General features: G+C 32.4%; 10 protein-coding genes and 2 long non-coding RNA genes across 23 annotated transcripts; 8 read left to right on the top strand and 4 right to left on the bottom strand.

The window, feature by feature from the left end:
• Positions 1-6,856: 6,856 nt before the first annotated feature.
• Positions 6,857-8,638, bottom strand: LOC146942059 (patatin-like protein 2). The gene is made up of 4 exons (XM_085756016.1): positions 8,147-8,638; positions 7,716-8,066; positions 7,132-7,608; positions 6,857-7,048 (listed from the first exon to the last, which is right to left on the bottom strand). Exons 1-4 carry the CDS (start codon positions 8,467-8,469, stop codon positions 6,973-6,975), a joined length of 1,227 nt encoding a protein of 408 aa, XP_085612142.1. The 5' UTR covers positions 8,470-8,638; the 3' UTR covers positions 6,857-6,972.
• An 18,170-nt stretch (positions 8,639-26,808) lies between these two features.
• Positions 26,809-28,245, top strand: LOC146942058 (uncharacterized). Its single transcript, XM_085750004.1, has one exon. It carries the CDS (start codon positions 26,809-26,811, stop codon positions 28,243-28,245), a length of 1,437 nt encoding a protein of 478 aa, XP_085606130.1.
• Positions 28,246-36,834: 8,589 nt separating this feature from the next.
• Positions 36,835-38,994, bottom strand: LOC146942057 (patatin-like protein 2). The gene is made up of 5 exons (XM_085756015.1): positions 38,444-38,994; positions 37,937-38,285; positions 37,527-37,829; positions 37,261-37,436; positions 36,835-37,131 (listed from the first exon to the last, which is right to left on the bottom strand). Exons 1-5 carry the CDS (start codon positions 38,764-38,766, stop codon positions 37,056-37,058), a joined length of 1,227 nt encoding a protein of 408 aa, XP_085612141.1. The 5' UTR covers positions 38,767-38,994; the 3' UTR covers positions 36,835-37,055.
• Positions 38,995-59,229: 20,235 nt separating this feature from the next.
• Positions 59,230-61,292, top strand: LOC146942056 (uncharacterized). Its single transcript, XM_085756014.1, has 6 exons — positions 59,230-59,360; positions 59,472-59,710; positions 59,924-60,182; positions 60,376-60,555; positions 60,629-60,784; positions 60,935-61,292. The coding sequence occupies exons 1-6, from the start codon at positions 59,349-59,351 to the stop codon at positions 61,097-61,099; spliced, it is 1,011 nt and encodes a 336-aa protein (XP_085612140.1). The 5' UTR covers positions 59,230-59,348; the 3' UTR covers positions 61,100-61,292.
• Positions 61,293-64,986: 3,694 nt separating this feature from the next.
• LOC146942055 (uncharacterized) lies at positions 64,987-69,088 on the bottom strand. Its single transcript, XR_015032564.1, has 5 exons — positions 68,358-69,088; positions 66,603-66,671; positions 66,021-66,119; positions 65,836-65,929; positions 64,987-65,264 (listed from the first exon to the last, which is right to left on the bottom strand). It is a non-coding gene; the product is annotated as an uncharacterized LOC146942055 (long non-coding RNA).
• Positions 69,089-71,745: 2,657 nt separating this feature from the next.
• Positions 71,746-75,334, top strand: LOC146942054 (polyadenylate-binding protein RBP47C-like). Its single transcript, XM_085756012.1, has 6 exons — positions 71,746-72,214; positions 73,101-73,569; positions 74,029-74,084; positions 74,160-74,290; positions 74,401-74,497; positions 74,909-75,334. The coding sequence occupies exons 1-6, from the start codon at positions 71,861-71,863 to the stop codon at positions 75,062-75,064; spliced, it is 1,263 nt and encodes a 420-aa protein (XP_085612138.1). The 5' UTR covers positions 71,746-71,860; the 3' UTR covers positions 75,065-75,334.
• A 2,411-nt stretch (positions 75,335-77,745) lies between these two features.
• Positions 77,746-79,860, top strand: LOC146942053 (patatin-like protein 2). Its single transcript, XM_085756013.1, has 5 exons — positions 77,746-78,399; positions 78,496-78,844; positions 78,946-79,248; positions 79,333-79,508; positions 79,593-79,860. Exons 1-5 carry the CDS (start codon positions 78,077-78,079, stop codon positions 79,666-79,668), a joined length of 1,227 nt encoding a protein of 408 aa, XP_085612139.1. The 5' UTR covers positions 77,746-78,076; the 3' UTR covers positions 79,669-79,860.
• A 4,545-nt stretch (positions 79,861-84,405) lies between these two features.
• On the top strand, positions 84,406-89,831 carry HEMD (uroporphyrinogen-III synthase family protein). Of its 2 annotated transcripts, XM_085756009.1 has the most exons (9): positions 84,406-84,644; positions 85,107-85,194; positions 85,459-85,525; positions 86,232-86,350; positions 86,799-86,891; positions 86,994-87,049; positions 87,708-87,793; positions 88,122-88,253; positions 89,496-89,831. In XM_085756009.1, exons 1-9 carry the CDS (start codon positions 84,432-84,434, stop codon positions 89,548-89,550), a joined length of 909 nt encoding a protein of 302 aa, XP_085612135.1. In that variant the 5' UTR covers positions 84,406-84,431; the 3' UTR covers positions 89,551-89,831. The 2 variants fall into 2 exon arrangements, with proteins under 2 accessions (XP_085612135.1, XP_085612136.1); XM_085756010.1 differs by lacking the exon at positions 86,799-86,891.
• Positions 89,832-96,651: 6,820 nt separating this feature from the next.
• On the top strand, positions 96,652-100,851 carry LOC146942051 (uncharacterized). 9 transcript variants are annotated; one of them, XM_085756007.1, is made up of 11 exons: positions 96,652-96,874; positions 97,026-97,170; positions 97,262-97,378; positions 97,597-97,828; positions 98,081-98,235; positions 98,722-99,038; positions 99,145-99,244; positions 99,513-99,572; positions 99,664-99,747; positions 99,826-99,969; positions 100,435-100,851. In XM_085756007.1, the coding sequence occupies exons 2-11, from the start codon at positions 97,048-97,050 to the stop codon at positions 100,732-100,734; spliced, it is 1,632 nt and encodes a 543-aa protein (XP_085612133.1). In that variant the 5' UTR covers positions 96,652-96,874; positions 97,026-97,047; the 3' UTR covers positions 100,735-100,851. The 9 variants fall into 9 exon arrangements, with proteins under 9 accessions (XP_085612133.1, XP_085612134.1, XP_085612132.1 ...); XM_085756008.1 differs by having other exon boundaries at positions 98,719-99,038; positions 99,835-99,969; XM_085756006.1 differs by having other exon boundaries at positions 98,719-99,038.
• An 8,070-nt stretch (positions 100,852-108,921) lies between these two features.
• LOC146942050 (uncharacterized) lies at positions 108,922-112,160 on the bottom strand. 3 transcript variants are annotated; one of them, XR_015032563.1, is made up of 5 exons: positions 111,621-112,070; positions 111,246-111,363; positions 110,489-110,534; positions 110,196-110,247; positions 108,922-109,241 (listed from the first exon to the last, which is right to left on the bottom strand). It is a non-coding gene; the product is annotated as an uncharacterized LOC146942050 (long non-coding RNA). The 3 variants fall into 3 exon arrangements; XR_015032562.1 differs by having other exon boundaries at positions 110,196-110,534; positions 111,621-112,160; XR_015032561.1 differs by having other exon boundaries at positions 108,922-110,534; positions 111,621-112,042.
• Positions 112,161-112,425: 265 nt separating this feature from the next.
• Positions 112,426-113,905, top strand: AR781 (DUF1645-domain containing protein). The gene has a single exon (XM_085755998.1). The coding sequence runs from the start codon at positions 112,884-112,886 to the stop codon at positions 113,778-113,780; it is 897 nt and encodes a 298-aa protein (XP_085612124.1). The 5' UTR covers positions 112,426-112,883; the 3' UTR covers positions 113,781-113,905.
• A 16,413-nt stretch (positions 113,906-130,318) lies between these two features.
• On the top strand, positions 130,319-132,015 carry LOC146942048 (MIZU-KUSSEI-like protein (Protein of unknown function, DUF617)). The gene has a single exon (XM_085755993.1). It carries the CDS (start codon positions 131,181-131,183, stop codon positions 131,892-131,894), a length of 714 nt encoding a protein of 237 aa, XP_085612119.1. The 5' UTR covers positions 130,319-131,180; the 3' UTR covers positions 131,895-132,015.
• Positions 132,016-136,298: the final 4,283 nt, after the last annotated feature.

Below are 136,298 nucleotides of genomic sequence, written 5' to 3'. Positions count from 1 at the left end.
CCCAATAACTCATTATACACAAATTGTGTTTAAGAAGAGCGAGACCAGAAAGAAACATACAAGTGACTTTTCGCACCCCCATTTTTTCATTGCACTTTAATCCTTCAAGACTTTAGTTCAGAATTGAGATGTATTTTTTATATTAATTTTTTCTGTTAGTTATTTACTTTTGAACAATTTTTTATCTGGAAATAAACTTCAAGAATGTAGTATGGAAAAACTAGGGTATGAAAAGTTGCTTTCAAATGACATTTGTGATCGGTCCTCGTCCTCGGGGTGGCTAGTGATCCAACACTCATCTCAGAAGTTAGAATACACTATTTGTTGCAGATAAATTTAACCCAGCGTATAAGAATGAAAATGGTCCATAATAATATGACTCACAATGTGCCCAAATCACGTTCTCTAAGTAATAACTGGCCTTAATATGTTTTAATCACAATTGTTTTATTGGGTGAAACTAGAGTTTAGAACTCATTAATATCTAACCTAAAAAAATTTAGGTTATTACAACGACAATTTGGATATGGTCATATTTAAAGTAAATAGTCTTTCATATAGGGTTGTTTCTTTTACATGAAAGTTGTCTTGGTATTTATTCCTAGGACTTGGGAGAATTGCGGTTGTTTGTAATTTTCACCAACAATATCATCGAGATAAAGAGATTACTAGGCTAATAGCATTGTCAAAAGAATTGCAGGTAAGATTTAACTAATTGGTTTAGAGAATATCATTAAATTGAATCTTACAGTTATTGAATAAACTTTCTTCAAAAACAGTTAATGAATAAACAATTACAGTTTTTCTTTACATCAATAGAGTACAATGCATACTCTCAAAATAAAACAATAAATGAAATTGTTGTTTTTGGTTTTCCAAACTGTTAAATTTGGATTTCCAAATTCTGTTATCTACCGAAGTTGTTACTAGGTTGAGTCACGACCAGGTCGCTCTCTTTAAGACGTTTCGTGGCACTACCCAAAGTTGTGCAAGGTAGACTATCAACCACGCCGCCTCCAGGATAAAACAAGCCCAGCTACAACTGTTCGATTAACTACTGCACTGTAGAAAAATCGTTCGAGAATTACACCCTCAAAATATGGCTTAATCGTTTGATCGAAGCCACTCGATACGGTACGTAACCGCTCTATTCGAAACCGTTCAAATTAATATGGTATTATTACCATTCTATTATGGTGCTGAGACCACTCAAATATGGTGTTATCACCATTCTAACTTCTCCAAAACATGAATATGGCACTACGACCACTCAAATATGGTGATACCACCATTTCTCTTTAAAGTAATATATATATATATATATATATATATATATATATATATATATATATATATATATACTGTTAAGATCATTCTTTAATATGATCTTAATAGTACTCTATATTCCGAAGAATCATATATTATCGAAGGGACTATGAACTTAAGACCAAGGGACTATGGTCTTAAGAACACTCTTAATACCGAAGGGACAGAAAGGAGTAGAAGCAGAAGAAACTTGTTAAAAACAAGTCGGAGGGAGAAGAGAGGAAAAAACACAGGAAGCATCGACTGTGAATTTTCGGTGTAAAGAATCAAATGGGGCGAGCTCTCCTTTTATAGGAAGAGTTTGTAACAAAAAACGAGTGACTTGGGGATTAAGTCTGCTTAATCCTTAAGCAAACGCGTTTTGTTTCTTAATTGGATATATCCGGAAGTTTCTGGATATGCTTTTGGATCGGGTCGGGTCGTAACAAATTAATTTGTTACGCGTAGCGCTTACGGATAATGATTAAATTAATTAATTAATTTAACATTTTCAAGTGACAAAAAAAATATATATTAATTTTTTTAAGCGTTCACCCGTTCACAAAATTGGGTACCCCAAGGGCACACCCTTGGAGGTCACTTTTCCCATATATAAACACTTACTAGTTGGGGTGACCGTTCAATGTGGGACATTTTTAAGTCACACCCACACACTAGTTTTTTTCATAGTGTTTTTCTTTCCAATTTTCTTCACTAGAATTAACTAGTGTTCCAACAATCCCCCACTTGACTTCAAAATGGTTTCGAGAAATAACGTAAAACGTTTCCATAAGATTTGCTAATATACAAAGGTGTCGCCAACAACTTGAACCTTTGCATAGTGGAAGGTATTCTGATTTAACAAGAGTTGCTTACAGCATTGAACTCTATCTCAGACATAGAATCCACACACAAACCTTTGCATAGGTGTATTCTAAAAGCCCGTGCATTTTAAGGCCCTGCACGTGTATCCCGGTTTTAACGAATGCTCTAGGAATTCTGCCTCGAAATTCCATAGGATCGGCCTAAGTTCCACATTCGTATAGGTGAGTCTATCAAGGGTACTCCTGTAGCTGTGTACCCCACTCAACATAGAGTATAGATCTCATTAGGAGTTACTATTACCTCATCCTTCTTTCGCTGCAGGATCATGCTTTCTATATTCTTTCTCTCATAGCATGTTCTACCACTTCATGACTTGTTTTTACCCATTGAACCTATTTCTTGGGATCTCCAGTCATGTAGGTCGGGTTACCATCACTTGTGGGCTATAGGCATTAGTCCCATCCTACTGGATGTTTCTTGGACTTTCTCTCTATTAAGTCCTTTCATCAAAGGATCAGCTAAGTTTTCATTCGTACGTACAAAATCAACTCCAACCGCTCCATTTAGAGATACACTCTCTAATCGTGCTATGTTTTCGCCTTGTCTGTCGTCTCTTACCATTGTAATAACGATTCTTAATCTTTGCAATAGCCGCGGTACTATCGCAATGAATTAACACAGCCGGTAACGGTTTCTCCCATGAAGGGATTTCAGCTAGCAAGAATCTTAGCCAACTTGCTTCTTCACTAGTTTTCTCTAGTGTTCTCATCTCAGATTCATTCCATAGTGGACTGAGTCAATATCATTTGTTTTTAAAAAACAACTCCTCTAGTGATGCTCAATGTGCAAACACTAGTCGCTAAATATTCATCTAAAAGATGTTCATTTTATATCTTGTACCATTTAAGTACAATATGTTACTCCTAGTGAAGTAATCTTAGAGTCATAGTCTTCTTAAGGCACCTCATGACTCTTTCTATAGCATGGCAATGCTTCCCATCCGTCTACTAGTAAACTTGCACAAGAGTTTCACGACATCGACAATGTCGGATCTAATACATTCAGTGGCATACCTAAGTGCTGCCAATGATGCTCGTATATTCTGTTTTTCTAATTCCATCTCAAGTGTTCTTACACTTGGATCATAATATGTGATTGCAAGTTTATGGTGAAATAATTACATTTCTTTAAGATATTCTCAACTTGTGAGATTTATCAAAAAAGTTATCTTTTCTGATCTAGTAATCTTGAAACCAAGAATTACTTCAATTTTTTTGTTTAGGTCTTTCTTATCAATGTTGTTGATAAACAATGATTTCACATAATTCATAACATGAATCTTTAAATCAAATATGAGCAAGTCGTCTTCATAGAGACATATGATCGTGCAAATATTATTTGTCACTTTCATTCACTTTATACTCATTCGATAACATTAGAATGTCAAATTTTTCATGCCATTCCTCAGGAGTTTATTTTAGACCATTCAAATAATTATCTAACTTACAGACCTTGTTTTCTTGTCCATGAATTGCAAACTTTTTCAGGTTGTTCCATATAGACTTGTTCTTCTAGTTCACCATAAAAAGGCAACTTTCACATCCTTTTGGAGTACTATCGAGTTATAAACGGCGGCTAAAGGGACTAGTACTCTTATGGATATGATTTTAGTGACTGGTGAATGAATGTCGAAGAAGTCTATATTTTTCTCTTTGTCTAAAACCTTTGACTACAAGGAAAGCCTTGTATTCATCAACCGTACCATCAGGTTTTAGTTCTTTTTTCAAAAATCCAAATACAAACGATTGGTTTTGCAACTATAAGACAAGTCAACCAAGTGTCATGTTTTGTTAGACTCTAGAAAATTCATTTCATCGTTTATTGATTTTGCCATAATTCAACATCAAATGAGGATATAACTTCTTTAAGGCTTAATGAATCTTCTTCCAATGTATAAACCAAGTTCATACTCTTTAGCAATTTTAGCTTTCTTACCTCCTTGAGGTTCTATAACATCTTGTATGATGTTTTCATAACTATTTCTAATTACATGAATGTGATTAGATATAGTGCCCCCACTAGTTCTTAATTTTTAAAGGGAAATTTATTTTGCCCCCACTAATGTCGTGCTCCCATTAGAGCCCCCACTAGTGCCCCCACTATTCTTTAGTTAAAGGGGTAACTATTTACATAGAATTCGACATCTTTTAAATTCTATGATCACTTTAACATTTAGGTCATAAAACCTATATGTTTCGTTATTTATCGCATACCTGATGAATACATATTCATAGGCTCTACTAGTGAGTTCAACTCTCTTGGGGTCCAGGATCTAAATATAGTCCAGACAATCCCAAGTTCAAAAATAAGACAAATTGGATTGTCTTTTCTTCAAAAATTTCTTAATTAGAATTTTTTGTTCTTAGACTTGGGTACTCTATAAATTTCAATTTTCGTTATAAAAAATTGAACATTCAAGCATATCAATTTTATTTTTCAAAATTCACAGTCATCAATAAATATGATAAAAATATCATTTTATCATTTCTAAATTATGTGTCATCAAATTAACACATATCATAATTTATTATGTTTAGAGATTCATATTCTCTAAATTCTGATTTATATGAACTTTTGGTTCATATATCTTGACTGCAATAAATAAAATTGTCTAATTATATAACTTTGGAATTAAGTCCAAGTTACTCAAGTTTAAAATTAAACACTTGTTCGTGATCAATTTTGATATGTCAAATATTAAAATCACACAACCAATAAAATAGAAGGAGAATTTAATTTTTAACATACCATCAAAGTGCAATCTTTTTCCACAAGAATGCATGATAAACAAGTCTCTCTTTAAGTCTGAGTCAACTCAGTCTTATTCAATAGAATTCTGAAATTCAGATTCTTTCTAATATTTGTTTCAAACATTTTGAACAAATTTCTCAGATAATTTCTAGTTCATCAAAAGACATTATTATTTTTCTTTCAATGTTCATATCATTCCAAGTACATTCCAGTATTGAACAATTCACTAATGTGACCGAGTGCATCCAGAAACAATTATTAGCACATAACAATCCATTTTTTAATAGTCACCAATTAGATGACGTCACATCAACCCAAATACTTTGATGTAAATAAAAAGTTCTTTAGCAAGCACAGAAGTCACATACTTCAATTGAATGGTTCGAAGACCAGTATTTGAATGGTTCGAAGACCAGTATTGTTCTCTAATGGATTTAAGTGTTGTTGTTTAAAAAACACTTTTAGAATTCACCATAACAAAATAACGACCTTGCATTATTTTATTTTCTGCTCCAAACAATTTTTTTATGTTTTGTAACAAACTAAACTTGTTTGGTTCTGTAACAAATAATTTGTTTTGTAACAAATTATTGTTTTCATCAAATAAATTTTTTTAGTGTTGTTGATTGAAACAACAATCACTTCATCGTTTCATTCGAAAGATGTAAATCTATAGTTTGGTTTATCCTCAATGTATTTAGGGACAACTTAACCTCAATATGTAACTTCTTCGATAGACATAGCATATAGAAACGTCTTAAAATTGTTGTTTTTGGTTTTCCAAACTGTTAAATTTGGATTTCCAAATTCTGTTATCTACCGAAGTTGTTACTAGGTTGAGTCACGACCAGGTCGCTCTCTTTAAGACGTTTCGTGGCACTACCCAAAGTTGTGCAAGGTAGACTATCAACCACGCCGCCTCCAGGATAAAACAAGCCCAGCTACAACTGTTCGATTAACTACTGCACTGTAGAAAAATCGTTCGAGAATTACACCCTCAAAATATGGCTTAATCGTTTGATCGAAGCCACTCGATACGGTACGTAACCGCTCTATTCGAAACCGTTCAAATTAATATGGTATTATTATCATTCTATTATGGTGCTGAGACCACTCAAATATGGTGTTATCACCATTCTAACTTCTCCAAAACATGAATATGGCACTACGACCACTCAAATATGGTGATACCACCATTTCTCTTTAAAGTAATATATATATATATATATATATATATATATATATATATATATATACTGTTAAGATCATTCTTTAATATGATCTTAATAGTACTCTATATTCCGAAGAATCATATATTATCGAAGGGACTATGAACTTAAGACCAATGGACTATGGTCTTAAGAACACTCTTAATACCGAAGGGACAGAAAGGAGTAGAAGCAGAAGAAACTTGTTAAAAACAAGTCGGAGGGAGAAGAGAGGAAAAAACACAGGAAGCATCGACTGTGAATTTTCGGTGTAAAGAATCAAATGGGGCGAGCTCTCCTTTTATAGGGAGAGTTTGTAACAAAAAACGAGTGACTTGGGGATTAAGTCTGCTTAATCCTTAAGCAAACGCGTTTTGTTTCTTAATTGGATATATCCGGAAGTTTCTGGATATGCTTTTGGATCGGGTCGGGTCGTAACAAATTTATTTGTTACGCGTAGCGCTTACGGATAATGATTAAATTAATTAATTAATTTAACATTTTCAAGTGACAAAAAAAATATATATTAATTTTTTTAAGCGTTCACCCGTTCACAAAATTGGGTACCCCAAGGGCACACCCTTGGAGGTCACTTTTCCCATATATAAACACTTACTAGTTGGGGTGACCGTTCAATGTGGGACATTTTTAAGTCACACCCACACACTAGTTTTTTTCATAGTGTTTTTCTTTCCAATTTTCTTCACTAGAATTAACTAGTGTTCCAACAGAAATCAACAAATTTTGTAAAATTACATTAAAAGCATCGGAAATATGTTAAGGACAGAAACTAAGAATTTGCAAGCAATGAGGAAATGTTTCTCTATATTAAAGCATTATTGGTGTGAGGGGATTTCAACTCTCGGAGCCTCCTCTCTTGAGAAAGTATTTTGGCAAACCTGCAAAGATTAAAACAAATGTTTAGTCATTTAATCACATATTTGTCTATTAATTATAATGAACATGTTTTGTATATATTTACCTTTTGAGAGCTTCTTGGTTAGTCTCCCCATTTTCAATTGGCTCAAACATACCATTCTCTAAATTGACCTTAGATATTGGTTTCTTCAACAATTTGTCACCAATTTGGCAAAGTTTTTCTAAATTCTCTTTTGTGGAAATATCAACTGAAGAATCTGTACCCGTCAATGTATCATCCTGTATCCGTAGGTAATTATGTTGTGAATTAAGTGCTCGAGTAACCGTAGCAAGATGGAAATCAACCATATCAGCTGATGATTGACTAAACATGTCGATTAAGGGAGTCGAACCACCGTGAGTTAACCAATCCAGCAGACCCCATTTTGCTGCCATTTTCGCATTGAATTTTTGTTCATTCTTGGGTGTCCCAGTTCCCAGTGAGATTATCAAGAAGCGATTATATTCCATAGGCTTGATGGCATAGAAGTCATTATTCTGATTAATTATCTGCTTTGTTACTTCATTCATAGCCACTAAAGTTTGAAATATCATCACCAAAAACAAAACTAATTAGTCATATGTTTACAAGTTAAATAAAGTTTGGTTTTCAAAACAACTAGTTATTTAATACTATTTAGTATATATACCGGGTTATTTGCACAAACACCGCCGTCAATAAGGTTGAATTCATGTGTGTTGCCTTCTGTATCTTGGTTCTTGAAATTGTAGCCTGGAAGATATGTAGGTGCAGCAGAGGTGCTGATACATATGTCCGAGAGTCGAGCATCCATGCAAGGGGTTTTCTTGATCTTATAAGATGAGAAAATAATTGGTTGCATTGTTTTTATGTCAAATGTCGGAATCACAATATTGGTCAGCATCTCGTGCACACGAATTTCCCCCAACTTCTCCCTTACCACTTCATGAAGGTATTTCCCATCATATTTTGGTCCTACTAATGATCTGAATAATTTCCCCACTGATCCCAACAAGTCCCTGCATGAGTTCAAATATTTATTATTATATTTTTAAAATTTTACAAAATGTTGGTGCTTTGAATAGACAGATATACGTACTTGTGTTGTGGGAAGATCTTAGGAGAGTGTTCCAAGTAAAATGGTTTGATATCCTTAGCAGCAAAAAGTGGACGCTTTTTATCATTCGGAGCGCTTAACATTGCAGTAACAAGACCACCTGTACTTGTTCCTGTAATCACATCAAAGTAATCTGCAAGCCTAGCAGATTCACCGTCTAATTCTTGAAGTTGCGATTCAAGGAACTCGAGGATAGTTGCAGGAATAATTCCCCTAATGCCGCCACCATCGATACTTAGTATAGTCACCAAGTTTCCATAGGTGGGAGGCTGAATCTGTAAAAGTGATGATTGTGTTCTGTCCATTATGGAATCAAATATATGTTTGGAATTAAGTTGAAGTTTGGTTGTATATGTTTGGTTAGGTTGATCTCAGGAATGCCAAAGAATTAAAGCTGAAGGTTTATAAATAATATTAATTGGTTGGACAAATAGAAATATTTATGAAAGCAAGCTAGTAGGATGTAGCTGGTGTGTTTGGTTGCATTCAGTCGAATTGTATTTATAGGAGTTTTTAGATAGCATTGCATACGAGGAAGAGTATGGCATGGATATATGATGTTGACTATGTCTCCAACTTTCGTCAAAGATGCGCGCGTGCCTTCAATATTATATTATGTCGTCTCTGCCATGGTCCAATGACTGGTTCAGAGTTACTTCATAAACTTGGTTTTGGTATTACAAGGTAAACCAAAAGGGATCAAAAGTTTAAAAGATGATTTAATTCCTTTTTGTTGAAATAGTCATCATAACACTTTCTCAATCAAATATAAGAATTTGATTTATCGGTCTAAACTAGTAATTTTTAATATAAATCACCAATAGTGGATAACATCCTAAAATTAATATTTTAAGCACATCAAACTCATGCTAAAATAGAAAAACACAGGGTAACATTTCTCAATAATATTACAAAAGCCATCAACATTAAATGGTTCAAATGCAGGGGGCTCCATATCAAAGTGCAAGGAATTTGTTTTTTTTCATGATTTCTTTGATGATATTGTGGTCAAATCAAAGTCAAAATTGAATTGTCTAAAACATGTAAGAACTTCATTCGAAAGAAAGAAATTTTAATTTAAATAAAAATGAATCTAATTAAATATGTTTTTAGTTAGAGCTGTTAAAATATGGAATGTCCAATCTATTTATGGTTGATCCTAACGGGCTTTGAACTTTAACGGTTCGAGTCAAAAAATCCTATTAAAATATAGGCTCTAAAAATCAACTCGATCCCGGCCTTATACGGGTCGTGGGCTAAACAGACTGACCCTTATAAAAAAATAACCTTTTTTTTGTACAAAATTACAAAAAAATAGTCCAACAAAATTTCTTATAAATAACCTTTTTAATATATTTCTTAAAAAAAATCTTTTTAATAGATTTAAATACTATCTATAAGAGCAAAATTGTAAACATTTTTTTAAACTAAAACGATGAGGAACCCAATTTTAGATAAATTACGCTTGTTATGGCTATCGATATTTATATGTTCGACGTTTTGTAATTTTTTTTTACAACTGTTATATGTTCGACATTTAAAATTATAAGAAACAAAACAAATAAATACAATTTTTTATTTCTTTTATATGTGTGTTGATTCATTGGATTTTTCACTTTTATTTTTTACTTTAATAATCAACTAAGTAAGAACTTATTAAAAATAATATATAAATTTTTTAAGATTTTTTTTGTTATGCGAGCTAAATGGGCTACCCGTGGCTCGTACAGGTTATCCCAAATGGGTTCCACACTTTTTAGGACTGGGCTAAAAGACCCTACAACAATTGGATATTTCTCTTTAGGCCATATATCTCAAGGACTCCCTAAATACACATCTGATAACTATCTATTGGTTTATGCTCCATTGAGGCACAAAAAGCAACTTAAAGATTAAATATTCAAGTTATTAGGTTAATTAAATTTTAAGGCTTCAACAATGACACGTCATAAAAAAAAGTCACTTGAAACATGTCACGTCAATTTCTGTTAAAATGAAAAGATTAAAAATTTTAATAGAAAAATGGGTTAAATATCTTTTTGGTCCTTATAAATATACTAACTTTGTTGGAACAAAATGTGTTTAACAATGAACCTTAAAGGGTTTTGATGATAACAAGGTATTAAAAATTGTAAATTGGACTAGCTAATATTTGTTCAAGTGTACAGGACCATAATTATAAAGTTACATCATCATTGGTTCTGAATGAGCAAATAAAGAGCTATGGAAACAACAAAAATTTGAAGCTTGGACGCTCCTGAAGGCAACTTGCTACTGAAGAGAAAAAGCGCTCCTGAAGTCAAGCTGCTCCTGAAGAAATAGCGCTCCTGAAGTAAGCTGCTCCTGAAGAATAGTGCTTCTGAAGACAAGAGGTCCAGAAGCCACATCATCAGAAGCTGCGTCATCAGAAGCTGCAGAAGTCATATCATCAGAAGCTGCATCATCAGAAGCTGCCTCATCAGAAGCCATTTCACCAGAAGCTGAATATCAACTGGATTTGCAAAGAATCAAGAATTGAAGAATTATCAATGCAAAAGCTGTCTATTGGATTCGAAAACACAAACAAAGGATTAGTGGAGTTTGCAACGGTCATTTCAAAGGTGTTTGAAGGCGTGTGTTTGCAATTTGGACGAAAGCGTTGACATTGTACTTTGTACGAATTGTACAACCACGTTCTCCACTACTCTGTTTTGTGTCCGCGCTACAGGACAAGAAAACAGCTCCAGAATACGGTTTCGCCTGCATAGATGTTCCTTTGGATAAGGAATGGATTTCAAATTTGTTCTTCATAGGACAACAACCAAATCAGGCAAAAGATTATTGGTGAAAGATCAAGCTTCAACAACGACTCTTTGGTGTGCTGGCAATTTCACAACGTCTCTCTCACACCTCTATATAAAGGAGTGAAGACCTAGAGAATTGGTAATGCAAGAACGCTGAACGAAAGACTCACAAGATTTTCACAAGTACCAAACCTCTGCTGAAATTGTTCTGCATTCACTTAGAATTTCTGTGTCTCAAAGTCATATCTTAGAAATTCTTAAGTCCATTGAGTCTGTATCTGATTTGTATTGTGAGCACCTCTGATTGTATATCAAGTGTTCAACCTTAAACAATTTTCTGTGTAATTTTGTTTAGTTAGGAAGTCTCTTGCAGTTGTGCTTGAGCAGGAAGTCTCTTGATTGTGTTCTTGAGCAAAGGAAGTCTCTTGCTTGTGTGCTTGAGCATTGGAAGTCTCTTGCTTGTGTGCTTGAGCATTTGTAATCAGATATTACTCATAGTGAAATCTCCTTGGAAGTGCAAGGGGGACTGGACTACTTCCGGATTGTGGAAGGAACCAGTATAATTGCTTTGTGTCGTTCTTCTTCTCTCTCTCTCTGTTTTATTCCGCTGCATTTAGATTCTGATTATCACTTCAGAAGCTGTCTCGCTTAGCTTCTGATCAGTGTGTTCAGTTTTTAGGAGAAACGAAGAATTTTTCTAAAACACAATTCAACCCCCCTTCTTGTGTTTTTCTCACCTTCAATTGGTATCTAGAGCCTTGGTCTGTTGTGTAACACTTAACCGTGCAACAGTCAAAGATCTGAGAAAAACATGTCTACTCCTACTCCTACTGGTCCTGGTGATACTAGCTATAAACATGTCTCACATGATTATAGTGATAGTAAGAAAACCAGTATTGGAAAAGTTCCAAAGTTCAATGGAGATGCTGAAGAGTTCTCTTGGTGGAAGACCAACTTTTACAGTTACATCATGAGCCTAGATGAAGAATTATGGGATATTCTGGAAGATGGTGTTGGTGATTTAGTCCTTGATGAAGAAGGAGCTGCTGTGGATAGAAAGAAACATACTCCAAAACTGAGGAAACTTTACAAGAAGCATCATATTATCAGAGGAGCTCTTGTCACTGCCATACCCAAAGCAGAATACATGAAGATGAGTGACAAATCCACTGCTAAAGCTATGTTTGCTTCTCTCTGTTCAAATTATGAAGGGAGCAAGAAGGTCAAAGAAGCAAAGGCTCTCCTGCTTGTACATCAGTATGAGTTATTCAAAATGAAGGATGATGAAACTATTGAGGAGATGTACTCAAGGTTTCAAACCTTAGTTTCTGGTCTACAGATTCTAAAGAAGAGCTATGTTGCTTCTGATCATGTAAGCAAGATACTCAGAAGCTTACCTGCCAGATGGAGACCAAAAGTGACTGCCATTGAGGAAGCTAAAGATTTAAACACTTTAAGTGTCGAAGATCTTGTTAGTTCTCTCAAAGTTCATGAGTTAATTCTTAATGAACATGAGTCTACTAAGAAGAGTAAATCAATAGCTCTTCCATCCAAAGGCAAGTCATCAAAAGCTCTCAAAGTGGTTGAATCTGAAGAGGAAGAACAGTCAAGTTCAGACTCTGAACCAGATGCTGCAGAAATGGCCATGCTCTCAAACAGACTTCAATATCTGGCCAAGAAGAACAGAAAGTTTCTCTCCAGAAGGGGTAACTCCAGAAGCTCAAGGAAAGAAGATCAGAAGGGATGCTTCAACTGTAAGAAGCCAGGTCACTTCATTGCTGAATGCCCTGATCTTCAAAGAGAAAAGTCAAAGGACAAGTCAAAGAGGTCTACATTCAAACCAAGCAAATTCAAGAAGCAGATTAAGCAGAGTTTAATGGCAACCTGGGATGATTTGGGTAGTGAATCTGGATCTGATAAAGAGGAAGCTGATGAAGATGCAAAGGTAGTTGTTGGGTTGGTAGCAACAGCAACTTCAGAAGCTGGGTCAGATTCAGACTCAGAAGATGAAAACGAGGTATATTCCAAAATTCCCAGAGATGAACTTGTTGAGTCACTTAAAGAACTTCTTACACATTTTGAAGTAAGAACCAATGAGTTGAAGGATTTAAAAGAAAAATATGCTGATTTGGTACAACAGCAAAAATCAACTTTATTGGATCTGAAAGCTTCTGAACAAGGACTTAGGGGCTTTGACTTCATGTGTAAAACATATGAAGATCAGCTCAGGTTCTTATGTCAGAAGCTACAAGAAAAGTGTAATGAAAAACCTTTAAGTAACCATGAAATTGCTCTTGAAGATTTTATTATATCTGGCATTGACAGAAGCAGAGTGGCTTCTATGATTTATAGAATTTACAAGAACAATGGCAGAGGAATTGGTTTTCCAGAAGTGAAACTGGAGAAAACCAATCTAAAGTCTTGTTGTGAATGCATCAAGGAAGGTCTGAAAACATTCTTTGTACCAGAAGGGGCTGAGTTGGAAACTGTTGTTCAATCAGAACCTGAAGCTTCTAGTTCTAAGGCTAAGATTACTTCAAAGCCAAAGAACTCTAAGTCAAAGGCTATGATCAAATCTGATTCCAAAACTTCAAAGGTTAGGATCCTGAAAAGATCAGAACCTATTCCTCAGAGTCTGGTGAAACCAAAATCTGGGGTTCTGAAGTCTAAGTTTCAGAAGAAGACAGTTACTGCTTCTGAAGTACCAAAACCTAAGGTGATGGTTAATCAGAAGCAACCCAACTCACAGCACAAGGTACAAGAAGTGAAGAGTAAAGCCTTAAGTACTAACCTTCCAGGACCCATAGAACAATGGGTACCTAAATCTAAAAATGTCAATGATGCAGGTATGTCTAAGAGCAGTGCCAAAGCAAAGATCATGGTACCTAGACAGTGGTTGCTCAAGACACATGACAGGAGACAAGTCCATGTTCCTCAGCCTAACAATGAAAGAGGGAGGAAATGTGAAATTTGGAGGCAACCAGTCAGGCAAGATCATAGGTACAGGAACTATTGGTAACTCCTCTACCTCAATTAATAATGTATGGTTGGTAGATGGTCTTGAACATAACCTTTTGAGCATTAGTCAATTTTGTGATAATGGTTATGATGTGCTTTTTGAAAAACCCAACTGTACAGTAATCAACAAGGAAGACAAATCCATTGTGTTCAAAGGAAAGAGAGTTGACAATGTCTATAAAATCAATTTTTCTGAACTGGCTGATCAGAAGGTGATGTGCCTACTATCAGTGAATGATAAGAAATGGATGTGGCACAGAAGGTTGGGACATGCTAACTGGAGGTTAATCTCTAAGCTTAGTAAGTTACAACTTGTGAAAGGGCTACCAGACATTGACTATTATTCAGATGCACTCTGTGGTGCATGTCAGAGAGGGAAAATTGTGAAATCATCTTTTAAAACAAAAGATATTGTTTCAACCTCAAGACCTTTAGAATTACTCCATATTGATTTATTTGGACCAGTAAGTACTGCATCCTTATATGGAAGTAGATATGGATTAGTCATTGTTGATGATTACAGCAGATGGACTTGGGTGAAATTCATAAAGAGTAAAGATGTTGCGTGTGATGTATTCAGTAGCTTCTGCACTCAAATTCAATCTGAAAAAGAATCAAAAATTTTGAAAGTCAGAAGTGATCATGGTGGAGAATTTGAAAATGAGCCATTTGAAGCTTTTTGTGAAAAACATGGAATTTTCCATGAATTCTCTTCTCCTAGAACACCACAACAAAATGGGGTTGTAGAGAGAAAGAATAGAACTTTACAAGAAATGGCCAGAACCATGATTCATGAAAACAATTTACCAAAACATTTTTGGGCAGAAGCAGTGAATACAACATGCTATGTTCAAAACAGGATCTATATTAGACCTATTTTGGAGAAAACAACATATGAACTCTTTAAAGGAAGAAAACCCAATATCTCTTACTTTCATCAATTTGGATGTACATGTTACATTCTGAACAACAAGCTCTACCTAAAGAAATTTGATGCCAAGGCCCAAAGAGGAATCTTTTTAGGTTACTCTGAAAGGTCAAAGGCATACAGGGTGTATAATTCAGAAACACTCTGTGTTGAAGAATCTATGCACGTTAAATTTGATGACAAAGAGCTTGAAGATAAAACTTCAAAGCAAGGTGAAAGTTTTGCAGAGATACAGGTTCCTGAAGCTACTCCAGAACCTGATCAGATAGCTGAGTCTGAAGATAGTCCAGAAGCTGAACCCACATCAGAAGCACAAGATGAAGCTGCTTCTGATGAAGCACAAGATGACTCACATCAAGAAGATCCTCCCAGAAACACATTCAAACACAAGTCTTCACATCCTGAAGAGCTAATCATTGGAAACAAAGATAGTCCAAGAAGAACAAGATCACATTTCAGACAAGAAGAGTCAATGATTGGACTAATCTCAATGATTGAACCTACAACAGTTGATGAAGCACTTTCAGATGATGGATGGATCCTAGCTATGCAAGAAGAGTTGAATCAATTTCAAAGAAATGATGTGTGGGATCTGGTACCCAAACCTCAGCACAAGAACATTATTGGAACAAAATGGGTATTCAGAAACAAGCTGAATGAGCAAGGTGAAGTAACAAGAAACAAAGCCAGACTTGTTGCACAAGGGTATAGTCAACAAGAAGGCATTGATTACACTGAAACGTTTGCTCCAGTTGCAAGATTGGAAGCAATCAGGTTACTTCTTTCCTATGCAGTTAATCATGGCATAATATTATATCAGATGGATGTCAAGAGTGCATTTCTCAATGGTGTCATAGAAGAAGAAGTGTATGTTAAGCAACCTCCTGGATTTGAGGATATTAAATATCCTGACCATGTTTTTAAATTGAAGAAATCACTATATGGCTTGAAACAAGCTCCCAGAGCTTGGTATGATAGACTAAGTAATTTCTTAATCAAAAATGATTTTAAGAGAGGACAGGTTGACACTACACTCTTCAGAAGGACCCTTGGGAAAGATATTCTTGTTGTGCAAATATATGTTGATGATATAATATTTGGTTCTACTAATGCATCTCTTTGCAAGGAATTTTCTGAGTTAATGCAGGATGAATTTGAAATGAGCATGATGGGAGAGCTGAAGTTCTTCCTTGGCATTCAAATCAATCAATGCAAAGATGGAGTCTATGTTCATCAATCAAAGTACACAAAGGAGCTTCTGAAGAAGTTCAAACTTGAAGATTGTAAAGTGATGAACACTCCAATGCATCCTACGTGCAACCTGAGCAAAGAAGATGAAGGAACTAAAGTAGATCAGAAGCTGTATAGAGGTATGATTGGTTCTTTGTTATACCTCACTGCATCTAGGCCAGATATTTTATTCAGTGTATGCTTGTGTGCAAGATTCCAATCAGATCCTAGAGAATCTCATATGACTGCTGTCAAGAGAATCTTCAGGTATTTGAAAGGAACAACCAATCTTGGACTCCTTTATAGGAAATCCTTAGATTATAAGCTAATTGGATTCTGTGATGCTGATTATGCTGGTGATAGGATTGAAAGAAAGTCAACCAGTGGCAATTGTCAATTTCTGGGTGATAATCTTATATCCTGGGCTAGCAAAAGACAAACAACTATTGCTATGTCTACAGCAGAAGCAGAATACATTTCAGCTGCAAGTTGTTGTACACAACTACTTTGGATGAAACATCAGTTGGAAGATTATCAGATAACTGCTAACAGTATTCCCATTTATTGTGATAATACTGCTGCTATTTGTTTGTCTAAAAATCCAATTTTGCATTCAAGAGCGAAGCACATTGAAATCAAACACCATTTTATCAGAGATTATGTTCAAAAAGGAATTTTAGATATACAATTCATTGATACTGAAAATCAATGGGCTGATATATTTACTAAGCCTTTAACTGTTGAAAGATTTGATTTTATAAAGAAAAATTTGAACATGCACTTTGTATCTGATTAAATGCTTGCTTGCTCCTGAATAGGATTTTAGGTTCTGAAGTTAGTTCAGAAGCAGTAGTCCATCAGAAGCTCTTTATTGAGGTTCTGAGGAAAACTCGCTTCTGATGATGACGTCAGCATCTGAAGTCCAGAAGCTGGATTTATTGCTTCTGAATAGTTGAATTAGTGGAAACGTTGGAAGTTACCTTTTAAAAAGTAACTTTTGGCCCACTAACTTGGTAGTTACTCTGTGAACCTCTTACGTGGCCTGTATGTGTTGGTGTATAACTAAAAGGGCAATGATGATTTAAAAGCTTTGAAAGTACTTTTCACGCGCCCCCAATTTTGTCATTAATGTTATGTTTGTTTGTCTCTTTTGAATTGCAATCGTTTTACTTTTAACACTTTGTCAATTCACACACTACTCACTCACAACAAACACATTTGCTCTCAAACCTCTTGCGAAGTAAGCGCATTCTCTCAACCTTAGAACCCTAAAATCTTCATCTTCTTCAAATCTTCGTAAATCATCAAATGGCATCATCAAGCTCAAAAGTTTCAGAATCTACATCAAACAAGCAAAGCGTATCAGAATCTGGGTCCATCTACAAAAAGAAGACTATGGATATTCCATGGGAATCCTTAATAGTTCAAGTAGAGTCACCGGTGGATTTTGCTTCACTCAAGAAGTATGAAGTAAACATGGAAGGTTTGATAGAAACTCAGATGATGTCTGAGTATTTCAAGATGCTAAATGGGCCAACATATGTGAACTTGGTCAAGGACTTTTGGTTAAAAGCTGAAGTGTACAATGAAAAGCCTGCAAAAGTCGTAAGCAAACAAGCGGGGTCAAAGAAAGGGAAAATGGTCATGGATATGAATCCTACATCATTTGATAGCTTAGAAATAAGGTCTGAAGTGATGGGCATTCCTATAACCATCACTGAGGACGTTATAGCTAAAGCTTGTAGGATGCATGCAGAGGGAAGATTCCAAGAAATAGTCAGGAAGGAAGATGTCCTGCTAAAAGGTTACTACAACTCTCTTCTGGGTGGGAAGAAAGATGCCAAGCCTTCAGAGATGGAGATTCACAACAGAATGTTGGTGAAATTCAGTAATGATTGCTTCTTTCAAAGAGCAGGAGGGTCTGACCAACCCAACAACCAACAGAAGCTAGCAATTTATTTCATGACCAATCTTGAAAAGATAAACTTCCCCAGATATGTAATGGATCATCTCTGCTGGGCCATAAACGAAAGCACTACAAGAGGAAGAAAACAAGTACCCTATGGAAGATTGCTTTCTGAAATCTTTCATCAAGGAAGGGTGCTGGAGTTCTTAAAAAGGACAAGGAGTGCTTCTGATAAATGTTTCGAAGTTTCTACTGCTGAAAGGACTATCAGTAGCAGGAGCTTATGCTCTATGAAGTTCATCAAAGAAGCCCCTAAAGATGAAAAGTGGTTAGAGATGACAACTGCTGAAACTGAGATAATCAGGGACTTTCCTCCCATCTTTAAGGAAAGTGACTCTGATTTCCTAGTTCAATCAGTAGCTGAGTACGTCTTGGAGGAAGATGCAAGGTCTCAGGAGGAAGCTGCTCTTGCTAAAGGGAAAGGCAAGAAGGCCAAGGCAGTTGCTGTGTCAGAAGCTGCTGTTTCTGAGGCACCTGAAGGGAAAAGGGCCAGAACTAGTTCTGAATCAGAAGCTGCTCCTACTAAAGGAAAGAAGGCCAGAACTAGTACTGAGTCAGAAGCTGCTAAACCTGTTTTTATCAAGGAAAAAGGAAAGATGCAGAAGGTTGGTGCTGCTTCTATTCCACAGAAGAGGAGAAAAGGTAAGGCAGACTTGGTAATCACTCAAGAGCAGCTGGATGAAGCTCTTGAAGAAATAGAGAAAGAGGAGGCTGATCCCAAGCTGAAGAAGAAGAAGGCTCCCCTTCAACTTGTGAGTCCTATGGTTGAGATGACTCGAATAAGGAAAAGGATGGCAGATGAACGTGCTGCTGATCTTATATCAGAAAGAAAGGATCAAAAAGCTCAATACATTCATCAAAGAGATGAAAAGCTCAAGGCTTTGGGATTGGAGGACTGTGATAGGTTCTACAAAGATAAACTGGCTGAAGTAAGAGCCATTGCTGGTAAACCTACTGAAGACAATGAGGAAGACGATATGATGCTCGTCTTTGAAAATGCTCCAGAAGAGGGAACTTCAGAAGCAGTTTCTCAATCTGCTGATCCACAGAAGATCACTTCTGAAGCTGACCCTGCAGATCAGGTAATCCAGATTCCAGTCACCTCTATCCCCTCTTCACCCTCTTCACCATCAGCACCTGAACAAATAGAAGACACTTCTGTCTTAGACAATCTTGCTCTCCACTACTCAGGTGAATTACCCATAGACAAAACTTCAGAAAAGGCCTCTGAAGCAACTCCAGAAGCAGCTGCTTCTGAAAATGTTGTTTCAGAAAACCCCCATCAACAAACACCTGAACCACAAAAACCCACAACACCCCCACAATCACCAATAGCCATCATTGACCACCAACTCAACAATCAAACAACAACTTCACTACAACAACCACCAACTGAAACTGAATTTCAACCTTTACCTGAACACTCTCCAGAACCAACTCCCATGGATGTTGACATCTCTCAAGTCAATGTTCAAGACTCAACCTCCACCACACACATTGATTCTGACCAGCCTTCGTCTTCAAACACACAAACACACCTTACCTTTCCAATTCCTAACCCCATTCAAGATTTAGAAATCAGTGATTCTGATCTTGAAACCCTTGATCATCCACCCACAAACATCCTGGAATCTGGATATATTAATTCTGAGCTTCTCACAATCTTGAGTCAGATGCATAATCTGGTGGATCAAAGAAGGACAATTGATCTCACAGGTGCATATGAAGACTCCTGGGCATCTCTTCAAAACCGGGCAGCTGGGGTTATTGAAGAAATCAAGGCCAAATGCATCAGAGTCAAGCAAGCTTCAGTCAGAAGGCTAATGGAGCAAGTGAATCAGAGTCTTAGAGTAAGAAGTTCTACACTGCTCCTGGCAAACCAGCCTTTCTTCTTTGAAACGGATTACTTGACCAGAGAAGCAAGGCTGTGTAAGCTTCTGAAGAAACAGATGGCACAGCAGCAGCAAGAAGCTAGAGAAAGGGAACAAGCTCTTCTTCAGAGGCAACAACAACTTGAAGAACTGTTGAAGAAGAAGATTGAAGAAATGGAAGAGATGAAGAAACAACAACAAACCAACCCTTAGTTGCACACCCTTGTGTTTTTCTTTGTTTGTTGTCTGTTTTAAAATTTCTTAGTCCTTGCTTCTGAAACCATCTTGTCTTATTTCTCTTGCTTCTGAATGCTTACTGATTCTGACTGTTTAGCTGCTTCTGACAATTGATATACATGTTCATATATTTTGCTCTGACTTATTTAGTTCACTTTCTTTTATACTCTCTCCTGTTTGAGTTTTTCTCATATCTTTTTGTCTTTTATGCTTAAATTTATTTTAATTTTTTTTTGATAATGACAAAAGGGGGAGTATATGTGACAAGTATTTAAAGGCTCTGAGCCCCATTAATGGCATTTGAAATTTTTGAAAACCTTCTATCATTTTTTTTACCTTATTGGTATAAGCTATGAACGAACGAAGGAGTATCAAAATTCAAGTAAAATTAATTGAACCATTCTTCTTATCTATAAGTTAATTCTTTCAATGATTCAATTTTGTTTTTAAGCTCTGATAATATTATTGCGCGAAAAATGAATTTAATTAACCTGGATAGAACTTAGGGGGAGCTTACAAACCTCACCTTAAAGACTATCAGACTCAGGGGGAGTTTGAGCTTACAAACCTCAGATTCTGAGCTTACAAACCTCAGAACCCCAAAGTCAACTTGTTAATTAGATTAACAACAATTGATCAATTTTAAATACTTTTGTTTGTCATCATCAAAAAGGGGGAGATTGTTGGAACAAAATGTGTTTAACAATGAACCTTAAAGGGTTTTGATGATAACAAGGTATTAAAAATTGTAAATTGGACTAGCTAATATTTGTTCAAGTGTACAGGACCATAATTATAAAGTTACATCATCATTGGTTCTGAATGAGCAAATAAAGAGCTATGGAAACAACAAAAATTTGAAGCTTGGACGCTCCTGAAGGCAACTTGCTACTGAAGAGAAAAAGCGCTCCTGAAGTCAAGCTGCTCCTGAAGAAATAGCGCTCCTGAAGTAAGCTGCTCCTGAAGAATAGTGCTTCTGAAGACAAGAGGTCCAGAAGCCACATCATCAGAAGCTGCGTCATCAGAAGCTGCAGAAGTCATATCATCAGAAGCTGCATCATCAGAAGCTGCCTCATCAGAAGCCATTTCACCAGAAGCTGAATATCAACTGGATTTGCAAAGAATCAAGAATTGAAGAATTATCAATGCAAAAGCTGTCTATTGGATTCGAAAACACAAACAAAGGATTAGTGGAGTTTGCAACGGTCATTTCAAAGGTGTTTGAAGGCGTGTGTTTGCAATTTGGACGAAAGCGTTGACATTGTACTTTGTACGAATTGTACAACCACGTTCTCCACTACTCTGTTTTGTGTCCGCGCTACAGGACAAGAAAACAGCTCCAGAATACGGTTTCGCCTGCATAGATGTTCCTTTGGATAAGGAATGGATTTCAAATTTGTTCTTCATAGGACAACAGCCAAATCAGGCAAAAGATTATTGGTGAAAGATCAAGCTTCAACAACGACTCTTTGGTGTGCTGGCAATTTCACAACGTCTCTCTCACACCTCTATATAAAGGAGTGAAGACCTAGAGAATTGGTAATGCAAGAACGCTGAACGAAAGACTCACAAGATTTTCACAAGTACCAAACCTCTGCTGAAATTGTTCTGCATTCACTTAGAATTTCTGTGTCTCAAAGTCATATCTTAGAAATTCTTAAGTCCATTGAGTCTGTATCTGATTTGTATTGTGAGCACCTCTGATTGTATATCAAGTGTTCAACCTTAAACAATTTTCTGTGTAATTTTGTTTAGTTAGGAAGTCTCTTGCAGTTGTGCTTGAGCAGGAAGTCTCTTGATTGTGTTCTTGAGCAAAGGAAGTCTCTTGCTTGTGTGCTTGAGCATTGGAAGTCTCTTGCTTGTGTGCTTGAGCATTTGTAATCAGATATTACTCATAGTGAAATCTCCTTGGAAGTGCAAGGGGGACTGGACTACTTCCGGATTGTGGAAGGAACCAGTATAATTGCTTTGTGTCGTTCTTCTTCTTTCTCTCTGTTTTATTCCGCTGCATTTAGATTCTGATTATCACTTCAGAAGCTGTCTCGCTTAGCTTCTGATCAGTGTGTTCAGTTTTTAGGAGAAACGAAGAATTTTTCTAAAACACAATTCAACCCCCCTTCTTGTGTTTTTCTCACCTTCAAACTTTTCATTTTAGTCCCTCTAAAATTTTCCTTCAACTTTTAGTCCCTATAAAATTTTCAACCACTACTTTTGGTCCCTATTTTTAAGTAAATTTTTGTATTTTTTAATGAAAATTTTCAGAAATGTGTAGAATATTATAAAAATCACTCCAAAAAAAGATAGATTTTTTTAACAAAATATAAATTAAATATGATTTTTTTTACCACCAAACATAAAAATTCATATTTAATTCATGTTTTAGTAAAAATTTCTAACTTTTTTTGGGAGAGATCTTTATAATATTATAAAATTTTTCTGCAAAATTTGATTCAAAAATATAAATTCTACATATGAGTTTACTTTAAAAGAGGGACCAAAAGCGAAGATGAAATTTTTTTTGAGGACTAAAAGTTGAAGGAAAATTTTAGAGGGACTAAAATGAAAAGTTGGTATATTTATAGGGACCAAAAATATATTTAACCCTAGAAAAATTAGAGGGAGCAAAGTTTGAAGATTTTTTTAGAAGAACAAGAAATGAAAGTTGATATATTTGGAGAGACAAAAATATATTTGACCCTTAATAATATTATTACTCTATCTTTGTGAAAGTAACTCAATTGGTGGAGACGATGTACTGTAATATGTAGGGGTCGATGTTCGAACCTCGGACTCTTCGGTTATTTACCTTAAGAAGTAAATTCTAGCTAGCCACTAGACTACTTGAGGAAAAAAAATAAAAATATTATTTGTCATACCCCAATTTTTGACCTAAAGATCGTACATTCATACACCGACACGCGCCCTTTGACCCTGATTAAGTCTTTGACTTTTCGGTAAAAATTTCGGCAGAGAGGTATTTTAAAATACCTCATTTTGGTTCCGAGTCGGTCTCTTTATTTTTTTATTTTATTTTTTAGTTTAAATTTCCATCTTTTACCCAATTTTCAAATTAACTTTAATTTTGCTTTTAAAAAAGTATTTTTTTTTATTTGTTATTAGTGTCTTTCTATTTCTAATTTTATTATTATTATTAGTCTTCATTTTTTTTTAACCTCACTATTACGATTAGCCTTTATCTTGTTTTTTTTTTTCCTTTTGTTTTACTATTATTACTTAGTTCTTTTGTCCATGATAAGTCCAAGTCCCAATCCACCAAAAACAGTCTAGATTCAAGTCCAATCCAGTTCACAGTTCATCTGTAACATTTTCATAGGAACAGAAATACGCCCTACTCCAATTCATTCCAATCCAAGGTGCATTTTTTTCTGCTTCTATAACAGACCCTAATCCCCTACACTTGTACTATAAAAGTATATGCAGAATCACACATTCAGGGGGCCAATTTCAACGCACAAAATTCATCGGCCGAAATTCACCAACACACAATTAACCTGCAAATCATTTCATCAAAACCCACAATTCATTAGCAAAAATCAACACGCAATTACACAAGCAGTATCGACACTGCCACAATCCAGACCCACAACAACGTTTCAACATCACAAACCTCAACATCCCTCAATCCGCAACCAAACCAATCGGCCTCACCCATACTCATTCACGGCATCAAAATCCCAAATCACAACCCAATTCATCAACAACTATCAACAAATCGACAGCACCAACTGTAATCGCAAATCACAAATCCAAAACCGTCATTCACAAAGTCACGCGACACAACAGATTGAAGTTCCAACCATCGACACACACACACAGAAACCGTACACGATTCCGCCGTCGCCGTCGCAAGCAACATAAGCCAATCGATCCAAAACCGTCATCTCAAGCCACAACAATCAAACCCACCACATCATACCAATCAAGCACACGCACAGCAGCAAGGAAAAGGGGACGAAACCAGTCACAACACGAAGCCGCAAACCGACCGCCGCAAAAGCAGACGTCGACGGAAGCACAACGCAAATCCTTGGTCGAGACACCCAACACACCGGTCCAAGGTCAAGCACAAACCGTCGAAACCAATCCGAACCATAGCAAAAGCGGTAACACTCCTTTTCGTTAGATTCATTTGATTCTGTTTATTTGTTTTTTTTGTTGGGTTCTTTGTTAAAAAATTTGAGAAAAGAAAGAAAAGAAGAATCAAAAAGAAGTAGAAAAGATAAGAGCAAGAATTGTGAAAAAAAACATTTGAGAGAAGATAGGAGAGAGAACGAGAACATAGAGGATGGAGTAGAACCAACAGAGAGAAAGGATGATAGAAAGAGAAAGAACCTTTGAAAATGAATGTAAATGGGTCTCACAACCCTTATATATTTCCCTCAAACCGGTTCGACCCAACATCCAAACCGGTTCAAGCTCACACCCTATTTATACTACTGGGTCGACCCATCTGCAGACCCAAACCCTTTTAGTGAACCGACCCGGTTCGGTTGTCTTCAAGCCCAATCTGTCCTTTTTGATTTTTACACCTCCCTGCTCACTGCTTGCACCCCCTGCATTCATATTTATTGCTGCATCTTGTTTAATTTTCTCATGCATTTTTTTCCATTAATTTTATTTCTACTCGTCACATTTCATTTTTTTATTAGCATGTTAATTATCTCCACTCATTTTCCAATACGCAAAATCATTCATTCATTTTTAGTTTAGGTTTATGCATATCTAACTTTTTGCTATTTATTTTTTTGTACGCTAGACTTGAATGTAAGTAGCTCATCCATATTTTTAGTTTAGTTTTAGCATTTCATATTTTAATTTAATTTGTAGTTTATTGCACATAATTTAGAATATATATTAGGCCATTGTAAAAAGCATTCATGCATTTTTTAGTCTAGTTTATCATGCATTTTAATTTATTTTTATATCATTGCTTGAAATTAGAATGTATTAATTAGGCATTATGTAATTTATCTACTTTTCTTCATCTTGTATAGAATTTAGAATGTAAATATAGGCTTAATGTAATTTATTTATTTTCTCGCAGACCGTAGCATGTATAATAGGTTTTTATGTAATAGTTTAGGTGCATGTGTGCGTGCGTGTGTGTATGTCTCTTACTTTGTTTCTAGACTAGGTTAAAGGTTTTCGTGGTGATCCAACGTCACCACGAAATACCTACGCTTTTATTTTTTATGCTCCGTTAGTTTAAATTCAACAAACAAAAACATGCAAATAAACCAAAAATCACAAAAATATTTTCCTTAAATAAACCTTGATCTTAAATCAAGTGACGTCTTTTTATTTTCTTTCTTAATCAAATATCAAATCAATCTTAATTTTACTTTGAGAGTCATTTTTTCTTTAATATTAAAAAACACAAACAAATACCCATTTGCCACTTTGGCTTTCTTTCATTTTAAAACCTTTTTCAAACTAATAAAAAACACACAACCAATCAAACGTCAGTTTTTTACCACGAACTACGTGATTTTGATCCTTCACGGGTACGTAGGCAGAGGACACTCGTCCTTCCAAATCAATAAAATGTAGATAATTAGGTCTTCCTTTTTTTAATCATTTCAAATTCTTTTTTTAAAGAAAATAAGCAAGTTATATCACATTAATTAAATAAAATCAAGAGGTTCCCGTAGAGTACTACGGACATAAAGGGTGCTAACACTTTCCCTTTATGTAACCAACCCCCGAACCCAAAATCTTTCAAAATGGGGGTGTTTGAACTTTTTTCCCCTTTTCTTAAAAATTAAATGTTCAGTCGTGAAATAAATTTAGTGAGTCAAAAGCTAATCAAATAGCCTTGATCTCCGAAAAATGACGCGACAGAAATGGCGACTCCGCTGGGGATACCCCTAAGAGGGTTGAGCCTAACTTGGTCTTATTTAACTATTGTGCTATAACTTGCTTAAAAAACAAAAATAAAAGATGGAAATACGTGTATATCTGTTCATCTTTCTTCTTTCTCCTTTCTAACGTGAGTGGTGAGATAAGTCCTACACCCGGACTTGAGAGAAATTTAAGATAGGACGGTGGTATAATCATAGTGCCTTGCCAAGAGTGAATTTTGGTTTGTGACACATGTGATAACCCCACTCAACTGAGGGATCTTGGAAGTATACTATGTTGGCATGAGTATTCGTGTTGGCATGTTATTTTCAGGTGACTGTCGAAAGTTGAGGACCTTTAGTTACCTTTAACCCCTCTTGGCCTTTTAGGACGTGGTGCGGTGGCTAATCATGAGTAATCTTGGTTTAGTTGACACGCGATACCACACTCAGACGAGACTTTCTTACGAACATTATTGGAACGGAAGTATTTCCGTAACCTGATAGTGTTCGGAAGTGGTTGATAACTTTGGGAACTTGGTAGAACCCGTGATACAGGTACATTTGAAAACCATAGTCCTCACCAATGGCGTTTACCCTTGACTCCATCATTATGGGCCTAACCTCACTGTGTTTTCACCGTTTGTGTAGCATATTCATGCATACATGCATTCATTCATAAAACCTTCTTTTTCATCATCAAAATATCGAAGGACTTATATGAACTTTTTTCTTTTGTAAACATCATAGATGGAAATTCCTACAAGAAACACTAGGAAGTATACTTTCCAGAAGCCAGATGTGGCTAAATTAAGGGAGCTAGGGAGGAAGGTAGCTAGCCAGGATGATTTTCGCGAACTTCATGGGAAACTGCTGGATATCCTTAAGGTAGATGTTACAAAAGGCGTCTTGGAGACTTTGGTTCAATTTTATGACCGTCATTGTCACTGTTTTACTTTCCCAGACTATCAGCTTGTCCCTACACTAGAAGAGTACTCTCATTTGATAGGTATACCCGTGCTTAACAAAGTACCTTTCAGCGACCTTGAACCCAATCCCAAAGCCACAACCATTGCTAAAGCCCTCCATCTTGATGCCTCCATCGTAAGAGATAATCTTATTGTCCAAACCAAAGGGGGTCCCTCGGGTTTCTCCACCGATTTCCTTTACGATCAGGCCTCCATTTTTGAGAAATCTGGCGCCAACCATGCCTTTTACTCTGTCTTAGCCCTACTTATCTATGGTCTTGTGCTTTTCCCGTACATTCCTAATTTTGTTGACATCCGTGCCATCCAAGTTTTTCTTCCCAAAAACCCCGTCCCTACTCTTCTAGCAAACACCTACCATTCCATCCATGATCGAACCCTTGCAACTCGTGGAGCTATCCTTTGTTGTGCACCTTTACTCTATAAATGGTTTGTCTCTCATCTACCTCAACCCCGCTCTTTCATAGCCAACCTTGAAGGTACCCCCTGGTCTAAAAAAATCATGGCCTTGACAACAGCTGATATAGTTTGGTACCGTCCAACCTGGGATGACGGGACAGTCATTATCAGATGTGGTGACTATCCCAATGTACCTCTCATTGGTATGGAGGGAGGAATTAGCTACAATCCCGTCCTTGCCCGACATCAATTGGGATACCCAATGAAGACCCAACCAAGTAACCTTGCTTTAACCAATGAGTTCTACCACAATGACGGTAATCACCTAGGTAAAAGGGAGGAATTTGTGCAAGCTTGGCGGAGTATTCACAGACTTAACAGGAACCAACTGGGAAAAAGGGATAATTTTCTGCATGGATCCTATATTCAGTGGGTCATTAGTAAAGCTGTCCAGAATCAGATGCCTTACACCGTACCGAGGCTCGTATCCGCAACAATTCCATCATCATCTTTACCCTTACCCTCTAAGACTATGGGGGAGCACCAAGAACGATTGGCTGATAAAGATCGAGAAATTGCCACTTGGAAAAGGAAATATGACGAGGCTATGCTCATGATGGAAGACAAAAATGAAGAAATAAGGAAGCAGGAAAGTGTGATTCTCAAATTAGGGCAACAGGTGATCGAGAGAGATGATCTACTCCAGGAGAAGGACAGGCTGCTTAAAAAGCATATCACTAAGAAGCAGCGCATGGATTCCATGGATTTGTTTGACGGTCCACACTCAGATTTTGAGGAGTAGTCCACTACAAGAGCTCAAGAGTTTCCCAGATGTTTCACCACTTTATGTTATTTTCTAGCTTTTTGTGATGAACTTTGGAGTCTATCCCTTGGCTCAGTTTTGTTAGAAGGGAATTATCTTGCAGTACTTTAATTAGTCAATGAAATTTTCAATTATGATGTTTACAAATTTGCTTTTATAAGTCCTTCGATAAAAAAAAAAAAAAGTGTCTATTTTTGCATAAGCATCATGCATCATTTTGCATTTCATAGTCTCAATTCTGAGTCTCACAAAATTTCTTTTCCATAGAGGTCAATCTGTCACAAAGTGGTCCGACTGTTCTCATCCAAAGTCGACTCGCACCTACGACACTCGTGCAAACAAAAAGGGAGAAGTGTGGACAAGAGATCACAACGCTCCAAGGCGAGTCAAAGAAGCCGCAGTTTCAGCAGGGGCACGAACGCCAACATCAACAACAGCCTCAACAACAGGCTCCAAAGATGCAGTTTGACCCAATCCCAATGACGTATGCGGAGCTGCTTCCCATCTTGCTAATGAAGAACCTTGTCAAAACTAAAAAGCCTCCTCGAGTGCCCAACGAGTTGCCGGTTGGGTATCAACCTAACCTCTCCTGTGCCTTTCATCAAGGAGCACCCGGCCATGACATTGAGCATTGTTTATCTTTGAAGATTGAAGTCCAGAAGCTGATTGAAGCCAATATATTGCTCTTCGAAGATTGAATTCGGACTTGCAAGCCACATTTGGGTCGTTTTTGATGTTCCTTCTACTACTTATCTGTTCAAATAATGCGTTGGTTTGTTGTTTGCTGCTTTTCAAAAAAACCCTTTCGTTCTGCCCGAGACGAAAGTGAACTGGTGCAGGGCTTTTTGCTTTAAGCATTTTCATCATTAATAAAAAGGTCGTTTTGATCCCGACTTTGTTTTTATTTTGTGCTTTGTTCTGGAAAAATGGTAATACAAAAAACCAAAAAATATAATCATTCTCAAATATCTGCATAATCATAATTTACACTTGTCAAAATCAATAATCAAATCATGCATTAATAAACCCGTTGAACACATTAACCATGTACTCTCTTCCGACTTTGAGTTCCCTGTGTCCGAAGCTGAAAAAAGAAGGAAAATGAAGAGATTCCCGACGAGATCTCTCACATATTGGGGCATCTTAGCCATTGAAGCTGCAAACAAAATATCAAGGAGATTGTCCAGAAGATGACATTCAATTACAAAGACTGGCTCGACGTGCTACCATTCGCTTTGCTCAAATATCGTACTTCAGTACACATTTCAACAGGGGCAACCCCCCCTCCTTCCCCAATATACAACATGGAGATAGTGCTTCCCATGGAGGTCGAAGTCCTGTCAATAGGAGTTCTACTAAAGTCCAAGCTTGATCGAATCTAAACTCATGACGACCTTGTACAAATATATCAAAAGAGGTTTGAAACAAGCTTCTAACAAAAAGGTTCGTCCCCATGAATTTCAAGAAGGGAACTTTGTTCTACTTTCCAACCAGACTCAAGGGGCAAGTGGGCGCCTAACTATGAAGGCTCGTTGTGCAATGACTTTTACAATTATGGACGTCAACAAACTCACACGTCCCATGAATGTCGATGCAGTCAAGAAATACTCTGTCAAAAATAATGGCTCGATAAGTCGCAAATTCTAAAAAGCGGCTTAGGCAAAAATGAGCGTCTCGGTGGATTGAAAACCCGAAAGGGCGGTCCAGGCAAAAGTTAGAGACATGAACAAAAATGATTATCCTGATAGATTGAAAACCCGAAAAGGGCGATCTATGCAAAAGTTAAGGATCATGACAAGTAACTGCATCAGTCAGCACAGTCCACTTGGGGCATCCAGTCATCAAAAGAACCTCCGATTCAATGCATGGGGCATACCTGCTATCGAAGAACCTCCGATTCAATGCTTGGGGCATACTTGCTATCAAAGACCTCCGATTCGAAGCATCTGCAGATTAAAGACTCGGAACAAGGGCATTCAAAATTGTCAGGGAGTATAACGGTTATTGTGTTCAATGTACCCTTCCCATATATTTACCATTTTCCAAATTTTTCAAAGATCCGTGGAGCTACGCCGTTGGTAGGCCACCATTCAATTCATCAAATTTGAGCTTGTGCCCATTTATTTGGAACTCTCATTTATTCAATTTTCAAAATTTCTTCTATTTTTGGTGGCAATACTTGAAGCAAAAATTTTCAAAATACAAAACTGTTTTTTACATCTTTTGAAAAGTGCGAACAACAAACACACTCTCTTTGAACTCGTGAGTAGTTGAAGCGTACATCAACATCCGCCTCGGGAACGGTTACACTCCGAAAGGGAAACGTGGCTAAGCACAATGGAGAGGACCTCTGCTTTGAGCAAGATGCTGTCACAGTCCAAAAATACAAAAAAATATACAAAAAAAAAAGGCTCGCTAAGTTGAAAACCTGAAAAGGCGGCTTAGGTAATAGAGAGCGTCCCGGTGGACTGAAAACCCGAAAGGGCGGTCCAGGCAAAAATTAGGGGCATAAAAAAAAGAATATATTCCCGGTGGACTGAAAACCCGAAAGGGCGGTCCAGGCAAAAGTTAGGGATTTTCAAAAAAAATATATACAAAAAACATGATTGTTGAAGCATCCCAGGGGAAAAGCACTCCGCTCTGATTTACAAATGGCGACTTCTTCCAGACTTTTGGTTAAACAATGGGTTTGCTCCCCAGGAGGCATCAGTTGCTACCTTTTGTCGGGCTTCACCTCGTCAACGGCTCGATTGGTTCACAATAATATCATCTCCAAGGATGTTTGTCGAGTGTTTGTGCTGCGATGTCAATCCGCTTTCCATCTTACCTGTCTTGTCTCGTTTCATCAAATTCATCTGTCACAATCCAGTCTATACACTCATTATATTCATTCATCCATTCACACATTCACGCATTATTACTTTCATTCATACACATCATACACAACATCATTCATGCATGGTCGTATTTATCACGACGTCACTAATCAATTTCAATTTCAATTTCAATTTCAATTTCAATCAATTTCAATTTCAAATTTCAAGTTCAAGAGTGTCATCCCCAGCGTTAGCTGTTCCAGTGATGTCACTAATCAATTTCTATTTCCATTTCAATTTCAATTTCGATTTCAATTTCAATCAATTTCAACTTCAAGTCCAAAAGTGTCATCCCCAGCGTTAGCTGTTCCAGTGATGTCACTAATCAATTTCTATTTCAATTTCAATTTCAATTTCAATTTCAATTTCAATCAATTTCAATTTCAAGTCCAAAAGTGTCATCCCCAGCGTGAGCTGTTCCAGTGATGTCGCTAATCAATTTCAAATTTCAATTTCAATTTCAATTTCAATGGTGTCATCCCCAGCGTTAGCTGTTCCAGTGATGTCGCTAATCAATTTCAAATTTCAATTTCAATTTCAATTTCAATGGTGTCATCCCCAGCGTTAGCTGTTCCAGTGATGTCGCTAATCAATTTCAAATTTCAATTTCAATGGTGTCATCCCCAGCGTCAGCTGTTCCAGTGATGTCGCTAATCAATTTCAAATTTCAATTTCAATTTCAATGGTGTCATCCCCAGCGTCAGCTGTTCCAGTGATGTCGCTAATCAATTTCAAACTTCAATTTCAATTTCAATTTCAATGGTGTCATCCCCAGCGTCAGCTGTTCCAGTGATGTCGCTAATCAATTTCAAATTTCAATTTCAATTTCAATTTCAATGGTGTCATCCCCAGCGTCAGCTGTTCCAGTGATGTCGCTAATCAATCTCAATTTCAATTTCAATTTCAATTTCAATGGTGTCATCCCCAGCGTTAGCTGTTCCAGTGATGTCGCTAATCAATTTCAAATTTCAGTTTCAATTTCAATGGTGTCATCCCCAGCGTTAGCTGTTCTAGAGACGTCGCCAATCAATTTCAAAAGTGTCATCCACAGCGTTAGCTGTTCTAGAGATGTCACTAAAAAGTTTCTTCTTCATTAAAGTTACCGCTCTCAATCAATACGATAGTAGACGGTCATTTTCCCCAGTGAAACTACATTCCCCCTAGAGGAGTCGGATCCCATTCTTCAATGAATTTGGGTATGCCGTCGTTGTTTCTCGTCTCAGTTAAGTCAACTTTGTCGTCCTGCATTCATACAAGCATTTCACGAGCATTCATAGCATCTTAGGTCCAAAATTGGTGTACTTTTTATTTAAGTCTCTTCGCTCCGATCGAATTAAAGATTCCATCTTCAAATCTCCGGACGAAGAAACTTAAATAGGGGCATCTGTCATACCCCAATTTTTGACCTAAAGATCGTACATTTCTACACCGACACGCGCCCTTTGACCCTGATTAAGTCTTTGACTTTTCGGTAAAAATTTCGGCAGAGAGGTATTTTAAAATACCTCATTTTGGTTCCGAGTCGGTCTCTTTATTTTTTTATTTTATTTTTTAGTTTAAATTTCCATCTTTTACCCAATTTTCAAATTAACTTTAATTTTTCTTTTAAAAAAGTATTTTTTTTATTTGTTATTAGTGTCTTTCTATTTCTAATTTTATTATTATTATTAGTCTTCATTTTTTTTTAACCTCACTATTACGATTAGCCTTTATCTTGTTTTTTTTTTCCTTTTGTTTTACTATTATTACTTAGTTCTTTTGTCCATGATAAGTCCAAGTCCCAATCCACCAAAAACAGTCTAGATTCAAGTCCAATCCAGTTCACAGTTCATCTGTAACATTTTCATAGGAACAGAAATACGCCCTACTCCAATTCATTCCAATCCAAGGTGCATTTTTTTCTGCTTCTATAACAGACCCTAATCCCCTACACTTGTACTATAAAAGTATATGCAGAATCACACATTCAGGGGGCCAATTTCAACGCACAAAATTCATCGGCCGAAATTCACCAACACACAATTAACCTGCAAATCATTTCATCAAAACCCACAATTCATTAGCAAAAATCAACACGCAATTACACAAGCAGTATCGACACTGCCACAATCCAGACCCACAACAACGTTTCAACATCACAAACCTCAACATCCCTCAATCCGCAACCAAACCAATCGGCCTCACCCATACTCATTCACGGCATCAAAATCCCAAATCACAACCCAATTCATCAACAACTATCAACAAATCGACAGCACCAACTGTAATCGCAAATCACAAATCCAAAACCGTCATTCACAAAGTCACGCGACACAACAGATTGAAGTTCCAACCATCGACACACACACACAGAAACCGTACACGATTCCGCCGTCGCCGTCGCAAGCAACATAAGCCAATCGATCCAAAACCGTCATCTCAAGCCACAACAATCAAACCCACCACATCATACCAATCAAGCACACGCACAGCAGCAAGGAAAAGGGGACGAAACCAGTCACAACACGAAGCCGCAAACCGACCGCCGCAAAAGCAGACGTCGACGGAAGCACAACGCAAATCCTTGGTCGAGACACCCAACACACCGGTCCAAGGTCAAGCACAAACCGTCGAAACCAATCCGAACCATAGCAAAAGCGGTAACACTCCTTTTCGTTAGATTCATTTGATTCTGTTTATTTGTTTTTTTTGTTGGGTTCTTTGTTAAAAAATTTGAGAAAAGAAAGAAAAGAAGAATCAAAAAGAAGTAGAAAAGATAAGAGCAAGAATTGTGAAAAAAAACATTTGAGAGAAGATAGGAGAGAGAACGAGAACATAGAGGATGGAGTAGAACCAACAGAGAGAAAGGATGATAGAAAGAGAAAGAACCTTTGAAAATGAATGTAAATGGGTCTCACAACCCTTATATATTTCCCTCAAACCGGTTCGACCCAACATCCAAACCGGTTCAAGCTCACACCCTATTTATACTACTGGGTCGACCCATCTGCAGACCCAAACCCTTTTAGTGAACCGACCCGGTTCGGTTGTCTTCAAGCCCAATCTGTCCTTTTTGATTTTTACACCTCCCTGCTCACTGCTTGCACCCCCTGCATTCATATTTATTGCTGCATCTTGTTTAATTTTCTCATGCATTTTTTTCCATTAATTTTATTTCTACTCGTCACATTTCATTTTTTTATTAGCATGTTAATTATCTCCACTCATTTTCCAATACGCAAAATCATTCATTCATTTTTAGTTTAGGTTTATGCATATCTAACTTTTTGCTATTTATTTTTTTGTACGCTAGACTTGAATGTAAGTAGCTCATCCATATTTTTAGTTTAGTTTTAGCATTTCATATTTTAATTTAATTTGTAGTTTATTGCACATAATTTAGAATATATATTAGGCCATTGTAAAAAGCATTCATGCATTTTTTAGTCTAGTTTATCATGCATTTTAATTTATTTTTATATCATTGCTTGAAATTAGAATGTATTAATTAGGCATTATGTAATTTATCTACTTTTCTTCATCTTGTATAGAATTTAGAATGTAAATATAGGCTTAATGTAATTTATTTATTTTCTCGCAGACCGTAGCATGTATAATAGGTTTTTATGTAATAGTTTAGGTGCATGTGTGCGTGCGTGTGTGTATGTCTCTTACTTTGTTTCTAGACTAGGTTAAAGGTTTTCGTGGTGATCCAACGTCACCACGAAATACCTACGCTTTTATTTTTTTATGCTCCGTTAGTTTAAATTCAACAAACAAAAACATGCAAATAAACCAAAAATCACAAAAATATTTTCCTTAAATAAACCTTGATCTTAAATCAAGTGACGTCTTTTTATTTTCTTTCTTAATCAAATATCAAATCAATCTTAATTTTACTTTGAGAGTCATTTTTTCTTTAATATTAAAAAACACAAACAAATACCCATTTGCCACTTTGGCTTTCTTTCATTTTAAAACCTTTTTCAAACTAATAAAAAACACACAACCAATCAAACGTCAGTTTTTTACCACGAACTACGTGATTTTGATCCTTCACGGGTACGTAGGCAGAGGACACTCGTCCTTCCAAATCAATAAAATGTAGATAATTAGGTCTTCCTTTTTTTAATCATTTCAAATTCTTTTTTTAAAGAAAATAAGCAAGTTATATCACATTAATTAAATAAAATCAAGAGGTTCCCGTAGAGTACTACGGACATAAAGGGTGCTAACACTTTCCCTTTATGTAACCAACCCCCGAACCCAAAATCTTTCAAAATGGGGGTGTTTGAACTTTTTTCCCCTTTTCTTAAAAATTAAATGTTCAGTCGTGAAATAAATTTAGTGAGTCAAAAGCTAATCAAATAGCCTTGATCTCCGAAAAATGACGCGACATTATTACTTTAAATGAATTGATCACAATGTATTTTTTTTTAAGTTTAAAAGTTTGAACCCTGATCAAGGGTTTCCGCAACCTTGATCTATGGTTCTACGCAATTGCGACTTGCTTCCAAAAAAAGAGCGCAACGTGCTCACCCGTCTGTATGCACGGGTATCATGCTAGAGCATTTGATTCAGCTCTTGTAACCCATATAGAAAGAGATGTTCTTAGAACAACTAGTAATGATATAATTTTAGTCATTTTTCAACAAATGGGAAATATATATATATATATTTTTTGTAATTTTGGTTGCTACAACTATTTTTAATATAACTTCTTATTAAATTTAGTATTATTTAATTATTTGACAAAAAAAATTTGCCTCCGTGATATTGTGAGGCCAGATCTGCCCTTGAAACAGCGGAGTAAAGGGGGAAAGTTTATTTATGAAATAAAAGAATGTTGGGACAAGATTGTAACTAGATTATTAATATGTTTCATTACATTCCATAAACCCCAAAATTGAGGGGAATTGAAAATTGGATGAATGATTGATATTAAATGGAATGAGTTCCATCACACTCTATTTCATTCATTTTTAACAAAACAAAACAATGTAATTTGGCTCTACCTCACTCTTTTACATTTTATTCCACCACTTTAATGTCAATCCAAACATAGTCTAAGAGAAAAGATTCAAATACGTGAAAAACTTGTGAGGAGTTCCATTACCATTAATTTTTATACATACACAAATAACTTTATTTTTTTTTTCCACAAAGAAACTTATCTTATTTCATTCCTCAACATAGTAAAAATATAAGATGGAATCAAATCAAATATTTAATGAAGAGCATACAATTTTGACACCCTTGCTACATTATGGGCGACAAAATAAAAAATAACTTGTTGTGACGTTTTCATAGGTCATTTTTTTTACTAATTTAACAAGAGTGGTGCCATTTAATGGGGAAGAAAACATCGCAAACTTATCACAAATTATGTGGAACCGTCATATCTAGGCATTTAATTAATACAATACATGGGTAGTTGACAAATAAGTTGGATAAAGGAATTAGTTTGTAAGGTCGTGATGTTCTCGGAAAATTGTTTCTTGGGGCATTTCCGTTTTAATAAACTCTCTAAATATTTTTTGAACCAAATAAACTCTCTTTAATAAACAAGTCTAATTAATTTATTTATATAAATAGACTAAACATGAGAAATTTACAACCATTTATCAAATCCAGACAAGTAGCTGGTTTAGAGATTAAAATTTTCGTTCAAATAAAAAAGAAGATTAAAATTTAGTTTATTTGATACAAAGAATAACATAAGTTAAATATTTTTATTAATAATGAATTAATAGGAAAAATACGTACACCTTTTCTTTATATCCATTGCTTTTCTTTACATCCATTGAATCCAACACAAATTATAAATACAAAAAATAAATGAAATAGTCAAATAATTCTATTAAGTCCCAAAACTAGCTTAAGGACAAAAACTAATTAAGAGTATTCATGAACAACGAGTGGGTGGATTTGTGTCTATATCAAGGTCTTGTTAGTGTGAGGGGATGTCAATTCTCGAAGCTTCCTCTCTTGTGATAGTATTTTTGCAAACCTGCATGCATTAATGTTGATATTTAGCTAATGAAAATACATATATAAAATTTTCTACATTTTTTTTGAGGAAAAGTTCTACAATTTTGTTGTTGACCATAAATATAATCATTGAATGACCATAATATACCTTTTGAGAGCTTCTTGGTTGGTCTCCCCATTTTCAATAGGCTCAAACATACCATTCTCTAAATTAACCTTAGATACTGGTTTCTTCAATAATCTTTCTCCAATTTGGCAAAGTTTATCTAAATTCTCTTTTGTGGAAATATCAACTGAAGAATCTGTACCGGTCAATGTATCATCCTGCATTTTTATACGATATGAGAATTGAGAAATGGAAATTGCTTATATATAATTTATGAAATGATCTAATTATTAAAATATTTGTATTACCTGTATCCTAAGGTAATTATCTTGACAATTAAGTGCTTGAGTAACAGTAGCAAGATGGAAATCAACCATATCTCCAGAGGATTGACTAAAGATATCAATTAAGGGAGTTGAACCACCGTGGGTTAACCAATCCAAAAGACCCCATTTTGCTGCCAGTTTTGAATCAAACTTTTGTTCATTCTTTGGTGTTCCAGTGCCCAATGAGATTATTAGAAAACGGCTATATTCCATGGGTTTGATGGCATAAAAGTCATTATTCTCATTAATTATCTGCGTCGTTACTTCATTCACAGCTACTAAAGCCTAGAACATTGATCATCACCAAAAACAAATAAAACTAATTAGTAACATTTATTATGATATTATATGCAAGTTTAATTTTAAAATATAATTAGTCATTTTCAATATACCGGATTATTTGCACAAACACCGCCATCAATGAGGTTGAACTCACGTACGTTCCCTTCTGTATCTTGGTTCTTGAAGTTGTAACCAGGAAGATAAGTAGGAGCAGCAGAGGTACTGATGCATATGTCCGAGAGTCGAGCATCCATGCAAGGGGCTTTCTTGATCTTATAAGATGAGAAAATAATTGGCTGTGATGTCTTTATGTCAAACGTGGGGATCACAATATTGGTGAGTGTCTCATGCACACGAGTTTCCCCAAGCTTCTCCCTAACCACACTGTGTAGGTATTTCCCATCGTATTTTGGTCCCGTTAATAATTTGAACAATTTCCCCATCGGTCCCAGCAAGTGCCTGCATAAGTTCAACCGTTAATACAAATTATATTTATCAGATACATAAGTTATTCAATGAACTTAATGTGGCTGCATAAGTGCAATTGGTTTAAACAGACAAAGATATATATATATATATATATATATATATATAGACACACACACACACACACGTACTTTTGTTGTGGGAAAATCTTTGGACAATGTTCCAAGTAAAAGGGCTTGATATCCTTGGCAGCAAAAAGTGGACGTTGTTTATCATTTGGAGCACTTAACATGGCAGTTACAAGACCACCTGTACTTGTTCCTGTAATCACATCAAAGTAATCTGCAAGCCTAGCAGATTCACCGTCTAATTCTTGAAGTTGCGATTCAAGGAACTCGAGAATAGTTGCGGGAATAATGCCCCTAATACCACCACCGTCGATGCTTAGAATAGTCACTAAGTTTCCATAGGTGGGAGGCTGAATTTGTAGAAGTGATGATTGTGTTCTCTCCATTATGGAATCAAATATATGTTTGGGAATTAAGTTGAAGTTTGTATGTATATGTTTTGTTTGAAGATGTGATTGTTATGAGCAATGCAAAAGAAATAAAAAAGCTTATGAATGAATATTAATGAATTGTTTGCACAAATAGAAGAGCTAGAACTTAACTTGAGAGTATATGAAAAGAGAAATATTGAACAAAAGCAGGCTAGAATTGAAAGTATTTTAGGTTGTTGTGATGATTGCATTCCTTAAAGTTCTATTTATAGGAGATTTTAGATTGCATGCGATCAAGGAGTATGGGTATATGTTACCTAGTCAGGTAAAAGTGTTGAATGCTTACCAAGTCCAGTAGCAATCAATTGGCCACGTACGCGTTGAATATTCTGCCTTGGCGGTAGTAAGTAAGGGCAAACAATAAATGGAATAATCAAGCCCTACCTAGACTTTTACCTTTCTTTCCAAACGAATAATTTCTACGAAGGTGGGGTTCACAAATGAGTGGTCATTTTGGAGAGAACAAATATAAATCAGTCTTTGTCAAAAAAAAAAAAAAAAAAAAAATATATATATATATATATATATATATATATATATATATATATATATATAAAACAGTCAACCTGCTATTTTATATATTAAAAATCATAGCAATTTGGAGCTTTCTTTGAAAAAACGTTCGTTGTTTTTTTGGATGGCGGTTAAGGTATAAAAAAAGTACGACTTACATTCCCCGCATTTGGGATATATCCTGAATATACATTGACGATCATTATTAAGATCGTACAGTTGGAAATTTAAGTTTGATATTTTCTATTTAAAAAAAAAATAAAAAAAACTTTTTTTTTAATTGTTACGTCTAAATTCAACTGTTGTCAATGAATGTATATCTCAAGTTCTCAACTACAAAGATATTTATTCAACATTTTTTTGTGTGTTAACAGCCATTCCAATTTTAGGGTAATTTGAAGTTTGGCGAACTTCATCAAACAATTCTTTTTAAAAAAAGTTTAAGAACCACTTAAGTTTAATCATTTGATTAAATCATTTTCTAGTTTAAGTTAAAACAACTCCTTGGAGAGCTTGGAATGCACCTAGGAGCAACAACAATAGCCAAAGCCAAGACTTTGTCACTATTTTTCTACCAAATGTTAATCACTCGGACTTCAATTTCAATAGATAATTCATCTACAAAACACCACCGAACAAGACTAATTGTTTTTACACTAATTAGTGTATCACTTTTTTAGGGTAATAATTAGTGTATCATGATATTAAAGATATTATGCTTTTTCTGAAAATGGTAAAACGACGTATTAGAGGGAAACAAAAAAAAATCGAAGAACAGTTCAACTCAAATAGAAAAGAGCCATCAAAATAAAAACAAGGAACCTCTATTAGATTGTATTCTAAGAGAGTGGCCACTTGCTATCTGTGGTGGGTTGTCCTTTTACTTTTTCCATGTCCTTGGGATACATTTTATGTTCATTTTAACAATATATAATGGTATTTATCTTGCTTATCAACAAAATTTTGACTCCACTTCTCACGTTCAAACAAAAGGAGTAAGAATTCAATTATATTATATACAAGTTTCGTTAATACTATCTTAATGATTTTTTAGTCAAGTACACCCTCCAGACACTATTAGAATGAAAAATTTAACTTTTAAATTCATTTAATAAAATGATGTATATTTAGTCTATATTATAGACATATATATTATTTATTGAATGAATATAAAAAGTACATTTTTATTTATAATAATGATCGAAAGGTATAATTAGTATATAGATTCACAACATCTTAACATGGAGAAGGGAAAAATTCTAAGTTTAAACACATATAGAGCCTGTTTGGATTTGATTTTGAAATCACGTTAGGATGAAATATCACTTCCCAAGGCAAGAAAAACGTGAAAATAAAGAAGCTAACTTTTGTAACTTTTGAAAAAATGTGCTTTTTTTTTATATATTTTCACCGCTCTTGCAAACATGCTAATAATGTATGTCTTTGCCGTTATTCAACTTAAGAAGAAAAAAAAAATACACAAGTTGTTGTAAAAAAAATATAATACACAAGTAAGGTTCTAAAACACAACAACAAAAGTTCCCGTGAGCAAGCTCAGTTGGCAGAGACATGCATTGTTATATGCAGAGGCTGTGGTTCGAACCCCAGACATCCCACTTATTCACCTTGAAAAAAGTGAATTCCAGCCACTAGGCTACTTAAAGGAAAAACAACAACAAAATAACAAAGAGGTAAAGTAAACGTATGATGGAGTGATTAAAATTAAAAAAAATCTGGTATAAAGATGACGGTAATTAAAACTAGTGGATCTAAAGAACTACTAAAATCCATGTTTAAGATTACGTATTACCATGCACATTAAAATGGGAATATTATATAGATAGAAGGATTTAATATGAATTTATAAAAAAATGATGTAAAGTATCCTCGTTAACATGTCGGTTGGTAAAAAAATTAGATTATATATGTAGTGGTCTGAATTTGAACTCCGAATTTTTCACTTATCTACATGATGTAAAGAGGAGTCCTTATAATTTTTAGTGAAATAAAAAATTTATAATAACAATTAATGGATAATATAAGTCATATTATCCTTGGGGAGATAAATTTTTTGTTTTTGTTTTGTGGGGAGATAAATTTTTTGAATGCATGTTATTAACATTAATTAAAAATGGTAAGTTCTACTTTAAACTAGATTCAAATCATATTAGACGCTAAAAAAACAAAGATAAAATAACGTGTCAAACAAAATCATATTAATACGAAGACCTTTTTGAAATTTATACACGTCTATATTTTTACTTATATTCTAAGAGAGTGGCCACTTGCTATCTTTGGTGGGTTGTCCTTTTACTTTTTCCTTCTCCTTGGGATACATTTTATATTCATTTTATCAATTTATAATGATATTTATCTTGCTTATCAACAAAATTTTGACTCCACTTATCACGTTCAAACAAAAGGAGTAAGAACTCAATTATATTATATACAAGTTTCGTTAATGCCACTTAATGATTTTTTAGTCAAGTACACCCTCCAGACACTATTACAAAGAAAATTTCACATTTTAAATTCATTTAATAAATGATATATTTGATCTATAATGTAAACATATATAGTATTTATTGAATGAATATAAAAAAGTACATTTTTATTTATAATAATGACTGGAAGATATAATTAGTATGTAGATTCACAACGGAGAAGTGAAAAATTCTAAGTTTAAACACATATAATTAAGAAGAAAAAGATACACAAGTTGTTGTAAAAAAAAAAATATTACACAAGTTGGGTTGTAAAACACAAAAAAAAAAAAAACAAAGAGTTAAAAGTAAAAGTATGATGGAGTGATTAAAATTAAAAAAAAATCTGGTTTAAAGATTACGGTACTTAAAACTAGTGGATCTAAAGAAGTACTACTAAAATCCATGTTTAAGAATAAGATTACGTATTACCATACACATTAAAATGGGAATATAATATAGATGGAAGGATTTTATTTCAATATATATATAGATAGATAGATAGATAGATATAGATGGAAGGATTTAATATGAATCTATAAAAAATGATGTAAAGTGTCATCGTTAACATAATTAAGTGGTAAAAACATTAGATTATATATGTAGTGGTTTGAGTTTGAACTCCGAATTTTCTACTTATCAACATGATGTAAAGACGAGTCCTTATAATTTTTAGTGAAATAAAAAATTTATGATAACAATAAATGGATAATATAAGTCATATTATCCTTGGGGGGGTAAATTTTTTTGAATGCATTCCCTAAAAAAAAATTGAATGCATATTATATTAACATTAATTAGAATTGGTACGTTCTACTTTAAACTAATTCAAATCATATTACACGCTAAAAAAAACAAAAATAAAATAACGTGTCAAACAAAATCAAGGTAACTAAACTTGGAAGGGCTTCCTTTTAAATTTAATTCTTAATTCTTAACGCTAACACAAAGACTTTGTAAATTTTTAGGATTTGCTTGTGAGTTTGAAAGAGAAGGGAGGGGAAGAGTTTGAAAAAAAGCGAAGGAGCAAGTGGGAAAAAATAGATGATATTGAGAGGGAAAGACTTTAGGGGGTTCATTTTTTTTTCTTCATAATACAAAACTCCCTCATTTGGGAGAACTCAAAAATTGTATTGGAGGCAGGGCCAACCCATAGCCCGTCGAGGCTGGGCTATGTCACCGGGCCTCAACTTTTTTGGGGCCCAAAATACTTTTTTTTTAATATGTAAGGAACTAAAATAGTTATTATATATAATTAAAGCGAAAGTAAACAAAACATTGCAGGTTGCTCTAGTCTAGTGGTGCAGGAATGTATAGTGTTGAGTGTATGGTCTTTGGTTCGATCAAGTCGTATGGTCTTTGGTTCGATCAAGTCCCACTTCCCACTTGAGCCATTTTTGCAATAATTTTTTTTATAGTACCTTATTTTAATTTTTTTGGGGCCCAAAATTTAATTTTTTTCTTCAGCCTTTGCAAGACTAAAACCGGGCCTAGAAATTGTTTAAGACGGCCCTGATTGGAGGAGGGATTTTGGAGGGTTTATATGAATTCTTCAAATTTAATCTATGTAATTATAATATTCTTAAAATTAAAAATATATTAATCATAATTATTAATTTATCATTCTCTAAAAAATTACTCTTTCAAAAAATGTGAAAGATTTTACCATTTTCTCTTATATTTCCAACCCTCCAAAGCCTTCTCTTCCACTCCCCTCCAAACTCCCAAACAAAGCCTTAAGGGCTTCCCTTTGAATTTAACTAGCAAAAGACTTACACATTTGGATAAATTCTTTGATTTCTAATTCATATATATTGATATGATAAAATTTTAAAAACTTGAGAGTATTTTTAAAAGGGGCTTAATATATTTTTGGTCCATATAAATATATCAACCTTAAGGTCATTTGAACCCCATAGACCCAGGTCATTTGAACCTCATAGGCATAATGAAGTTATGAAGGTAGTTGATTGAGATGAAATTGTTTATATTGATATGAACAAGGTCATTTATGATATGGGTAATTTTCAAGTGAGGGTTATTTTTTAAATTTGGAACAAAAAGAGAATTGTGAAAATTTGGGTTGTGAATTTGAGCTATGAGATGCATTTGCACCCTGTTGCATAAAATGAAACCAAATATTTTATAAAGAATTAGTTAGGTATTTCGTCATCAAGTAAAATCGTATTAAAAAAAGTGCAATCGTGTGTTTCGAATGAATCTTCCCCATTTATGCATGCCTTACCATGCTTTTTTTAGATTAAATATGCATTACCATGGTTGACACGCAACGCGATAACCCATTTGTGTTTTTTCTTCTTCTTTTTCGGGTCAATATGACAGTTTCTCAGACGATGAAAATGGCTGATTCCTTTGACGATACGTGCAAGTTTCCAAAAATTAGGGATAAAAATTCGATTAAATAGTCAATTCAATTCGATCACAAAAAAAAAAAAAATAGAAAATTGATCCTTAATACTATCTTTATATTAGTGATAAATTAATTCCTGTTAGATTGAATTGGACTACAAAATATTGTAAGAGATATTCAAACTATCTTTACTCAAAAATAAAAATCAAATAACAAAGTTTCATATTGTCTGGACCTTTCACAAAACCGATATTCCTAGTAAAAGATGGTGGCTGCCTGGTTAGACTTGAGCTACAATCCTCACAATATCATAATTATGAGTTATGACATTGTTCATAAGTTGATTTCAGTTATTTTTTATATGTTTTTCAAGATAACTTATAAAAATAACTTATAACTTATATAAAAATAATTCAATTTACTTTATCTTTTAATTTGTTATAAAAATAGTCTATACGTAAAAGTTTTTTTTTTGGTAGTGCTATACGTAAAAGTTTATCATAATAATCGAGCGTGCTATAAGCTGCAAAATTATAAATTGAGCATTGTACATGGCCTATGTCATGTCATGCATGCGTGGGTGAGCTTTTATTTTTAAATAAAATAGTTTATATATGATTGAATGATTTTACTCTTATAACAAATATCAATACTATGTCCTCGTAAGTCTAACTCAGTTGATAAGAACAATGCATAATATATGTAAGGTCTAAGGTTCGAACCTCAGATATAAAAAAAAAAAAAGACACCAGTACTATAAAACATTAGAAACTTTTCACCGAATACAAAAGCCTATTTTCATCGCATTAAGTTAGGGAATAAAGCGGAGTGGGGGGGCTCCATTATCTCTTTTATGAATGGTTTAATTTTCTGTAGATTGTATTTGTAGATAGGTTTGATTGAATTTTTGCCTTATTATATAGAGGTATAACTACTAATTGTATATATTTAATTTCATTTTGTTGGTGTAGTATCTCTTGTACTTATCTTCAATCTATATACAAGTTTGATTTTACTGCTAAAAAAAATCATCGCATTAATTCCATTAAATTAGAAACCAAAGTCATACATTGTTGTCAATAATATTAAATAAAATTAATATATTTTAAACTTGTCCACTGTGAAGATCGAAACACATTCATTGTTTTCATATACATTGTGATATTCAACAAATTGGATGGGATGTTATCGATTACAATGCACTGCATGCGCATGAGAGCAATCACATGTATATGTCAGACTTTCTATGCAGAAATTTTCTTTCTATAGCCCGTTGCATGGATAGGATAGGCGCGGAACAAGTTCAATTACGTGTATTTAATAACAAGTTCTATGGTGAAGTTACTTTTGTGACTTTTTTTGAAAAAGTCGCTTATGTGGTTTGATGGGAGAGTGCCACGTGGATGTCTTTTTAAATCGGTTATTTGGAAAAGCGATTTTAAAAAGCATTTGTTTTAGGAAAAAAGATATTTTTAATTTCTTTTTTATTTTTGTTTTCATTTTTATCCCTTAGGATTGTGTTCCTGGCTCTGATATCAGATTTGGAGTGGGGTTTTTTGCGGATTTTTCTCGAGCTTCTTTTAGAAGTTTCTCGATGTTATCTAAACCTTGAAAAGGTTGTAGAAGTATTTTTGCTCTTTTCTTTTGAATTTCTATTTTTTGGATAGAGTTGTTGACGGAATTTTCTTCAATCCCAAATACTAATTTTCTTGAAGATCTTTTATATCTTTTTGAAATTCTAATTTATCTTGTACTGAATAAGGCATTTTATATTTTACATTAATCTCCTTATTGGGATCTCGTAATTTAATGGTAACAAGTTCATGATTTGTATTTTTCAGATTATCCAAAGGATCTTCTGAACATACAGTATCAAGTTTTTGTTCTATTTCTTCAAGATTTAAAAAGAATTTTCCTTCCTCCCAAATACTCTTTAGGTTTATAAGATTTTCAGAAATTAGTTGAATAGTCTCATTTCTAGTTATAATTTTTGTTGTTATAACTTTTGTCTTTTCTTTGGGGTTTGCTAAATTTTTCCAAAGCAAAGAAATAGTTTTAACATTTTGCACAAACGGTGCATATAACTTTAAAAAGTTATTTCCAATGATTAAATCTAATCCTGAATCATGGAGGTAAATTGTTGGTATGAAAAATTCAAAACCTTCTATGGTAATTGAGATGTTTCTCAAAACAAACCATATTTGATGTTTTGACTTATCTGCAACAATTATTTCTTTGGGTTTTTCTAACTCTTCCCAATTTCTTGATATGTTTCGTCTTCCAAAACATAACGTTGCGCCTGTATCTAAATAGGCTAAAATTTCCTTCTTGCGAAGTTTTATTTTGATAAAAGTAGCACTAGGGTTTCCTTTACTCAAAATCTTGGTTTTGCTCATCTTCGGAATCTGTACAAAGCTCATAGAAACTTTGTTTCTCCCAATCAGAATCAGAATCTGATTCTACTGGTTCATAACCTATTCTATAAATCATGTTTAAAACTTGTTTCTTTTCTTTAGAAACTTTCTTTGGACATTCATTAGCATAATGTCCTGTTTCATGGCATAGCCAACATGTACATGATTTTTTACCTTTAGGACAGGTTTTATTTTTTCTAGGGTACTCCCTTTTTCTTCTATAGAATCTTTTCTTCCTATGTTTCTTTTTATCATAGGAAAATCTTTTAAATTTCTTTCTTCTAGGATATTTTCTTTTTCTCCTATTTTTGTCACAACCATATGCTTCAATTTTTCCTTGGATTCTATCACAACACAATCCTATTCGTGCATCTCGTTTTGATTGTTTCTTTAGGCATTGTTCTTGCATCCAATTTCTAAGGATAGAAATTCTAGCTCCTAAAGTATTTTTAACCTTTCCTGAGGAAACTGCATTATTAAATTCGGTTTGAATTATTTGGGACATTGCCATAGGTAATTTTTGGTAAAATAATTCAACAACCTTTTGGCTTTCTCTGGTTTCCTTATTTAAGTCATAATATAATTGTGAAAATTCACAAATATAATTTTCTATGTAACAAGGGTTACATATGGATAAATTCATTATTCTCCATAATTTTTCAGTATTAAAGGCGATATTTGAATCTACCGTATCTTGCCATCCTTTGAATTCATTTAAAAGTCATTCAAAGACTTTATTGATCATTCCCATACTGTTTTCTGCAGTTTGTTCTTCTTCAGGTTTTTCAGCCAGAAATTTATATGCATTACCTTCTGTTCTACACAAAAGATAATTAAAAATCTGTTTTGGGCTTAGACCTTTTAAATCACTATCTAATTGTATTTGGATAGTATTTTTATTATACCAATTTCTTATGGCTTGAACAAGATTGTCAACACAATCAATATTTAGAATTCCACTTCCATCATTTACACTATGTTTAGGAATATAATTCATAGGAATTCTTTGGTATTTAGCTTGAGAAAATTCTCTATGGAATTCTGTATTCCAATTATAAGAGGGTCCTCTTTTTGTTCCTGAGCTTTCGCCCATTTCTAATTGTTCTATTTTAACGAAATTTCCATCGTCTTTTGATTCATCATCAGAACTAAAGTCATAGACAACATCTTCTAGATCTTTAGGTTCAGGTTCTTCCTTAATGGAATCTTTTTCACTTATGTCTAAAGTAGCCATAAGTTGATCTAATTTTTCGAGTTGATATTCTATGTTTTCTTCTATACTCATTTCTTATAGTTAGCAAATAAAGTTTTTTCTTCGATTTTTTCCTTATTCTTCCCCCCTTCTTGAAGAGAAAAATGTTGTTTACAACAATTTTTTATCAAATAATTAATCATGTCAGTTATATTGTTTAACTGAGGGTTAAAAGAATGATATATATGAGGATATTTATGGTTCTCATTTTTGTTGTAACACGGAAAGTCTTTTTCCATATTTTCCCAAGTTTTATGGGGTCTTTCTAATCCTTGCTCATAATCTTTCGTAAACAAACTATTTTGTTTATAGATTTGAGGTAAGGTTTCAAGAAAAGAAATTTGTCTTTCAAATCTCTCATTTAATTTCTTGGTTTCGTCAAGCAAAGCCTTGACTCTGGTTGTGAGTGTATTGTTTTCTTCACTCATCTAGCTAATTCTTTAAGTTTATCCCTTAAATCTTGAGCTAATCCTTTATATTCATTATATAAAAAATGATCTTCATTTTCATGGCTTTCATATAAATATTTTTGTAAAAAATATTCAGCCGTTTTATCACACCATCTAATTTGTGCTTTTACAAGTGTAATATCTTGATAATTTGGACATAAAATAAAGGGTTGTAAAATAAGCTTCCCTGTCGGTCCTTTAATAAATTCCATTATTTTATTTTAGACTTTTTAAGCCGGTTTTTGAACAAACTGATTTAAAAGAATTGACTTTATTGGAAAAGTCATTTGGGTGACTGCACCGTAGAATTTCCTTATATAAACTAGTTCAGTTTAAGGAAAGAGTTAGACTCTCACAATATATAGAGAATTAATATTGAAGTTCTACTTAAAAGATGTATTCACATTTATATTTCCAGTGTCGGACGCACCAAAATACGATTACCTCAAGTAAAAAAAAATTGAATACATAACATATGAGATCACTTGTTCCTTATATATCCACGGTTTTCTGAAAGTTGACTTTAATCTCTAACCGTGTGATTGGGATTTATCAATGTGAATTAAATGAAATTATTTGATTAAGGAAAATACTAAAATGTGCTAGAATATTTTCGTTATTATTGCACGACAATACTAAAATGTTCCCTTTAACTTCTAAATGAATTCTTTAAAATAAAAAAAAAACTTCTAAATGAATTCTTATGAGAAATATTAAATTAAGTCAGTGTCTTTGTTTAATCTCTCCTTGTGAGAAGTATCCTCTCTTATTCTTTCCTTGTGAGATGTTTATTGTTTAAGTCTCTCCTTGTGGGAAGTTATATTTTGTCTCTCCTCTGTGAGAAGTTTTCCGTCCCTTTTCTTCATTTTTCATGGCAAAGCTCCTCTTTAATTTTTCACAGAAAACCACCACGACCCTTTATCCTTCTGTCATTGTATTTCATCACTTCTGCTGGAACAAGTCCCATAAAGTCCCTCCAACAAGCATATATCAAGCTACAGGATGGGTATCAATTTCATCGCTAGCTGTCCGGCCACTTCCTAAACCGCCCCCAAGTCACAAATTAACTAGTGATCTGATCCCGAGACGGCCCCCTCGAAAGCCACCATGGAAAAGTTTTATTTGGGTTTCTCTGCTATCTTCCCGTTTGAGAGTGTGGTTTGGCTCCATGTATTTGATTCTCTGTTATTTTATTTACTGTTTTGTTTGCTTTTTGTTATTGTTGGTTTATTTCAAGTTTGCATGCCATGGGTTTGTTGAAATGCTAGTGAAGGATTCGTCTTATCGGTACTTTGTTATGAGTAAGGAATTCATGGCGACAATCAGCAAACTCAACATCCTCTCAGCCTCACATAAGACTTTTCAACGTATGGTTGTATTGGTTATCACAGAGACCAATTATAGTCAATATGCGCGAACAACAGCACAATCTTTTTTCGGAGTTGGATGACATCAAAGACTATGGATCTCAAAAGTTTTGTGATCTTGAACCATAGGTGGAAGGAATTAGTCTGGTTGTTAGGGTATTGTTTTTGGAGTATTGTTGCCCTTTTGTTTTCTGAACTTTATAGATGTATCGTTAGAATGTATCCTACTATCTTGATTGTTAGGTCTAATCTCAATTTATGGGTGTGGGGAAGGTCCCAACTCTTAATCGATTGTATTATTTTTTGCCTTTGAATGAATGAAGTTTTTTGACTTTAAAAAAAAATGAGAAATATTAAATTGCACCTTCTTTTTTATCACTTATTATCCAAATCACTCACGTCTTTTTTTTTTTTTGTCTTTTCCCTTATTTGTCTTCTCATTTACTGGTTACTGCTTTAACATCGCCCCTTAAAAAATACTTTAACATCTTGTTTTATGATAAATAGAAGCGGTCCAATAATTTTCCTTTTGAACATCGCCCCTTAAAAAATACTTTAACATCTTGTTTTATGATAAATAGAAGCGGTCCAATAATTTTCCTTTTGAAAGTCCAATAGTTTTTTTTTTTTAGTGGCCGGGGTTTAAACCTCGGACTCTGCATATTTTATGCATTGTCTATATCAACTAAGCTAAGCTCACGAGGACCGAAGGTCCAATAGTTGCTGCGAGCAAAAGAGTGATAGGTTTTGAATTTTGACCTATACGGTATTTTTTTTTTGTTTACCTAGCAAATTGTAGCTAGGTTGTTTAAGGTGTCATGCTTATTGGTGCATGAATAGTGTCTTTCCATATAACACCACTCTTTCATTAATAATACTTGGTTAAAAGAAAAGTTAATTTAGGTTGGAATAAGAAATTGTTTATCCAATGAAATTACTTTATTTTTGATAGTAAGACTATTTTTCTGTACAAGAAAATAGTCTATAATATATTTGGTGAAGAAAAATATTACTAACTTTAACAAATTACATTGTAATGAAAAAAGAAATTATGGGGCAATGGACAATGCATAATATATGCAAGGATCGGGGTTCGAACCCCAGCCATCATAAAAAAAAAATCAAAATACATACATAACTTCTACAAATTACGATTATCTTCTAGGTGTTTTTCATATTTTAAAAAATGTTCAATAAAGTTTTCATTGTCAACACTATAAAAATCAAGAAACTAAAAATTGGATTGAGTCATCTGATTGCACCAATAATAAACAAAAAAATAGCCATGAAAAACTTACATATTACTGAATATTATTCCATGAGTTAGAATTTAAATTCTGATCACGACATTCGATCTAACAATTTATTTTATCGATTATTTAAATAAAGAATAGTGTAAAAGTATTTCTTATAAAGCCTGATGGAAAAATATCTATTTAAATAAAATAGTTTGTATATTCTGGACCAAAAAAATAAAATAATAATTTGTATATTCTTTTACAAAAAATGCAATATGCAACACAAATTTCTTTGGGTGAATTGTTTAAATTGACATTGTAAAATACTCAAAGTCTCAAAATATATATGATTCTTTGAAGAAAACACAGGTTCAACCTCCGTAAATTTATAGAAAGGACGTTAAAATATGGCTTTCCACGCAAAATTGTAACTTTATGACAAAAGGGACGAATTAATTATGAATTATTAAAGTGTAAAAAATTCAAAAAATCAAACAACGAAAACTTCGATATTGAACTTGAATTTTGAGTTGGTTTTTTTGCAATCATCTATAAAATATATAGAAAGAATATATGTCTTAGCTAAAAACCAGTACATTATTTGATTTCCAGATCGAGATTTTTGTTGTTTTCTTTTTTAAATTTTTGGCGCTTTAAAAATGCATAATTGATCAACAATTACATACTTTCCCTAGATTCGACAACAGTGGAATGGTTTGTGAATCGACAACCTTTTCCTTTGTTGTAATTTGTGAATCAACGACGACAAGAATGCCAGACTTATGAGTGGATGTAATTTTTATGTGAATGACATGTAAATGATATATACACATACAATTAACATAAAATATCATTACGCTACATAATAAAACACTAATTAACATAAAATTCAAATTTCAAACTCCATAATAAAAATAAAGTTGTTATAAAAATAAAATTCCATAATAAAGCAAACAAACATTAAAGTATGTATATAAGGTCTAATACTCTTATGAGTTTTCCTAATACATAAAAAAAAGAAAAGAAACAAAAACATAGAAACATAAAAAATAAAAAAATAAACGCAAAACATTAATCAACTAATAGAGATGGCAAGAAACGTGTGATATGAACGCGAGTCAAATAAAAATGTCTATTATACGAGTTTTCCAATTTCTAAAATGAAAAGGATGATAAGATTTGTCTTCTAACTTTCTTTTAGGACTTTGGCTTGTTAAAAAAAAAAAAAAAACTTTCTTTTAGGACTGATTGAGTTAAACAGTGATTTCATACGTGGTTTTGGACTTTTTTAAAGAATTACACTAAACTCGTCTCAGACTCGTGGCTCTATTCGATTCTATGCGAGTCTACTCGGTACAAGCGACTATACCATGACAATGAGTTTGAGTGTGAGTTAACTCGTTTTAACCACATAGACAAGTAAACTCGTACAAAGTGACTCACGAGTCTGATAATTTCAACGATGTTTCAATTAAAAGATAAGACAAATTAGGTTATAATAAATTAATCATCGTATTTTTAATATTTTACATGGTTAAAAATCTTTAGTACTGTGGATCGTGTTGGACCAAAGTTCAGAGTAGGAAAAATAGAAGGAAGGATTTCTTTGCTAATAATACAACTCTAATTTCTGCATGCTTGAGTATTGAGCTTGCAAGATTCATCGACAATGACATATGTTCATGTTTTACATATTTTCTGACCGAAGTACTTAAAGAAACTAATGGATTCTAAAAGCTTGGTGCATGCTGTTAACAACCAACTTCGTGCTTCGTTTCCGTGAACCTGGAAACAAAGATTGTTTTTTTGTTGGCGATTCTCAACACTCTGCCTTGTTGTGAAGATCCAAACACATACATTGTTGTCATATACATTGTGATATTCAACAAATTAAATCGGATTGGATGTTATCGATTACAATACACTGCATGTGCATGAGAGCAATCACAAGTATATGTTAGACTGTCCGATATTGAAATTTTCATTCTATAACCCATTGCACGGATATATGATAGCTAAGCGGGACAAGTTCAATTACGTGTCTTTAAAGTGAGAAGATTGAATATATCAACTAATTCTGTTTAAGGGAAAGAGTGATATAACTAAAATTGAAATTATGGTTGAAAAAGATGTATTAACATTTATATTTTTAGTGTCCGACACACCAATATACGATTACCTCAAGTAAAAAAATTGAATACATAACATATGAGATCACTTGTTTCTTATATATCCGCAGTTTTGTGAAAATTGACTTTAATCTCCAATTGACACTCTTACATGTTATGTTCATCAGTTCATAATTGAGTTTTTATCACACTGAATTGAACGAATTTATTTGATTAATAATATTGGGTTAACCGAAAAGTTAATTGAGCTTTTTTTTCTACGGAAGAAAAGTTATCCAAAGAAATTACTTTATTTTTGATAGAAAGACTATTTTTATGTACAAGAAAATAGTCTATAATAATTTTGGTGAAGAAAAATATTGCTAACTTTAACAAATTACATTGTATTGAAAAAAGAATTTCAAAATACATACATAACTTTTACGAATTACGATTATTTTCTACGTGTTTTTCATATTTTAAACATGTTCAATGAAACTAGCAACTAACCCGTGCTAAGCACGGGCCCATGCTCCGCACGGGCTAATTCGAAGCGGGGGTTGTGCATCAAAGCACATTGCAATGTTATATGAATTGAGAAGATATGAAAACGCTAATGATAAAGCCAACGTTAGTGATAAAAGGGAAAATTATTTTGACTTCCTTTGAGATTTTCTTAAATAACACAGACACTCCTTCTATTTTCCAAACACATGAATCTCCCTTCATTTTATCCATTTCAATAACTTTGTAAATATACAATTTAATCTGTCATTTTGGTTTGTTTGTATCAGCTTTCTCTTTTCACAAATAAGTTAAATGAAGTGTTTTTCTCGCAATGGAGAAACAATAACATTTGTTTTTACTACTAAATAGAATATAACTTCCACAATTACAGAAGAGATCAAAAGAGAATATAGAAATGAGAAATTTTTTTGTGGATGGACATTGTGGTTGATCAATGAAAAGGAAATAATCTTCGATATATCCGTTTTATTACATTAGAATTTAAAAATTAAATCACCTTGACCTAGGAACATTAAGTTGGGAAAAATTACCTACATGAAAAATGGAAAGAAAAATGGTCAAAAATTAAATGAGTTTCATACTTGTATGAAGAAGTTAATCGCTCAAAATAAATGGAATTAACAAAGTTTAAACCATGTTATATTATAAGAGAAGTGCTTGTCAGTTTAATAAAAAAAAAGGGAGATTAGTATTTAGTTAAAAAATAGAGCTGGTGTTTATGTTATTTAAGAATATCTTAAGGGATGTTAGTTTAATTATATGTAAAAATATTTAAAATATTAAATATTTTGTTATTGATAAAGATGTCATTATGAGTCCCGTGTATAAATTGTACAAATGTATTATTTACTGTGTTGGCAGTTGATCCATTAATTGTTTTTCGCAGAGGTTCACTTTTCATTTATTTTTTTGTAACTTGGTTTCGCGCCCGTATATGGGTTTGCTAGGTTGCACACGTGATTAGTGAATTTTTGTTAGGTTATATTTGAGTCGATCCACTTGGTCTGATTTATTATGTTGTATCCCCGTTTTGGGTTGTACCTGAGTTAGGTCTAATTCCCTCAGACTCTTTATCTATTTCTTTTTATTTAATATAATTTTTCATTTGACTAAAAAAAAAAAACAAAGGTAAATTATTTTTAGAAAAAAAAATCTTGAAAATGTCTAATATTTTGAAAAATAGATATATGCCTTGTAATAAATATTCTGTAACTTTCTTGAAGTTATGTTACTTTTTTTTTTAGAATGAAGTTTTGTTATTTTGTGATTATCAATCAGATATAATTGAATGTTTTTTTTTATTTTCTTAATGAAAATATTTTTCAGTGTTTTGTTAGTATCGAAGATAACTGTCTTAATCATATTTTGTTATTTTATTGATAAGTGAAATGTATTTATTAATGTTTTTTATTAAAATATATATTTATGAATTTTTTTCTTAGACTGAATATGTAAGTAATTGTCATTTTTTATTGGATTACCTACAAAAGAAAAACTCATAGAAAGGTAGTTCTATTGCATCCTAAAAACTAAAAAATCATAGGAAGTTAGTTATGTTGCATGAAATAGACTCAGTATCAGATAAAAGCACATGAACATCATAAAATTTTTAAAGTACAAGCACAAAACTTATTTTTAATAAATGTAAATTGAATATATGGTTCACTTTTAATAAAATAAAAATATATTTTGATATTGAATAAAATTAATATATATATTTTGATATTCAATCATTTTGAGATTATTTTTGAAAAAGCATAATTAGTTTTGTGTTTGTTTATTGTAATAACAATCACTTCTTTAAAAGAAAAAAATGGTTTGGATACAACTATATAAAATGGATTTTGTGTTACAAAATTATCTTCTTGTTTAAAGTTTTTTTTTTTAAGTTATAGCAAACCCCGTAGAGCTTATTTGTTACGAATTAAAATAAAAATAATATTGACATTCAATAATTTAGTGATTTTTTAAAATTTTTATAAAAATATCATAATCTATTTTGTTTGTTTATGGTAGTAAAATCATTTTAAAAAATAATAATCATTTTAACTCAATTGGTAGGGATAGTGCATAATATATGCAAGGTATGGGGTTCAAACCTCGGCCACTACAAAAAAAAAAAAAAAAGATACATCATTATAAAAGAAACTTTTTGACATCAATCTTTTGAAATTTATGTTCTCTCTCAGCCAAATATGTTTTTCTGTTACCAAAGACATAAAAAGATAAATTAAGTTGAGGTGTCAAAATATTAAGATGTGGCAAAGTTGTGTTTTTAGTGACATTAACTTCCATAATTAAAGAAAGATAGTAGATTGTATTTGTTTTTTTTTTTTACTCTTTAGATATTTAAAAGTTGAATTATAAGAAAATTTGTTTTGATTGGGATTAAGATTAAGTTTGTTTGTAGATTAAGTTAGTGTGTTTTATTAAATGAATTTGTTTTAATTTGTTTTTAAAAGAGAAAAAATAGGGGGAAGTTGAAACAAAACACACAAAAGGTTATAATTTTGATGATGTGTCAAAAGATTAAGAAGGGATAAGATTATATTTTTGGTAGACATTAAGTTTCATGATCAGAGAGATTAGAGAATAAAGAATAGAAGATTGTAATTTTTTTGACTCTTTAGATATTTAAAAGTTGAATTATACGAAAATTTGTTTTGATTGGGATTAAGATTAAGTTTGTTTTTTCCTTAACAAAGATTTAATTAGTGTTTTATCGAGTGAGTTTGTTTAATTTGTTTTTAAAAGAGAAAAAATAGGGGGAAGTTGAAGCAAAAGACACAAAAGGATATAATTTTGATGACGTGTCAAAAAAATAAGAAGGGGTAAGATTGTATTTTTGGTAGACATTAAGTTTTATAAGTTATAAATATCAAGAAATTAAAATTTGGATTGATTCATCTGATTGCACCAATATAAATTATGAACCTAACAATTTATTTTATCTATTATTTGAATAAAGAATAGTGTAAAAGTATTTCTTATAAAGTCTAATGGAAAAATATCTATTTAAATAAAATAGTTTGTATATTCTTTTACAGAAAATGCAGTATGCAACACAATTTTTTTTTGGCTCTAAAAAAAAAACACATAATTTTTTTTGGTTAATTGTTCACATTGACGTTGTAAAATACGTAAAGCCTAAAAAACGATTCTTTTAAAAAAAACATAGATTCAACGTATGTAACTTTAGATTTTGCCTATTTTTGACATCCTATTTCTCAATGTATACATAAAGTTCAGAAAAGGACGATAAAATATTACTTTCCACATAAAATTATAACTTTATGACAAATGGAGGAATTAATTATGAATTTTTAAAGCGTAAAAAATTCAAAAAATAAAACAACGAAAATAAAAATGGTATAAAATTAACAAATAAGTGAAATAAACCACTTATATTTATGTCTCTCGCACTCTTAAATGAAAAATAAATGAAGTAGAATAGTGAAAAGAAAATAGGATAAAAACAAATAAGAACAATAGAAAAAAGAGTTTCATAGTTACGCAAAACAGTAGGATTAAAATTGTATCAAACAGATTAAAATCAAATTAAAAGGAATATGGAAAAATGAAAATGAAATCCTCGAGAGGAAAAGGATGGACTAAGACTATACCAATTACCAAACATTTCAAAATGAAAATCAAATATTGCTTCTCTTTATTTTTTGGGGCAAATTATTATAGAAAAAAATAACATGGGATAAGAATGAGTAAAGAAGTTGTTGAACTTTTTCATCAAATATTGTGCGCATGCATCAAAAGTGTTGCCTCTGAAAAATAAATAAGAAGTAAGAATCAACAAACATCAACTCTAATATAAGGAAGAGAGAACGATTTAAGAAATGAGGGAAGTAAACGTGCAATTGTTGTAACAATTGCATGTAGCAGGTATGGTTTGTGGTTTTAATAGTTTGCTGATTATGAATTTACTTATATATATATATATATATATATATATATATATATATATATATATATATAGTATTTTTCAGTGATTTTGTTTGTAGATAATTTGATCATGAGAATGGCGAGTTAGTGGGATAATAGAGGTTTTTTTTTTGTGTGTTGTATGTGTAAGTAATGTGAGGTAGTTTTTTTGGAACAATTGGAGAAGAAAAAACAAAAACGGAGAAAGAAAAAACTATCTAGAAAAGAAGGTCTCACTAGCATCAGCTAGTAGGAGCAGGTTGATTCCAGGAGGAGGTCCTCGATGGACCAGAAGGACTCATGGCTGCCTGCACCAAGTTTAGCTAAATAATCTGCACACGCATTTCCCTCCCTTAGATTATGCAAAACATAAACCTGCCAATCCCTTGCAAGGAGCTCCTGAATATTCCGAATAATCAGAGCATAATGGTGCTAATCATTAACCGTCGCAAAGATTAAGTTAATGGTTGTTTTCGAATCTGAATAACACACCAAGTTTGCAACCTCCAACTCCCAAGCAAGCCGTAAGCCATGATACATTTCCAGCAATTCAACATGAAGTATATTAGAAAAACCAATATTCCCAGCAAAACCATGGATCCATGCCCTATTATCATTTTGAAGCAAGCCTCCAAAACCTGAGACCCTAGGATTCCCAAGGCTACTACCATCAACATTCAAAATCGAGGCTTGTCCATTATGGGCATTCCACTTTACCAAACGCGGTTGAGTAGTCAGATTAGATTTTGGAAAACACTGAGCTAGTAAATTTGCAAAGTTCACAGTAATGAGTTTTAAGTTGTAGGGAGAAATAACCTCATTTGTAAGGCATAAACTGTTTTGCGCACGCCACAACCACCAACACGCAGCTAGGAAAGTATAAATATTAGCACCATATTTTCTAGGGTTAAATATGTTTTTGGTCCCTATAAAATACCAACTTTTCATTTTAGTCCCTCTAAAATTTTCCTTCAACTTTTAGTCCTCAAAAAATTTTCCATCTTCACTTTTGGTCCCTCTTTTAAAGTAAACTCATATGTAGAATTCATATTTTTGAATAAAATTTTGTAGAAAATTTATAATATTATAAAGATCTCTCCAAAAAAAATTAGAATTTTTTACTAAAACATGAATTAAATATGAATTTTTATATGTTTGATGGTGAAAAAATCATATTTAATTCATGTTTTGTTAAAAAAAATCTATTTTTTTTGGAGTGATATTAACAATATTCTACACATTTCTGCAAAATTTCATTAAAAAATACAAAAATTTACTTAAAAATAGGGACCAAAAGTAGTGATTGAAAATTTTATAGGGACTAAAAGTTGAAGGAAAATTTTAGAGGGACTAAAATGAAAAGTTAGTATATTTATAGGGACAAAAAACATATTTAACCCTATTTTCTATTTTATAATTTAAATTTCTATTTTCTAAATTTAATGATTAATTAAAAGAATTAGAGATTTGGAGGGAAATGTTTTAGAAAGAACTTAATTATAAATGATGATATATTGTTATTTTTTATTATTATTATTATTATTATTATTATTATTATTATTATTATTATTATTATTATTATTATTATAAATAAATGATGATTTATAATTTTGCAATGTCCATAAACTTAGTCATTTACCGGTGGAACATTATATATTTAGACTTTTTTTTGTTTTAGGGACTTATATATTTAGGCATGTTTATACACAAGCACAATATTAATTTGATGTAAAAAATGTAAACAGAAATCCATACTATTTGACCCCTTCTCTCGCCATGTATATCTCTAGCTTTGAAATTTGAAACAGAATTTGTGAAACTAAATGCTCTTCAATATTATTTGGATCTATTGTCTATTTTTCTTTATGGAGATTTTAGATGGAAACCAAGGTAAGCTCTGGTGATCTTCTTTTGTTATTGTTATTACATGCACGTTGGTAACAGCTAATATTTTAATTCTTTAATTTGAGACTAACATTGGCAATATTTCATGGATTACAGGACTCAGTAGATATAAAATCTACAAAGAAATTTCCATTAACATTGAGGTTGGTAGTTTTAACTATTGCGGTGGTTTGTGGAATATACATTTGCTCAATTTGTTTTGAACTAAAAGGTGTAAGGACATATTCAAAGTTCTTAGGTGTTAGTGTCTTCACGCAACCATGCCCTCATCCTTCCAATGTCGAAGAATTGGAAATTCCCTACTTACATTATCCAGAACCCAAAACATATAGCAGGTATTCTAATCACATTATAGTTTTTTTTGACAAATAATCATATTATAGTTATTTATCAAATTTTTGTGCAGCAATTTTTATATTTAATATTTTTCTCTAAATAAATGTATAGAATTTTGTCAAATTTAATGACACACTAGTAGTGATTTTATCAAATATTTGTTTATGTGAGTTGATTTTTTTTTTAAATAAATAAGGTTGATGAATTTGCAGAGAGGAGTGTAGTTGCAATCCTGTTCGATATTTTTGCATTGTGTCAATGCAAAGATCTGGGAGTGGTTGGTTTGAAACATTTTTGAATAGTCATATTAACGTAAGCTCAAATGGAGAAATATTTTCAGTTGAGAAAAGAAGGGAAAATGTTTCTTTAATTTTGAAGACGATAAATGAAGTGTATAATCTTGATTGGTTCACTAGTGCTTCCAAGAATGAGTGCTCTGCTGCTATTGGCTTCAAGTGGATGCTTAATCAGGTAGGTAGTGTATCGGCACACCTCAATCTTCGAGCGTACCGTAGAAGTTCTCAGTAAGGGTGTATTTATTTTTCAAGTATTTAATTTTATTGAATTGAGTTGTGCTATTACCAAACATATGCATGGTTAATTGGATTGCATCATTTTACGATAAAATTTCTCTAACTATTGTCATATTTTTCAATAAATTAAGGGTTTGATGGATCATCATAAAGAAATAGTTGAATATTTGGAGCAAAAACGAGTTTCTACAATATTCTTGTTCAGAAGAAATTTACTCCGTAGAATGGTATCTGTACTAGCCAACTCTTATGACAAAGATGTCAAGCTATTGAATGGAACACACAAGTCTCATGTGCACTCTACAATGGAGGTCACTGATTTTTTCACTTTTTCTTTCTATAATCTTTTTTGGTTTTAAATCTGATCCTGTTCTGCTTCTCCAGGCTACAATTCTTGCAAAGTACAAGCCAAAAATCAATGTCACGTTATTGATACCAGAGCTAAAGAAAACAAATGAGACAATTGCAAAAGCCATATCATATTTTAAAAGCATTCGACACATTGTTCTTTACTATGAAGATCTTGTTAACAACCGCACGGTAAGACTTTGTGCATGCTTAGATTCATAGTAAAATTGACACACCATAATTCTACAACCTTTGTGTGTCTTTTTGTTATTTTTTACTAGCTATGTATCCACAATGAACATTCTATATAATATATATGTTTCTGAATGTTTCATGATACAGAAATTGAAGGATGTTCAAGAATTTTTGAAGGTGCCATATAGAGAACTGGAGAGTAGGCAAGTCAAGATACATACTGCTCCATTGTCAATGCAAATTGAAAATTGGGACGAAGTTCAGAAAACATTGACAGGGACGTCGTATGAGAGTTTTCTCTACAAAGATTAATCAAAATCAAATGTAGCAGACTTTGTCATAAGATCATCAAAGCAACATCAATACAATAATACTTGTAAATATTGCTTTTTGAAACAACTCCTGAAATATGGTTTGTACATATGAAAAATTTATTTTATGTTTAGGCATAACATCATTAATTATAGGTATTTTTTTGAACGGTAATTATAGATATTTTGGTCAATGTTGCATTTCGTAATAGGTCATATCACATGGCATACGCATCATAGATGAAAAATGGAAAATTATTTGGCAAATTACAATTTCTTGCGGACAAAATGATTCTTTTGAATGACAAATGTTAGTAGTTAATTTGTTATATTATTGGTGGCGTTTGAACTCAAGACCTCCTATTTTGGTAAAAAATTTAAAAAAGAAATTTTATCTTAGAAATGTTGCATTCAACACCTTAAAACCTTAGAAAATTTTATTTTCTACATAGAACTTATCACTTTTTTTTTTGGCTTTCTCAATAAATGACCTTAACATGACTCATTTAATAATACTTTGGCGGAGATACATTCACAATTTGATGAATTAAAGTTCAAATTTCAGCTGAGAGAGATATTCACATTTAATTCCTGACAATGCCTCAAATATCATCATCTCATATGAAAATTATTTATGAAAAAAAAAAAAAAAACTGAAGAGTAAGTTCACAGTGCAGGTTGAATCGGTTATGAGAAGAAAAAAAAACTGATCCAAACAATAATTATATATGGTTTAGTTAAATGCTTACATTAAAAATCAGAGTCATACAACTAAATGTAGATTCACTTAAATGCAGTTGGATTGAATCGATTTTTAGATGATCCAAATTATAAATGTAAAAAAACTTGTTTTTATGAATTAGTTGTAAAAAAATTTATTAATAAAATTGTAAATAAGTTTAGTGCAAAATATAATATGTATATAGTAGTCTAAAATTTTATTACTATAGAATAACAATGAAGTATTATGTTTCATAAAAAAAAAAGGGAAATGCTTTTATTGCGACAAATTTTATTCCGAAAAGCTCACGAGCGTGTATGGCATGCTTAACGGTAATTGTTTATTTAATACCAACCGCACATGTATGGTGTAGTGGGTGCTTGATGTCATGTTGCTACCTTTATCATGAATTTTTCGCTTTAATTTTTACGCTATATATAGCATTGGTGAAAAAAAAATGAAGGAGGTTGTTTGAAACATTTAACATAAGGGTGTTTGTTTCAAGGTTTAGAATGACATTCTCGGGAATACATGGCTAGCGAATGACTATGCTCATGTTTGTTATGAGGTTGAGAAAAAGATATACCTGGGTATAAAGGTTCCTGGGAATGAAGTAACTTCCCATAACTTCCAATATTTCGATGAATTTATTCCAACGTAAAGAGATGAGAATGTGCATTCCCATGATATTCTGCATAGATTTAAAAAAAAAATTGTAACTTCCAATTTTCTCAGGAATGTCAAGTTATTTGCCAAACACTTTTTTTTAACAAATACTTAGGAATCAAATTTTCATATTTTCATTCCCGAGTATGTTATTCCTGAAAATAATTTGTGTTTCCCCAAAACAAACGCCCCCATAGTAAAAATAAAGATTAAATGAAACTAATAATTTTATTATTAAAAATTTAAAACCAACAAATAATAGATTTATACTACTTAGAATTTATGTTTAGTTTTGAAAAATTAATCTGAAATCTAATAAGAGAAGTTTTCAATATTTTTAACCGTTTGCTATTTTAATTTAAATATGTATTAGTATAAAATTAGTGTAGTATCCAAAATTTTACAAGTGGCTTTTTTCTCTCTCCTTCACAAAAAGCGTGACATTGTGATTGATCAATGTCGTCAATTCTATGTCACCCAAGAGTTATCCCTATAAATTACAACTTATTCCATTGAATTTGATTTTACAAGTTTTTTAAAAATACTTTTTTCAGTTTTATTTTTTAAAAAATGCTTAAAAATTGATGTTTCTCTCTATGCTAAGGTCAAGCTTTGAAGTTTCTTAAAGATTTAAATAGAATTGTCTCTTCAAGGTGGGGAATTTTTAACTACCTAATGGTGAAATGTTATGGGTATCAATAAAGACACTATGGATATTTAATAGTTAGGATAAAATAGACACTAGTTAGATAATTATCATAAACTATGATTTAAACGTATAGATTCTAAAGCAATAATATAGCTTTGATGCTCACTCACAACAAATTAGATAACATTGTACCATCATATTACATATTATGTATTTAAGACTTTATCAAATAAAAATATATGATATAAATCATAGAAATCCAAGCTCTAGTTATATGGAGGCTCATGTTGTCGCTCCCCAGATAATTAGTTATACATCTTTTATGGTATAGCTGCGGCATCATTGCTAATATGAATGCCAAATTGCTGTATATATTTAGTATGGTTTTGAGGTGTTTTGGAGTAATGGTTTTAGTCCGCCATGTGGAAATAAGATTGTAAATTTGTTTTGAATTTAATTGATGATGGAATGCAACAAACACATTTGTGTGCTGCTGTTGCAATAACCCTCAAAAGGGGATTTTAACTTTTCACCATTCCTTGAAGGAGTGTGATAGTTGTGCGGACTAGCTCAATATGGTTTTAACTTTGAGTTGGATTTGATGTTTCATTTCTTAGAGTCAATGCCAAACTCTTTCGACTATTTCTTTGATGTCGGATGAGAAATTTGTTTTTTTTCATTCCTTTTAATGAAAAAATAATAGAAAATGGTAAAATTATCCATTGTGTCAAAGAAAATCCACGTGAAAGTTTATTGTAGAAAAAACATGCAAAAAATACGTATATATTTTTAGTTATAAATCACACTACTCTCATTCTACGATGAGTGACCCATTTTTTTTCTTCTTAAAACATGCAAAGAATATGTATTTGTTTTTAGTTATAAATCACACTACTCTCATTCTACAATGAGTGACTCATTTAAAAAAAATATGTTTATATTAATATGAATTATCATTTTAATTTTCAATGCAATATTAATTATATATTTTAATTGTATCCTTTAATTATCATTTTAATCTTAATTTTTTCTCTACCATAGTTGGTGGTGCATACATGAAACATGTGCCTTATTATGGTCAAAGCTAGAGACAATATATGATTATATATATATATATATATATTTGTATAGAGACATGATATGATATGAACATGATAAACATTAATCTTATCATGTGTTTGATACGCACATGATAACAAATAAGATATCATTATTTTATTATATTAAATGAGAAAATCACTCTCATAATTAATTAATTATTTTAAAAATGGCATGCAATTAATTATAAATAAGTAAGGAATGACAACATTTTAAAAATGTTATAATATCATGGTAATAAATAAGGAATGAATTTATAATCATGTCAGAATAGTTTCTAACTCAGCCTATACCCAGGATAAACATTATAAAGGCAAGTTATGATAGGATAGGAAAATGGTTTATATTATCTTATCTCTTTGGTGCATATACGCCAAAATAGTTGTTTAATAGCACTTTTTTTTGGCTTTCATAGCACTTAAAAGTGTTATTAAATCCACCGCTATTGTAAGTGTACACTCTTTAATAGCACTTTTAAAGTGCTATCAAAAGCCTAGTTTTTAATAGCTTTTCTTGAAAGTGCTATCGTAGAGTACATTTAGCGCTTCCAAAGAGGTGGTTTTAACAAATTCAGTCAAGTGTTTAATAGCATTTCCTTTAAAAGTGCTATCATAAGTTGTGTTTTTAATAGCTTTTTCGATATAAAGGGCTATAAAAGGCCACTTTTTTTTAATGCTACCTACAAAATCATTTTGAGACGCATATTCTTTTCAATTTGAGAGTATCAAAAGAATGGTAAAAAAACTACATTCAATTTCCAATACCAAATAACATTTCAATTACTCATTTCAAATGTAATATGATCAATCAATTTGTATTAATCCAAAATCTCTTTGTCTACAAATGTCATAATAAAGAGGGCATTACATTGTCAAATTTGTAGATACAAGCCAACAATGCTAAAAACAAAATTTCAAACAAATAGTCTACTCATAATCTCTGAGCTAAAGAAATACTACCTAAATCAAAAAATATGGACAAAAATACAGCAGCAACTAGTAAGCTACATCCAACCAGCTGCACTTTCTAAACCTGCACGCAACAACAGTTGAACCAAAAAAAAAAAATCCAAATTGTCTATCTCTCATTGCCGCAAATCAATACTAAAACTTTCAACCTTCTAATTCAATATGAATCACAAATACAATCGTCTAGTTAGGAAGAATAATAGCTTCTTGGTTTCCTGTTTCAGTTCAAGATACACACACACACACACACACACACACACACACCACTCGAACGAACTGAATAGTCAATAGTTCGGTCAAACTGAAAAGGTTGACTAAACAGTTACTTCGAACAACCCTACTCTTTTCTCTTCTCGATGGTTTCTAAGCAAAATGTTAACTAATACCAACTCAACATCTCAAGGTAACAACTATTAATAACATAAACAATAGAATCATCAACTTTCAATATCAAACATTTAAGTCTAATCTTTTATACGAAATTATTACACATGCCTCTATTTTCTTGAGTCGTGTATCATTACAAATGACAAATTAGTTTTTTATGTTTACCAAATTTTGATTTATCATAAAAAAGGGTACACCATATTGGAGAAAATAAAAAAGAATAAAAGAAAAAGACAACCAAAACTCACCGAAAACATCATCCACCATATAGGTAGCCCAATCCTCCTTGACCACGATTAACTTATCATTAGAGTAGGTGCGGCATTTGTGATTAGGAAAGTACTTCAAATATAAATAAATAAATAAATAAAATTGAGTTAGGATTAAATTATATTAATATGATTACAAATTAATAATAATTAAAATTACGTACATTTAAAGGGATCATATTTTCATTTTCCATGTTGACCTCTTTCATATATCGTCGCTTTACAAAATATTCACAATCAATAACACTGATTTGACGGGGGCACTGCAAAAAAAAAAAAAAAAATTACATCGATTACCTTTAGTCTACATAATTGCATAAAAACAACTTTAATTTGAGCAACTTTAATTGTATAAGAAGTTAACTAATTCGTTCTAACAACCAAAATGGGTTCTATATACGAATGATCTGCCCAATTTTACGGTCTAAGTCCTATAATGGCATATACATAGTAATCAAACCAAGATGTTATGTCTCTTATATGCAAAGATTGTAGCTAGCGACTGCTCCATATTACTATTGGATTCAGCTGACTCATTGATATCTAGTTGAGATAAATAATACCTAGTGATCATACGGAGTTAATTATTCATCTTATGAAATTCATTAGTTATTATTGTTTGACCCATAGACGATAGGACATATAAAATATGTCAAAATGTAAGACAGATTTAGCATTTTCAGTACAAATTAACAAAGGTATTGTGCAAATGACATAATATAGTGGATACGTAGAGAAATACTTACTTTTATACAATGAATTCCGTAGTTAGCTTCCAAACCAACAACTCCCTAAATCTGAAGAATTTCCTCGTTCTTTTCAACAAAATTGAAAAGCAGAGAAGTTCAAAAATAAAAATGAATAAATTACAACTTAAATTAATTAAGGGATGGATATGAAAATACCAAATGTGACTAAATTACAAAATTTTCAAAATGTGTCTAAATAACTCCAAAATTGATCTTCCTTTATTTTGGTCAACTAAAACCATAAAATAAATATTAGACGTATGCCATTATGTACATCGTCTTTACAGTGTCATTAAACATAAATAAGGCTTTAGAGTGTCATTAAGAGTAAAATGTGGCCTTGAGCCAAGTAATTGAGGTCCAAAGAATCATAAAAATGATAAGAATATAACACAAATTAAAATAAAAGTATTGTTCTCCTACAATGTACCCCTGCTAATATCAAAGCAGTTGAGAGTAAAAATGAATAGGCCAGTTGAGAGTTGGTCATAGTTCGAAATCAAAGCACATTGTTAAACCCTATGAAGCACGGATACAACTACAGACACTGACACAGCTAATAATTTGAGAAAATCACTTAATTCAGTGTAATTATATGTGTCGGTGTCGGACACGACACGTGTCAGACACCGAGACACGTTGAATCGGAAGAGTGTCTGTGCTTCATAGGTTAAACCGTATTAAACAAAGTATTCCAATATTCAGAAGGGGTGATTGAGTAGTTATCATGTACACATGCAGACGACAATTCAGATGTGAAAGATTCATATAATTTGGAATATTATATTATTATTGTTCAAAATTCTAACTAGATACAAATTATAGTAGAATGATTTTGAACTTTGGGGGAACATATATATTCTTTAGAACAATTAAAAGTGAAACTACTAGTTGACAATTCATCATGAGAAAAAATAATCAACTAAATAAATCAACAATAATATATAATTGATATGCGTAGTGTAAAATTAATATCACAAATAATATAACAATTTGTTACCATTTCATTTTAAATTTACGTCCTAGCACACGGAAGAAAATAATTTAAACATAGAAATAAAAACAAAGAAAGCTTTTCCTATTCCCTTATTGGGCATCAATGTCACTTCCACATGCAAACCAAGAAATTGTATCATAAAAAATATATCTTAAGCACAAAAATGGTAAAATGGATTATTATGTCTCTAAATTATTGACGCCAGTCAATGTTATCAGCATCATCTTCACCTACATCCAATTGTACGAGTCCTTTATTCCCAGGGAAGAAAAGTTCCATTATTTGTAAAGATCACGGGCTAGGGTAACAATTTGAGTAAAATTAGTGTTGACATATGAGATATATAGCACGAAAAAAGTGTATTTAAGACATCCTTCACCTTACAAACCGAAATGTACTGCATGGTTGAGTTAAAAAATGGCCATAACACATCAGAACCAAACACAGTTTTTTACGGTTTTCTATTAGGTTGGTTCGGTTTTGAACACCGATAGCCTACTACTAGGAAGAGATAAAAAAGAAAATCTAAGATGCGTTCAATCCAAAGTGCAAATTAAACAATTACATACATTGCAAAGAATCTTTTGGTTTTCTACCTCATGTTAGAAACAAATCAACAATCAATATTTACAATACAAATCAAGTAAGCCTATAGTTTTATGTCTAGAAAGAAGCCCCAATTTTGAAGAACTCATGAATCTTGAACTGAACATGAAAATTGTCAAAATTAAGAACTAAATGACTATAAACCTTACCACTAATGCAAATGATACCACCCTTTCCTTTCAGCTCTTCTGCGCTTTCAATAAAGCCAGACACATGCTTCTAGTTGTTGCAACAAACATATAGTCAAATCTCAAATTAAATAACTCTAAAAAACGTAACCTCTTTTTCTAAAGACCAAACGTAATAAAAAGTGAAAAAAAAAATGTCACAACCATAATGTTCCACTATCCTTAGATATCATCCTAAAGGAAAATTGAAATAAATCTTAAACACCATTCTTTTTTTCTTTTTCTTTCTGAACTATCAAAATTTTATTCAAAAACACCACTACCCACTCAAGACGAGAAGGCAGAAGAACGAAATACAAACACCAGCAAAAAGCCAAGTGGCCGGCCAAAAGATAAACAAACACCTCACTAAAAATCAAAGCATGAAAGGAAAACAACAGCCCCTCCCTCTATAGGGTAAAACTGCAGCAGCCGACAACAAAATAACAAGAAAACCAACAGAAGCTTTGTGAAAACAGGAAAACGCCAGCCCCAAAGCTGAAGGATCCCAACCAGTGAATCTCCCCAACACACCTAACTAACACTACCCTCAACCAAAATTATACTCAACCATCCTTAAAATCTCTGATTTATACTAAAAGAATAACTAAATTAGATCCAAATTAAAAAATAAATAAAAATCAAGAAAAGAAAATTGGGTTAGAAAAAAAACACAACTTTGAGTATCGATTTGAAAATTATCATTATCATAGATTAAACAAAAGTACAATTTAAAATATGGTTATTAATTGAAATTGACCATATAATATACGTGAAGTCTGAAAAATTGACTCTGTAATTAAATAACATGTATTATGAAGTAATTCAAGATTTTTATTATTTAAAACCCTGTAATATATGCGAAGTCCAAAAAAGCAACCAAGAGATTGAATTTTTTCATGATTTTTTAGAGGCGAGTTAAGAACGTTAAAATATGGCTTTACACAAAAAAAAATTATAAATTTTCGACAAACGACAAATTAATTATTTGCAGAACAACGGAAATCTCGAACTATAAATCAAATTTTGAGCTCATTATTTGCAAAGACATCTATAAAAATACATAAAAAGGATCTGTAAAGTTTCATACCATTTCGAAGTCGTTTAAATTTATTTTGATTTTTCAACCAAAACGTGCAAAATTGAAATTTTGTTCCGCGTAAGCGTATACTCACAAGTCAAATTTAGTTCCCTAATTTTGTAGGCATGACTAGAACATGATAAGAATCTTCACAATGAAATTTTGTAGTTTTTAATCCAGAAACAAATTAATTATAAATTGTTTAAGATATTCATAATTACTTGGGAATCAAAATTCATAATTAATTTATCCCTGGTCGAAGAATTTTTTTTTTTTGTGTGAAGCTATATTTTAACGTGCTAAACATGTATGAAAAAATTCAACATGTAGGTCACATTTTTAGACTACGTGTATATTATAGGGTGGTAAAAAATAAGAAGAAATTCAAGTTACAATGTTAGAATATATGTTTTGTATTTTACAGGGTCATTTTTCAGACATAATGTATATTACAGGGTCAATTTGAACAATTAGCCCGTTAAAATAAGAAAGATGAACCCGTCAATAGTGTGCTAAATAAAATTAGGAGGTAAATGTCTTTTCCGAGCCTATTTGCGTGTGAGAATTTTCAGATTTTGCCCAAATTTTTCTTTTTGTAAGTGTGTTAATGGGCATTTGGGTTGAGTCTAATGTACAAAAATTATCGATCGAGCCCGGGGGACCGCCCGGGGTCGCCGGGCGGTGAAATCGCCCCTGTGATAAATGTATCATATCATGTCTCCTTATTCTGGCCATCAAACGACCCCTTAATTCTTAGAATTGAGTTCTAACCAACCTAGTTCATAACACATAGTTTATTACATCCATAATATTTTTTTTTGCCCTTGCACATAAATATATGGATGACAAATTTGACAAGTACACTTGGGTCATTTTACATTATTTTCGGTATATTTTTTATCTGGGTTTGGATGCACATGTGTCAACATCATTTGAGTTGGTCTGATGATGTTGGATTGAATTTGAAGTTGATATTTGGGTTGGGATGCACGTGGGTCAGCAACATTTAGGATGGTCTGGTGGTGTTAGATTGAGATCTTGGAGTCTCAAGGTCTCTCGAGTTCGATTCTACCAAATATTAATTTTGATGGACGGACTAATTTGCCTTATTATATATATATCTTCAACCTTACATCTTTTTTTTTGTGGTGGCCGGGGTTTGAACCCCGGACCTTGCATATATTATGCATTGTCCAAACCAACTGAGCTAAGCTCACGAGGACCTTCAACTTTACATCTATTATATGAGTAAATACACAAATACTTCATAATTATGATTTAGTGAAAATATTATTATCTCTATTTTACATTTTCTTTTGACAAAATCACTATTTAATTTAGGGAAATGCTAATTTGGGCCCTTAAGACACAAGTTAATGAATCAAAAATAGAAATATTATGTTGTAATCAATGCATTTGAATTTAATTTTTTTATCTTTAATTAATTGAATGCACAAAAATTAAGAGAGTGTTTCCATTTTAAATTTCTTAACATGTGTCCTAAGGGCACAAGTTAACCTAACCCTTTAGTCTATAATGGAAATTTTGTAACTGTAGTTTATTTTTATTTTTAAGGAGTAACTGTAGTTTATTTGTTTTTACCAATAATTATAGTTATCCACTACAATTAAACTGTGTGAAATGTCATATTGAGAGTTTAAGGGAGGAGTACTCTATATACTCCCTCCGTTTCAAAATGAGTGTCGTTTTAGCTGTTTACACACATATTAAGAAATGCAATGATTTAGAGAAAGAGAATGGTTATTTTACCAAATTATCCTTATTAAATATTGGTTAGTTTTAAAAGTAATACTTTGGAAGTAGTGTGCAGAGTATTAATTGGAGGGTACAATTGAAAAGAAAAAGTTATTATTGCATTGGAAACTGAAAGCGACACTCATTTTGAAACAATTTTTTTGGCTAAAGCGACACTCATTATAAAACGGAGGGAGCAGTAAAAAAATCAGTTAAGGGTAAAAAAAAGGTTTAGGTTAGTGGACAGTGGTTACGTAGCAAGACACACAAAGAAGGTAAAAAATGAGCACAGAGAAAATCCACAAAGAAGTGAGTGAATGAAAGGAAAGGAAGAAAGAAAGAGGTGGCGGCGGATTCAGAGAAAGATACACGAACCAAGTAGTACTACACTACTAGTACTTAAATAGTGTAATGCATATCCCTTATTACACATCCAACGGCTCAAATCTTATCCCACCATTTAATCCAACGGTAGATACCCCAACCTCGTTCACCAATAATCCTCTTATACCCTCGCCGCAACCTCTTTCTCTTACACTCTCATCAAATCCACAGATTCTATTCTAATTCTATTCATTTCCATTCACTAACGCAACCAAAACGAGGGGGGTGCAATAAGTAACTATTGATTAAACTCTTCTTCGTGAAGATGCAATCAACAAACGGTTCTGATTCGAAACCAACGGAGCAGAGTAATAACAACAGGCCGCAACAGAAAACTCTGCCACCACCTTCACCGCATTCACTTACAGTTCCACCACCGCACCAGTGGGTTCCGATGCAATATCCACCGGCGGCAATGGTAATGCCGCATCATATGTTACCGCCTCAACATTATCCGCCGCCACCACACCATTACATGGCTTATCATCATTATCTTCACCACGTGCCTCACGTGCATCATGGATCTAGTGCTGCTGATAATAAAACTCTCTGGGTCGGTGATTTGCACCATTGGATGGATGAAAATTATCTCCACCGTTGTTTCGCTTCCACCGGCGAGGTTTTCCCTTTTCCCTTTTTCTTTCTTTCTTTTTGTTTTTTCGTTAGTGATTTTATTTATGAACATTAAATCGTATTTTTATGTTTTGTTACTTTTATGTTTTCTGATATCAATGTTATTTGATTGTAAGTTTATGGAAAATGGATATTACAGTTTGTCGTTTCTACTTAAGATTCGGTTATGCTTCATTTGGGTTTCGTGTTTTTGGGTTTTTTTGTTAGTAAGTAAATTTTTTGGGTTTTGTGTTAACCCTCAGAAAAAAGGGAACTTTTTTTTTTTTACTAATTGTGTATGTAGTTATAGTACAATTGTTAAATCAAGTTTAAAGATTAGTAATTGAAAAGATATTAAAGCCATGTGCATTAATAGTTTTTTGGATTAAAGAGAAGATCGAAATGTTTGCACTTCTGACATGGGTTTAAGGTTCAGTTGTTGCAGGTGGCTAGATTTAACCCAAAAAGTGACATTATTGCAATCTTTTTATGCCACATTTGTTTGGTGAAAAAATAGTACTATGAATTTTGAAAGCTTAGTGGGATGTATTGGAATGGGATTTTAAAGCATTTTAAAAGAGTTTTTTAAGCATGTATTTGAAACTGGGTTTGCAAACCATTTTTCCGCTTCCCGAGACATTAAGCTTCTGCGTTGACGTATTAACCGATTTCTTATGGTGATTTCTCAAAATATGCCGCTGTTCCAAACACATGCTTATGATAGAAAATTACCGTGATATTCAATCGAGATTATTATTTAATCCAAATAAATGTTGTGGTATTTATTTAGGAGAATCAAGTTTTCTCATTTTGGTAGTAAAAATGGTTGTTGAGATTCTCATTTGGTTCGAGATGGATAAACTTTTGCATCTAATTGACATGCATTTTTGCAGATTTTCTCCATTAAGGTTATTCGCAATAAGCAGACTTGTCAAACAGAGGGGTATGGATTTGTGGAATTCACTTCACATGGGACAGCTGAGAAAGTTTTGCAGACTTATGCTGGGATGTTGATGCCTAACACAGAGCAACCTTTTCGCCTTAACTGGGCGACATTTAGCACAGGAGATCACAAACGCTCAGATAATGTCCCTGATCTTTCTATTTTTGTAGGAGATTTAGCTGCAGATGTTACAGATACCATGTTACTTGAAACTTTTTCTGATAAATACCCTTCAGTTAAAGCTGCTAAAGTTGTTTTTGATGCCAATACCGGACGTTCAAAGGGTTATGGTTTCGTCAGGTTTGGAGATGATGGTGAAAGGTCTAAAGCTTTGAATGAAATGAATGGTGTTTTCTGTTCTAGCAGGGCAATGCGAATTGGTGCTGCAACTCCTAGGAAATCCTCTGGCTATCAACAAGGTATGGCAACTTATATAGCGCCTCATATCTGAAATTTCACTCTTCATGTAGTAGAAAAGAAATGTGGTATACATTCAATTCGGAGACAAACAATTTTAGATATTTTTTTATGCTCAAATTGTATTTGTTCTGCTTTGTATTTTTGTCGAGAAACTTATGGAATTGCATTTTTATTGCTCATATAAATGTATGCTTTGTTTTATGGTATAATTGGCGATATCAATTTTGTTAATAAAATGTTATTTGTTTCTAATTAGCAGACAAGTAGTAAATTCATAGAATTTCCTGAATCCATTCACTTGTTTATTTCTCCTCGTTTCAGTTTTCAATCTCGTGTAGTTATTTTTTTTAATGTCTCTCCATTTTAACATTTGCATATGCTTTTCACCGGAAAACTGCATGGAAAGTCTGGAACATCTCTAGTAGTTGGGTATTGATTTAGTTTGTTTCTTTATACAGGAGGCCAATCAAACGGCACACCCAGCCAATCTGATGCTGATTCTACAAATACAACTGTTAGTTTTTCAGCTTTTTATTAATTTTTTTTAGAGAAGTTAATCTGTTACTAATTTTGTAAGGATGCATTATAGATATTTGTTGGAGGCCTTGACCCTAGTGCTACCGCTGAAGATCTTAGACAACCATTCTCCCAGTATGGTGAGATAGTCTCTGTTAAGATACCTGTTGGAAAAGGATGTGGTTTTGTACAATTTGCAAACAGGTAAAATTTATATCCAATTTTTACTCTATGCATTTATTATGAGATAACAAGGTTTTTACTACACTCGCAATGTGTTCACTAATTAATCATTCTAAACAACCTATCTGCAGAAATAATGCTGAAGAAGCATTGCAGAAGCTAAATGGTACAACAGTTGGCAAGCAAACAGTTCGTCTTTCTTGGGGCCGCAATCCGGCAAATAAGCAGGTAATTGTTCTCTACCTCATACTTAGGCCCATACATTTGTGTGGCCATCCTACAAGGTCTCTATTGATCTATAGGGACAAGTGTAATTTAATGACCAATAACTCACCTAGTAATACCATGAACTTCATGTAGGTTTTAGGAGAAACAAAAGGTCTATTTGTTCTCAGCTGCTAAATTTAATGAAGTGTAGTTTAATGCAGTCATTATATGATTTTTTTTGCTTAATTCGAATCAATCAAATTTTGTTCATGATTATTTTGTTCATTAATGAATTTTCACATTCAAATGAAGAATCTAAGAATAACTATTGATGAGTATAGCTCATTGAATACCAGATTGTCTCATTCTGTCTATCATTGATTGCATTTTGCAATTGTTCTATGTCAATTGACACATCTCTTTGCCTAGCAGTTTAGATCTGAATTCGGCAGTCCCTGGAACGGGCCAGCATATTATGGGGGACCTGCTTATGATGGTTATGGATATGCTATGCCGCATCCTTATGACCAGAGCATGTATGCTGCTGCTTACCCCATGTATGGAGGACACCAACAGCAAGTAAGCTAAATGAAAGTGCACTGCAGAAGTAATACTCACAACAGCATCATGTTTGAATGAGAAAAATTAACTTTTCTCCCTTGTAACTTATTCGATCTGTTGGTTGTATTCTGAAGAATCCCTCCTAATTGTGGAGTGGAGTTGAATTTTGATAACCTAAGGTAGCACGGTAGGAATTCAATTAATCATTTGTTTAGACTCGTAGGAGTAATGAGGAACTGAAACTTGTTGATTGGAATAATTACCTTTAAGTATGCCTGCACTAGCTATTGCCTGCCATTGAGCTTTCCTTGTCTCTTCACATTTCTTATATGCCGATATTTTAATTTTAATTTTGATTTGAATCTAAAAAATTTAGATTTGTGGAGGCACACCCCATCCAAGGTCATTGAGAACCACCGATTTTATCGAGGAGTTACAATAGAATTTATATATAATAACCTACCAATTGCAGAATTCCAGAATAGAATCCAAGTCACATTTGGTCTGAATGGAAGGTCTAACCAATAACCATATGTGACGGCCATAATTTGTGATGATATTTTAATTGCATGCAATCCAAAGGTTGTTCTCCTTCCTCTACTTTGTTTATGCTTGAAGCCTCATTCACTTTGATGATCTACATGATCTTTAAAATTGTGATATTTCCTCTGGTGCATTCATGGTCAAACTAATATAATTTGATTTTGGCCAAAATTGGTTGATGAGGAAACCTTCTGGCCTGAGTAGCGCAATGAAATAACCCTAGTTTGTTTTCGTTTAGTCTGTAATTGACTTCTTACTACGTAATATACTACTCCCTCCGGTCCTATTTATAAGAGAAAGTTGACTATTGAATAATGTATGTATCTAGTAAAGAACCGAAACCAAATACATAAATTATTTAATGTATCTAAAAAGGAAATTGTCTCTTGTAAATAGGATCGGAGGGAGTATAATATAAGGATTTTGAACCCCCCCTCCCTTATTTTACAAAGCAACTTTGTACTAAATTAAACGATTGCCTTGCTCTAACCAAGTATGAAAGAAGTCAGAACCGAAAGGAGACATGTTTGTACGTAAACCATATGGAGGCATGTGTATGGGACGCCAATTTATGTGGATGTTTATATTGCTATGTTGGCCTGATTGATTGATGGAGGGATGTGTTACATAAATTGCATCTTTTGATATTTTATGGGAAGTGTAGTGAAGATTTTAGAAGAATGGAATGGGAGTAAAAATAAGGTTCCTTTCATTTTTAAAACCATCTTCTATTGTCATTTTTCTAAAATTTGTAATATTTACTTTTTAAAAGGACAAAAAAGAGACTTTATAAGTGAGTTATGTAAAGAGAAGATAAAATAGACAAGGAAATGAAGAAAAAAAAAAATACAAAGATACTAGAATAATAGAGAAATACAGTATGTAGTCTCAAATTTTTTTACTAAGTGATTGTAGTCTCAAATTTTTTGATGAGCAATAATTATCATTATTTTAACATATATATACGATCTTGCCTCCACAAAATAAAATTTATGGATCCTTCAACCTTCATTGACACTAATTATGTAGAAATGAGTAGGCTTGTTTGGTCGTGTTTTTGTTCATAAACTATTTGTTGAAATTTAACTGCGAGTGGTAGAAAAGTCTTGTCTTTGGCTATTGTTGCTCCTATGCTTAACAAAATCTCCGATGTATTGTTTTAACATAAAGTTTAAAAAAGACTTGACTAAATGATAGAGTTTAGGTGGTTAATGAGTTCTTTTTAAAAAGAAATTGAATTTGATTTCTAAGTAACACAATTTTTCACCTTTCGGTTGAACTCTGCATTCTCCTAAAAATCGAATGATCAACCTAAAAAAAAACAAAAAAAATTATTTGTAGTTGGGATGTCACTACATTCATATTGATGAGTTGGATGAGTCATGTTAACTTGTGCCCTAAGGGCACATGTTAAGCAACCTAAAAAGAACAACTTTGCATTGGAAAACATAATATGTCAACTTTTAAGAAGTTAAATGCACGACTTTTGATACGTATATTTTTATAACGAGTTTCTTAACATGTGCCCTTGAGGGCACAAGTTAATAATATTCAATTTTATGTAGTTTTTAATTTTTTGATCGGTGCACAGTTTTAATTGGCTTCTTAAAAAAACATAAATTAGTTTGGATATAAACAATTGTATCTAATAAACCCCTTAATCTCGACTGGTGTTACTCCTATACACAAAAATTTCCCACGTTAAAAATCGAGGCTAAAAATTTCCCACCTTAAAAATCGAGGGTAAAAGTAGTTTATGTACGCCCAACACTTCTCAATTAAGATAAGTAGCGGAACAATTAATACTTTGGCTAGGAGTTATGAAGAGAGGATCCACGGTGGCATCATGCATGTTGAATCAATTTTTTGAAGAAAAAAATTGTGTGACCATTGCATCATTTTGTTTCACTGAAAAAATAAGATTGTGATCATTACATCCTATGACTGGTGTAGTATATAGTATTATTTTAAAATAAAATCCTACTTTTTGCAAACGAATTTTTAGTTTTACAGCCATCCAAAACAACGGCGAGAGCATTTCCAAGATTAGTCAGAATTTGCTACCAAGTTTAGTTTCATATGGTGGACTTGTTCATTGTAATTTGTTTCCCTCTTTGGTTTGCCTATATTAATATACTAAGCTTTATATTTGGACCATATCATAGACGACAAAGTATAATATTCAACGCACGCACGCAGGAGCAGCCTTGACGGAGACACGGTCAACATTATACCTATTCCTCTTCCTCTTTTGTTGCAATCTTAAAACTCCTATAAATACAACTTTAAGGAATGCAATCTAGTAACAAATTAACCAACTAAATACTACTCTCAATAATTCTATAGCTTGCTAGCTTTCATCCATATTTCTATTTGTGCAACAAATTAATATTCACAAACTTTAAGCTTTAATTCTTTGGCATTCCACAGAACAACCTGACCAAACATATACAAACAAACTTCAACTTAATTCCCAAACATATATTTGATTCCATAATGGACAGAACACAATCATCACTTCTGCAGATTCAGCCTCCCACCTATGGAAACTTAGTGACTATACTAAGCATTGATGGTGGCGGTATAAGGGGCATTATTCCCGCAACTATCCTCGAGTTCCTTGAATCGCAACTTCAAGAATTAGATGGTGAATCTGCTAGGCTTGCGGATTACTTTGATGTGATTACAGGAACAAGTACGGGTGGTCTTGTAACTGCAATGTTAAGCGCCCCGAATGAACAAAAGCGTCCACTTTTTGCTGCTAAGGATATCAAACCATTTTACTTGGAACACTCTCCTAAGATCTTTCCACAACACAAGTACGAATATCTATTACTATATATATCTGTCTATTCAAAGCACCGACATTTTGTAAAATTTTAAAAATATAATAATAAATATTTGAACTCATGCAGGGACTTGTTGGGATCAGTGGGGAAATTGTTCAGATCATTAGCAGGACCAAAATATGATGGGAAATACCTTCATGAAGTGGTAAGGGAGAAGTTGGGGGAAATTCGTGTGCATGAGACGCTGACCAACATTGTGATTCCCACATTTGACATAAAAACAATGCAACCAATTATTTTCTCATCTTATAAGATCAAGAAAACTCCTTGCATGGATGCTCGACTCTCGGACGTATGTATCAGTACCTCTGCTGCACCTACTTATCTTCCAGGCTACAATTTCAAGAACCAAGATACAGAAGGCAACACACATGAATTCAACCTTATTGATGGCGGTGTTTGTGCAAATAATCCGGTATATATACTATAAATATTGAATAACCAGTTGTTTTTGGAAATCAAACTTTATTTAATTTGTGACACTAATTAATTTTGTTTTTTATGATGATATTTCAGACTTTAGTGGCTATGAATGAAGTAACAAAGCAGATAATTAATCAGAATAATGACTTCTATTCCATCAAGCCAATGGAATATAGCCGTTTCTTGATAATCTCACTGGGCACTGGAACACCCAAGAATGAACAAAAGTTCAATGCGAAAATGGCAGCAAAATGGGGTCTGCTGGATTGGTTAACTCACGGTGGTTCGACTCCCTTAATCGACATGTTTAGTCAATCATCAGCTGATATGGTTGATTTCCATCTTGCTGCCGTCACTCGAGCACTTAATTCACAACATAATTACCTACGGATACAGGTACAATTATCATCTTCCCCACATATGTAAACACTACTAATTTTTATGTTTTGATCATTGACTAATTGTGTATTAAAAATGCAGGATGATACATTGACGGGTACAGATTCTTCAGTTGATATTTCCACAAAAGAGAATTTAGAAAAACTTTGCCAAATTGGTGACAAATTGTTGAAGAAACCAGTCTCTAAGGTCAATTTAGAGAATGGTATGTTTGAGCCAATTGAAAATGGGGAAACCAACCAAGATGCTCTCAAAAGGTAAATATATAACAAAACATGTTAATTGTAATTAAGAGACCATTATGTGATTAAATGACTAAACATTTGTTTTAATCTTTGCAGGTTTGCCAAAATACTTTCCCAAGAGAGGAGGCTCCGCGAGTTGAAATCCCCTCACACTAATAAAGCTTTAATATAGAGAAAGAAACATTTCCTCATTGCTTGTGAATTCTTAGTTTTTCTCCTTAACATAATTCCCATTCTTTCATTGTAATTTTACAAAATTTGTTAACTTCATTTATTTTTTTATTTTTAGAGTATGCATTATACTCTATTGACATAAAGAAAAAGTGTAATTGTTTATTCATTAATCCAAGATTTAATTTAATGATATTCTATGTACCAAATAAGTAGTAAATCAAACCCGCTACTCTCCTAACATTACAATTTGTTTTGAAGTGAAAAGTAGTAATCGTAATATTACAATTGCTCGAACACGTGTTTCCACCGGTAGCCTTTTGGTCTTAGTTAATGGATTCACCACTACTTTGATCGATATTGGTAGAGATTTGTGTCAACAAGATTCTCCATTCCTTTCTTGTTTCTACTAGTGGCAGACGGTCTCAAATGACATATGCAAGAGACAACATGGATTGGATTGTTGAAAGGATTTGGAGTGAGAAATTTAGATTGGATTGTATCTCATCTGTAGCATGTTGATGATACATTCTTCATATATATGAGGGACTTAAGTGGATAATCTATAGTTTTGTATTGATTTAAATTGATCTCTGAGTTTAAGATTTACTTCATCAAATGCTATATTTATGATATTAATTTGAATTCGTTATTTGTTTTTGCTATAAATTGATCTCTTGATATAAAAAAACTGGTCTCTGATTTTTAGCATGATTTATGAGTATGAAATGATTAAGCCAAAATTAGTCTCATGTTTTAAAAAATCTTTAAAAATAAATTTCACCAATTTAAATATAAAACTTAACCCCAAAAAAAAAAAATCCCAAATTTATCTTCTTGAATCGGCCCACCTGTTAAGCCCGGATACGAGATACGATACGGATACGATATTGCATCGATACGCTGATACGGGAAAATTTTAAAAATCAAGATACGATACGGCTATGATATGATAATAAAAAGAAATTATATAATTAAATGTACAGTATAATCATAGTTTTAAAAACCGGCTCGGACTGGTCGGTCGAACCGGTCCGACCATGAACCGGAGGGGTGACCGGTTCGAGCTGTCTTATGGATCGGCCATGTTTTTAAACCGGTTTGAACCGGCGTGGCTCGGTAAAAACCGGCGACTCGTCGGTTTTGATAAACCGGACCGGGTCAATCCGTTATTCGTTTTTCAAACAAAAATCAGAGGAAAGAACGGATTCAGAGTAAAGAAAGAAGAGAGGAAGGTAAGATGCAAAGTGAAATTGTTGTTTAATTAAGCAATCACGTGATTCTACAAAGTTTTGAATTTGTAATCTTGTATCTAGGTTGGTTTCAAGCATCCAATCTCTGTCTCACGATTGCAAAGAAGAAGAAAGAGAACTGTGAAAAATGGTCTCGTGACAAATAATTGATGTTGGCAGCGGCTACAAGAGAAATGAAACTAGTGTTAGCTGTCTTGCCCCCTTTTTAAAGTGACGGGCTTCGGGTTGTCTGCGACTCGTCGGTTTTGATAAACCGGACCGGGTCAATCCGTTATTCGTTTTTCAAACAAAAATCAGAGGAAAAAACGGATTCAGAGTAAAGAAAGAAGAGAGGAAGGTAAGATGCAAAGTGAAATTGTTGTTTAATTAAGCAATCACGTGATTCTGCAAAGTTTTGAGTTTGTAATCTTGTATCTAGGTTGGTTTCAAGCATCCAATCTGTCTCACGATTGCAAAGAAGAAGAAAGAGAACTGTGAAAAATGGTCTCGTGACAAATAATTGATGTTGGCAGCGGCTACAAGAGAAATGAAACTAGGGTTAGCTGTCTTGCCCCCTTTTTAAAGTGATGGGCTTCGGGTTGTCTAGCCCACTTTTCAAGCCCATATGTTTTTTTCTTTGTTAATATATACTAATATTTTTATTTATTTATCTCTAGGATAAATAAAAGTGAGTTCACCGTTTTGTTTGACATAAATGTTCACGGTCCATATCCTATTTAATGATTCAAGATAACCCAATTTGGTCTTTGGCAAATCCTTATGAATCATAAATCAACGATTTTTGTAATTCTTTAACTAAATTAAATATTAGATTTTTTATTAAATCAATGAATCTTAAATAAAGTAATCTTAAGAAATTATGTAAACTTATCTTGTAAACTTCTTTATTGATTTTTTTTATCGAATCATCCGATTTTATCCGGTTAAATAGCTATATAAATTTAATCTCAAGACCGATTTATCTAACCGAGTCATCCGAGTTGATTCGGTTCAGTCATGCGGTTCGACCAATGACTCAGTGGTTCGACCATTGACCCAGTGACCCAGTACCTCTGTCGAGTCGACGACCGAGCCGAGTTTCAAAACTATGAGTATAATTATAACCATTTTTTAAATATGCAAATATATTAACAAACAAAAGAAACCAGTCATAGGCTCATAGCATATCAGCATAAATATAAATAATATTGACGATTAAGAGAGTGATGATTTGTCAATTACATACACAATATCCAAAAGGAACATTGTTAGTGCTATACTATATCGATCCAAAAAAGAAACACTATATCCAAAAAAAAAACACATCAGTACTCAATAGTTAAGTTATTTTAGTTAACATTAATTGGGAAGTATCGAGGCAGCTATCGGTGCAGGATAATTATCGAATACTCTCTTGATACGTATCGGAATGTATCAGATAATTATTTTTTAAAAAAATAAAATTTAATCTTCAAATATTCTCGGCCCACATCCTACAAAATATATGGTTACTTTTATATAATTTTTAAAATTAAAGAATTAAAACTGTTCATACTATTAAAATTAAGAGGAAAAATGTTGCATTACTCTTGCTAAAAACTAAGAATAATTGTCTCTGTTAGTTTAGCTGATTGACAGTGACATTATGATACACAAAGTTTGAGATTTGAACTTCCGATTTTTCAATTATTCATGGAATTTCTAAGAATAGATAATTATTTGTAAAAAAATACTATAAAGTTTATTTCTTGACAGACATCGACCTTGATGGCTCGATCTAAAATTAGCATTCTTTACTTATTTTTAAAATTTTGACCACTGAAAAAGTAAATAAATAAATTAAAAAAAACCTAACAGTCAGTACATTGCATTTACACGATGTTGTTGGGGAATTTTCAATCAAAAAAAAAAAATAAAGAAAAAAAAGAAGAAATAAGTGTTGTTGGAGAATTGGGACGCAAATCTCCACCATTAGTCATCATTACCCACAAAACAGACGGTGCCGTTGATTGCCAACTATCCTTCCCCAAGTTTCAATTAAATTATGGAGAAAATGCTTAGATATATGAGACCAGAAATTTGTTAAAAAAAGATGAGACTAGAACATTATGGGGCCACACATAATAGAGTATATGCAAAAGTTTGAGCTCAAATCTCTGCTTATTTATCTTAAAATATGAGTTATTAACCATAGATTATTTGAAAAAAAAATATTCTGAACATTTAAGAATGTTTTGTTATTAATTAATCTCACACTTTGACATAGATCTAGATTTAATTACACAAATGATTTGTTAGTTACTGGATGGTTGAGTGATTCAACTAGTTTGAGCGCTCGATTAAAGAAGTTTGAGATCCTAAGTTTAAATTTATATAAATAAATCTAACAACTAAATAGTAGATATTTTGTCATCAAAAAATTATCTATTAGTTCTTTCAAAAAAAAATATCTATTAGTTGCATAGAATTAGAGATAGCTACCATATTTAGTTGTACATGGTGATATATTGAAGCTCTAAGCTCTAATTAAGGTAACTTGGTATTTTCATTCATCATCAATAATGAAAGTTGATTTCCTTTATGTCAAGCTCTTCACATTAGCATGGTATCAAAGCTCATCGAGCCATGATAGATGAGCTCCGATAGCCATTCTTGTTTTTACAATTTTGTCACAATTTCTTCTCAATTTTCTCTTGAAATTTCTTCGTTCAATCATGAAAAACTAGAGCTACCATGAGTCCATGACTACTCTACAAAACTTTACTATCTGCATCAGATGATAAAACGAACAATTTACTTTAGAATATGAAGTAAATAATATTAACTATTATTCAACAAATCAAACGTAGATATTATAAGTACATCATAATAAATCATACGATTGATAAAAATAACAATCATTGATTTTTTTTTTTTTTTACTTTACATTTTAGATGATCTAAATATGAAGAATGGATACAAATAATTACCATTTAAAAACAACTATAGATTTTTTTAAAAGAAAAAGAATTATAGATTAATGACAAAAAAAATTAGATTAGTCCCTCTACCCTTTTTTACGTGTCTCTTTTGTATAAAAATTTTGTTACTAACTAACCGTCATTTTCAAAGTTCAATGTAATACTAAATATTGTTTTACCCTCGATTATTTATTGTAAAGCGGTAATAAATATATAAAAGGAAATAATTTTATTATAAGAAAAATGTAAATTATTATATCAAAAGTAACGGTATTTATGTAAAATGTAAAAATAAAATGACAATTAAAAAAATCGGAGATAGTATTTATTATTTAATTGAAAAGGGGTTTTGTGGGTTGTGCGAGCTTTGCAAATTGCAATGCTAAATTATACTGTAGTAGTAGTTTGTAATATGTTTGATTAAAAAAATAGGTACTCTTCCACTTGTAGATTCTTTTTTGTTTTTGAAAATTTTTTATTTAAAAAAAAAAGGCAGGAGGGGAGGTTGATGTGATGATAACAGCTGGCTGGATTCGGACAGCAGGTATCTCCACCCAACACGTTTCAATTCAATGGCTCAATTTTCTTGTGTTTCCCCTTTCTGTTCTTCACCTTCTCCTCCTTGTCTTCAACTTCACCGGCAGCATCCATTTTCTTCTCCCACTGCTCTCTCCGCCACCGACTCCAACTCCACTTTCACCTTCGCTTCAACTTCTTCCAATGCAACGCCAAAAGTCGTCGTCACCAGAGAACGTGGCAAGAATTCCAAGCTTATCACTGCTTTGGTACTCACTCACTCACTCTTTCAACTTTTTTTCGCTCCTAACGCATTACATTACATTACATTACATTACATTATATATATGCTTTATTTTCTGATTCTCATATCTCATTAGTCTCTCGTTAAGATGTAATATAGTTAGTTATAATAATTAGTTACACTAGTTAGTTAGTTTGTCTAATTATTACAACTAATACTTGTACTAATTGTGTGCTTGAAATTTGAATTAGTTGTGAGTCTAAAAGCTTTTAATAATTTTTTTACAGAGGGCTTTTAAAAAAAGAGAAACCTTTTTCCCTAAAATAATATAATTAAAACATGCTGTGACATTATCAGCTTGGTTTGCAATTCAGGTCATTTCAATAAAATGAGAAATAGGATTCAATTGATATTGACAAATTGTAACATTAGGTTTAACTGATCATAGACGCTGAAACTACTTTGGTAATTCCAATGTCAAGTGCAGGCGAAGCATGAAATCAATTGTTTGGAGCTTTCGCTCATTGAGCATCTACGAGGACCTGATTTCGACAAGCTTCCTAGTTTATTAAGCGGTAAGCTCTTGGAATGATTTGTAAGAAGCTGGGTTGGGTTCCTTTATGTGGATTGATATCTAAATCGACATAGTGTGGAGAAACAAGGCATTTGTGAATCCATGATGATTTTTTCAACTTAAAAAGTTTATTTGCATGTTATATCTTAGATATCTTTTCCGATACACATGATAACACGAATAAAGCTGTCAATGTCATGCTTATTATGATTGCCTTATCACTTTTCACTCATTAATTTCTTCTCATGGTTCTTGATTCTTGCAGATAATGCATTTGATTGGGTTGTCATCACTTCTCCCGAGGCTGGTTCAGTCTTTCTAGAGGCGTGGAGGTAAGGATTTAGGCTTCTTTGGATGAGTTGTGTAAAAGTTACTTAAATGAATTATGTCTGAAAATTCAAATTTGAAATGAAACAATGCATTTGTACAGAAGTAACCTTTAATTATCTTCAAATGATTTTCGAAATTTTGAATCTACTGTTGATGGATTATTTCTGAAAATTTGAATTTTGAAGTGAAGTAATACATATGTATAGAAGCAATCCTTAGTTACCTTCAAATGATTTTGAAATTTTTCACAAACCATTTTTCCCTTCAATATTAACTTGGAGTGCAAGCCAAGCATGCACCCCTCCAAAGTCATTCTATCCATGATGAGGTTTACCTAAATTTTGTAGAGACTGTTGATGTTTCTACTAAAAAAATTGTTATTCTTCTTTAGTGACTTGACATCTTTTCCGTTTTTTCCCTAATAATTTTTTATGCTATTTTAATTAGGCAGAATGCTTGAGACGTCTTTCATTATGCAACATGCGATTCAATTGTCCTTGATGTATAATCTAAGTCATGCATGAGTTGTCAAAGATGAAATTGTAAATTTGTCGAATATTCAATGTTTTTAATTGTTGTGGTCTAAACTAAGCATTTCTATTAATCTTTTCGTTACAATACCTCTTTTTTTCTTTTGTAACTTTATATAGTTTTGTTGAGCACTTAACTGTCTACCAAATGATTAACAGTCTTAATTGTTGTCCTTAGAGCTGCTGGGATGCCTCGTGTCAGAATAGGCGTTGTTGGATCAGGTACTGCAAGCATTTTCAAGGAAGCTTTGCTGTCTTCAAACCAATCACTTGATGTTGCCTTTTCACCTTCAAAAGGTATCCATGTTTATCAGTTAAGTGTAAACTAAGTTTAAATGGCTCCTGCATTTATGTCTCCAGTTGCGCTTCTTCGCCATGATGGATGAGTAACTCAAGAAATACTATTATTAAGTAATATCCCAAATCTTACTATTATTTTGTGGATATTCAAGGAATATATGCCATAACAATAGTTCCAAGATAAGCATCTAGGTAGGTGAGAGAAGGACATGACTTTAACTTTGATTGTTCTGTTACTTCTGTGAATCAGTGGCATAACTACATAAATTTACTCTGGAGAATGTGAAATTTATGTCTAACAATCTTTAGCCTTTTGTTAGTAGGTGATCACTTTACCAATCAGTATCAGAATAATAGTAAAGAGAATTGAAGCTTGTTTTCAATAAAATGGAATTTAAAGCTTCAAGTTGTGAAAGAAACTTATTAAGGATTTAATATTTTTCAGCAACAGGAAAAGTTTTAGCTATAGAGCTTCCCAAAATTGCAAATAAAACTACCATTTTGTATCCTGCTTCTGCAAAGGCTAGCAATGAGATTGGTATGAGAAATGTTCTTGTTGCTTTTAAAAAAACAGCATTCACATGTTTTAAAATTATTTCAGTTTTGATTTTCTAATAGTCTGTGATATTTACATAACCAGAGGAAGGGCTTTCAAGTCGTGGATTTGAAGTTACAAGGATGAATACATATACAACGGTAAAATATTTTAGTCCTTGTGTCCCCTTCTTTTCAAGAAAATATAGTCTAATACAAGTAGTTCTTGCAAACACATTTAATTTGTGTTTTGTACACTTAGTCAAGTTAAATTATTTAAACTATAATTAATGATACATTGCCTGTAATATGTTTCATGGTGTGTTTGGAAGTTGTGTTTCTGAAAATGATTTTCCTGCTATGACATGTATTTTGTCAAGTGTGTCACATTATGCAGTTTGGAGGAAAATGTTACAAAAAGGGGGTTTTCTATCATGTGCAAACTTGTATAGGTTATGAAGTCAAAAATAGTAAATTTATCTTGGAACCTGTGCATTTTATATCAAATACATAATTTTCTAATAAATAATTGTTGTTTTCAATAAATAATTATCATTTGGAGTAGTCTTAACCTATGCAATATTGCATAGGATTGACAAACCCTACCGGGCATGCATATACTTCTACACCAGCATCAGTAGCTTATGATCGTTGTCATTTCAGAAAAAAATTTGATTGCAAAAATGGTTTGCTTATTTGATTGCAAAAATGGTTTGCTTGGCTTTGGTCCTAACCAACTATTTCTCACACTCGGACTATTTATGGTTATATATCTTTGTCAGATATTTACTGTTGTCCCTAATTCTAACTTAGCCGTCAGGTACCAGTTCAACATGTTGATCAGATGGTTCTGAAGCAAGCACTTGCTGCCCCTGTTGTTACAGTAGCTTCACCATCTTCAATTCGGTGAGTTCCTTATTGCCCTTTTGCCTTCAAGTTTTTTAATAGTTTCATATCCATTTCAAATCTACATATAGTAAGTTAATTATATTTTTATTTTATACTAACTGTGTAAGCGGATGCTACATGTTGTACTTCCTTGATGGAGTCGTTAACTTAACCTTTTCGTACCTGTTGGTTAAGCGTCTTAATGACTCTTGAGGTTGTAAGAATTGTGAAAAAACTTGCTTTATCTTCTTAATTCTTATTTGCACTATATAAATACGTATGACATTTTCTTAGGAAATTCTATATTATTTAGCATTTACCCAACTGATTTTTTAACCTGCAACAGAGCCTGGAAGAATCTCCTTTCGGATTCCGACTGGAGCAATTCAGTTGCATGTATTGGGGAGACAACTGCTGCCATGGCAAGAAGATTAGGCTTCAAAAATGTATACCACCCAACACGACCGGGCCTTGAAGGGTAATCACAAATCCACCTTTGAGAGAATACTTTTGGGGTTTTTCTTGCGATAATTCTATTCCTAAAGTATTCAAAACCTGTTAAATATATGCTAAAGAGTGTTCACCGTCTGGCCACATGGAGAAGTTTGTCCTCTTTGAAATAGTTCACACAACAGTTATAACAAGCTCTTTTATTTTTGGAAATTGCAGGCTCACCCCACATAGGAGTGACTCAAGTTTAAATAATTTACCTTCATTTAAAAAACACATATAATCACTCCCATAACTTTTTACTAACTCGAAAAAACATACAAATCTTCACTAGATGTTCATAGACTTTCAGATTTCACTTCATTAAGCTATATGGAAATTATTTATGACATGACCCATGTTTATTGTTAATCAATACACATGATGGTCGCTCATTTGTGTCATTTTTATTTTCAATGCATTTTGAAAGAAGCATTTTACTGTTTAATTTAATATACTTCAACTGTTAGGTATTTTTTTTTCATTACTAGAATTAAAAAAGACAGTCGTTTTTGTTTATATTTTTTTAAAATGATGTGGTTAAATGGTCATTATTCATCTTAGTGAATATGTGCATCAATGATGAATGCTTTTTATTTCGTCGATGGACTGAAGAGTCATTTTTCAAGTTTTAGCAAGTTTAAAGACCTCGCATCCATTGTTGTCTGTTTCTGCGGGTACTTAATGTTTATTCCAAGTCATGTTTCTTGTGATTCGAGTCCTCTAAATGCTGTGTAATACTAGTGGATGATTGAAAAATAAATAAACTGAGATTCTGATAAAATATTTACGCATGTATATTGAAAGATCAACAATTGTAAGTCTGCATTTTAGCTTCTGAATCATAGCTATCACTTTAGACTATCGAATCCATGTATCTTTTATATGCTACTATGTTGTTGAAGCTGAATTTATGGCAGTTAATATAGAATCTTAATTGAATTAGAAGAATAGTTGAACAATGACAAAAGCAATGACAGAAGATTAGAAGTATAGACAAGTTTGGAGAGTATTTTGCATTAGAAGAATAGTTGAACAAAAGCCTTTTTTTTTTCTTTCTTTTTTCTAAAAAAAAAGACAAGCATATGTGTTGACTTGTTATGATTGAAATAATTGATTGCAAGTATTTCAGGGTAAATTGGCCAAGTTTATGTAGATATCTTATTGCTTTTAGACTGCTTTGAGTTCCTGTTAGTACATCCGTTTTTGACAATCTTCTTTCTCCTGACAGATGGGTTGAAAGCATCCTTGAAGCATTGAGATCCTATGATGACTTATTGAGGTAGTTCTCTGCACATCATAGCAATCTGGAGTTGTTTCCAGCTGTTTATTTATGTAGAGTATTTGATTAGTTTATTGGATTGACATTGTGGATGGCTTTGCTATCTCTGTTCAGTTGTATTCTTGAGACTCATGAGGTTATCATGCGCCACTAGTAAAAAATTCCCAGCATGTGAATACCTACCAATTGAGTCGAGCACTTAGTTTGTCCTTAAACTCTGAGGGAGTGTAGATGGGTTCAAGTGTTATTTACATTAAATAAGATTTTCATGTTTTGTATGGTTCACTCAGAGTACTCGTTTTGCCTTAGTTGAGTTTAGTTCAATCTTAATTGAGTTAAGACCGTGATAATTCAACCGGTCAGCTCCGAACTATAGTTTAATCTTAAGATGAAAGATTCAAGACAATACAAAAGACATACAACAATCGGAAGTGATGAGCGGACTTTGTATCTCTAATTTTGTACTTTCCAGGAGGTACCCTATTCTTTCCAAGTGTTTGTTTAACTATGCTGCAGTACATGCCATTGCTAGTGTGGCCTTTGGTCACGAGTTTCTAGTGTGATTTCAAATTCTATTTGTGCAAGAAATTCAAATTCTTACTTCGTGTTGCTAATAAAATTTGCCTCCATGGTAAACCTTGAAATAACAAGAGCTGTCATGTTACTCAATTTTTAGCTGAATAATATGTGGATGTAATAATGTTATAACATCTAAGTCAGACTAATATACCGGGGCCTTGGGGTATCCACTTAAACGAAAAAAGAAGAAAAAAAAAATTCCTAAAATGCAAGTTTAAGGGTTAATAAATTTAGCAATGTATCAGGTTTAACCTGTTAGAAAATTCATCTTGATATTACGATTCTCATTTTACCATAAATTTTTGTAGGAGAGTAAGAAAACATATCCGATTTCATGACATGAATTTTCTTTAATGTTCTTGATACTTTTATGCAATTGTTTTCTTGTATTCTTGATGATAAGAATATTAATCTTTTGAGCAAATATAATGTCATTTTTCTTCATCATTCATTGTGTTTTATAGTTAGAGTCGGTTATGTGGCCACCATTCAAAAGAGAGAGGAGATGGATAGTATTCAACAATCTTTCACCGGTTCATGTGACGACTTGAAGATTTATTTAACTTTAAACCATACTTGAGCAGATCATATGGTGGTCACAAGTTATCCAACAACTTGATTCCTTCCATATGAAAAATCAACTAAATTCAATAACTTTAACGGATATTTTAATTTGTGTCTTCCATATCTTTTAAGAAACACGTCTTATAATCACAACAAAAACCACAATGTATACATATAACGTGGATAACAGGTAAATAAACAAAAACATAACTTTAATTGAATTTACAAAGGACGTGCAATACGAACATTAAAACCTAACTGAAAAGAGTGTATTTCTTTTTATATATTTGTTATAGATATAATATAGTGGACATTAATTGTCTAGTCCTCTTTTCATTAAAAAAAAATAATAATAATTATCCCGTCCTCTTTTCACTTACGTTTGTTTGTTTCTAAATTTCAATTAATTTCCCAACAAGATACGTCTAACGTGAATTTGTGATTTGGAGTCACATTCATGTGGTAGTGGATGGGGACATAAGGGCTTTCATGTTTGAAACACAAGCTTTTAGCTTTCTCTTCATATCTTCCCAACCGTCCATCATCATCTAATTGCCGTTTCATGTGCGATTTCGTATATTATTATGTAACCTCCCTCTTTTCGTTAGCTTTCTCAATCCAACAAGTTTTTAATGTATGCCAAAAAAATAGTGACGTTTTAAAAAGTTCAGCTAAGCTTTTGTTTAGTTTAGTACACTACTTGTATACGGAAAATACTTCCATGACATAGCTTGTGTGCCATTGGTGCCATTGGGGAAATCCTGGTCATTGATGTGTGTGAATGTGTGTGGGGATGTGTGTGTGATGTGTGTGTGTGTGGTGGAGATGCAAGCTATGGCACCAATGGCACACAAGCTATGACACCAAAGTGGAGTCCTATCAAATAGATATTTGATGCGTATGTGGCAACTACTTGTGAATTGTGATAATATAGTACTCTACCTCTGTCTTAATTATTTTGTTGTTTATAGCCCAATAAATAGAATGAAGATCTATCCAAGAGATAGTAGTTAAAAAGAACGACAAACACCAGATTGTCAATGGCAGAATCAAAATAAAATATTTGCAAATTTCATGATGTTTCAACTGCCACGTAATTTTTTAGTCAAACATCGATGATGGGTCCAAATGATAGTTCTGTTAAGACATAAATAAAAAATTCATTCAAAATATGATTTATGAAGTTACTAGTATAAAATGTTGAGACATATAGAGAGGTGGGAAATCCAAATTCGAACTTAAATCCTATATACTATCAATGTTTATAGAGCTACCAATGGATCTACACTTACATGACATTTTTTTTGACAATTTTCACACACATTTATTTACATTCCGTTTTCGGTTAAAAACGAACCGTTAAAATGGTTAGAGATCATTTTCTAAACTATTTACTTATCAATCAAATTCTGAATTTGATCATACTTTATTTATCTTCTGATCAAATTCTAAATTATTAGAATCATTTTCTTTGAAAATAGAATGGTTGAGATAAAAAATCACATTTTGATGAGACATTTTAAGATTGTTTAAGGAAATTATTTTTTAAGAATTAATAATAATGTAACACAATGACCGAATATAACTTGATACATGTGTAAATACCATGCTTTCAAAAAAACAAAAAAAATCCTTTTCTTCAAAAGTAAAATAAAATACATTCCTTGATTTTTGGAGGTAATCACATTACAATTTATTTTCTTCAAGAAATTTGTTGGTGATTTCCAAAATAATGGAATCATTTTAGAACCATAAGTTGTAACTCTTCATGAGAATCATTCATATACATTGAAACATTATTATTTATTATAGATAATGAACCTTGACATTGATTCAAGTGTAAATGGTTATAACCTTTGGCAAAAGGGTGCTTAATGAACCATAGCATTGATTCAAGTGTATATGATCATAACCTTTGACAAAGGGGTGCTTAATGAACCATAGCATTGATTCAAGTCAAAATGGGTGCTTTCTCTCATGTGAAGAGTCATATAATGCACTATAAATACTTGGCATTTGGGCATTAGTTGGATACAGCAAAAAGAACAACAAAACACAATTTTGGACAGAATTTTGTTAGATTAACAACATAATTCTCCATCATTCTCTTACTCTAAATCATCCATCAATTCTCTAATGCATGAGTGAATTGCTGGAACCATAAATCTGTAAAATACTGTTAGGAGATACGCTTGGTGTGGTTGTGCAATACACGTCAAAGAACTCATAGTATCCTGAAGGGGATTCGCCGGTCATTCCTTATTGCATCCAATATACAGTTATTGGTGGGGGTAATCGAACCTAAAGGTTAGTATGGTAACCCCATACGCTTTGAGTTTGCATGCATAACTATTAAACTTTTCAGGTTTCAAGTGCAGCAGCCTCTCCCCAACAATCAAGATATACAACAATCATTGGAATTTATATGCACACTTCATCGTATTCATCTTCATCATCTTCTTGGTCAAGTTATTGCAGCAGACCCCCAACACAAGATCCAACAATCTTTAGGTTCGATTTATGATTTACTTGTGATTAATGGCTGCCATTTTTGGGAGAGATGAAAGCTTATATTTTCATCCATGACTACGGTGAACAGTAAACAAATTCCTTTTATGAATATATGTTATGGAAATTTATGGATAAATATTTCATATGTGATGTGTTTGTGTTAAATTTACATGTGGTTGTAGATAATATATGCATGATAAATTTTGATATGTATGAAATTTATCGTTTGAAATTTGTTTGATGTTAATTTGAACATGAGATAATGTGCATATAAGTGATTACCTATTATGAAATATTTGGTGTTCTAAATGCATGTGTATAGTATCAAAGTAAATATGAACATGTTAGATTTAACATGTGGTGACATATATATACATGATTTAGAAATTGTTCAAGTATATAAATTTTGATGAGTATAATAATATGTTAAGAATGTTTAAACACTATTTTATTTATGAAAGTAGTGTAGATAAATTGTCAAAATATCAAGTGGTTGCTTTAATGATATTATTTACTTTGTGTAAGAAATTGTTATCATTAATATTGTGTTGATATTATATGTACATGATAATATGAAAAGTAATTGTTAATTTATTGTTTATCATGACATTAAAATAATTTGGGTATGTTTTGAATTATTGTAAGTTGATATATGTTCATGAAAGAAAGTCATAGAAAATATTAATGATTTTGGTTTATTGTTTATTCTTCTATGTCATTGTTTATTGAAATTTAGCATTGAACATATTTAAACATAAACTTGAGTTTAACACAATGAATTTATGATATATGTATTAGTTATATGATAACTAAAATCAAAGTGTTTGTGTTATATTTAATTTTATGTGGAGTATATGACTTGCATGTTTAATCTCATCTTATGAAGTTTGGTTATGACATTCTTTTATGATCAAGTTTTATTTTGCTATGTATGTTTAATGCATTCAATGTATGATATATCTTGGATAGATATAAAAGAAAAGGTGAAGTTCAAATTGAAATGCATGTTAAATATTGTTATAGCAAAGGTGTAATGACATAAAAGTTTGTGCATTATTACAATATACTCAATTGACAAAAGTGTCATGGTTTGATGATAGTTGGTGAATACTATCAAGAGTATATAAGTCGATCCATAGACATAGCTATGAGAATACAAAATCTATGTGAAGAATTGAATATTCAAAGTTTATAAAAGTTAAAAGAAAATCTTGCAATTATTTGACGAAATGATTGACAAGGAATGATGTCTTTGGAACGATGTTGACTACATTGAAGACATTATTAGGGATGTGGTACAAACCCAAATCTAATTGATCACCAATGGTGGAAACTCAACCCACACTTGAGTAGCATCAAGTCTTGGGTTCAATGGTGAAAGTACACTATTAGAGTGATTGAAGTACTTGACGATAGATAACATCCCGAGGGGTAAAAGTACTTGGACCATAAGAAGAAAAAGGGTAGGATGAGGTTTTCCTCTTAATGGACATATAACATATATTTGCTGGAATGCATACTTATGGGACATTTCCGATATAGTCTACCTATGTGAGAATGAAGTTTGGCCGCTTCACGGAGTTCAAGGGTTTGACTCTTAAATTCTCATGAAAAGGGATATATGACACAAGGCCTTATTAATGTGTCATCTTACAAGTCTCTTTATCAATGGTACCGAGATTCTATGTGTAAGTTATGCACACTTGTTCTAATGAATAGTTGGTTCAAAGCTTGCCTACCATACTATTTGGGAATGAGCGAAAACTTAACTTACTAAGTAATGGTTCAAATCGCGAGATACCATTATCTGAAGGCATGGAATTTCCGGATTTATGTGATTTAGTATTTTGAAAATGGTGGGGGATTGTTGGTGATTTCCAAAATAATGGAATCACTTTAGAACCATAAGTTGTAACTCTTCATGAGAATCATTCATATACATTGAAACATTATTATTTATTATAGATAATGAACCTTGACATTGATTCAAGTGTATATGGTTATAACCTTTGGCAAAAGGGTGCTTAATGAACCATAGCATTGATTCAAGTGTATATGATCATAACCTTTGACAAAGGGGTGCTTAATGAACCATAGCATTGATTCAAGTCAAAAGGGGTGCTTTCTCTCATGTGAAGAGTCATATAATGCACTATAAATGCTTGACATTTGGGCATTAGTTGGATACAACAAAAAGAACAACAAAACACAATTTTGGACAGAATTTTGTTAGATTAACAACATAATTCTCCATCATTCTCCTACTCTAAATCATCCATCAATTCTCTAATGCATGAGTGAATTGTTGGAACCATAAATCTGTAAAATACTGTTAGGAGATACGCTTGGTGTGGTTGTGCAATACATGTCAAGGAACTCATAGTATCCTGAAGGGGATTCGCCGGTCATTCCTTATTGCATCCAATATACAGTTATTGGTGGGGGCGAATCGAACATAAAGGTTAGTATGGCAACCCCATACGCTTTGAGTTTGCATGCATAACTATTAAACTTTTCAGGTTTCAAGTGCAGCAGCCTCTTCCCAACAATCAAGATATACAACAATCTTTGGAATTTATGTGCACACTTCATCGTATTCATCTTCATCATCTTCTTGGTCAAGTTATTGCAGCAGACCCCCAACACAAGTTCCAACAATATTGAATTCATTAATTTACTTAATAATGACCACAAAAGAGGGTAAAAGGGTTTAGGTGGCAAAGCATGTGAACTGTGCAGCTTTTGCCTAACAAAAACCATCCCTTTCTTTCAATTTGACACCACTAGATCACTACATAGTTCACTGGCAAGGTACCAGCAACCATCAAATTTCTCTTTCATTATATTTTTTTTAAATGTCGTTCATTAATATTTAGGTACAGAACAAATGAACATTCCTAGGATAAGAAGATAGTTTCAAAAGAATCTAAATAAAATATATTATTTGGACATACGATTTCCACCACTTGACATCGTATACTATTAAGTGTGGACATAAAATGGATAATTTTGGGTTACTTTTTTTTTTTTATCATGAATCCACTCTTGTACAATGTTTTTTTGTCTTTTCTTTTAATCTAAATAAGTAACTTCTACATAGATCAAATTTTACTTTCAGTTTTTATTGTTGTGATTTTGTCGTCCAACATTGTTTTATGTTCTGTCTTAACGCATTGTTCGTTTAAATTAACAGATCAACTTCGATTCAACTAAAGACATTTATAAACAATGTCCTCTACTGATTTGATTGAATAAATTTTTTTTTGTTTATTGTAAAAGGAAGAGTGTTACGTTGGGGTTAAGGTAAAATTTAATTAAATTTATAGGACGCGCATCAAATGAAAGTGCACGGTGGTTGATTATGACATAGACCTTTTTGATTGGAGCCTTCTACTTCTGTTACACTGCCCCCTATCTTTCTATAATTAGTGCTTGCGTTTCATTCCAGCTTAGATGAGTTCTTTTTTGTCCCTACCCAATTTTTTAAATAAAGTTATAAGCAACACTTTATAATTATTATATCCCTTTCACACGATCATAGGTGAAAGTAAATGAATCAATTATCAACTTGAGTGTATGATGACACTTCATTCCTTGTCAAATTTGAGTTTGAGTTTGAGTCTCTTCTTGAATCATTCATTATTATTCACTTGAGGCTTTTAAAATAAGGTTTGGTAAGCTTCAATGTCACATGGAAAAGTAATTAAACTTTCTATAAAGTCAGAACTCATAAAAGGGTACATTTATTATGTCACAAACAATTTTTTTGAAAAACGGTTTGTACAGTGATATTATTATTAAATTATGATCATGCTCATGTAACAGGTCTCATCACAATTCACAAGCCATGACTTCAGTTTCAATAAACAAAGATCCTAGAATTCCTCAAAACTCTCAAAAGGGCATAAGAAATGCTGTTAAAGGTGGAAAAACATCAAGCAAAGACAGAAAATTGGCTTTGCAACAAGATGTAATGTTAATATCATTGTTTTCTTCTTCTGTTTCTTTCATTTTCTTTGCTTCTAACTTGAAACTGAGATGAATTTTTTCAACTTTCACAGGTGGATAGGTTGAAGAAGAAGCTTAGGCATGAGGAGAACATTCACAAGGCATTGGAAAGAGCTTTGAATAGGCCTTTGGGAGCTTTGCCTCGTCTTCCTCCTTATCTCCCTCCCTATGTTAGTAAAATCACTCTCCCTTTCTATTTTTTCTCTTTATCTTTGAAACACTGATACAAACACCGGAACACGACATTGACACGTTTACATTGATAATTATTTGAGGAAATTAAATGTAATCATATGTGTCGGTGTCAGACATAAGACACGCCTTCAATATTATTATAGTCTTGAAATTGAGTATTTGAGTGATGATTTTTATCTTAAAAAAACTCTAGACGCTAGGACTTGTGGCTGAAGTGGCTGTGCTAGAAGAAGAAATAGTTAGGCTTGAAGAGAAGGTCTTACATTTTAGGCAGGATTTGAATCAAGAAGCAGTTTACATGTCATCCTCCAAGATGAAACTGGAGCATTTGGAAGCTGCTTCTGTGGATAATGCAAATCCAAATGATAGTACAAAATTGGATCATACTGCAACATTTTCAACTAGGCCTAAAACAACTCTTCCTGGTGAGTATCTAGTCCAATGAAATAATCAATTATGTAACATACCGATTATGATTAAGCTATTTCATAGTTGAGTATGTACATATTTGGATTGACAGTGAGTTTAATAAAATGACAGTGTGCCGCTCTGATTTTAGTGACCACTACACTTTGAAACTTGGACAAAATCACAGTGTTGCTTCACCGTGATCTATAGTACATTATGTGACAAGAATATTGGCCCTGACTTCATGTATCTCCTTTTTGTCTTACCAGATGATAAACAAAGAAAAGAGATTCAATCCTGCACTCATTCTTTCAAGAGCAGCAAGAAATCCATATGTAAAGGCCAAATGGCAAAAATTCCAATTAAGAAAATTCCAGTTGACAATAAATCACTACAAAAACACTGTGAGCCTCCTAAAAAACAGGTTTGTCATGTGTAAAAATAGTTTACAGTTTGTGTTAATTGTTATATCATTAGTTACTACAACATACTTTTAAATTGTGGTCGTGACTGCGGTTACACTCAGGGACGGATCCAGGAATTTTGAATAGTGGGGGCACTGTATACACACACACACACACACACCATTTTATATTTAAAAGTATAAAAATACATCATAATTATGTTGGATAAATAATTTATATTAATAGATAGCATGTTATACCACTCACAAAAAAATTTTCTCAAAACATAGTGGAGGCACACATCCACACAGTGGCCTACATAGATCCATGCCTGGTTACACTGCAAACCTTTATAATCTGGCTGATGCAGTCGAAATTGCAGTTGTGAAACCTTAAAACTGCCGCAATTGCAATTGCAGACCGCATTTGAAAACCATTTTACCAGTAGCTCAAACACTGAAGAATTTTTCATGTCAATGAATGAGAGTTTTCCTACTTTGCAGCAGCAGGAACTAAGGCTGAACAACAAACCAATTGCTGAAGTAAGAAATCATCGTCCACAAGGAGATGAAAGTCCAAATATAATCTCTGAAAATATTCTCAAGTGTTTAACTAGCATTCTCTTGAGAATGAGTACACCAACTTTCAGGCCTCTAAAATCTAAAAACTGTATTGAAGGAACGGAGTTTTTCGATCCTTATGGTATCTTGGAATTTGGAAAGAGAGATATTGGTCCATACAAGCAATTATGTGCAAGTATTGAAGCTGAATCTTTCAATCCAACACATACTGCTAAGTCTTTGTTTCTACTACATCGGTTGAAGTATGTTACATTCTAATCAAATTCAAACTATAGTATTATTACTTAATTTTTTATGGCCCTTATATTAATTAATTGTTTAGTTGTTCTAATTTCCTGAAATATGCAGGATTCTTTTGAGACAACTAACATGTGTTAACATTGATAACCTCAACCACCAAGAGAAGCTTGCATTTTGGATCAACATATATAACTCGTGCATGATGAATGTATGTCAAATTTTATATCTAGTGTAATCTCACTCTAAAAATTTGTATTTATTTTTTACTGTTTTCAGTCAACTTTTATCTTGAATATCAGTAATGGTCTGTGAAGCACGGACACCATGTCGACATTGATAGTAATCTACAAAAATTGAATAATTGAAAATAGCCACATGTGTTGGTCATGTCGGTGTTCAGCATGGACACATGTCGGACACCGGATATGCCTTCAATCTGAAAGTAATGGCATATTAAAAGTTCTGCTTTGTTTCAGGCTTTCATAGAAAATGGCATACTAGAAAGTTCTGAAATGGTTGTTGCATTGATGCAGAAGGTGTGGTTTTACTTTGTTTGTTTTCCAAGTTTAGCATATAACAGCATTAATTTTTTTGCTTATTAATTAATGCGGTTTTCTTGTTATTCAGGCAACAATAAATGTAGGTGGAACCTTGTTAAATGCCACAACCATAGAACACTGCATTTTAAGGCTTCCATATCACTGGAAATATGTAAGTTCTGTCCTTGTCCTTTTCAAATGTAGCTTTTTCTGTTGGTGGGAAGATATACAAAATTAATAAGCTTCTTAGTTCTTACAGCTAAATTCCAAACAGATCACATTATTAAAGGAAGTGAAAAGTCATGAAATGACAATAAGAAGCACTTATGGACTGGAATTGTCAGAACCCCTAGTCACATTTGCTCTCTCTTGTGGAACTTGGTCATCTCCTGCTGTAAGTTGATCACTTGCTTAGAATTCAATTTTCAATATTTTATAAAGGGTTAAACGTTATCACAATTCTAGATGTACCTCAATTACTATGGTGTTGTGATCGCGAGGACATAAATAATATTGATGTAGCGTCTCAGATAGGTGTGTAAATAGGTTAGGTTAGGTTAAGCTTTACAATGCTCGAGTCTGACCTACTTTAAAAATATTAGGCCTGGGCACGTTTTTAAGGTCCGGCCATTGAAAGACTGATTAATTGCACACATAACTAATTTTTCTACAAAAACTTACACCACTATTGTTTTGTAAATAAACTAACAAGTTATTGGTTAAGTGTGATAAGTTTTATTATGATATTTAACATAACCATTTAGAGAACATGAATGATCCTATTTTTAATGCACATTTCAATTATTTCATTATTTGCATTGTCTAGTTGCTGATTCATGATGAGATTTGGCCAATGCAGGTTAGAGTTTACACAGCATCACATATTGAGAAGGAACTAGAAATAGCCAAAAGAGAATACTTACAGGCTGCAATTGGAATTTCAACATCAAAGTTTGTTATTCCAAAGATGTTAGATTGGTATTTACTTGACTTTGCAAAAGACTTAGAATCATTGCTAGACTGGATATGCCTCCAATTACCAAGTGAACAAGGGAAAGAAGCAATTAAGTTATTTGAGAAAAGAAAAATTGAACCTCACTCACAATTTGTAAAAATTATGCCTTATAAGTTTAGTTTTAGGTACTTGCTGAGCACATAATTTTGTTTCAATTTTCTGTATATGTTTTAAATGACTTTAGGGATATAATTTGTATACAGCGTTACAGTTCTAGATCATACAAATAAAAGATGTACATACATGTCATCTATTCTTTAATCTCACTTTACAGCTAAAAAAAGCTTTAACCTTCAATCATATCATCATTACTCAACAACTACAGAAAGGGCGTGATTATAGGATCCTGATTTCAAATATCAACATTGGCTAGGACTGAAAATATTATTTTCTTTGTGCAATAAATAAATAGTCCCGTATAATATATTCGAATAGTTCAAAATTTGGTTCAAAAGTAAGTAAAGTCTGACTAATGATTGTTCCAGGCATGATTCAAACTCAAATTCTCATGAATGATTCATTTTTAACTAAAACTCATTAACCACTTGAGTCCAGATAAACAATATTTACGAATGAAGGTTAATTAATATTAGTTGGCACTAATGCATGCTATTAGTGTGTCAATGAACAAATGGTTGCATTCTTATAGAGTACAGAATATTACTGATAGTAGTAAGAGTACGGATGAATTTCCATATATGGTTTAACATTCAAAGCATGATGAATTGGAATTCTCTAGTTACACATGCAATGAGGATTGGTTTGTGGTCCAAAAGATTCATAATTGTAGTGTCTTTTTCTTAAAATATTGAAATTAACTCGTATATTAACCATTCAAGTACTTGACACTGAAGTGAGCAAGTTGTGTTGGGTTTTCAAGCTAAGAAGAGTGCTATAATGATTGAGAATCATTAAAAAAAACACTAAAATCATATATTAAACTACACTCCAATATCTTAATGGAACCCCAGTAATTCAATATATGATTCCTTTTGAGTATTAAGACAGACTCGTACGAAGTTTATACCATGGAATATAACAAATCAACAAAAATGTAAATGGATCATATTCTGTGCATCTAGAATTCATAATGTTGATTGATCATTGATTGGGAAAATAGAGGAGTAAGATAATAATTATTTGGCGCAGTTTTCGCCCCCTAATTTTCACGAAGTTGCGATTTTGGCCCCATAAGAAAAAAAACTACAAAATCGCCCCATAAGTTTTGCAACAGTAGCAGTTTTGGCACCCCAAGGTCAATTTTTGGTAAAAAAAAAAATAACACGTGGCACTTCACTTAAGGTGCCACGTCAGCGTAGACCGAGTCAAAATTGGCCTTGGGGGCTAAAATTGCCACATGTGCAAAACTTAGGGGACGGTTTTGTAGTTTTTTTTCTTAGGGGGCTAAAATCGCAACTTTGAGAAAGTTAGGGGGCTAAAACTGCTATTAAGCCTAATTATTTTTATGGCTTCCTAATTACTATAAAGGGTTAATTATGTTTTTGGTCCCTACAAAATTGCGACCTTGTAAGTTTAGTCCTTACTTAATTTTAATAGCATTTTAATCCCTACAAAAAATTTCTACACTCAATATTAGTCCTTACTCAATCCAAATTTGTTTAATTTTTGCTTAAACTCTTAAGTTTTTCAACAATTTTTTACAGGCGTGTTAAGAACGTTATTAAAAGGTCCTCCGAAAAAAAATATCGCAAAAATTTGATTTCTACGTCCATATTTTTGTTACTTATATCTTAAACTTTTGTAGTTTTAAAAAATTCATATTTAATTTATTTCATGTTAAAAAATTATAAATTTTAGTAAATGAACCTTTCATAGTGTTCTAAACTTGTATAAAAAGAATCGTTAAAAAATTTAAGAGTTTAAGGATAATTAAACAAAATTTATTTTAGCAGGGACTAAAATTATAAGTAAACTTTTTTTTGTAGGGATTAAAAATGCTATTAAAATTAAGTAAGGACTAAACTTACAAGGTCGCAATTTTGTAGGGACCAAAAATATAATTAACCCTACTATAAAAGCAAAAGTTGCTAATAAAATGAGAGAGTGTGTTTAAGATTTTATAAGTTCTTAACACTGTATTACTATTACTAATAGGAGCAAATATTACTTAGTCACAACCACGAATAAAAAATATTTTCCCACATACAAATAAAAACTATTAAAAAAGTAATAATTTATCCACATCATTTTCACTATTTATGTATGTGCCTAAATATTTTTAATTTGAGGTGGTGATTAAGTAAAACTCGCTCTTGCTAATAGTATTCTTTCGGATTTTAAGTGGTTACTTTTTCTAGAACACAATTCAAATCACTTTTGAGTAAACATGTCAATTAAGCCCAAATCACACCTTAACGAGAGCTGCTTTTGGATTTCACTAGTACTTTTTTAAAAATCACACCCCTTTTGAGTCTAGATATGCTCAATTTATTCACCTTTCCTATCCATTATTAAAAGGAAGATTGTTGTTCCCACGTCAAAGGGTGTAGGAAACACCAGGAAAAAACCAATATAACCTCTTCAACATTTAATTGCCGATATGTTTTAACCGACGGCAGTTAACTGCTAATGGAATTCAGGATTAAAATTGTTATTTACCGGTGTTTCTCAGCATTGTTTGGAGTATAGATAACAATTTTCTTATAAAAAAAGAGATAGTCACAAGAGAAATGTTGGTGAACTCTATTAATGGGGTTACTTATTTAAATGGTTCCGCTAGTGTTTCCACTTATATATTTCTCTCGAACATTAAATATATGATAGATAAATAGAGCGAATCCGAACTCTTTTATCCATTTTGATGGAAACAAAGTTATTGTTTTCAAAGAAGGAAGGATATATTGAGATAAAATGTTTTTTTTTTATTTTTTTATCCTTATAGGTAACTTCAACATTAGTTTTTAAGACTCTAACCATGAAGAAGTAGTTCTTTTCAGGTCCTTTCAATGTCCCTTAGACCCCCCAAAGAAAAGAAAAGAGCAATGTTATTTGAACAACCATTTATTGTGACAACTTGTTGGACAACCAGATTTTACAAAGAAATTAAGGTAGTGGAACAAAAATCAAAGCAATGGAGAGAGAAAGTAGAATGATCATGTGAGTATGAGAGATGAAGTTGCCACAAAAGCTGTCAAAAAATGGTTGTTCAAAAATCATTTCTCAAAAAATAACTCTCGGAGTGCATTTTTTTTTTTTTAAATTTTAACAACTTTGGTAGATAACTTTTGAAAGGCATTTTTTAACAGAGATATTAAATGGACCTAAAAAAAATCTCACCCCCATTTATGGCCAACTATTACTTTGCTCACCCTATGTATTTCTCGCGTGCCATATATTTTTTTGGAAAATAGTTTTCTCCCTATTTTTAGGTGAATTCGGATTATAAAATCCAAATAAATAAGTAGTTTAGATTTTATAATCCGAAAACCCTCAAATAATAGGGTGTGTTCCTTTTTTTTTTTTTTGTTCGGATTATAAAATATGAACTACCTCATGCCTAAAGTCCGGGTACGGGTACGATACGATATGAGTACGCGGATACGCGAAAATTTTAAAATTTAGGATACGATACGACTAAAATACGTTAACAAAATGTTTATGCTAAAGCTTATATGCATGTAAAATACTTGAAGAAAACCAATATTGATTAGTGTTCGTTATTATATTATTATAAAAGTCACAATTTTAAAAAAAGAATACATGTGATGAAAATAAAAAAAAATTAAAGTTTTCTTATAAACCCTATTAATATTTTCATTCATATGTTTGGATATCACATAAGCATCATTAAAAGAGCTCAAGTACTCAACACAAATCTTGTTTAATATTGAGTAATTGAATCTTCTCTCTTTTTACCTTCATTCATAAGAGGTATAATTTTAAGTGGTTATTCGAAAAACAATTTTATTGATGCATATCTAAAATTGAATCATACACATTTCCACTGAATTTTCACAACACTGTCTCACTTTTCTACTCTTCATCTTTTTAGGATATGTATCTTTAAAGTATCTTATAAGTATCCTTGTGTATTTAAGGAGTATCGATAAAATATTTTTTAAAATTAAAATAATTAATTCCAATACTTCGTGGATGCGTATCTGCGAGTATCCGTAGAGTATCGGTATCTGATACATGGGAGAGGATTGTCTCCAGTGACATTAGAGTCCAGTGAATTTACATCCCTTGATTTACAATGAGAGAGAAAGAGAAAAAGGGAAAAAGATGCATTTAAGGGTGGGGATTAAAACTGGAGAGAGTCCAGTGAAAACCTCACTAGAGGTAGGGGTGTTCGCGGTCCGGTTTGGATCGGTTTTGAGGCAAAAACTCATGCGATCCAAAGATAAAATTATATGCGGTTCAGTTCGATTTTGGATGATTTGTTTTAAAAAACCAATCTGATCCGATCCGATCCAAATTAATGCGGTTTTTGGATGTCCAAATTACAAATTGTAACTTTTTTTATTATTAATAATCTTATAAAAATATGATAAAATAATAGGTTCGATACAAAATATAACATGATTTATGAAAAATTAATAGTGCGGAATAATAATGATTGATTATCTTTAAAACATACGAAATAGAAACAAAATTGATTAAATTAAACTCATACTTAATATTAAAAGAATTAAAAAGAAAAAAAATAATAGCTTAATATAATATATTATACTTATAAAAATGGAAATATATATTAAGATATTTGTATGCGGTTCGGTTCGGTTTGGTTCGGTTTTAAAAAATCAAACCAAAATCCGATCTAATCCAAGCGGTTTTCAAAAAATGTCATCCAAACACATCCAATAATATTTGGTTTTGTGCGGTTTTCGATTTTTTTGGATCGGTTTGCGGTTTTAATTTGGATCGGTTTGGATTTGAACACCCCTAACTAGAGGGGATCCATTCCCCTGATACATATCTGATACGGGTACGTCTCCATTTTGGAGTACCCGAGCTTCGTAGCCTCATGCCAAGCCCTTTTCACACTTTTTTGTGTTCTTTCATCTCACTCCTACCCACCACCACACTACTTTTTCAAATTCAGATATTATTTGTTTTCTTCCGTTTGATTTTCTTTCTACTTTCCTCCAAAAACATTTCAACTATTGACTTTCTCGTTTACTTTCTTTGCCTTTTTGTTCCCATTTTCGCAATTACGTACGTTCCTGTCCTTCGCCGTCATATTTTTTATTTATTTTCTAATTAAAATCACTGTTTCTTTTTTGTACACTCATTGGTCAAGTAGGCTTATCGATCAATTACTACTTTGACAGTACCGGAGGTAGAGAAAGTTTTAGAAGAACATGAAGAGGTAAGTGGAAGACGGAACCGTGACACGGTGGAATGTTTCAAGTGCAAGAAAATAAGGCATTACAAAAATGAATGTTGAGAGTGGAAAAATTGAATAAAACCTAGAGAATTCAATGAAGAAAAGGTGTGCTTTTGATGGCACACGGCGGTATTGAAAATTGAAAAAGGGAGGAGAAGGAGGAGAGACTTGGAGTTGGAGTTGTAGGTTGTTTACGTGGGAGGAGTTGGTAGGGAACTGTACGGTTTTACTTAACAATGTTACTTTTCAGGTTAACAATGATGATCATTGGCAGTGGAACATACAATTTGTTCGTTAATTTGGTTCCTCATTCTCATTCACCCGTTTCGGATCTTATTTGACATAAGGACATTCCTTTGAAGATATATGTGTTTGCTTGACGTCTTCTTAGAAATCGGTTTCCCACCAAGGATAATTTATTTAGACGAGACATCCTTAATCAAGACTCTCGACTTTGTGTGAGTGGGTGTGGTGTTACATAATCGGCTAACCACTTGTTCTTGGATTGTAATTTCTTCGGAAGCGTTTGGCAGCATACTCGACATTGGATCGACTTCTCTTCAGTTGATCTCTTACGTATGTCATTTGGTTTTCCTGTGTCTGGGCAATTTGGAAAGACCGTAATAATAGGATTTTTAACCAAAAGGAGGACTCTATTCATAATCCAGTGGATAAAGTCAAGCTTCTATCATATTGATGGCTGAAGGCAAAATACGTCAATAAAATTTTAAATACAATAAAAATACATTTTGGTAATTATACTCAAAAACAAGTTTGACTCAAACTATTTAAGTAACATAGATTAATATGCATACACGAATGTATTTGAACATAAATCAATCTACATACATCTTATATTAAATCAAAGTTAATTTTTTTAAAATAAATTATATTAAACTCAATTTTCGTCACCGTTTGTTAAAAAAAAAAAAGAATTTGTCACCGTATAACCAAACACACTATAAAAACATTGCTTTCTTTTGTTTAAATTTCTTTTTACTATTATATGAACAAAACTTATTTGGACACGACACTTAGTGAAATATGTTTTGGCATTTACACAAATGAAAAAGGCATTGCTACTAAATGGAAATCCTTATATTTTTTTCTTCATTTTTTGTTTTTGTGTTCAGACATTTTTTATTTAGGATTGTCACAGTAAGACTTATTCTTACTCAGGGTCGGTTCTAAATTTTTTGGTGTCCTAGACGAAATAATAAAATTTTTCCCTTTTAATTATTCTGATATTTTTCTTCTTGTATTTTTTGTTGCAAAAGATTTATTTATAATTAAAGTTCTCTAAAAATATATTTTTGAAGAGAATGTGTGTCTCTATAAATATATATGTAAAAATCATAATTTTGGTACCGTAGAAAAATAATGTTTTGAGTTGTCGCCCGTATAGCCCACCCTCGGAGCCACCCTACTATACTACATATTTATGAGGAAGTGTGCATTCTTTCTCTTTTCTTCTAGAATTCAAGTTCACCCATTTCTTAGCGCCACCGAAATTGATGAATATCCAATCCAAGATATTTCAATATCAGATCCGAATTGACCAAATTATTGTTTTGTCAAGCAAGAAAAGGTAAACTGTTATATAAATACCATCCACACACGTACACAACTAGTTTTTACACCCGTGCAACGCACGGGCGAAAAGAGTTTTATTGTGGCATTAACAAAATATTATTCTGAACGTACCACCAAAATAAAAACATATAATGCACTTCTTAGACAAATCAGATGTTGTTGTCATCATCAAAATGAAGATGCCATTATTTGACATATAGTTCAATTTAATTTAAAGCAATTACATAACCTTGACCAATAATGATTAAATGACTACATAATTTAAAAGTAACATCAAAAAGTTGTGAACGCTTGGAATCACAATTAATACAAAAGAGCAATATTATAAGAGACCGAAAATAGGGTGAAAGTGTGGGTATTTGAATTTTGAGTTTGAATTGTGAGTGGAGTTTGTCTTGTAATTTAATTGAGTGGAGTCTGTGACTTTAACATTAATACAATTGTTAATCACAACATTATTTATCACTACAATATAAATAGAAACATAAACTAAATACCTATAGCCCCTCATGTTTGAAGAATATGAAATTTTGGACTTAAATCGTATACTTGTAGCCCCCCATGTTTAAGGAATATAAAATTTTAAACTACCATCAAATACTTACAGCCCCCATGTATAAGAAATATTGATTTGTTTGAGGTTATTATTGAAAAATAGAGTGTTTGTATATTATTAAGAGAGTGAAAGACCGAAAATACATTGTCCAGAGGAAGATTTTGTAAGTCTCTCGTACAGTGTTTTACATATTGTTTTTTTTTTTTTATCCAGGGCCATGATTTATATCTATTTTGCATATTTTCCTCAATATTTAGTTAACTTAATCATATAATTGATTTAGGGAATATAAAATTTTCAACTACCATCAAATACATATAGACCCCCATGTATAAGAAATATTGATTTGTTTGAGGTTTGCATTGCAAAATAGGGAGTGTTTGTATATTATTGAGAGTGGAAAACTAAAAATACATTGTCCATAGGAAGATTTTGCAAGTCTTCCGTGTAGTGTTTGACATCTTTTTTTATTTTTTATCCAAGGCCATGAATTTATAAGGATTTTTCATATTTTCTTCAATATTTAGTTAACTTAATCATATAATTGATTCACAGAATATAAAATTTTGAACTACCATCAAATACTTATAGACCTCATGTATAAGAAATATTGCTTTGTTTGAGGTTAGCATTGCAAAATAGTGTTTGTATATTATTGAGAGTAGAAGACTGAAAATACATTGTCCATATGAAGATTTTGCAAGTCTCCCGTGTAGTGATTTACATCTTTTTTTTTTATATTTTATCGAGGGTCATGAATTTATATCCATTTTGCATATTTTCTTCAATATTTAGTTAACTCAATCATATAATTGAAGAAGAGACTTATAAATTTACAGCGATATGAAACACAAAATCAATTATACAATTATGAATATCAATTATACAATTATGAATAAGAACAACACAATTTTGGTTTAAAAATTAATCATAATCTATACATAAACTTGTTGTAACTATATTACTGGACGTGTTTTTAAGAACACATCAAAGTAACTCAAATTAACTTATCCGTAATAAAAGGTGAATAGAACTTGCATCCACTTTTGCAAAACTCTAGTTGCAAACTCATGTGACTCATCTTGCTTTAAACCATAAAATTCCCCACATGATGATTTGGTAAGTCCTCTTCAATTCAACAACTTTGTGCACCTGCAGAGTAATAAGAACACAACTTGATGACATGTGTCTATCAAATGCAGTTATTACATACTCATTGCCGAGGAAACTAAGATTTAGAAATCTTATAAAGGTTCTAATAAGGATTTACTCAGATTAATAGGGGTAAATTTATTAGAAGAACAAAAGGGATAAATTTTGAGTGTTGCACGAGACAATTAAATCTTGTTTTAAGTATTTTGACAAATATAAAACTTTAGTATTAAATCAAATACCTATATCCCGTGTTTAAAGATGCGATTGACTAATTCTTATAGATTGTATTGCAGATTATCTATATATCCCCTTGCATAGTCAAAACATCTCTATCCACAAAAACGCTAACTAAATAAAATAAACATATGTTATATCATTGGCTAGTGTCTAATGATGTTCCAGCAAGGTTAAGTTCATTGCAAGCTTCAAATCTAAGTGGCTTGCATCTATATCGGTATCAAAATAAAGCTTTCAAAAAATCAAAGAATATCAGACACATACAAATGGCTAACACATACAAATGTCATGATGCTTAGGTCTAACAATGAAGTAAAAGTCAAGTTGAAGGAAAAAAGATATTAATATTATTTAGTTTTGAAATCCTACAAACACGGGATAAACTTGATTTTTAATTAATTATGCAAACACCTATTTACAAAATTGGAAATGTTGGAACAAATAGCATAGTAGTTGGCTAAAGCTTAAGCATCATAACCAATATAAAATGCATCAATAATCTCACAACTAACCTGTTTTGGACAAAAACAATTTCAATGTTATTTAAAACCTTCAAACAGTTTCCACTATTAAGCACATGAACTTATACAGAGCAAGTTTTAATAATGAACATATACAGAGCAACTTTTGACAACAACAGAGAGTGGTTCTATAAATTGAACACGGACATGGATCAAGAATCAATCAACGAAAAAATGGATTTGGAATTTTTACCACTGCCGCATGTTGTGCTAGCAACCTCATTCATTCCCATCGATAGATTTGTCTACTTGTATAAGAACACCAATATATAAAAAAAAAACAAAGAAAACATAAAGGTATTGATTAACAGAGAGCAAAACGTGACAAAAGAAAAAATTGAGGGAGAGAAACGTTTACCGTTGGAACATGATTGCAAATTTCTATATGATAATCAATACCTAAAGTTTTATGAGATATTCTATATGATAATTTTTTAGAAAAGCAAAAGGGGTAAAATTTGAGTTTCAAAATTCAAATCATCTTACCAATGCAGTCTAGATGAAGTGAGTCATGTCCCTATCCTGATTTAATCTGCAGAAAAATGATGAAAAAAGTCATTGAGACTGGTGGCATTCTACAAAAGTTTGTCAGTATTGTTTTGGCATGTATTGTGTGTCGGTTGACTTTAAAAGTTCTAATTTCACATGATTTAGCAACAAAAGCTAGCTTCTTCTAATACAAATGATTTGAAATTAACAACTTAAGCGTTCTTGGCTTAAAATGTGCAGATAAAAAAAAAACTATATCGTACAACACAATGTCAAATATGATTGCAAGTTCTTTTTAAACTATTAAAAAGAATTATAAGAAAATATATTCATAATAAGTCCATCTTGTAGCTTATCATTTCAGTTAGTTCTATTTTCAACAATTACCACACTTCAGTTATGAATAATTAGTAATCAGTAATTACACTACACTTGATTAGAAGATATTTTTATGGAAAATTCATCAAACAAACAAACAAATCTTTCAAGTTCACTCTAATCAATAATAGTGGCATGAGCAAATCATAACAAAAACACATTAAAATGGCCATATTCAATTTTAAATTTGCATTAAAAACTTATCTTATGGGATGACAACCACATCAAATTCAATTTTCTGTTGATTGTCAACTTGCAATTAGATAAAAAATTGTAAACAAAAATAAAGACTTCTAAATCTTTTCTCATTAGTTAGTTTTATCCCTAATCATCACTGATAACAAAAAAATAAACCTAAAATAAGAAATGAAGTTACCTTCATTATCTCATATACAGATCTTGTGTAACACTTCAAAATATGTGCAAACAACTTTATGATGCTCATAAGTAGCTTCTAGCTTCTTTTCAGACTTTCCAAAAACAAAATAACGAAACTACAAAGATTAGCACAAGTAATTCAAGAAATTAGTGATAATGAAGCAAAATTGTCCCAAAAAATTCAAAAACAATAACAACAATTAAAAAAAATATCAGTGGACAATACAAAATTAAGACGAAAATGATCATTATTATTCTTTACAATATTAATGATTTCAGATGTGAATGAAATAGAGCTATGTTACAGATAAAAGTTAAGGTTTGTAAGTTGAATGGTCAAATATGAGTAGGATAATGAAATAAAGTGGCTTACCCGTAAAGAAGAAGAGCTCCAGTGCAGTGAGTTGGTCTCTTGCAGTGCTAGAACGAAAAACAACATTGATGAAAAGGAAGAAGAAGTCGGTGGGGAAGAAGGAAGGAACCGTGAAAGAGGAAAAATAAATCAACCAAAAGAGAAAGAGATGTTTGTTTGAGTTTTGAGAGGGGAGGTTGAATCTGAGAGAGGAAATAGAAAGTGGTGAGAGGTTTTAGCCTTGATTTGAGGAAAATTTTGATTTCAAAGTGAAAGGGGGTGAGACTGAGAGAGAGAGAGGTCGTGGAAGAGAAGAGAGAGTTTAGGAGAAATGGTTGGATGATTTCTGATTGATAGATGGATTGAGGAGAGAGAAATGAAAGAATAAATGTTATTTTAATGTTGAATAAGAATAAAGGAGAAAAAGTAGGAGGGAGGAATAAAGGGTTTGAAAAAATTTGAATAGAAAAAGTAGGAGGGAAAAAAGGGTTTGAGAAAATTTGAATTTTGAATTTTGAATTGAAGAGGGAAAGTGTGTGATAATAATATTTTATTGTTTGTTTTGTGTCAATGCTTAAAATGGCAAAAATAAAAATAGTTTTTTAATGATGATGTGACATTAGAGGGGTTGAGAGTTTGACACATTGGATTGATGCAAGATTTTTTCCTATTTGTTGCTTCATGCTTGTATATTATTAAGATTCTGTGTATATACATATGTATACAGACATAAATTAGATAAAAAGATTACTCATCTAGAAGCAGCCAAATATGTTAAATAATTCAACCGTCCATTTCAGACCATTGCACGTGGTACTGTATTGGTTAAAACTAAGCTAACACAGCCAAAATCTAGAAGATATACAATATATGATCACACGTGTAGGAGTATAAAGTTTACCAAACAAAGAAACCGGTTAAAGTTCACATGTGTGAGATGAATTATTCTACTCTCACAGTTATACACATATGAAACAAAACGATAATTGATGCAATCGGTTTTCATAAGTTAGTTTAGCCTACAAAACACCAAGGGATAGGTATACAAAGGCGGCTAGGACAAATTAAAAACCCTGTTATGGTAGTGACCCATACCATACCATAAAAATGGTCAACAAAATAATCACAACCCTTCATCTATTATCTTATATATTAATATTATAAATATAGGTGATCCTTCTCTGCCTATTACCCTTCATATATATTGCACAGACATATATACCTATTGAGCTATAAACCTATTCATCAAATTCACAAAAAAGTTAGAACAACAAGAAAAAGAAAATGGAAGTGTTGATGCATAGCCCTAGAGAGAGTCCTACCATAGATCATTTCGATTTCAACAGAATCTCACCTTATCTAAGTGCTCCTTCTTCACCAAAACGTTTTGGTGAAGATTTTTACTTAAGTGCACCCACTAGCCCATCAAGGTTTTTCTCTCAATTTGAAGATGAAGATGCTGGATTTGCGTTTTCTGTTCATAGAGAATCAGATTCATCACCCCGTTCAGCTGAAGAACTTTTCCATGGTGGTGTAATCAAGCCTTTAGAATCTGCTAAATCTCCTCTTCTATCTTCAAATAGAGTCAAAAAATCTCCAATAGCAAAAGGTAAAAAAGCAATCATGGAAGCTTTTTCACCTAAAAATAAGAAAGATTCATCTCTTGGTAATGGAGAAAGAAGAGGTAGAGATAGAACACCAGCTTCTCAAGTTTCTTCATCGAATTCTGGTCGTAGGGTCACACGTTCACATTCTCCATATAGAACATCACAATACACATGGGTGGAACAACAACAACAACAACATAAACAATCACAAAAAGAGGATTCTGTTGAATCTAATCAAACCGTTTCTTCTTCGAAGAGCTCTAGAATATGGAGATTGAGAGATTTTTTGTTGTTTCGTAGTGCATCAGAAGGAAGAGGAACAAACAAAGATCCATTCAGAAAATACCCTGTTTCATACAACAAGAAATTATCGGAAGAAGGAAAAGGTTCATCATCACCGTTTAGATCTTCTGAGATTCCGAGACCTAGAAGAAAGGATTCCGGTGTTTCTGCACATGAATTGCATTATGCTAGGAAAAAAGCAGAGTCTGAAGATTTGAAGAAGAGAACATTCTTGCCTTATAAACAAGGGATTTTGGGTAGGTTAGCTGGGTTAGGATCAAACACAAGATGAATGTCATGCATTTTTTTTTTCATTCATTCAACCTCTCAAACAATTTTCTTTTCCTGCATAAAAAATGTATTCTTTTGTTGAAATTTTAATATACTATTAATTTTTATTATTTGATATAAAAACGTTCAATTGTAGAGACTAATCTTTAAGTCGATACGACACGACAAAGTTCTATTATTGTGTATATTATATACCGACATTGTTTAGAATATTTGCATAGACAAGGGCATGTGGCTAGTCGATGAAGACAAAAGAGTATGAATATGTGGCCCAATAACAATGTATTTCTTCACATTGTTATTTGAATTCAATTTGATAACAATCTTCTTGCGTTTGTGTATCAATCAGTTAGGAGTTATGAAAGAACATGCAAAACAGATAAACTTTAGATGAATGTACTTCTTTTGTCTTGCACAAATAATACACGTCTCTCAAGTCTGAACTCTGAAGAGACAACGTGCGGGCTGTATTGTGAATTGTGGGAGACACTGCTTCCTAACTAACACATCTGACGTATAATTTATTCACAGATGTTTTCTTTTTTTTAATTGTCTAGTTGATTGGATAATAGGATATAATTTAGTAATTTGGGGATTATTAGACAAGAGATAAGTAAAATTTGATTTCAACCATGGGATCAAATTTACACCATTCCGTCTCAGTTGAAACTCACTAACATATGTATTGAAACAAAAAGTTAATATGGTCCCAAATAAAAATAACAAGCGTTTTAGTTCGGTTTGAATTAATTTTTTAAAAAATAATCATATATGATTGCAAAATATAGATAATTTTTTTAGCTAAAAGAAATAACCGTAGTGATTGAAAACTTACACCATAGATTGATAACAGAGATTTAAACTTCACCGTCCACAAAACAATTTTAACATTTTTATCTATTGAGTTAGAATTTATGGATATTATTTCAAAGGGAAAAAGTGTAACCAACAAAACAATATATTATGCAATATATCATACAACTAAATAAATAAATAAGTACCCTAAAAAATATATTAAAACTTACTTATGCAATTTGGTTTGGTTATGAAAGAAGTAATCCGGAATCTATTCCAATCCAAACGGTATATACAATAGGACATCAAAAACTAATTTAATAACATTCAATTTGACGTTATTTTCAACTTTTTAGATCGGTTGACAATTTTATTTTATTTTAAATCTCAAATCGGTTTGAATCTAAACATGTAAGTCACCATAAATAGTAAAGGACTATAGTATGCATGAATCTATTAGCAAAAAAAACAAAAAAAGGAAAAAGGTGAATCGATTTAGTTTCCTACTTTTCTTACCATATGTGGACTGTTTTATGTGAAAAATGTTCTCCATTATGGTAAAATGAAATTTATGTGAAAAATGTTCTCCATTATGGTAAAATGAAATATTAGTAGAATTTTTTTTTTTAAAGTTATTTGGCTGCTTCTAGATGTGTTTGACTCTAATACAATATTTTATTCGATTTTTTTGTTAATATGACATTATTTTATTTAAAGCATACCATAAAATTATGTTTTATTTATTGAAAAAAATAACAAGTTCTTTATTTGTTTGACAAAAAAAATACAAGTTCTTGTTGATGCATGCATCTTTAATTAGTATTTAGTAACTAATCGTCATACAAGTTCTCAAAAAATTATTTGTAAAAAAAAAACAACAGTTCTAAAAAAATGAATAATTCTTATTTCAAAAAAAAAATGAATAATTCTATAAACCAACTTGTAAACTAATTATTTACTATCACTATTATATTAATATTAATAAGCAAATTTTAGAGCCTGATATGAATTAAAAAATTAGTAGATTTTGATATCTAATAATTTAGATATTTTAAAATAAAACAGAAGCTATTTTGTGTTTGTTTGTCATAATAAAAAAAATTGTCCTAAATTAACTGACTCATTTCACTTTTCAATGCAATATTAATTACTTTTTTTCAATTATAACTCTAATTAATATTAATTTTATCATTTCCAATTCTTGTTCAATTTTTTTTTTTATCATTTCCAATTCAATATATTCTACTTTGTATTTATGATAATGGTAAATGCACCAATACTTGAAAAGAACACTTAAAACATTTTTCCTATCTTTTACTAATATATTTTTCTTAATAAGCGTGAAATGAGTAAAATGCTCACTTAAATTGGGACGGAGAGAGTAAAATACAATTTTTACAAGGAAAAAATTGCAAATTCTCTCATACTATCATTTAATTGCAGTTTTTACTCTTTTTCAACAAAAAAATATTCAATTTTTACACGGAAAAACTGCAAATCTTCTCAAGGCACACCACTGCCTAAACGACGGTACACCAAAAGGATTAGAGTTGTTGGAGTGAAAAAAACTCAATATAATCTCCATATTTGTAATAATTGTCTACCTTTTTTAGACTTGAACCAGAACATTGTGAACTTTTCTGTACAAGTCGCCTGCAGTGAGGAGGACTTGGTGCCTTCCCTGACTACCCTCTCACCTCGATTCATCAACTTCGAAAAAGAATCGACTTAAACAGTTTCCTTCGAGCTGATATGCATATCAAAACTCTTTGGAAAATTAAGAAGAGACTTGTGGGTCGATTTGTTCAGAAGTATCACAAGGAGTCAGAATAGGCCTCGAAGAATTTCTTACCTAGTTTTAAGGACACCGACACCAGCCACTGAACACGGAACAAATGGAAGAACAAGTTAATGGTGGGCTTACTCTTCTTTTACTCTCACCAGTATTCAAAAACCTTCGTAAAAGTCTAACTCAAAGGGTGCAGTTGGGAAGGAGAAACCTTCAGATGATTCCATGCAGCCACTTCGAATTCATTAAAGGGAAGGGACACAAGTAGTTCCCTAAATAGAATATCAAACACAAGAAGAATACACTCTTCCTACCGACTACGAACTTTGTTGTCCTTGTCGAGGACAAACCAATGTTATGACAGGATACCTCCAACCTATGGACCAAATTGAAGATGGACCTAGTCGTCAGGATCTCCTCGTCCACCCCAGATATACGAAGCGACGTTAGAAGGTAGTTCTAGGACAAGAAACTTCACCTTTTCCATTTTAGGTTCATCGCCCTAACAGGGGAGAACCATGAGTCTAACACTTGGAACTTTCCTCCAATCACCATTTAACATCCTTTTCAGTAAAAAAAAAAAAAGTAAAATTAAACTGCCTTTCTAAGCCTCTCCTAGTTTCTTGAAACTTTGGATCACCACTCGGTATCACCAAAATCCATCATTACCTTAAGCCATGTCTACCATATAAAGCGCTTTACCATCTATATAAGTGTGGTCTACTTTGTATCACCTTTGAATATGATCGACTTCTCTTGGAGTTCACAAGTACCAACAAAAAACGAGCCAAAACAATCAAGGTTGAAATCATTTGAAGCAAAACAAGTGCAGAATAATAAGGAAAAGGCATATATAGGTGCGAGAAAAAGACCTTTGGGCGATATCTATCTACTTATATATATAAGAAAGGAAATGTCCATTGAATTTACCAATTTGCCCCTATGAGGGGCATTTTGGTAATTCAATTATTGGAGGGTTTTTTTTTTTTTAAGGTTTGACCTATGAATTTCCATTTTTGCCCCTAACCAATTTTTTTAATTATTTTCTTATTTTTATATTTTTAATAACATTTAATTATTTTCCAATTTTTATATTTTTAACTATTTTTTCAATTTTTCCTCCCAAATTCAATTGCTTCTACATTGCCGTTGTGGGAGATTAAGGTATCGTTTGACCCGACTTTTTTTCAAACTTCTCTACATTTTTAAGGAGAAGTTAGGCCGAATACAATATCAATTAAGTACTTACTAAAAAAAGTACTTTTTTTGAACGCATAAAATTGAATGGAATGAGCTTTGACCAAAAGCTGTTGAATGTTACTTTAAAAAACTACTCGACAATTTATTTCACAAGCACCTCTTTTCAACTCACGCCGGAAACTTTTTCTTTATTTTTTAATATTATATTTCAATATGTTTTTTTCTTCCATTTAACTTTATTTTTTTTTAACCGTTGCATTAATTTTTTAAGGAGATTCCATTTAATTTTATTACCTTTTTTCAAAGGAATTTTATTATCTTTTTATCACTTATATATTTAATTTCAATATCGTTTAATCATCGCAATGTCACAAATATTTTTATTCACGCTGTCATTTAATGATCCCAAATATTTTTATCTCCTTTCTTCAACCTCGCGAATATATACACACATTAACGTTTAGAGTAATATTTTATGTCCGTCTGTCTGTTTTTTTGTTACGCTAATGCATATAATTTTTTTAGTGTTGCTTGGTTGAGTGCTACCTCACCAATTTTTTTAAATATTTTCCAATTTTTATATTTTTAAAAACTTTTAACTATTTTACAATTTTTTTATTTTTAACTATTTAAAACTAAGTTGATGGTTCATGGTTTTTAAGGTTTATATTTTGACATATTACAATGATTCACAATTATCCGTCATTTTACCATCTATCCTTTCAATGTAATCTTCCAGACTGAATATTACTAAGCATATGTGAAGAGACTGAATATTGCTCTGTTGATATTACTTTTTTGACGTCAAAGAGATTTTTTATTTTTTAACGGTCAAAATATTAATAACAAGTTCCTACACAAGACGCTAAAGAGTTTAATGTGTTTCTTTCGTTCATTTTGTGTCATATAAATATTGGTGTTAATCCCTTTTTGGTAACTCTATGACAGTAGCGCTCACTTTTATAATTTTAACTATTATGTAATTTATGATGTTTTCCTGCTCTTGATAAAGCTTTCATAAATATTTTGATAAAGTTTCTTAATTTTTGTGCAATATTCATTAATTTGTTCATTTTTCCTTCGGAACAATTTTTTTACAAAATACGTTACTGAACCCCATGCCTTAAACCATGCATCACAAATATTTGGATTATGCGAACTTCATTCTCAAATTTACTAGGAATGGTAATATTCCGTAATTTGAACATCTCTCCTTTAAAACAAGTTTTTAAAAGTGCGTATAATTCACATGAAAGGACTCGATACTAAATTGCAGTTAATATCTGCCTTTGCTGTAGATCATGTGAAATGATTTATATACGTTGAAACTGAAAGGCAAAATGATATAAATCAAGTAGAGAGGCATTCAACTATCTGTCTGATTCAGAAGTTTGTTCACCTGAAAGGAATGGATACTAAATTACAGTTACTATCTACCTTTGTTGTAGATCATGTGAAAGGATTTATATACGTGGTACTAAATTGCATTTAATATCTGCCTTTGCTAGGGGTGGCAAAAATACCCATGCCCACGGGTACCCGTGGGTAAAATCCGTCACGGGTATGGAGCGGGTAGCTAAACTGGCATCCACGGGTATAATAAACGGGTATTTGACTACCCATTATTATCTGGACACAGACACGGATTGGATTGTATCCATACCTATGGGTACCCATACCCGATAATAAATTAAGTAAATTACTAATATATCTTTATATATCATATCTTATTACTTAAAGTTGGTACCTTATTGAAGAAAATTTTACCCCCCACCTAAAAATCCTCAATAATAACCTATTTTTATTTTAAATTTTTTTAATTCATCTTATTAAGTTCACCGTTTCCACTTCATTCACATCATAAAACATATAGATTATATAAGAATCATGAATTTTCTATGAATTATGTATGATTTATGAAATTTTGAGTGGATTATGTATGGATGTTTAAAAGTTGAAGTTTTTTGGTAATTAAAAAAAGTTATTATTTGTACCAAAAAATAAATAAATTCAAAACTCCATGGGTACCCATGGATACCTCAATACCCACGGGTACCCGTATAGTGAGTACCCACGAGGATACGGGGCGGGCACAGGTATCATACTTATCCAACGGGGCGGGGACAGGTATCATATTATCCGTACCCATGGGTATCCATTGACATCCTTAGCCTTTGCTGTAGATAATGTGAAAAGATTTATATACGTTGAAGCTAAAAACACAAAATGATATAAATTAGGTAGAGAGGCTTTCAGCTATCTATCTGATGCAGAAGTTTGTTCGCCTGAAAGAACTAGATACTAAATTGCAGTTAATATCTGTCTTTGCTGTAGATCATGTGAAATGATTTATATATGTTGAAGCTGAAAGTCAAAATGATATAAATCAGGCAGCTTTGGTAATAGGGTTTTCATTGGTTTATAGATAGATATCAATTATTACTGGAAAAGTGTTTCTACAGCTGACAAAATATGTTTTCATTTGTTACTTGTGATCAAACCATTTTAAAGATTTAATTTTGTAATCCGTAATGTAAGAGTACTCTAAATATTGTATTATGGTTTATAATTATCTGTCATTTCACAATCTATCCTTCCAATATAATATTTTGTCAAATACGTTACTGAACCCCGTGCGAAGCACGGGTTTGTAACTAGTTTGCTATATAAATAGAAGATACAACAAGTTCCAAAACCAGTTTAATGCAAAACAAGTGCAGACTAATAAGGAAAAGGCATGTATAGGTGCGAGAAAAAGACCTTGGGGGAAATTTTCTATATAAATAGAAGATACAACAAGTGCCAAAACCAGTTTAATGCAAAATTGTATGGTCCAATTTAATGCAAAATAAGTGACATAACCAATTTGAAAATCAAGTCCACGTACAAAGGTGGAATAAAATTAAATAACAACAACCAACTTTGAAAACTCATTGCAATAACAGTTTATAAAAACAAGTTTAAACTAGAAACAAACAAGAGGTTCTAATATACCTGTTTAGTTGTATCTAGTATGATGATTGAAGACAACTCCTTTTGTTGCAATTGTAATGTATGGACACCATTAGGCACTAGCAAACAACGATGATTATAGACCTGAGTATCAGACAAAATTAATTAGTTAGAAGTTAATCTAAACTCTAATCTTCAATTTCAAAGTAACTCCCATTTTTTATAGTTTGCCGTTCATCTAAATCCCATAAAACTCAATGGATTAATCTCCACAGTTACGAGTGGAGGATACCGGTTAAAAAAAAAAATCAAAGTAACGGGTCCTAATTTCTTTAATTTTTGTTTGGGCCTGCGTTTTTCTTCTTTTCACACTCTACCCATTTCTCGCGCGTCCTATAAATTTTACAAAAATACCCATGAGTAATTCGGATTTTAAAATCCGAAAATATTTTTCACTAATTCAGATTATATAATCCGAAATATTCTTATGTATAACCAACACATGTTGGCTCAGTTGGTAAGGAACGGGTCACCTCCTTGCAGAAGGTTGTGTGTTCGATTCCCTTTACCGATGTGAGGGCAGTGTTGGTGGGTGATCTGTAAGTACCTCTATAAGTGCCCTTTGGCCCCGGAGGCGTGCCCTGACCCTGGTGGTGACCGGAGCCGAACCCACCTAAACTTTTTGTAACCAAAAAAAAAAATCAGCAATCGGAATCTCTCCCAGTACCTCTATAAGTGCCCTTTGGGCCCGGAGGGGTGCCCTGACCCTAGTGGTGACCGGAGCCGAACCCACCTAAACTTTTTGTAACCAAAAAAAAAATAATCAGCAATCGGAATCTCTCCCATTTCAGCAGTTTTGAATTTTGCTTTTAAAAACAACCAAAAAACAAAGTAAAAAACCTATCAAATAAAATCATAAAAATACTACCAAAAAATTCTTAAAATCAAATAAAACTAATGCAAAAATTTTCGGATTTTTCTGAGAATACGAAAAAAATTTAAAAAAAAAAAATGGGTCTAAACGATGGAATTTTGGATTTTGAGGGGTGGAATCCCATAAAAAGTCCCGACTATGAGAGTTTTGATCCTTGATTTTTTTTTCTTCTGATTTTCTGGCCAAATTTCGGAGCAATCCGATCAAGTAGCCTGAAAACCAGATTTTTGACTAAGTACAGCTAATAATGACCCAAAACAGAATGATGAGAGTTAGGAAAATTAATATTGTCATTAAAATGACTATCTATATGTTACAAACATGTTTAGAATTTGTGGTGTTACAGATCGGATTATATAATCCGAACTGTTTTTTCCTTGAAAAAGGGGTGTTTAGGGGTGTTCGAATTATATAATCCGAAAAAATCAAGGAACACGCCCTATTTTTTGAAGTTTTCAGATTATGAAATCTGAATTACTGAAGAACTCATTTTTCCACCCTATAACAAAGGAAAAACCCAATTCGGATTTTAAAATCCGAAAATCACAGGGGTATTTTTGAAAATTTTACAAGACGCGCTAGTAAGACATAAGATGAAAAAAGTAAGAGTCTTGGCATGGACCAGAATAGATTAGCCTCAAAATCTCTTTTGGGCTACACTTCGTAGACCTAGCATAATGCATAGAAGACAATAAAATTGCTTTTCCCACATATAGAGTTGCTTAAAAACACATGTAAATGACAAAAAAAAAAACCAACGGTACCGTTGAGGTTTTTTAGCTATTTCAATGTGTTTTTGAGCAACTTCTTATAAGGGAATAACAATGATCTGCAGACAATCATGTTTATAATTTCCTTTTTTTTACCATTAATTTTGTTATCTAAAGTTACGAGTTCTTTTTCCCCTCAAACAAGAGAAGTTAAGACTTCTCTTACCTTGTGTTTGACGGAGACGGTGAAGAATAACGATCATAGTTGTAAATTATGTAATTAGTTTAATTGTTGGTTAAGTGTCGAATATGAAATTAGTTGGAGTTTGTTATTAAGAGGTTGTTTTGTTAATCCCGTACAAGTTGTATATAAGAGCATCACTTATATTCATTTTTACAATCTTTTGTTAAAATGGGTTTCTTTAAGTTTTATTCTCCCTGAAACCTTTATGGCTCTTTTCACTTTATTTCTCCAAATCCTCAAAATCCAGCAGCAACAATGAGCATTTTTTTTATCAACAATGAGCATTCCAAATCAATAGAAAATACACACACAGACATTGATTCCACTAATCAAGTGCACAATACTAAGGATCCATAATATAAATAAATTTAAGTTGACATCAATCAAACATGCAGCCGAAATCTAAAGATCAATAATATAAATAAAAATTATCATTCTTGTATAATTCACATATGTGCTTCTAAATCCAAAATCCTTTTGGATGATTCTTGTATAATTCTCATTTTTGTGTTTTTAGCACCTTCATAGAGCTCTAACATAAGTTTCATATGAAGGACATAGCCATCCTCTTGGATAAATTGCCAAAGCTGAAAAATGTAATCTACTACTAATATAAGAATTTTAAAATAAAAAATAAAATAGTTATCGTTCACTCAAATAAATAAACCCTTTTTTAAAGATAATGAATTATTAAATGACATTAATACCCTTAAGAAAAATGGGCTTTATTTATTTAAGTAAAGTATTGAAATGTAATTTTTTATATAATTAGAATTCTTATGTTAGTAGTACTAGATAGTAGATATTAAGAACAAAATTTCATATTAGTAGTGTTCCTCCTCTAGGTCTCAGGTTCGATTTTCTCTGATGTCAATTTGGGTGGGTTAATTTAGCTTCTTCAAAAAAAAAAGAACAAAATTTCGTCACATACCCCTCAAATTATAACTATAACCTCACAAATTAGTTGAAGTATCTAAATTATCAATTATCATTCATTTTTAAAATATTGACTTCTCCTCCGGTAACAAAAAAAAAAAAACCTCTTTTTGTTTGTGTGTGAGTGAAAGAAGTCATGGCCGCCTGTTGACCTGATCTAACCTTGAGCAGTAAAGATTTTCCTTTGAAAAAAAAAAAAAAACTTGAGTAGTAAAGATTAAAATAATAAAAACACTTAAACCACTTAACCATTTATTTTTAATAATTCGTGGGTGGCTATGTAGATTGGATTAGTTAACATATTTAGTGAAACCACATGCCAATAATGTGTAAAGAGGAATGTTAGGGATACTCTTTTGAACACTCTCTCTAACACTTACTCTTTTATTGAATAAAATTAATGTTTGTCACACCACTTTAAGTGTAACTCATTTCTAAAGTGTGAGACTCAATATAAAAGTGAATCTTTGAGAGTGTTGAAAAGAGAGTGTTGCTAGCTAGCACTTCTGTCTACTAATGTGGAAATTAATCTGTCTTATTTTTTTGTTAACTTAATATGAGTTTGAGAGGATGGAGTTATGGGCTTGTTTTAGTGTGATTGCATTCTCCCAAGACAGTTGCTTTTCCCACCAACCTGAGTTTCTTACACGTTTTGTTTGGATTCTAAAATCATAAATATTTCAACGTGTTTTGGAAGATTTTATAAGGTGATTATATTATTTGGATTTTATAATTCGAATCATATAGGACACGCGAGAAACTCAATTTGGTGTCAAAAGAAGGTGTCTTCGCCCAAAACGTCATGATCCAACTCAACGATGAATCACCCACTTACTAAGAGAGTGGTCTCTTGTAACCTCAAATTGCTCAAATTATCTAAAGGTAATTTTCAATAGGTATTTTTTGTACTAACAAACCTATTGAATTCTCACTCATTTCCGATCAATGTTTTCATTGAATTTTAATCAATACCTCTTCAACAATTTTCCCAGGAGAACTTCTTTTCTTCTAAAAAACTATTATTCATCAAACTTACTTATTTGGACAGAAAAACACATTTAAGTTCAACAAAAGAAAAATTGATATTTTTTTTCTTCTGTGGCTTGAAAAATCCGAAAAGGTATGATTTATATGAAAATGATGGAAAATAAAAATAGCTCTCACTTCCTTTAAAAAAGAAATAGCTCTCACTTTATAACCTTTTATGCATCTCTTTCAAAAAGAAAATATTTTCTCCTTCTATCGCATCTAATATAAGAAAATTGTTCTTCTTCCTCTTAAAATTGATCATTCCCTTAACTCATCTAGAGTTATCTCTAGCTGAAAAATGTCGAACGAAAGTTAACACTATATGAATTAAGGTAATGAACAATTTTAAAAGGAAGAAGAGTAATTTTTCTAATATAAGACTTCTTCTTTTGGTTTTCAATAAACGGGTCCAAAAAGTCATGACCCTAACAACCATGAATCACCACCCACTTTATAAAACCTTTTATCTCCTTCTTATCGCATTTGATATAAGACCTGCTCTATTAGTTTACAACACCCCTTCAAGTCTAATGAGTTTATTCTCTTTTTTGTTATAACTTAGGTAGTTGCCTCTCTCTTTTTTAAATTTTAATATTTTGTTTTGTCTTTGAGCTGCTTATATTACTTTGGTGTTTGAGGGTGGAGTTAATTGGCTTGTATAAGTGTGGAGTATTGCTCCAAAAACCATGACATTGAGTCTATTTGTTACAATTTTTTAAATTTTTTTCTGTTAATAAGATTTTGATCATTATAAAATTATCAAATTTAACTTTTTTGCAAACGATTTTAACCCTTGTTGTTAAGTCAATGTATTTTTCTAAAGTTTTTTTTTTTCCTAACATGTTTACAACATTATATAAAGTTCATCTACAAAAAATGAGCTCAAAATTTGATTTATAGATCCAAATTCTTGTTACTTTTATTTTGAGTTTTTGGCATTTAAAAAAAATGCATATTTAATCCTTCCCATATTAAAAAATTCTAAATTTTGTATAACTTCTTATAAAGTTTTAAACATGTTTTCAATCCGTAAAAATAAAACATGTTTACCAAAAATCATTCAAAATTTTTGAAGTCAAAAGATAATTAAACATGTTTTAATTCAAGCCTTCAACATGCTTGCATAGCGACTAAAATTGACTGCATGGAAATTTATAGAGATTAAAATTATATTTAATCTTGTTTTTTAAATAATAATAATAAACACTTTTGAAAACATTCATCTTTTTGTTACGGTTTTCCAAAACACACTTTCATCTTGATGTTTTATGGTGTAGTGCAACCGATCTTGTTCTTTAGTTTTTTCTCTCCTGTTTGTTCATCTTTCTATTAAAAGAGTGACTTATTTTTTTTTTTTAAGAAAATACACCAGGCCATCTAAATTGACACAAAGATAATATCAAATATGGAAGGAGCACACACTTCGAAGTCTCAAGGCAACACCATCGAACCAAACTAAGTTGGTTTCTATATATAAAAAAAAAAGTGATAGTTAAGCTTTGAGCAAACTATTTCATTTTACATTCACTTGCTACCCACCACAAACCATTTCATTTCATTGCACAAGATTGTCGTTGTTCAATTTTTATTTTTTTTGGCAAGCTGTAGTTGTCGAATCGTACACCCAGACTGTCCATTAATAAAGCTTCTCGCTATCTCCGGAAAGAGTATTGATTTACTGGTAAAACTTTTTTGTCATGTCTATCTTCTAAATAAATCACAAACAATTCAATCCATCACATAATATAACCCTAAAAAGTAGTGTACAATCATCAATCCCATCCATCACTATAGCTCCAATAATTCCAAGTCATTAAGTGACAATGCAACCCTGATTTGAGTTGAGAATAATGTGTTTTAGGCTAATTCAGTGATTTCAAATTGCCGCTAATATAATAAAATCAAAAGTTTAACCTAACTTGACGTTTCACTTTGGAAAGAAAAAAAAAGGAGAAACATTTAATTGTTTTCTCCAAGTAAGGACGTAGTATGAAAATATTGATTGGCAACAAGTCACTATTAATTTTGAGCACTTGTAATGCAAAGATTATACATCAAATCCATCACGCTGGCATAGCTGGCTCCAATAGCTAAAGACAATTACAGTTACTTCTTTTCTTGGCTACATCTTATATCTATATCCACTCAAACTCACCACAGCATAAACCAGAACTTTCTACAATTTTTGGATAAATTGGAAAATTTTGTATTGTGTAAAGATGCTGAATCAAATAAAAAATAGATAAAAAAGATAATCGTGCAATTACTGCATGGCATGTGCAAACAATAAGTTTTAGGTTTGAATTTACCTTCATTTTTTTTGAATGATGAATATTAATAATTAGTTGTTAGATTAATGTTCACTCATCACCTATTATTATTACTCTAGAATAGATCCAATAGAATATATGTATGGTGAAGTTGTCTATTTGTAGAGCAACATGCAAAACTTGATGAGAAGAAACAGTTCTTAACAAAAAGATACATTCTTTAATGCTATGTTTCAAATCAAAGTGTATATTAATGCGTGAATCAACCCATTCAATCATAAAATAGCACGTTCTATTAATCACACCTTTATAGTCTTCTCTGTAATGTAATCATTTTAGAAATCTCACCACATAAACTTCCACTTTTTTACCACAGCATTGCGTTTACGATGTGACTATTAATCACGCTGCAATTTGTTTTTCCTATTCTTTGCTATTTGCTTGGTTTTAAACAATTCAACGGACAACAATGAAACTCACACACATTAAATACAGAGAAAAAAAAAATGAAAAATAGGAGATTCGAATGTGCGTCTACCTATTAAATCCAACATAATTTTTTAACATCTTAACTGTAACTGATTCATTTTTTTTTTGTTGTTGAGGAATTTGCTTTTTGGATAAATAATCTAGCTAACTACAGATTAAGTGCCGATTAGTTGGTGATAGTAAATAAAACTAGCAAAAATAATTCTTTTTTTTTTTGAAGAAAACTAACAAAAATAATTCTTTCCTTCAAAAAAAAAAAAATAATTCTTGAATACATATTTAGGTAGACTATAGGGTCATACTGGTGCAATCAAACAGAAGCACATGAGAAGCAGAAAAATTAGGAAAGCCTAAATCATTCCCCTACGTATGCACCATACATAAAAGGAACTTTATTTGTAATGTATACTTGTCAACCTTTCATAGTACCAGCTTGATACCGACGCTGCTGCAACTTTTTTCATTAAGTCGCGTGAAAGGTCCCCACTTTGGATATTAACCCTAATCTTTGACATTACTAATTATGCACCAATTTTCTCTCAAAAAAATAATAATTTATGCACCAATTTAATTTATCTTCTTCCTTTGTTACTTACCGATAGTGTCTTCATCTTTTTCTTTCATTTTCTCTTTTGAGGAGATAAGGATTGCATGAAGGGAACAATTCAAATATATTAATCAGCTTTGCGGTTATCATAAATGGGATTTGTTTTTTGCACAAAATCATGACTCTTTAGCTTGTAAGCATGGGTACAAGTTGCGGGAGAAGAGTGGGATGTGTGACAATATAAGACCACATGTATCATGGGACACTACATATAGGGGCTGAGGGAGGATTGCCCCTAATGGGGCCGCGGCCACCCTCCAATATTATATATATTTCACTTAAATCTCTAGTTAGTTTTTTCCTTCTTATCTTTGATCTCTAGTCAGTTAAAACAAAAGTATTGCACCATAAAAAATAAGAAATTACGATCCAAGTCTTTTGCTAGTATAATCCACACTTTTGCTAGTTTCATTTACTCGCAATTTTTTATCACTTATAGATTAACAAAATTTACATTAAAATTTTGTTTAATAGATTATACATTTTATATTTTGCCACCCGAGATTTAAGAATTTTTTCTTATAGATATTTTTTAAAAAAACTAACATATCTCACTCTCCGAGCATAATATAAAAATACCATACCTAGTTGATCAAGTTTAATGTACCCAATTATTCAAAAAAAAAAAACAAAAAAAGTTTAATGTACCCAACAACCAACACTTGGAATCGAGACTTTATTGTTTCTATCATGAACACGCAAGATACATCCAATATTTATAAGTTACCTTTGCACTCCCGAACTGATTCTGATACAATTATTTATAATGCATCTCTTAATGGGTCATACACAGTTAGATTTGCCTACAATATGTGTGTGAGTATTTCAGACCAACAATATGTCTCTGGCGATTGGAAGTTGATATGATCATTGCATGTTCCACCTAAAATCAAACATTTTTGCAGGAGATTGTTTCGCAACTGTTTACCTACACGATTTAATTTGCAAGGTCGTGGAGTACATTGTCAGTCAGCTTGTGTGGCTTGCAATAACGTCTTGGAAGATGAAATGCACTTGTTTATGCATTGTAAATTTGCTATTGATTGTTGGGAAGCAGCGAATCGTTGGGGTATAATAGCACCCTACATAGCGTTCAGTGGCAATATTTTCTCTATTATCTTTTCCATTCTTAGAGCGCTTGGGGTAGAAAATTGTGCTAGATTTGTAGTTATCTTATGCAGTATTTGGCGTGCGCATAATGCTTGTTTATGGGAGCAAAAACCATTCCATGTAAACACATCTTGTGTCATAGCATTGGATATTGTCCGAGACTTCAAGTGGTGCAACCGTCCCAATGATAATGTGTAATCTGGTACTCAAGTATGGTCTAAATCGCAGGTAGATTGGATCAAGTGTAACGTTGATTGTGCCATTTTTGAAGCTGAAGGAAAATTTGGTGTTGGTATCTGTTTTCGAGACAATTACCTTGGACAACTTATACAAGCTCACTCAATGGTTTCCCTCTATTCCAACTGCAGTTGAATGTGAAGCTACCGCTATACAACAAGCCCTCCAAATTTCGCTTGATCTTGGCCTCAATCGAGTAGTATTCGAAAGTTATTGTCAGTTAGTTGTGAATGCAGACCTTGGTAATAGCTCCCATGTGAATGAGTTATGAGTTTTACTCTTTAATTGTAGGACTTTGCTTTTTTCTAATGCTAGTTATGCTCTAGCTTATGTTAGGAGACAAGTTAATAGAGTCGCTCATAATCTTGTTCGAGCTTTTATATTACATGCTAGTCCCACTACTTTCTATCGTCCTCCATATATTGTATTTACTATATTATTTTGGATAAAATGAAATGAGTTATCTTCCTTTAAAAAAAAAATTAATGTATTTAGTTGGTATGATTCAACTTATATCTCACAATGAATTGAATTTGAATCTTACTATTGATGTGATATATATATATAGTGAATAATACATATATACCTTTTTAAATTTAGGGATTTTTTTTTTAGCCTTAACGGGTTATTAAAACCAGACTCATTTAAACTTTTTCTCGATCTTAAAAAGAATAAGTTTGGTGTATATTAATCACCCAAATTGTGAGATCTATTGGAATTGCAATTTACATGTGTAAAATGAAATATTTTGGTGTTTGATTGGGGAGTGAGCGTGTGGTAAAAAAATAAAGGAAATAAGAGGATGGAAAGAAATGCAAGAAATGAAATCAAGAGTTTGAGTTGGATTTGTACGACCTGGCCGGGCCTCTTGATAATTTCAACTGCCTAACACACCTTTGATGAATATGACATATGGTCTGACACATTAAAATAAAGTAGCAACTAAATAAAGAAGGCACACGAAAGAGAGAGTCACTTACAAGTAAAAAGCAAAGTTTCATGTACACAAGCATAAATGTTAGGGAAGGATGAGGTTCATCTCAATAATTAGTGATGGGTTTTGGAAAAAGCATAAAGCAATTGACATTGATACTCTAATGTAATGATCAGAGAGGCACATGCTACTCCAACATTACCACAAACCCTCTCCTCAACCCCTCCCTTCTTTCTTCACCTTTTTGTGAGTTTTTTCTTCCTTATTAACCCCACACCCTGTGGTCCTGCCCACCCTTATCTTATCACTTATATTTCAATCCCCCTATTATTTCACAAACTTTGTCACATCAAACTAAACATCAACCTACCTTTAATATTGGTTTTTCCTTCACTCAAACTATGTCTTATAACACTTACCACCAGTTTTAAATAATGCTTTACTTACTACAGTCATTTTGATCACATCTCAATTTTTTATGTTCCTGTTTTTGTCTAAAAACATAAACCAACCTCGATGGAGATTGATGGTGGAGGATCTCCGATGGCCGGACGTCTCTGGAATTTTGAGTGTCATGTATGAATTATGAACTCGCTATCCCATATTTTTTACAAATTTATTTGAATCTTAACAAGTAGAGTTTAACACCTTAATGCACATGAAATTTACTTGCTTCCTATGAGCCTTGTATCTAGGGCCACATAGATAAAGAGACGACATATTCATATAGTATCTTATCACTTAGTGGCTATAATTATTCTAATACACAAAAAATTTACTTGACGGTAATTTGACCGTTATAGAAATCGCACATAAATCATATTTGACCGCAATTCTCAATGGTATCAATAATTACGACATAATTATTATTTAATATATATAGCTTACCAATAAAAAGATTCCATAAGTACATGGCCCAATCTATGTGACCAAGACCAACTAACTTTCCAGTCCCAACTTACATCTAATTAGCTTGGTAGACCCTAGCTAGCTATAGTTAACCACAACTTCCATTCTCTATATGTATTGCTCCATCTTATGAGCTGTAAACTCCATAATCCATATATCCATCTCCAAACATACCCACCACTCTGTCTTCTTAGAATCGTGTTACCTTAACTTAGCACAATTTCATAACTATTAATATTGATTATCATATTCCATAATGCCATCTGTGCACTCTAGTCCATGCTATACAATGGAAAATCCAGCAATAGCATCACTCCTTCGCCACACAACAGGCGATCAAAAGCGCAACAAATTCTCTGCAGGAGGTCTCTTAAAGATGTTCAAACTCTTCCCTATGTTAACATCAGGTTGCAAAATGGTAGCACTATTAGGAAGACCAAGAAAGCCTATGTTAAAAGACAGTGCCACAACAGGAACAATCTTTGGTTACAGAAAAGGAAGAGTTAGCATAGCAATACAAGAAGATACGCGACAAATGCCGATTTTTCTCATTGAGTTACCAATGCTAACAAGTGCTTTGAACAAGGAAATGTCGTCTGATATCGTTAGAATTGCGTTGGAGAGTGAGACGAAAACGAATAAGAAGAAGTTGTTGGAAGAGTTTGTTTGGGCTGTTTATTGTAATGGAAGAAAAGTTGGGTATTCAATTAGGAGGAAACAAATGGGTGATGAAGAACTTCAAGTTATGCAGCATTTGAGAGGTGTGTCCATGGGAGCTGGGGTGTTACCAACCGCATCTGATCATAAGGAAAGTTCTGATGGTGACCAAATGACTTATATGAGAGGTAGATTTGAAAGAGTAATTGGTTCTAAGGATTCTGAAGCATTTTATATGATTAATCCTGATAATAATATTAATAATGGTGCTCAAGGACCTGAGTTTAGTATCTTTTTTGTTAGAGCTCATTAGAATTCTTGTATTATAATATGTTAATGTGTATGTATCATCATATTGAATATCATTACTTCTAAGCTCGAGCTTTTTGAAAAGTGGCATTAAATGAATAACCATGTCACTCTCTCAACTCTTATATAGTGTTTCCTTTCCCTTAATTCTTGTTTAATTGTAGAGTGGCCTTTGTCTGCAAATTTTCTATATATATATGTTACAGTTTATTATCACTATAGTTTATTATGAATTTATCCTGATTTCTCCTTGTCTTTGATTGGATTCCCCTGGAATCAAAGAAACTTTTTCTTCAAGTTAGTTCTTTCATAAAAGAACAAATTCAGATTAAGCTATAGGGTGAAACTATAATTCTATGAACAATAATATGCAATATGACAGGTGAGATAACTTCTAAATTTTATTTATTTACTGTCCATTTATCCATTAGTGGCAAGAAGATTTCCCGCGGCTTAAAGTAATTGTGATGCTATCGGAGGTGGGGTAACTCAATTGGTTTTAGATGCTGAGAAGTTAAAAAGGTTCGGGGTTCAAGCCTTAGCAAAGATGAAAATACTAACATAACAATTAACATATTAACATTTGTCATTAAAAAAATAGTGATGGAAACGGAAAGAAAAATCAAGAGTATTTTAGTTGGCACGTAAGGAGTTTTCGCAGCACTTTCATATCCCTCCCTCCAAAATCATTCTTTGATGGTCTTAGCTCTCGAATTCTTAGAGGAAAAGAAGTCTAAGAATTTGAAATTCGGTTGAGAAGGAAGTAAAACATATTCAACGATAGTTTCAGCTAAAATTCGAATTTGGATTCTTGGACCTCACTCAAATTTGGAAGTAATGAAAAATGTTCTGTTTTTGATGAAGATATCAAACTATTACATCCCTCTCCAAACCAACTGATAGGTCCACCTTATAACATCTTTGAAATAGCAAGGTAACGCTTTCTCAAAAAAAATGATTACTCTGAGTTTTTTTAAAATAAAAAATAAATATCTTGGGACTATTTTCATTGTTTTTTTTGTATACATTCAGTGTCTCACAATTCATGACACAGTAAATCAATGCTACAAAATGAGTAAACTCCAGGAATGCATTAAATAAGACCCTACATATGTCTCAGTCCCATACTCTTAAGTGAGAATATGAAATGTTTTTAGTTTAAAAAATGCAGAATTACAGTCAACTTTTTACGTAATTTCTGATGTTGATTTCTTCATTTATATTTTTTTCACCGTCATTTTTGTCCTTTAATTTGTTTGCATATGAATTTTGAAGCATCAAATCTAAAATTCATATGAAAACATGAGCGAAAACCATAAATTTAAATATTAAGAGTTCATATTGAAATAAAACGATAGATTTGAATCTTCCAAATGCATATGCATATGCAAAGTAATCAAAAGAACAAAAATGACATTAAAAAAAATATAAGAATAAAATATTTATATAAAATAAAATTAAAAGACAACGAAAGTAATTTTGCCTTGAAAAAGTAATGTAATTGAATAACTCTTGATGACCGATTGCAGCAGAGTTTAATAATAACAAGAATTAGAAACAAGAGCAGAAGAAGAAACACAAAGATTATCGAGGCTAGGAGCAATTTAACGAGTAAATAGTCAATTACCCTCCTGAAATTGTAGTTTTCGTCAAAAAAACCCCTGGATTTTGCAAAACTTCAAAAACCTCCCTGAAATTGTCAAATGTCAGTCAAATACCCCCCCCCCCCCTCCCCCCCCCCCCCCCTCCGTTAATTTCCTCCATCCAACATGCTGACATGGCTGTTAACTGCCACGTGGCACTGCCACATGATCAAAAAAGTCATGCCACATCACAGGGGGTAATTGACCATATTTTTAATTTTTTTTAAAAAAAAATCTGATTTTTTTTTCTTTTCAAAATTAACATTTGTGTCACCCACTCATCTTGCAAATACCCCCCTGAAATTTAACATTTACGTGCATATACCCCCCTCAAATTTAAAATTTACGTAGCAAATACCTCCTCAAATTTATACTACTTATATGCAAATATCCCCCTCATTCATTTTTACTAGCAACTAGTGACAGTGGAGATTTCATGCAAGATAACAAAAACTCATACAATCTGGTCATTAGGGAGAATATTTTCCTTCAAATTAGAAAGATATATAAGATTGCAGAACATACAATATGGTAAATGATAAGTTACTGAAACTACATTATGATTTTTTTTACCAACAACATTATGATATTAAACACACAAATAATTATAAAAAGAATAATTCTGAGCCACTAAAGCTCATACATACAATGCAAATTCATTAACAGAAACCATGAATCAGCTTAGTTCCTTAAGCCATTCCAACACTGTCAAGGATTCACTTGCACAAGAAAGATAAAAGAACAATTGCACAGAACAATAGGCCAATGAATCAGCTTAGTTTCCATTAAGCCATTACAACACTGTCAAGGGTTCACTTGTACAAGAAACAACTCCAATGATCTAAACACAATGTGACAATACCATCTACTTTAGACATGGTAGATTTGAATGAGAAGCATTTTTTACGGTCACGCTGATGAATTAGTTACTACCAGGAGGTCTGCAACCATGGTAGGATCGAAATAGTTTTTAATCAAAATTTAAGTTTCTTTGATCAACATTATAGACAAGAAAATATAATAACTTTTTCATAGCTAGACCAAATTCTGCGGATTAAATAATTTTATGGTGTAATTTGTATATAAGTAGTATAAATTTGAGGAGGTATTTGATACATAAATTTTAAATTTGAGGGGGGTATATGCACGTAAATGTTAAATTTCAGGGGGGTATTTGCAAGGTGAGTGGGTGGCACAAATGTTAATTTTGAAAGAAAAAAAAGTCAGATTTTTTTTTTAAAAAAATATATATATATATATAGTCAATTAACCCCTGTGACATGGCATGACTTTTTTTATCATGTGGCAGTGCCACATGACAGTTAACAGCCATGTCAGCATGTTGGATGGAAGAAATTAACGGAGGGGGTATTTGACTAACGTTTGACAATTTCAATGGGGTTTTTGACGAAAGCTACAATTTCAAGGAGGTAATTGACTATGAGGAGTGATATTTTGACAACAAAAATCAAACAACTTTAATGACAACCTTTTTTTCTCTCTTCTTATTGGACAATAACAATAGAGAGAGAAAAAGGAGGAGAGAAAATAAAAGTATAATGTGAGTATGAGAGAGAAAGTTGTCACAAAAGTTGTTTAAAAGTGGTTGTCAAAATATCATTTTTCATTGACTATTTCCTCGCAATTTAACTCATATGTCTTCAATGATGTAGCGTTCCTATTCCTGATAAATCAATCAAGATCAGAGTTACAAGAATTTTCAGCTTTATATACGCTCTCTTACAATCATCATGCTATGACTTACATAGCCTCCACTGATCTAATCCTACTCCTACTAAGCCAGTTACTAACGGTTATAGCCGACCAACTAACGGTAAAAGGATAAGTGAGCTGGCACATATGTCAGTTTGCAAGAGATTTTTACAAAGGCTAAAATATGATTTTAGTCCCTGTAAATATGTCTCGTTTTGATTTTAATCCCTGTAAAAAAAATTAGTTTTTTATCCTTGCAAAATTTTTTGTTTTTTAAAATAGTCCTTGGAGGGACTATTTTCAAAAACAAAATATTTTGCAGGGACCTTTTTAAAAAACAAAATATTTTGCAGGAACAAAACACTACAAAATGGGTTCAGCCATCATGTGTCACGTATACAAATCATCACAAAAGTGGGGTCAAGGACTATTTTCAAAAACAAAATAGTTTGCAAGGACCAAAAACTACAAAAAAAATTTACAGGGACTAAAACCAAAACGAGACATATTTGCAGGGACTAAAACCATATTTTAGCCTTTTACAAATTATAGGTTTCTATACAAAAAATATTACATAACACTTTTAGCCATATACTAAATATACCTTCGATTTATTAAGCTATTAAAATCTTAGACATTAACTTTTTTTATCAATGATTTGAATTTCAAATTTTATTTTATAACATAGAAACTCACTCACCACCAAAAAATAAATAACATACAAACTGACTTAAAAAAAATGCTTAATTGCTATTTTAGTCCCTTAACTAATTTTTTGGTATCGGTTTGGTCCCATAACAAAACAAAAAGTCCGTTTTGGTATTTTAAGTTTATCTCCGTTACACATTTTGGTCATTTCCGTTAGTTTTAATTAAAAAACGTTAGGGTTTGATAAAACCGTTAGGGTTTAATAAAAAATGTTAAATGATGTACACATGTCATAATGAAATTGGTTCTGGAAATTTTAATTATATTTTTTCACATCTTCATTAAAATCTTCATCAAAAAACTGGTAAAAAAAAAACAGCTTATTGTTTTCTTCTTAAATCACT

The sequence above is a fragment of the Medicago sativa genome, chromosome 3 (assembly GCF_051527215.1).
Source record: "Medicago sativa cultivar Bolivia chromosome 3, Bolivia_mono, whole genome shotgun sequence".
In the NCBI taxonomy this organism is placed as follows: domain Eukaryota; kingdom Viridiplantae; phylum Streptophyta; class Magnoliopsida; order Fabales; family Fabaceae; genus Medicago; species Medicago sativa.
Note: the sequence above shows the minus strand (reverse complement) of the source record. Positions and strands in the feature narration are given on the sequence as shown.

Excerpts from the sequence above, each read along its gene's own strand:
- LOC146942048 (XM_085755993.1), top strand. The coding sequence starts at position 131,181 with ATGCCATCTGTGCACTCTAGTCCATGCTATACAATGGAAAATCCAGCA.
- LOC146942057 (XM_085756015.1), bottom strand. The coding sequence starts at position 38,766 with ATGGAGAGAACACAATCATCACTTCTACAAATTCAGCCTCCCACCTAT. Across the intron at positions 37,437-37,526 it reads ATAATTACCTTAGGATACAG|GATGATACATTGACCGGTAC; the intron begins GTAATACAAATA and ends ATAAAAATGCAG. Across the intron at positions 37,132-37,260 it reads AACCAAGAAGCTCTCAAAAG|GTTTGCAAAAATACTATCAC; the intron begins GTATATTATGGT and ends TAATGCATGCAG.
- LOC146942058 (XM_085750004.1), top strand. The coding sequence starts at position 26,809 with ATGGAAATTCCTACAAGAAACACTAGGAAGTATACTTTCCAGAAGCCA.
- LOC146942054 (XM_085756012.1), top strand. The coding sequence starts at position 71,861 with ATGCAATCAACAAACGGTTCTGATTCGAAACCAACGGAGCAGAGTAAT. Across the intron at positions 74,085-74,159 it reads CTGATTCTACAAATACAACT|ATATTTGTTGGAGGCCTTGA; the intron begins GTTAGTTTTTCA and ends GATGCATTATAG. Across the intron at positions 74,291-74,400 it reads TTTGTACAATTTGCAAACAG|AAATAATGCTGAAGAAGCAT; the intron begins GTAAAATTTATA and ends ACCTATCTGCAG.
- LOC146942051 (XM_085755999.1), top strand. The coding sequence starts at position 96,885 with ATGTCACATGGAAAAGTAATTAAACTTTCTATAAAGTCAGAACTCATA. Across the intron at positions 97,829-98,080 it reads GCCTAAAACAACTCTTCCTG|ATGATAAACAAAGAAAAGAG; the intron begins GTGAGTATCTAG and ends TTGTCTTACCAG. Across the intron at positions 99,573-99,663 it reads TTGTTGCATTGATGCAGAAG|GCAACAATAAATGTAGGTGG; the intron begins GTGTGGTTTTAC and ends CTTGTTATTCAG.
- LOC146942059 (XM_085756016.1), bottom strand. The coding sequence starts at position 8,469 with ATGGACAGAACACAATCATCACTTTTACAGATTCAGCCTCCCACCTAT. Across the intron at positions 8,067-8,146 it reads AAGATCTTCCCACAACACAA|GGACTTGTTGGGATCAGTGG; the intron begins GTACGTATATCT and ends GAACTCATGCAG. Across the intron at positions 7,609-7,715 it reads GTTTGTGCAAATAACCCGGT|TTTAGTGGCTATGAATGAAG; the intron begins ATATATACTAAA and ends GATATTTCAAAC.
- HEMD (XM_085756009.1), top strand. The coding sequence starts at position 84,432 with ATGGCTCAATTTTCTTGTGTTTCCCCTTTCTGTTCTTCACCTTCTCCT. Across the intron at positions 85,195-85,458 it reads GCTTCCTAGTTTATTAAGCG|ATAATGCATTTGATTGGGTT; the intron begins GTAAGCTCTTGG and ends TGATTCTTGCAG. Across the intron at positions 88,254-89,495 it reads ACACGACCGGGCCTTGAAGG|ATGGGTTGAAAGCATCCTTG; the intron begins GTAATCACAAAT and ends TTCTCCTGACAG.
- LOC146942053 (XM_085756013.1), top strand. The coding sequence starts at position 78,077 with ATGGACAGAACACAATCATCACTTCTGCAGATTCAGCCTCCCACCTAT. Across the intron at positions 78,845-78,945 it reads GTGTTTGTGCAAATAATCCG|ACTTTAGTGGCTATGAATGA; the intron begins GTATATATACTA and ends ATGATATTTCAG. Across the intron at positions 79,249-79,332 it reads ATAATTACCTACGGATACAG|GATGATACATTGACGGGTAC; the intron begins GTACAATTATCA and ends TTAAAAATGCAG.
- LOC146942056 (XM_085756014.1), top strand. Across the intron at positions 59,711-59,923 it reads GAACCCAAAACATATAGCAG|AGAGGAGTGTAGTTGCAATC; the intron begins GTATTCTAATCA and ends ATGAATTTGCAG. Across the intron at positions 60,785-60,934 it reads ATCTTGTTAACAACCGCACG|AAATTGAAGGATGTTCAAGA; the intron begins GTAAGACTTTGT and ends TTCATGATACAG.
- AR781 (XM_085755998.1), top strand. The coding sequence starts at position 112,884 with ATGGAAGTGTTGATGCATAGCCCTAGAGAGAGTCCTACCATAGATCAT.